Here is a 123,439-nt window from a genome sequence, read left to right as displayed (position 1 = left end):
ATCAAATAACAGTGAACCTGCTGCTCACGTTGTACTGTATTTACACAAACTCACCAAGATGCTCACATTACTGATCTGTTCTGATGTACAAAAAAAAAAAAAAGACAGAACTCTTTTGTGACAAATTTCTTGTTTATTCAAATGACCATGCAGGTGTAGATTACAATGAATATGCAACAGAAAAAGTCGGATTTATAATCCAGCCACGGATTATTGTAGAGTTCTTGTAATCGTCTCGCATACTCCAGTATCATGCACATTACTTATGAATAAATTATGCTAATATATTGCAGATTGAGGAGGACGGCAAGGGGCTACATTTTCAACAGATGTTCCTTTAAGCAAAACCAGTCTGAGTTTATGATATTTTGAAATGCGATGTATTCAATTCTCAAAAGACTCCGCTGTTTCAAAAATGTCTTCTAATTAGCAAGCTCATCTCCTCTGTGGTTTTGCTGTTTGTGTGAAAAGCAGGCTTCAGATGCTCACGGGACAGAAAAGATTGAGTCATATCAAAGCAGATCTTTAGCACTGATGTTGCAGCTCCCTATGATTATGAAATTATGTAGTCCCATGTGTCCCATTTAATGTCCTTTTGAATCCTTTCTAATGCTTGGGATAAATAATAGGGGAAACAAGAGTTGAAACATGTTTTATTAATGCATGGGAACTTCTGTACACTTCTTCACTAACTTTATTTCTAACTTTCAGTCAGAAAGACAACAAACGGCATGCGTCACTGAGGGCCAACGTTGAGTTGATCATCAGGTGCAAATTTGACTGTGATTGCAAAAATGATTTGTAGTCAAATTCTATGATGAAAACAGAAGGTCGTTAAATGAGGAATATAAGTTAATTTAAGGATGGATAACCAAAATAAAAAATAATGGAAAAATATCAGAGATCTGATGTATGATTTGGCTTTGAGTTACTTAAACCCTTTGTGATTATCTCTTGAAAATTTAACCTGATGGAGATGTGTGTGACTTTCAATAAATGTAATACCCCAAAATGTTGAAATAAAGGGAGAAGGTGGACATAGTCATCAAAATCCACACAAACACCTGGATCAGAAGCATCAAACTCAGTCACAGAACTGACCAAAAGTACAAATATGGACTATGTTGCTGTTGAAGAGGAACAACACTTAATATAGAAGAACATTGTGCTTCTTTGTAATCTCTGTTTACCACGTCTTTCTAAGCTGCAGTGTCTGAGTCTAAATGCTGGATGTAGATGTACTTCTGAGTACAGGTTTTAATACCAATACTGACTTTGTAAGAGCTAAAGATTAAAAGAACGTCAACTACTTGGAAGTATCATCATCATTCGCCTTTATTTATGTTGTACTTGGAAAAAATAAGGTGTATGAGAAATTTTTCAAAATTTCAGCGTCTAAATTTCAGAACTTATATCATTGCAGCTGTGTTTCAATCAACAATGTAAATTTGAATATTTGGGTGGTATGGGGGAAAAGCTGGTGCAAATATAAGTCTTAAAAGTATTGCTTCCTTGATATCACAAATGGTAACATAATGACACACTAAACCAAATTAGAACTAGGTTTTACTTTCTCTGCTATTATTCCATAACGTCTAATGAGGATGCTTGGCATCGTTTCTTGGCATGATGTCCATTAATGTTCGATGTTTGATTCTGAGCTGTGGAAACTCCAACACTTGATAGATCCACATCCCTAAGTTCCTCTGTGTGGCGTCTCGTTCGTTTTCATCAGTGAGAACAGTTGGTTGCACAGACCTTGCATTTATACATTCAAGCAGCATGGAGGTGGAGTCGAGGCATCATCACTGGAACGAATCCTCATTGCACAGCATGTTCAGGATATCGGCAAAATATATATTAGAACGCAGCTGGAGTGACTTGGTTTTTCATTAATTGATTGTGAAGAAAGTGCCACATGTTTGCTGCATCTGACTCTCCCACAAGTACAGCTTGTGTGCCCTCATTTTCTCTGAAAGGAAATCTGTTGTCTTCTATAAATCCCAAGTTTGTCATGTGAAATAACATATGATCAACACCGGAGGAATCAAGCTGTTTATGGGGGTTTTAATATTTAAACAGATTTTGCAAACGGTCTGATAAAATTGGACAAAATTCTGAATGCCTGAGAAAGTCTTACTAAGCATTAATGATCATAACTATATCCAAACATTATAGACAGTCCATTTATTGTAGAAACTCCATTTTCTAGAGAAGATATTGTGAAATAATGGTGGTTACAGTAGATTAAAATAGTTTTGAAGAGTCTTGACATGGCCAAAGGAATATTTGCTTGGCTTCGAAAGGTAACCTGAGCAAAGATACTAAAAATTAGGCTATGTTATCCCCTCAACTATATCTGACTCTACCTGTGAATAGTCTTTCTATGTACAGCTTTGGGGCTTTCACTTCTCAAATTGATACAACATTTGCATGCTATATCAATTATTTTTCTTGCGTGCTGGTCTTCACAAGTAATAGTATTAGTTTGGTAAGCATTTTGATAATATCTCAACCCATTGAAGGTGTTGGAACTCAAAATCATCCTTCTTTGTCACATGAGTATTTGCCTTACTGTTTCAGGTTTCACATTCCTGCTGGAAGTTTGACTCAAAGTATCTTAATATCACATTACACTACATCTGGTATGCATCTCTATGATGCATATTCATCCCTTCTTTTCCCTCCTGTTTTTGTCTGACAAAATGCGAATGTCTGACGGGAAATATAATATTTCCCTTCTGGATAATGCACAATTAGTCTAACCATATGTCTCTTCATGGAAGGTTCACTGGCACAAAGGGCATGAACTGCATTCAATTTTGCATTTCACTGTTAAGAGTAATGTGAGGAACAGCTGGTCCTTAGACCTTTGGTGTGCATTTTATGATTATTTTATTGAATTGTTCATGTGAAAAGTTGACTGGAAAGGAGAAAAGCTTCCAGATCAGGCCAAGTGTGACAAAGACATCAGACTGTAAATATTTCTAGCTATACTTTTTGATGCAAGATTATTTACTGCCTCGATTAAACAGCCTTACTTTATGAAACCTTTACAAAACAGGTGAAGCTGGATCTCAACACTTAGTTACTTTTTTCTTTTCAGTGTTGCTCCCATCATAATAAGGGAAATCTGGAATAAGCATTTGTTTAGTTTGTGCTTATACACACACACACACACACACTCCACATTTGGCCGTTTGCCATTTAGACTAATTGTGTGGCAGGGTCTGAAACTCTTGAGTTTTAATAAGGATAAGATGACATTTTCCCAGCCAGTTAAGGTTGGACTTTTTACCCCCACAGATCAGTTTATTGTAGATTTAGCAGCTTTCCACAGGTAGTTAACTAGGAAATGGACGATGTCTGTTTGCTATAAATAGGTGTTTAAATTTTAGGTTTAGTGTCACTGGGGCTCATCAGGTGGTTGGCCTTTAAGTTGATAATGACAGAAACTTAACTAGGCATAATTTGAGCCCCTGTGGCCAAACCAGCCTTGACTCATCAAGATATGGACTCCACTAAACCTGTGAAGTTTTGTTGTAACATCTGGCAACAAGTTGCTGGCGGCAGATCCCTTAGGTGAGGCCTCCTTGGACTGCATTCTGACTAGTCTTCAGCTATGCAGCCCCATTTGCGGCAAATTGTGTTCCACTCTGTATATTGACACCTTCCTATCAGAACCAGCATTAACTCATTCAGTTATTTGAGCTAATGACCTACCGTGACCCTGTAATCTGTTCATCGCAGTTCATTCCTTAGATTACTTTTGACAGATCCTGAATACTGCGAGAAAACCATAAAGACGTAGTATTTTTGGAGATCATCTGACCCTCTTGGATAGCCAACCTGCTTTCAACACATCACTGAGAAAGTGTTTACCCTCTTCCTAATATAGACCACCTACTCGGTTGCAGCGGTCCAAAGAATCCCATGTTTGTGGAGCTTCGGAATAGATCTTACATGTGTGGATAATCTTCAGTGAACTTCTAAAGGCTAGTCTCTAACTCCGCTCATTGCATACCGTATAGTCATTGAGCGATTCAAACAGAGACTTGTTGTAGATGTTCTTATACCCTCTCCACGTGTTCTTGCTGCAACATATCTGAATTGGGTTGACTGACATAAGGTCAAAGTACCTAAAGTTGGATCAGGCATTTTCAGTACCAGCTGAAGCAAATTGAAAAGAAAAAAAAAAAAACTAATTTGCTACAAACTTGTTGTTTATCATATTCTATTTTCTTTGTGAAACACATTGATAAACTTACAACCTTAAAAACTCATTACCTTCAACATCACATAAACTTTCTGGCTGGTTCAGGGTAAGTCTGCCCCTTTCCAGAGTAATTGTTTCCACAGTTTGTTCTTAAGTTAATTTCCTTGGGCTGGCAGGTTTTCCAGTTTCAGGGTTTCTAACGTCCTTTGATAGAGCACCTTCAATGTGATTAATTTTTCTCAGGTGGTGTCAAGTCATATTACCAAAACCAGAGTGACTCTAAACTTAATTAAGCAAGATTTTCATCAGTATCTTAACATTGTTGCATGAAGAAAAAACCCTTTTGATCTCCACCTGATGTAAGCCACACAATTTATATTGGCAGCTATTGTTAGGATGAGGCATTGATTCCCCTGGGTCTGACGAACAAGGTCTGTGAGGTTTTCTTTCTTTTAGTTTTTTTTTCCCCGTTCTGCTCAATGATTGATCTTTGTGATTGTGAAGGCTGTTTTCTATTCCGAATGGAAATGCAGTGAACCCAGTAGAAAGGCGACATTCCTGCTGCACAGAGCGAAGACTGGTGGCCTTTTTCGGACTCAACTGTCTAGACTTAAAAATCTGAAACCCAGGTAAATGTCAGGTGTTGTTAAAGAACGTCATAGGCTACATTTCACTCCTCTTTATTTCACGTTCTCCCCTCCATCCTCATCTTTCATTGCCTTCCCTCTCCATGATGTCTGTCTCTAATGTCAGTGCCTTCGGGGTGAGTAGCTCAGTGTGATCTTTTCCCCTTCATCTATGAATACACTCCCTTCTTTTTTAGTTCTCTCCTCACACTCCCCTCTTCACCTTGTTTCTGTGATTTGCCTGCCCTCCTCTCTTGTTTCATACGTCCAGATATTCCCCTCTCTGTCACTCTTTGTCTGAATACATAGAGAGATAAAAATCTCTAAGCTCTGAATTATGTGGCTGGGATAAAGGTCACAGTCCTAATCATCCTGGATGACTGCGACTGGAACCAGCGGCAGCCATTAGCGGCAATCTGTCTGGAACTAAACCAAAAATGGATCCCAAGAACAGATTTTTACCTCCAAATCAAAGAAAGATCTATTTGGAGGAACGGAAGTTGTAAAATTAACCTCACTGAGGAAGAAACTGCATTAGGTTTTCTATCACTTTATTATTTCTGCTGTAACTGATATATATTTGCATATAAAATATGTGAATATACATATTCGCTAAATTGTAGAGTTTAATTTACAATTTTTATGTCTTCGTGTCATCAGGTAGATCTCAGCCGGCTGGTGAGAGAAAGAGTAGCTCTTGTTCTCAAAAAGTTTGGGCACCCCCGTTCTGAAGTTTTGCCGTGTCGAGTTATTCAAAAATAATTAATTATTGACCGCACTAAAACTAAACCCTAAATTTTCACTACGCCAAAATTCTATCCAAGACTGATTTTCTCTTGTGAAATATTGATATTTTTAAAATGTGCAAAGCAACTTCAAGCAGACAATGTTTTAGCTAAAACAAACAAAAAAAAGAAAACGGACTTCATACTAAAAAGACACTGCTTCACTCTTTGCACTCATTGAATACTGGATGATGTGATGCAATTCCCCAACACCCAAAGTGCACTTTTTATTGGTTGATCCGTCCTGCTTAGTGTGATTTGGGTGGATCTGCAATTCCTGTTGTAAGACTATTCTTCAAAACATTGGTAACAGAAATGTTTCTGAAGACGTGATATAGGCGATACTTTGACCTGTCCTAAACATAGTTTTTATCATTCGCCCATTCACTCAGCATGTGAATTCAAACATTCACACACTGTAGTAGTGTAGTCCAGTCCTCTGCAGAAGCCAAAGCAAGAATGCCTAATAAAGAGAACTAATTTTTTCCCCCTCTAACTTTTCTCTCAAAAATGAAGCCTAGGCGAAAATTCAAGCTGGGAGACAAAACACAGCCGTCCCACATCAGACACTCACCACGCCCCCGCTGCAGCCAATCGGGACAGGTGCGCCGCACCGCTTCAGCCAATCGTCGTTCACGGATCCCTTCAAAGGACAAGCTTCCCCGGATCTTCTCGCTCGTCAGCCGCACTTGACCCACCTCCTCCCCATCTCCACCATCATCCCAGGGACATCTTCATAGCTCCCTCTCTGCTCCTTCGTTCAAGGCTCCGTTCCACCACCAGTATTCGGACCGGGGGGAAGACTACCCTGAGCTAAACCTGGACCGATCACCTGCCTGGTGATCCTCAGCTCACAAGTCTTCCGCCGGGTTCGAGCGCCAAAGAAATTTCGGATCATTAAATCCTCTAACTGCTTCTCTTTCTCTGTGTGAGTCTATCCAGATTGAATTACAAGTAGTTTGTAAAACTAAATTAGCCCATCAAAATAATGTTTTTTTTACATATGGGAATTAAACAGATACTTGGTCTCTTTTAGCTTTTAACAATCTTTTTTTTTTTCTTAATAGTTTATTCTCCTTGGTTCCTTTTGCCTTCTTTGTTAGTTCTTATGTGATAGCTAGACATTGGTGCATTAATATTGACACATTTCTCCATATAATCTCAAATTCTTATTCTTTCAATGAATACTATAAAACACCCTTAGCAATTCAGCTTTTGATGCCTGATCAAAGAGGGAAGCCCGGTACTTTAAACGAGTTTACCAAACCAGCAAAGTGTGTGATCAAAACGAGAGTTGCTGTCAGCAGGTGGTAGGCTATCACGCCTTTACCAGTGTGTCAGTCAGTCAGCTTTCTAGCAATCCTCCCAGCATCTCTCTGATAGCTCTCCATCAACTCCCCCATGCTATCTATTACTATGGCTTGGTATCACTCCATCACCCCTGCAGCGTATCTTCTCCATCTCTCAGAAGCTCCCCGACCTTCCTCTTTTACTCCCTTGCAGCTTTCATGATCTCCCTCGCTTTTACTGTTGTGTGTGGATCGATGGCTTAGTGATGTGCTGGATGTCAGGCCACCTGACAGACGACGCGGCAGGCTCTAGTGGGACGCCAGGGGACACGGCACGACTTTGTGTCCGCTCAGCGTCAGAAGGATGGCCGTGGCAGGGAAGGTGCAGGTAGGAACCTGCGTGTGCCTGTCCATTGATTTTCATCAGCCACTTTAAGTCCATGGCAAGTAAAAGTCAGAGGAGAGTGACCTCAAATCTGCAGCATGAGTCAGCAGAGATTTAATGTTTAGTCAAAGCAGCAAAGAGCATTCATGACAAAGGTTGTGCTAATGATGTCACAATGTAACAATTTCATAAGCAGAAACTGAATCGCATGGGAGACTCGTGGTGCCTGTGCTAGTGTGTGCTCTATATGTAGGATTTATTGCTGGCTAAAGCAAAGTTTTAAAGCAGACCGACATCTCTCTGTGGTAAAACTAATTTCCCATTTGTCCCTTTCTTTCTTTCTCTGTTTTTCTTTTCTTTCTTTCTCTCTTTTTTTTTTAAGGCTGTCCACTTTTCTTCCTCGACCCCAAAAATAATGAGTCCTGTTCCGCTCTTTTAACTGCCCCAGACACATGTTCAGACTGCTTGATTACCTGTGTGCCGTTTGTGGACAAGGCACTGGCCTCGACTGTACTTCCCTCTGATGGAAGAAAAATGTCATTCTGACATTTTCTGTGTGCGATCCAAGCTAAAACCTCCATTAACCGTTCCAGGAAGAGACTCACTCTCATCAGATCTGACTGTTTTTATGGAGCACACAAATTCAGGGTTATGTGCACTTTAAGTAAGTTCGTATCTCTAAGGACAAGTGATTAAAAAAATAACTTAAAATACAGAAATTAATAAAAGGGGATATTTTTATATAATATTCTATATTTTTGAATATATTCCAATTGTTGATGTAAAAGTAGTTTGCTTTGAGGCAAAGCAGCAGGGAATTATGGGGGTTCACATAGCAGTGCCATGTCCTTCATTTCTTGAAGATTCCATCATTTGGTTTGTTTTTGAACTATATTCACCAATTAATAATCACTATAAGGGTGCAAGAGTAAAATTCAAATTTTCACATGTTGTTCATGCAGGCCCCATGTTGTCTCTTTTCAGCCATAAACAACATGTTTTCAAAATGTTGTCTACCTCGAAATAAACCCAAAAGAAAAGATAAACAAAAATCACACTGTTGTTTTATAGATATATCTAAACTACCACACAAAAGCCTAAATATACAGCGATAAACATTATTTTAGTCAAAGCACTTTCACTTGCAAAATTGACTCAAAGTTCACAACTAAATCCAACTGAAAAACTTTTAAAAAACCCGACATACTCAGAAATCCAGTGTGACCGAGTCTGAGTTTTCAATGTGTGAAGACATGACTCCAAAGTTTTGCAGCTCTAATTGCAGAAATGTTTTAATCACTCTGGGAGGCCAGACAAAAATTTCCTTTCTCAAATCTTTCTTTAAATTTTTTTATTTTCAAATATCAAAATCCCTCTTTCAGATCCACAATTACCCATTTCTGTCTCACACAAAATCCCCACAAAGTTTACAAAACGTTAACGAAGATCACAGAGCTGTGCAGGTTTTCCCCTCCACTCCTTCACGCTTGCCTGGTTTTGAGTTTGTTGTGCTTTCTCTCCAGCTTGATATTCAACCAGAAAATAAATGTGAGGACTTCCAGTCGATTCCTAGTGTTTTTCCTGTTGTCAAAACAACAGCTTGCGTCGCACCTGGTGGACCGAACCCAAAAAAGAGAAAAATGGCGGAGTGTAACAGGGAATAAATCATACTGGATCCGAGGCAACGTTTATCTCGAGTTGTGACATTGCTGCATCCCTTTTTCACTTATTGCTCCTTTCCGCCTTCTTTCTTCCTCTGCTTCACTGTCACCTACCTCACAACAACCTGGCAAACACACACACTTACACAAACACCACTGCTCCTACTACTAAGTCACCAAAGGTCAGTCTCTTTAATCTCCACTGACACAGTCGTTATTGGATTCTCCTCCACACCTCTAATGAATATGGATACTCATACACACATAATCTTGCTCTTGGTCATGTGCATACACACACTCGTTTTGTAGATGCGTCTTTTTGCCATTATAGCACCCCTGTGACGAGCAGGGCATCAAACAGGAAAATGTGTCCTCGCTGATGCATTTGCAGACTGAAATGTTTTATCAAGAGAAATAGCATTCTCAGTCAAATGGAAGGTCGTGATGGCTTTAATTTCACACGTGTGTAGGCACAACCAATGTGAGCATTGTGTTATGCACCCCTTGAAAAATGAAATGTGTCTCTTTTCCCTCTTTTTGAGCAGGGCAACATGTTAAGAGCTACGGATCCATTTAATTCTTCAGCAGGTGATAATTTTCATATAACCATCTTCAGGCAAATCTTACAAGTTAATTCCTCCTTATAATAAATTCTTTTTATTTTCAGTTGGAGATAAACTGCATAAATCCTAATGCGAGAAAAAAAATCAACAATGTCCTGAGAATGTCTCTAGAGGTTAATAAAACTTTTCCAAAGGTCCAACTCGAACGGATCGTAAAAAGTTTCTTAAGATGGCACTACCGTTCCTGAATCCGTCAAAATCACAACGTACACTTGCCACTACTTTCCATCTACAACAATCAAAACTCCCTCATTAAGAAACATTATACTAAGTGGCTCATGCCACATGTTGGTTCGCCATTGCAGGATGGATCATTTCCGTGACTTGACCTGTGTTAATCCTTGAAGAGCAGAAAGAAAAGAATCTCACAGGGCTTTGTTTGAAGTGCCACTCGGTTTCTCCACATTTGCAGAAAAGGTATATGTGTTAAACAGAAGGTTTAACTTTTCACCCCTTCTGCTGCACAATCATCATGTGGCTAAGCTTTTGACAAACCACAAAACCTATCTTTATACTGGTACATGAGCAGAAAGTGCCACAAAAAGGAGCATATTTTACTATAGCCAGATAAATGACAAAATAACTAATCAACCAAATGAATAAGAGAGTAATGTCATTACTAATTTAGGGGCATGTTTATGGTCCTTATCTATTTGGAAGACCAATTTGTTCCAAAGCTTCAATTTTGTGGATGACTTCTTAATATTTTTCTTTTTTACGTTTCCACATAATGTTCTTTCCTCACATTAACATTGTTTGAAGTGCACCAGACGCTCCTCCGGCAAAACTAAACATGATGCTTCCACTTCTGCATTACTTCACAGCTAAGATGGTTTCACACCGACACCGATTGAATATGGGATACAGCAGACATCTGCATTTTGAACAGTATGATGACCAGGCAATTCCCAAGGCATTCATAATTTGCATATAATTGTTTGGAAAGATAAACATGAAGCGTTCAGGTGTATTTTCAGGCAAAACATGTAATAAACAGATGTCAGTATGAGCTGGAAAGCTTTCATCTCGATAAACTCAAACAGTGCTGAAATTTACTTGTGTTTTACTTTTCAGGTTAGCATTTATGTAGATTTTGGTCTGACTTGGAGCACAAGTACATCCTGTCCCACGGTTTTCTTTCCAGGGTCTGGTGATCCTGAATTCTTTAAATTAAATCACTTGACAAAAAGTTAGCAGTGACAAAATATTTCATGCTTCCTACAACAAGATTTAATGCCCAATATGTCTTTCAGGAGACGGAGCGTGATTAAAACACAAAGTACTGATGTAGCTTTAATGTTGTAAACATGTGAATAACCTCAGCTTTCAGCACTTCATGTTAGTATTTTATTCAATTAATGTAGTTTTCTTTTTTTTTATTTAAGAAAAAGTTGTTCTGTTTCCGATTCATTTTGATTGCTCTCTAGATACAAATGTGTATTTTTATAGGTTTAAATAATGAATTGGGTTCTCTTATTTCATTCTTCAATCTGCCTTTGCTTACCTGAGATAATGGCTGCCTCTTACTGAATGCTCATTTACTGCAGCAGGTGTAGAAACCAAGAGTCAGTATCTCGTCGTTGCTGCTTGGAGGCCTTGCCTTGTTTCCATCATTGTCTCTTGCTGAACTATTAAATATATAAAGGTTAATGGAACAGTTAGCCAAGTCATGTACTGTAGTATTAACTTAATGACAGTACTTACATCTGATTCTAGGAGTCTGGTGCTCTCACTGCATAAAAGCCTGAAGGCATCGCTTGATAACCATCTAACCATGATGGCTTCTCTGAGCGGCACTTTCTCAAGGAAAGCTGCCATATTAAATTTTGATTAACTCTCCAAGACACTCAAATTTTTCTATGCCACACCAAACACCTGTAAAAGATAGAATAGCATTAATTCATGTTTTATTGAGTGACATATTGTCACTCAACTCAATAATTTGCCCTGTAAGGTTTGGCCATTTTAAACTTCCTCATTATAACAAAGGGTTGACCTAAAATATGACCTCATTAGCCTGATTTTTAACACATTCACTTTGATAAATAGTTTTGTTAGTATGGAACCTGTTATCAGTGTTATGGAAATGTTTGCCTTTAGGGTAACATAGACGTACCGATTTAACACCCAATTAAGAGAGAGAGGGTGAGAGGCAGCTTTGTCATTAGAGCTTTTAGTATAAACGTGTTTGCTTGTATGCAAGTGCAATGCAGAGATCCCCTCTGTTTATGTGCTCAGTCTGTCATAAGCTGTGTTTTTTTTTTTTTAAGCAAGGCGTGTAGACGAAAGGATTTCCCCATCAGAAGACCACTGGAAGAGAAATCGGCGGAAAGATTTCACTATCACTAGATATCGCTAAAACTCCAAAAGACAAAAATTTAAATCCCACGAAGGATGAAGGGGAAAATAAAAACTGTCCAACAAAATAAAGATCAGGATACAAAACAAGTCCACCTGTATTAATTAATTTTAGATTCATTTTAAAGAGCCTCAGAATATTAGCATTGAAAAGAAAACGTCGGTTTCAAGGTGTTTAGATGCAGCTCTGATTTTTTTTTTTCCTATTCTGATTGAATCAGAAACTTGCAAACTAGGTGTATCATTTAAATTCCAATATTAAAAGTTAGAAAATAAAATAAGTGACTAATCACAGATCTTTTGAGGACGGCCTACTTTTCAAACAGTTTTGCTCTGACTTCTTGTTGCATCAGATTTTATCCTTGGATCAAGACAGCATAAAGGGGAAGATAGGAATATTTAGGGTTAATAGGAATATTTTAAAGAAACTAACCAAAATGATTATGATTCTGTGTTCAGCTGCCTTTTTTAAATGAAAGCTACACAGTTTAAGTGCCAGTCTCTTGATGTACAAGCGGAACAAAGTGACCTGTAGACAAGACTGTTGTCGTCTTCAGTGTCATGGTAACAGTGACGTCTTGACAAAGGCACAATTTAAATGCAGCTTTGGAAAGCTTTTTGTCCTTTAAGGCCTGTGCGTTTAGTGGAGTCGAGCAGTTTTTGAGAATGTGGATGATTACGTTCTGGATTAACGGTTGTCAGTAACACCTTCAGCTACAATGAAAGATAAAAAATATTTTTGGAAAAAATATTTAATTTAAGCTTTGGGTCATTTGAAATGGAGCTGTTGGAACTTGCTTGGTAATTTCTTTAAGATGTTTAAGTCAAAAATAGATGTAGGTAACAGGCATGTGATCCATGTATGCATGTTTGTGGTATATGACACTTTCGTTCTGTAAATTAATGTATTGGTACGTACATCATCTGTGGTGGACAAAATGTACTTCTTCTCTCTGTAAAATGGAAATATATTTGTGTCCAAAATATGAGCAAACAGCAGAAATCTTTGAATCTGAATGCTACAGGCCACATGTGGTGCGTGGGTGAGATATGAAGGGAAAGATTTGAAATTTACATAATTGATTCGATTACTTTGCCAGAGTTTAAATATATGTGAAAAAAGAAAACTTGAGGCAAATGATTCATGGATTGTCGCTGTTTTTGAAACAGACGCATGCGCCTTTGTTATCCTTTATGTCTGGGGAAAGTAACCCTGAGAGGTCAGTTTTCCTCTTGCGCCTGCATCGCTTTCAGCAATCGCACCCACATGTGATTTCAGAAACTGCAGGTCATCTTGAAAGCAATAGGAATCATATGAAATAAATATAAAGTAGCTACATGGTGTAAGGAAGATAGAGCACATAACACCAGTTTTAAAGTCCCTCCACTGGCTCCCTGTAGCTCAAAGAATAGACTTTAAAATACTGTTGTTAGTTTATAAATCACTGAATGGTTTAGCACCACAATACATTAAAGATTTGCTGCTGTTGTATCAACCTTCCAGAACTCTCAGGTCTTCTGGTTCTGGTCTGCTCTGCATCCCCAGAACCAGAACCAAATGAGGAGAAGCGACATTTAGCATCTATGCACCAAAAATCTGGAACAAACTTCCAGAAAACTGTAAAACAGCTGAAACACTGACTTCCTTTAAATCTCAACTAAAAACCCACTTGTTTAGAGTTGTATTTGAAACGTAATCAATTACAAATTTATTGATGGAACTTGACTTAATGTCGTGTTTTGATTGTTGATTCTGTGTTGCATTGTGTTTTTGTGTTTGATTCGATGTAAAGCACTTTGAAATGTCTTGCTACTGAAATGTGCTATACAAATAAAATTGTATTTTATTTGATTTTGATAAGTGTGTATACACCATATATATATATATATATATATATATATATATATATGTATTATGAACTATGTTGTTCCTTTTCTGTCCCTCAGAAACAAAGTCAAGAGCAATTAAAATGCACAAACCAGTATCAATACATGCTACAAAGGAAACTGGCGTTCATTTACAGATTTTAAGCCACTAAATGCAGAGCCAATTTAAATGCTGCACATTCTGCACTGAATTCATCTGCCTCACCTCAAGCAATGGGTTTGATGTGCTAAGCTCGAATTCAGATCCCTTCATTAGGAAAAGAGCCGCTTGCAGACTTATACAGTTTTAATCTTGTTCTTTTTACATTAAGCTTTGCTTACACACCAGCGTGTGTGTTGCTTTAAATTGTGCTCTGTGAAAGCAGTCAGGATCCACGGTTCTCCTGTTCTTAACCTGGAGTTAATATTTCATACGTGGGGAAATTCGGAGTCGGGGCCCGGTGCTCCCAACGCTTCCCATTTTCACTCAGGTGGACTCATGAGAGAGAATTATTCAAGGATGAAAAGAAAGAAATGTCAGCACAGGAGGAGGGGGTAGGGACCATTAGCAGAAGGCTTTTCTCTTCTGCATGGCTCTGTTGCTGAGCTGTGGTCAGATGTTGCATCAGGCGCCTCAGGGAGGGTGTAATAATTTTACATAATATTTCCCCGGTCTCAAGGGAGGATCATCAAACTTCTGACCTGTCTGGAACAAGATTTTCACGTGCTGTAGTGTAACGTTACCACTCCGCAATGAGCGATCACATTGGTGATTTTATTTTTGTTATTAGAGAGACAATTTTATTTGGTGGACGGTGGCAAGTTTGCTGCCCAGTTCATTATAAAATGATGAGGCTTATAAAACAAAGCGATGAACTCTCTCCCAGCTCTCTGAGCACCCTCATACATGTCCTTATTACACACAATAAGTGCAGCAGCGTCCTTGTAAACACACAAAACCTACATTGAAAAACTAATGAGCTCCTTTAGCATTGTTTCCCCATAACTAGGCAATTCTTCATACCATTTTTTTCTTCCTCGGTCTTGATTCAGTGCTGCTCGACATCGCTGATGTTTTTATGGCGAGTCATTTCTACATTCTGAACGCTGTCAGGTTCGCAGGATGGCATGAATATCGAATCCCGGATGTCACCTTGCGAGGCTTGTGAGCTGTCCAGCATACGGAAATGAAAATTTGTCTGTGAAATTGAGTCGCATCTGTTTCTCAGTTTACTGTGATGCATTTGAAGATGATTCAGTCATTTGCATTTTAGATGCTTCCCTGCATTGATGGGAAAATAGATCATATTCCTTTCTCCTTGTTGGAACCTTTTCTGTGCTGTAACAGCATTAAAAACATGTACATATATACAATTTTTTTTGTTTTTGTCACCCAAATAGACACATTGCATGCAACAATAAAATCCCTACGTGTGAAGCTGTTTTATGTGCATAAGATAGTAAACTTTTATGACTACAACTAAAGCTGCCAAGACTTGATGTAATGTGTGTGAGCTACAAATATACCTTTGTCAGGTTTGTATTTTTATTTCCGTATCATTTACTTCTAAATAAAATCCAGATTTTCATATTCTACTTTAAAGATAAGCTCTGTTGGATGTGCTGTGGTGTCGCAGGAGTTAAGCACAACCCACATATGGAGGCCTTAGTCCTTGACGCGGCCGTCGCAGGTTCGATTCCTGGCCTGGTGACCTTTGCCGCATGTCTTTCCCTTCTCTCATTACCCACTTTCCTGTCAGTTAACTATCAAATAAAGGCCACTAGAGCAAAAAACAAAAAAGATAAGCTCTGCAAATGACTTCATATTAAAATACACTTTGGTTGCTTTTGTCTTCTGAGTAAAAGTTATTATGTAAGACAGACTAAAACCTCTTTGTAAAATTGGCACACAAAGTTTGCACAATGCAAATTAATCATAAGCTTGAAACTGAATAATCTCTTGACCTGTTTCAGCCTGAGCAATTTGTTATCCTGTGTTGTTGCTACATTAATTGAAGACGAACTGTTGTGTATCTGTGTAATAAGTACAAGTGTGTCCAGTAGGGGTTGAACGACTAAATATTTTTTAAGGTCGACTACATCATGATAATAGTCGAGTCGATGTCGACGTCGATGTCGACACACACACCACCCACACACACACACACACACACACTCCCCTTCTCCTGCTTTTACTAAGTCTATTATGGAGAATTAAAAGAGCAATAAACAGATCATTCTTCGTGAGCAGCGGGGAAAAGTTTGTTGCACAAAGTCGGGTCTGACTTTTTTTTTCTAAACACCGGCTGATGCTGATGATCTCTGGATAGTTACTATAGGAGTCAAATTATCACACTGACTACATGGTGCTTTTGGAACATCACAAGCCAAACTTGTTATGAACGGATCCCGTTTGGTTACAGCTGAATTCAACGAAACCACCTGCTTCTCCTCCGCCCGATGCGCGGCAGGAAGCTCTGCTGACTCAGCAGATTGAACGATTTAAGATATTTTCTAGTCAACGTCAACATGATAAAAGTCGAGTCGATGTCAAGTTGACTAGTCGTTGTGACGTCATAGCAACGCAAGACGCAAAGCTTTGGAGTAACGTACAGGCTTTATTACCCGTTTTCACGGGAAAATACGCCATTTACACAGAACAGCAACAAGTGAAACAAACGGTTGTTCAGGAGCTAGCATTAGCGGATGCCTTTTCAAATGACTGTGCATCGCGGTCGTACTTTTGTTGTACTTCAGCACAGCTTTGCAGATTTTGCATGTTACGGTAATTAAGCATCTTTAGTGAAAAATTTCCACACTGTTGACGTATTTCTACCTGTTTGACAAGATGCGGGCTTGTCCTCGATCTGTTTTGAAGACGCCATTTTGTAGCCAGTGTTCTGTCAGATCTGCTGTCAGAGTGTCATACACTTCTGACAGCTGATCTGATGACACTTCTAAGCACAAGTGTCATTCTTAGCACGAACTCACGGCTATATGTCAGACAAGTATACACTGTCATTACCAACTACAGGCTTTTATTTAATCAGCAACATAACATCATAAAGTATTAGTTAGATCGTCGTGACAAAGACACTCGCGAGCCGGCTAAGTGACATCCTTAGCGGGAAGGGGGCGAGTTTTAGACGGCTCGTGTTTTGTAGTCGACTCCATCTCCTTTTAAAAACACTGTAAAACCACAAATATGCATCCATCTACATATCATTTAAACTAATGTATTAACTTATTTTTCTTGTGTCTTGTGACGTATACTGTGCTGTCAGATCAGCACAGGCTGTCACCACCGGCAATCACAGGACTGCGACTAGTCGACATGAAATGTAAAAACTCGCGAGACGTCCTAGAGTCGACTAGTTGGTTCAACCCCTAGTATCCAGTTCCAGCTACCATGCCGAGTTTGACTGAAACGTTCTTAATAAGCTACGTGGATGTGCAAAAATATTCATACTTATTGAACTTTTGAGGCCTCAAAGGAATTTTAAATTATCAATCCATTTTGACTTTCAGATAAACGGTTGTCTACATGCCCTGATCTGGCCATCCAAGCACATTTATCCCAGAGCAAATGCAAAACGTAGCCCCCAAAAGCCCTTTGAATACCATCTTGGGATCTACAGCAGGCTCTTGTTATTGTTGGTGTGAAAGTACTGGTCAGAGAAATTAGAATACTGCGAAAGTTTGGATATCAAAACAGAGGACAATGTTTGACACTAAACAAATGCTGTTATGATCAAAGCTTTGAGAATGCGACACCAAATGTTTTTAATCCTTTATTTTTGTAGAACAAAGAAGTTATAAAGAATTCTCAAATATTGTACTTTTTTTTTCTTTTTAATGTGTCGCATATCATATTGCCTTTCATTTCTGAGGTAAAGAAAGCTGATCTACAAATTTCCATATTAGCATTTTGTTTGGCCAACTTTCAATTGTTGCCATAATGTCAAGGAGGAAAGTGTGTTGTACAGGAACTAAGTTTATCTTCACCTGATTGTCCCCATTGGTTGTGGCAGAACCTCAGTACAATTTTTTTTTACCTTCTGGTTTCCAGTGGATTACACCTTTAATTTGTATTTCAGAAAAATTAAAGGCAAACTTACAACACATACCTGGATGTGTTTCTTTTCTCTGTTTTTCTTCCCTATCAACACCTTTCTTCACCTCTTCTTCACAGCCTCCAAGCCAACTCCCTCTTGGCAACAAACAAACCAGGATAGACTCATCCTCAAGGATTATTCTTCCAGGATTAATCACCTCCTCTCTCCTGCTAGTAAACAAAGGAAAACAAGTAAGTCATTAATTCCAACCTCACATTGTGTTCATACTGTCCTCAGACCTCCAATAACTCTGCTCTCTCTCCCACGACGGAAAAATCTTTGAATTGACAACGTCCCAGCTTCCCACAACCAGTAAGAAGAAACTGTCATTAATCTGTTTATTGAACTTCATTCAGCCTTTCACAACGACTTCTCATTGACAGTCGGTACAAGTTGACGGTCTACACAAAACTTGAAATCATAAAAAATTAACTGTCGTACATGTTTTGGTGGGAGTGTGTGGGTAGGAGATTGGAAGAAATTATTTAAATTTCTAACTGGTTGACTTTTATTTCCCCAAATACAACTACTCAAGATACAAACTGCCTGTTTGAATTAATTTGTGATTCAGTGGTTCGTTGGTAGTTTGAGTCTTCTGCTGCTAAATGCTTCTCCCACACATGATCACAAAAAATGTTTTTTCACTGTTTTCTAGCTCAGATCTTTGGAAGTGCTGGTCTGCAGAGGTTATGGCTGGATAATAAAGAACGCTATTGTCTTCAGTCTGAAACACGTTGGTTTCAAAGTGTCACAAGAAACCAAACATTTGGCTGTGAAAAGTTTTAAAAGCTTCCCATTTCTGCCATGTTTGGTTTATATTGCTTATAAATTATTCATTTGAGGATGGAGACATCAAAACACAGGGGCTAAGACGGTCTGTAACACCCCCTCCAGTTACACACTGGCTCAAACAAACCCGTTTATACCCAAGCAGTTAAACATTACCTGGTGTCTGATGGTTGCCTAGTTTACATTTTTAACTCTCATGCTATTTGTGAAGTTTCACAGTTTTTGTTGGCATTTCTGTAAAGTGAATTCTAGTCCTTGTTTTTTCCTGCCGGCTTTTACAAAAATCCATGAGATTCATGACCTGATCCAACTAAAATAATGCTCAACTTTCTTCTACAAACAGAAATAGTTAACAGATAACTATTTTAATTTAGGTGGAGTAAATGCAAGAATAAAATATCTGGGGAAAATGGGCATACAAAAAAACCAAGTCTGTGAAAGTATGGTGTCATCTGCTGGATTTGGTCCTCTGTGTCAATGCAGCTATCTACCAGAAAATGTTAGAGTACTTCCTGTTTCCTTCTGTTGACGAGCTTTATGGAAATGTTGATTTCATTTTCCAATAGGACTCATTGGATTCAGGTATGTAGAAGCAGGGATGCATCTAAACGTTGCAGGGTAGTAAATCTTTAGGTCTGGACATGGGCACCACTGATTAAGTGGCTCAGGAAGCCATTGCGAGTGTTTTGAGTTAACTAGCTGATTAAGGTGTTAAACTGTGAACTTCCAATATTGAACATTTTTGTTTTTCTTTATCTTTAAGCCACAATTATCAAAATCTCAAGAAATAATGGCTTGAAATGTTAGACTGCAAGTGTCACTCTATGAAATGAGTGATCAAAAATGACTTTATGTACACACAGTGTTTCAGCTGTACCTCCTTCCTTCCATTCTTTCCCAGGTAACTGTGTTAAAAATACCTCCTCATTTTGCGAGGGTTATTCCACCAGGCGCCGTCTAAATCCGTAGGCACCCGATGGTTGAATCCAATATTTTCACTCAACAAAAGACAGAGAAATCTTCTGGAAAAACTTCTTTTCTTTTTTTTTTTTTCAATAAAACTTTTATGATGAAAGATGAGTCCAATATGAAGCAATAACACAAGCACATCCTCATTAAATAGTACTTTGTTATACTTTAACTCCAAAGGGAACCTAGGACGAGGAGACTTTTATTAACCCATTACCATGGCAATTATTCCTGAAAAAGAACAAGCCTGCCAGGTCACACTTAAAGTGTGTTTTAAATTTCTTCAAACTTGCTGCAATAACCCATTTATTATTAATGTAAATTTTAGAAACACTGCATGTACTGCTACCAAAAACTGGTATTGTGAATGTAATGAGAAGACTGTGTTAACAAATTCTTGCTTTGTTTTTTAAAAACAAAAACAAAAATCAAGTTCCAATATCCAGAGGAGAAGGGTTTTCAAAAGATCATGGGGTTTTTATTTTATCTGTTCAATCATATTTGACTCATTTTTTATTAAATGGCTGTTTTCCGCACAAAAAGAAACGGATGTTAAAAATCCATCGTCGATGGCTCTATTTTGAATGACCTGCATTCTTGTTTAAATAGCTAAAGGCTGTTTCTTTCCATCGTGTATTAGAAAGAGTTTAAAAGATTCTTGTTTGAGAGGTGATTATAAGACACAAAGAGCCAATTCCAGTGCTGAGGGAATAAGCTGGTGCTAACACAATTGTCCAGGTGATGAGGTTAGGGTTTAAGATAAGAGCAAGGACATGGCTTTTGGCCATGTACAAGAACACACCGGAGATAGATCAGACCTCTGTGCATGTGTTTCTTTGTGTGCTCCTGTTAGCCAAAGACAGAAAGACAAAGAGGGGGAGTTTAATGGAGTGTCCCAGGGCGAGGCTCCGTTGTTCCCCCTCATCAAGCACGCTGGCAGTGCTTTAGCCCCATAATGGCTACCGTGTGCCCTGAGCTAGTACATGCTCCACAGTTTCCCTTCACTCATTGCTCATTCTTGTAGACCAGGTGCATCCACAACCGTACCGTTGGGGGAAGGGGTGGGTGGGTTGAAACGATGCTCCACGTTAGGAGACAAGAGGCAAACGGGTGTTGTGACAGGGGAAACAAAGGCGAGACGGATGAAACGACAACGAAGGAGGGAACAGGGACTGACAGGGCGAAGGCTTCGTTTATAAGGTGATTATGAAAATGAAATCACAAAACAGCAAATTGTAATCACAGAAGCACACAGCTGCCAGTCGCTTATGGTGGCATGCCTATCAGTATCCGGTCACACATTACCAAACACTCAGTCACTTTGACACGAGCGAATACAGAGAGGAGGAGAGTAACACTTGGCTGGGCGAAGAGCAGTTTGGATCAACTGGAACATTTTCTCAGACTATTTATCTCCGCCAGACACAAATAAAGTCATAACAATGTGAGTCTGTCAGCAGAGACATGAAGGACACAAAAAGCCAAGCTTGAATGGGGACCCTGTCCATCCTCACACAAGACGTCTCTGCCTATAAGTTTCCATCTGTCCCTTCTCTGGGTGATTTGCACAACTGCTAGTATGAGTCAATCTACAAAATAATTATGACCAAAAAAAAAAAATCTCTACTTAAGTTGAAAACACTGTTAGCAGCAGGTTTTTTTGGTCTGGTCTCTGCTGCCCTCTAAAGGCAACACAAACACTCACCTTGATGTACAAAGGAACAAATCTACCATTTATCAAACAAACGGATTTTCTTTTTCATGCAGAAACGTGCAAATAAAATGCATGCAAGTCATTTAATTCAAAGTGAGTGAAAAAATAATCTGTTCTTCTCTACAATCACATTTCACACAGAAACCATCAGCTAATAAAACTGCAGTGCTGACATTGCACAAAGATCTGAAAGAAAATTTAAAATCCAGCCTTAAAACTTCACGGTAGCATGTCTGAGTCTGCTAAATCACATGCCGTCCAGCTCCGTGCATGCTGAGTGGCCTCTTTTTCCAATCTCCTGCTGTCAGGGGAAATGATCAGACTGAGATTGGTGTTTTTAACTTATCGGTCCAATCCGCCAATCAGTAAGTGTCGAGCAGAATGAAGAAGGTGATAATAAGGAGTGTCTGACACAGAGCTGCTGCTTAATCTAAGGGTGAGTCTGATTATTAACCTTTGTCCTGCATGTCATCCTAGGTTTTATTTTTTTTCAAATAAGAAACCTCTTGTCAGTTTTATCGATTAAAGAGAATTGAGTTATCAAGGTGCAGAAAATCAACCCGTAAACCACCTATGCCACATCTAAATTATGATTTTGTTGTCCCAAGAGAGACAGGCTGGATTTCAATTTTTCTTTTCTTTTTGAAAATGAAAACCTTAATTGGAAAGTGATATTTGGAGTTAAACTCCTGCTGCACGTGGGACTCATTGTTCCTTTTCCCTCGTGGCAGTGCTTAACGAAGCTTGTGTGAGCAGGTACCCTGTAAGGTCGGCTGCACTCCCTCCTCTCATCACAGACCACTTGTCATTGTGCTTTTTTTTTTCCTCTCCTGCTTTCATTGTCTCCGAAGCAGATAAGAAGTCAATTATGAGGTTCTTGTACATTTTTACAAGGGCCAAGCAAAATGACCACCACCGTCAAATCCAAGGTCCTTTGAAACAGTACAGGTTTACACACACTCCTTTTGTCTGGGTACATGCGTGTCACCCTGGAAGTCATCTTTTATCTGCTTTCCCTCTTTAGAAACATCTTATCAGAGCTGATAGTTCAGATTAATGATCAGCCGGAGCACAAAGACACACACAGACAGGATCATTTACAACAGACCTCTTTTAAATCATGGCCCTGGTGAAAAGCACCATCTATTATTACCGTCTTTTCCCCATAACATCTAATCTTTGTTATGAAAAGTGTATTTTAAAAAAAAAAAGCCAGACTAAAGTTCAAAAACTCAGAAGGACCGTTTGATTCTGTTTTTGTGGTTTTGGTTTGATATGTTGACACTTGAGTTTCTTGTTTGAAAAGAAAATGCAACATGTATGTGCTTGCATAGAACTCTTCAGTAGGCTTTAAATGATATTTAAAATCATCATAACCGTCAACACCAGCATTATCATCATGATTTAAGCTGCTTTGCAATGAAATGACAATACATTTACTTTCTGAAACTAATGAGACCCAATGATGCTTTACAGAAAGAACTAGAATAAAATCCATTTCTCCAAAAATTTTAAATCAGACAGACTTGTTTATGTGGAGCAGCAGGATAACGAGTAATGCTTTAGTTTTTTTGCGGATAACCACATGCAGCTCGTAGCTCTGGGCCAGGGCTGGGCCGCTGAAATGTCATTGACTGTTCTCATTCAGATCATATCAGAAGAGACCACCTGAGGTTCCAGGGCGAGATGTAATAAACTAGCCTGAGGAGAACAGCTGCACTGTAATATGTGCTGCAGGTGAGAAGCAGACTGTAGCAACAGGCCGAGGCTTCACTGTAGAGCAGCATCTTAACAGTGTTGTGTTGTTTGGAGAGTGAATTTCTCCCAACAGTACCCCGAGCTGAACCATAGCACTGGAAACCTGCGAAAACACACTTTAGTTCAACATCTGTTGTCTTACTGACAGCGATTTATGTCAATGGGAATTAAGTGCCTACGGAAAGACACAACCTCTTCATGTTTTAGCAGATTCATCACGATGTTTGCACAAGTGTAACTATATGGGAGAGGTATTTTATTTTATAGGGTTTTACCAATTTTTATTTAAAAAGTGGCGTTCCTGGACTGTAGCTGATTGGTTGCATAAAACTGGACAGGTCATACATTCACATTATTTTATTTTTTAGCCTTTTTTTTTTGTGCTGGTCCTTATTTCCTCAAGACATATCTCTGTTGGTGGTCTCTCTCCCCACCACCACTTTTCTTTTCCCGTTCTCCTTGGCTGCTCACCTGATACCTTTTTGAGTTTTTCCCAGGAGAAACTTTTACAAGCTAGCTTTACAAAAGTGGTCCGTCATGTCTCGATGTTCTCCTATATCAACAGTTTCTTTATCTTTTTTTTGGCGATCTGTGTATGTGAGGTGAATCTGTAAATCAAAGCAAACGTAGACGATTTAACGGGCTTTATTTGCTTGAGAGAACATGTACGCTGGTCATTTCTGTATAGATTGTTGAATCAACAGAAGCAGAAATAAAAGGAGGAGAGCAGCTTGGCTGAGCTGTCCAGCAGCAGCAGCAGCAGCAGTGGAGCCATGTGGGATAATAATTTCCTCCTGCCCTATAAGCTCCTAATTTCCTGTGGTTCACCCATCTGCCTATGCCAGACACCCGAGAACATGTATGTATGTTCCATGTGTGCTTGCCAGGAAAATACTCACCAGTGGACACACAAACCCTCACATGTCCACTAAATTAATCGACCCACAAGCACTGTGGGAGAAGACATTAAGTGTGAACTTAGCTGCAAATATGCAGTAATTGCATTGTCAACATGCAGAAATACTCACACAAATATTCTTCTACTTCTAAACTTCCACTGCGGTTTCCAAAAAAAAAAAAAAACGAGAGAGAGAGAGAGAAATGTCAGGTATGATTTGCTTCTTTTTGTGTTTTACTTGTTCAGGAAAACCTCCTACATATCCGATTGTCTAAGTGTGCAGCGTCTTCATGTGCCCGGAAGAGAGAGGAGGCTTTGTCAACAGTGCCATCTTCAGGTGGATACTCATTAATACATGCTGAACTTGTTTCATGGCTTTTATTTAAGCAACATGTCCTTTCAATTGTAACTTATAAACGACAGAATGTCACTGTTTATATTTTATTGGTTACAAATTTCTGTAAATTATCAAAATGCCACATCCACTAAAAGTTAAGTCAGGAGAGCCATTCACTGTCCACAGTAGGACAATCTGATCAGATCTGGAAGTAGACTTCGTTCTATGTATAAAATGACACATGACCCTTTTTAAATATTGTCTGACAAAACATTTTCCTAATTTATGCCTGTTGAAATTACTTAAATTATTCATAAATGCCAGGATAATGACAACTAATATATTACATTTTATTTTTTCTACTTTTTCAGAGTTAAACTTTACAGTTCATTGGCTCTAACTTTTAAAACTAGTTTCAAACCTATTGGTTCTGTCCTCGAGTTTCCAATAATAGTTCCCTTGAATTTTGGCTCATTCAATCCATGTCTGGTTTGTGTTCCGGCTTCCTTGTACATAAATTTTAGTACAAGTTTTTAATGGGACTGAGAGCGATCTGAGAGTGCCACTCCAAAAATATAGCCTCTTTCTAGCTAATTTGGCTGTATGATTAGGGTCGCTAACCATTTAAAAGAGTAATTTAGAGCTAAGGTTGTGAAGTTTTGAAATGTTCATTGTTTCAACATAATGTTCTTTCCTTGCCGACACCCACACCGCATGATGCTGCCACTCCCTCATTTCTAGTGAGTCAAACAGGTTCTGAAACTTCCCGCAGGTCTACGAACATGATTATTGCTAAACCTGTCAAAGACAGAAATAATTTTATTCTAAATGTTTTGCTTGATATATTTATTTTTCATACAGTAACTGTAAATTTCTGCTTTGAATTGTAAACTTGTCCGATTTTTTCACAGAACGAAATGAATGTGCAACAGTGATAGATTTAAGTTAATCTACAGCCTTGTTCTTCAAAACATTGTTTTTAATAATTGATTGAAAGGCAGATGATCCTAAACATGATGCATTGGATACATTAGCTGATACATCAGATGTTTTTATGTCGCAGAGCCGTGGCTTAAAATGTCTAAGCCCTGTTATGAATGACCCTAAAAAAATTTAATTACGTTGACAGAAATAAGTTTGAGTTTGAGATTTTAAAATTTTAGATTCTCACATCCCAAACATTTTAAATATTTCTGTTAAAAATTATTGTGTGGCCAGAAGGCTGACTCAACTCACAGTCACCAAATCCACCTAGTGGTATAACTAAAGTTGATTTGTTTTTGCTTGATTTTGTATTTATGTCATTTGTGACCTGCAGGATTTGCATCCTACCCTCTTTTTGACAACAGCAACATAATCTAAGCATGTTAAAATACAAAAAGATGGAAAAAAAGTTTTAAGTTTTGACTTTTTTGAAGGGTTTGAGTGTTTTACCTTTCACTCGGTGACGGTAAGTTACCCACAGCATAGGAATTGTTGACATCCAACCAGATTACTGGATTTTATACCCAACTGTAGCATGTGTTTGCATGACACATATTTCTCTGAAGCTCAACAAATTCTTCAAAACTATGTAAATTGCTTAGAGCGTTCATTATGACCAGATAAAAGAAGGTGGAACGCTGGGCAGAAACCACACAAAACATGAGGCTGGACAAAGGTTACTGGTCACATTTTAGCCTTGATACTGGAGTTATAGGGCATAAACAGCATGTGACCCACTTTTACTGACTCAAAGAGAAACCTGTGCAATTGAAAATGGAAAAATTTAAAATGAGACAAGTCACACACTGTTTGAGAAAGTGCTAGCTAAAGTTAAACACAAAGTGTTTCATATCTATGGCAAATTAAGATTCAAAGTTATTTTCATACAGCAAAGAAGTTTGACAATATTATATTAAATAGGCCTTTCTCATAAAAAAAAACAAAAAAAAAACAGGAGTATCAATATTGAAAAGACTATTTGATTGTTTTATATTTTAAGAAAACTGTCTAAATTTATCTATACACTCATTAATAATCAGTGGAAAGTTCTTTATTACCGTTTGAGCAATCCGACTCCACTGGTTCACCAGTTCCTTTGAACAAGTTTTTATAGATACTTACATGTCAGCGGTCATAATGTTATGCCTAATCTACGCTTACATGGGAAGAAAGTATTTTACAGGAAAATATTTGAATTTCTCACAATCATTCTCTCTCACCTTAGAGCATTTATAACATTCATTGAAATGAATGAGTGACAAAATGTGATTACACCTTTGGGATGTGCTGTGGTGGCGCAGGGGTTGAGCACCACCCACACAAGGTGGCCTTAGTCCTCGACTCGGCCGTCGCAGGTTCGATTCCCGGCCTGGTGACCTTTGCCGCATGTCTTCCCCCTTTTCTCATTACCCACTTTCCTGTCAGTTAACTATCAAATAAAGGCCACTAGAGCCAATAAAACCTTTAAAAAAAAAATGGATTACACCTTTTTGTGGAAGAATTAAAAAACCGTCAGAGCTAAATGACTCCATTATAGACTACATTATACTAAAGTGCTTACAGATTTCATTAGTTTTTGCTTTTTTTTTTGTCACACTCAGATTTTCTAGATAATCAAACATTTCACATCAAAGATAACCTGAGACACACACAAGACTATTTTCAAATGCTGACTTTAAAGATAAAACTATCCAAGCAAATCTGGTCCAATGTGAAAAAAGAACAAACACAACCTTTTTGAGGATTTTATACTCTCAAAAGCAACTAGTGTATAACCACGGCAAATAATGACGTACAGCTTATAACTAAAATAGCTTTGCATATACTACATATTTTTTCTTCTTAATGAACGACTGCTAAGAAATATAGCTTGAATAACAAACAATATCATAATAGATGGATAATATTAACAGATAGTGGACAACCGATTCATCCGAGGATGTAATTTAAAAAAAACATTTGTGTTTTTTTTTTTGTGTGACTACACACACATAGGAACATGCAGCAGCCACAAAGGCTTCATCCACTGACTGACTCAGTCTAGCTGACAGGTGTCCAGCCTCTTTACCAGAGAACTTCTCCAGCCTTTAACCCTCCTGAACATCACTGACTGACTGACTGTCAACTGATGCTTTCTGCTGCTGCAGTGCAATTATTAAGGTGTTAAAATCCACACAATCTATTGGGTTTTTTTTTACCCTGGATTACAGACCAAGGGTTGTGCAACATTTACATATGTTTAAGTACCATTGGATCCCAATGTTAAGCTAAGGAGCAAGCATCCACTTTAAATAAACTGTTTAACATCTCCTTCTTTCTTGCAGCATCTCATCTGTGTTCTCTGATATGCTGCTTTGTTAACAAATAACAATCAGTGTCTGAGTAACTTGGAGACTCTTATGTGAGATAATGAGCCTGGTATTATTAGTGGAAGTGTGTCTGTATAAATGTGTGCGTGCAAAGCCCTTGATCTTCTCCTCACACTTTAGAGTGACCTTGCAAATCTGTTTATGCCTGCCATCTGGCCATTTGTTAAATACTGTGCTTTGTATTTAACAGCTCACTCTGTGTCCTTATATATGCCATACGTTTGCACGGATATCCGGAAAACATGCTCATGCGCATAATGTAGCACGAAAACCTGATAAAATTGAATCTACATACAGTCTAAAAGATGCAGTCTTAAAGCTCAATAATGTTGGGATAAAACAGGTAATCCTTTTAAAGCACAGTGGGTGGTGGGGAATACAATAACGCACACACAGAGAGAGGACTGCAAGAATTGCATTTCTGACCAAACTATCTGACCTAAATAGAAATCTAAATCCCCAAAGAGTGAAGGAACTAATTCACACAAACACACACGGCGCCAGAAAGGGCCGTGAATCATCCCTGAAACAACTGCACTTGTGAGAGATCCATCAGCTGGTCCAAGGCTGGCAAGACAGGAAGGCAGCAGAGACAGATGGACTAGTTTAACCACAGTAAGAGAGGCTGACCTTCTTCAGAGAGGAGAGAGGCGAGGAGAGCAAGTGTGAAGAGGGAGAGGGAAATGAAGGGACGATGTCAGAGACAGAGACCGTCCTCTGAAATAGCTGCCATTAATCTTCTCTATCTCTGCAGGCACAGAAATCTCTGGCAAATCAAGCTTCCTCAGCACAAGCAAATGACGTGGAGAGCAGCATTAATTAGATCGCGGGACGAGGAGACGCGACTACACTGGAGACTCAAAGCAGAACTACTGTTCCTACAAAAGGAAATATATTTGAATTACAAGATGCACGTTGTTGCTACTTTACTCCAAGACGAAAAATAAACGATGAGCATATAACCAAATAGAACAAATCTTTAATGAAGCTCTTTCTGCATTAGTGTTCAAATTCTTTTTAAAATGATCTTGTAGATGCTACAAGCTCAAGCTCGTAACTGAACAAGCCCTCAATGGCACTGAACCCTAAATACGATCAACTGGTAATAATCTTCCAGCAACAATTCCAGTTAATAACTGGTTACTGTAATCCACTGTAATGATGGCTAATGGTGGATTTAAAAAGTGTACACACATTTGTTATAATGCCAGGTTTACGTGTTGCCAGGAAACGAGACCAAAACAAACCAGTTCAAGGTGTTTTTCATCTTTACTTTGAGGTATTGTTTCAACTTAAAAACAAATGAAGCTGTCACAGAGAAAATGTCTAGTTGAAGGAAGCCAGCATACAAACAAAGCTGCGGATAAAGCATCACAATGACTTCAAATATATGTCAAAATAAACTAAATAGGAGTTTTACCACAAGAACAAACTAAAAATGTGTTTGTGCACAATAAATGGTGTCCTTTGTGCACAACCTGTGGATCCTTTCACCACCGTGCTTTAAAAAGGCCTGTCTTTTAATCTGCCCTCAGGACATTATCGGATCATCTCAGACAAATGGAGGTCTGAACGCACCAGTTGACACATCTGTGTTTCATTCAGTGTTCAGGGATCATTGTAAAGCAATGTATAAAAGATCAAAAGTAAAGCTTAGGAAAGACCTTGAAAAACTTTGTGTAAGAAGTCTCAATAAAAAATTATGTCCTGACAAGATGAATATGCATGCATGTAGATATTTACTTTTCATACGCAAATGGCTGAGGGTAAAAAGTTTATTTTTCTTTCTATATAAACAATAATCAACAATAATCATCATACTATCTGAATCATTATGCAGTACATGGTAAAGAAATGTTTTAAACGGTACCTGAGTTCTCATTATACATTTATCTCATTGTTAATAATTTTTTTTTAATTATTCACGTATTCTTTTCATCTGAGCAGCCATCATGTGATTGCTTTTGGCTCCATTTGTGCAGCTGAACACATTCGGCTTTGTGAAACGGTCAAGAGCATAAAGACGCTGTAAATGACTAAACGCTTCCGGATCTGAGGCTGGGAGTGTGTTCAGCACATCTGTGCAGAGGGAGGAAAACCTCAGTGTCCTGCTTAAAGCATGCTTGTACATCCCTCACTCATTCTGCTCAGTTTGAGACCCATGCGGGCGTTGATAAAAACAGCCGAAGCATTTCAGTTGTGTTATTTAATATTGCATATCTGCCATTAACAAAGGAGATTCCATTCTCTTTCTCTCTCTCTGAAAATATTGTTCACTGTTTTGCTTAAAGATTTTCTGGAGAACATTGTGCTGAGGTTTCTCTGGCAGTCCATAAAACATGACAGGGATCTTAAGTGGTCTCTTGTAAATGGTCCTTAGGTGTGGATGAATAAATTTTCCGAGCTTTATTGGGCTGAATAAGAGTGTGTTTGATTACTCATTTAGTGTTTTTATCATTCCAATGAATGAGGTTTAATGTTTATTGCAAAGGAAATGCACATGTTTGCATTGTCATAAGTTACAGCCATTTTGCTTTGATCATCTTTAGCATCCTATGCAAACCTTCAATCAGAAACAAAAAATCAATCAGATTTGTATCTGTTATGTTAAGAGTTCCCATCAAAACACATATTTTTAATTGCCAATTATTCCCAATTTTTTGTAGCTTTTTAAAAACATTTTTTAAAATTTCAGAGGTAAATCGTGTTTATTTTCTGATGTGTAGTTAATGTAGAGTTTGAAACCAAAGCCGGAGGAGTAAAATTCCAGTACAAGTAAGATCTTGTCATACTGAGGTCACGTTGGCTCCTCGGGTACCTTTACTGCTAATGTCGGATTAGAGCCTGGCCCTCTTGGTAGAGCTAACCCTGCTGGACAGGTTAAGGAGTATCGGCCAGACCAAAGTGTGTGCTGTGGTCCTCCAGGCTGAATTTTGTGAACTCAGCTTACATACTGCTTAGAAAAAGAAGAAAACACACAAAACCACAAAATGGGGCCAACTCAGTTCTGTCAAGCGTGAAAATGAACCTCAGCAGATGGAACAAGGTGACATTACTCAAGGGAAGAAAGATCAGACGAGCAGCAGTTTAGATGAGAAACTTCAACCTTGCCTTGAAATGAGAGAAATTAATTAAATAGTAACATGGTGGACAGAGGAAAATGACTTGGCGTGCCCAGGGGAATGGTAAGAAGGAACGAAAGTGAAGCTGACAGGGGAACCCGGAGGCAAGAAACTGGGCTATACTTGGATCCAGCAGGGGAGGAGGACACAGGACTGGGAGGGCTAAAGAGCTGCTGTCAGTGACCCATTCTCAAGGAAGTAGATCAGCTGTTTACAATGGCTGAGGTATTTGGTTTACTTATGACCTCAGAAGAAATAGATTTGGCAGTGCAAATTTCATTAATTGATTCTTGGACTGTGTTACATTTCCTTCAGGTACTTTCTCCGTTGTAGTATTTGTGTGGCGAAGTATTGAAGTAGTTGGTTTTGATCAACCAATCGGAATCAGACTTTAAAAAACATGCACACACATTTCAGGCAAACTAATGAGAATTTTATTTTTATAAGTTTTTTCCGGTCACATTTCTCAGACTCATGGGGGAGAAAATATCTCCTGACTGTAGCTCTTTCAAGCTCAAAGTATCAATAAAACATTTTTATTATTTTACAGACTTACTTGTTTTATCATTTTGTAAGCCTTTAAATGTTTGAGTTAGAATGACACCACATGTGATATATATCAGAATGTGTTGACACATGGAGACACTTCTGGGTCAAACACATTCATATCGTTATGGCTCAGGATGCCACTCGCAAGGGATAAGAGGACATTAAATCTAAAACATTCTTTACAACATTTTAAAGGAACCAAAAGAAAAAAAAGTTCTGATCTGGTGTTTTTGCGCTAATTCGATCTCTGATGGCTCAAAAATAATGTCTTTGAAATTTCTGCTTGTTTGGGAGAAGTGTAATCTAATTAGCAAACAAGTGTATCCTGCATTCCACACATCATTTTCACTGTGCTACTTTTTAAAAATTTATTTATTTTTTATCTGCAGCTTGCAAACATTACATTTCAGCAATATTACTGACACATCTGTTTGGGGGCATGTAGACGGTCCATTACATTTTTGCCACAAGGAGCTGAATGTTTTTGCACCTCGGGGGGCCAGACTGGAACTCTCTTCAGCAAGCAGCCATCCATGAAATGGGAAAATCTATAACGCGTTTAATTCTGTTCTCTGTAGATCACGGCCTTCTCTCCAAGTGACACGAGAAGGCCTGCAAGCAGCGGTAACCTGCAAACAACCTTCCCCCGTCCTTTCTGCAATATTGAAATAAACAATAACTCCTATGTTGTCCAGTCCGCCCACACTGTTTTCTTCAGACTAAGCACTTTAGTGTTTGAGTTTCACAATACCACTACATTTATATTTAGACATATATTTTTATATCAGCAGTCTTGGCCAAATAATCAGTACTTTTTAAGCATTAATTAACAGCTTTTCATAATCTACACCGGATTTCTCATAATCCTTGCATGAATAAGCAATCTGTGGAGCTGTCCGTCTGTTTTTCCTCTTGTTTGATTAACGTAGTCTGAGCCACAAACTGTCAAGAAATAGATGCATCAGGACGATCACCTTTTCAGTTAAAAGGATAACATTTCAAAACTTCAGCCTCAAGGGAAGCAGTCACACTCTTAGTCACTCTGGCTCACAGCAGCCTGCCCTTTAGAACTATTCAAAGTCTAAAAAGATGAATGAGGCAGATATCTGGCAGGAATTCACTGAGTTTCAATTTACTGGATGGGTCCGTAGGTTACATAATGCCAAACATGGATTTTTTTTTTCCTCCCCCTGCCTTGCTGATTAATATTGCTTTCAGTGGCCTATAGCATCCTGGATGGAATTTTAACCAAGTGTTTTTAGTTTTATTGACTGCTAAAAATAGGAAAGGAAAAAAAAAAAGAACTAAACCAAAATGACTGACCCGTGCTTCTACGTTTTCTTAAAATAATTTCTTTGCAGCTGTGAAAATTTAAACCAAGTTGTGTGAGACCTTTGGTGACAGTAGATGGGAAATGTAGGGACGCTAACACATTTTATGACCCTTTTAACCACGCCGTTGTTGTCGGCACGTTTATGCGTGTGTCACGTTCTTTCTGAACTTCTGCTCTTCAGCTTCCTGCTCTTGTTGTCCTTCGTGTCACTGTGGCCTGAAGGCAACTCCTGCCTGATGATATCAGTGGTGTGAATAAGTAGGCCACCAATGTGACTGTCAGCTGTGTATCAGTTGTATAGATCTGTCCCCCTATTTAAAGCAGGTTGCTACTGTGAATCTGTGAATGGGGGTGTAAAAGTAAACGTAGATATTCAGCAAAAACTCCCTGTGTGCTGCTCTTAATCACATCAGTGAGACAGATGGGAGCAGATAAGGAGATGAGAGACTGTCACCGTGAAGTTTAATTAGGTCTGGCTCACTCACCTTATACTCTCTACAAAATATGACAACTAGAAATCACTGTCCCTTTTTTTGTGTCTGGCTTTTAAGACACAGGACAATTGCAAAGATCTGAAAATGTCTTGAAGACTTTTTTTTTTTTTTCCTATAGTAAAACATTTTGACAAGGGTTCTTTTGTCACTCTTTTGACAAAGTGAAAATCATATGTTCTATGGCTTCATTACGCAAGGAGGGAAATATTGCAAGCCTTTACTTCTTGAAATTTTATCTTGAAATTTTCATTTCCTGTGGCTTACAGGAAATGAAAACCAAAACTTCAGTGTCAGAAAACTGGAAGATGACAGGCTCAATTTAAAAATAACATATTTTAAAGAGAATTATCAAGCTTTTATAAAGTATGTTCATTTCTATGCACTGTATACTTTTTTGGGCCTCATATACAAGTCACTGATTTACAGGAAGGCTAGACTGCCAGTGATTCCACATTGTGGACTTAAACCTGACTGAGCTTTGTGAAATATCTGTTAGTATCTGGATAATATTGTTTGTAGAAGCCTTACTAAACAGAACCAGACTATTATCAAGGCACAATTGCATCAAACTATTCACAGATATTGAACTTTTATCAGAAATATTTTCATTCATGTCACCCATAATTGAAAACATATATTAGTGTTTGCAGTAGTACTAAATACCACATTTAGTAGTATTTTCAGGATTCTAAAATGACTGGCCATTTACTGACCACCAAATAGTGTCTTGATCCAAATGCCACACAAATTCACTTTAGTATGGAAATATGGAAAATGATGAACTAGAGCTACAATTGAGCATGCAAGACAAGAAAACTGGCTTTCTTAGGTGATGAAGCCATCTGAGATCAAGCTTTATTTTACAAGGACCATGTTAGTTCATGAAAACATCCCTGCTGTGGCATTCCAGCCGCAATTTCTTTTTGTTAGAGTATGTTTTTATTATTACGTACGCATTGTTTGCTATTTTGTCTTTGGTTCCATATAAACTCTCATTATTGTTACTTTTTTGCCTCATATGATCAATATCCTCAGTTCCACAAACTGTATAGAGCAACAATTATAGAGCTGTAAAGGGTAACAGAACGAGTTTAAGACTATATTGAAACTTATTTATTTAAGCTGCGTTCTCTCATAGATACAATAACAGAATATTATTGAGGGATTCAGACGCGTAATTTGCCTGCGTTATTCAGAAATTCACATTTCGGTATCTAGACTGCACAGATCTATGGCCATTCAGTCGTGCCTTGACAACGTCGGGAACGCGCATGTCAGGATCGTTGCAGAGATCCTACTGCCTTGGCTCTCACGATCAATCGTGAGGATGGTGTCGTCTGCGACGGGCTACGGACGCCTCGTTTTTTGTTTTTAAAACAGATGTCGGGAGCCGATGAAATCACATGAAAACGGGCGAGACCAATACCTCCTGAAGCCGACTGTCTGTGGAGGAAAAAGACGCCGCTGTCAGACCAAGGACAACGCTAACATTACTGATGGAATTCCCAGTCGTTGCTAGATGGAGAAACCGAAAGGGTGGACTCGTTATAAATAATTAAAGAACATATCTGCTGCTAACATAGAAGGAAAATGCATCTGCACCAGGTGCTGACGGGAGCTGTGAACCCTGGAGATTGTTGCTACTCGGTGGGAAGCGTTAATGACATTCCCTTCACGGTGAGGCTTTAAATTTTATTGCTGTTTGCACAAAATAACAGCGGTTCAGGCTAACCACTGACTAGCTAGCTGGGACAGCTCGCCAGCTGATGCTTACGTCCACCGCAGACGGGGCTGGCGAGCGAGCTAAAGCACCAGCTAGCCGAGTTACCTTAGCAGAAGTGCCGCACCGACATATTCCCAGAGTCCAGACTACAAGTAGCATCCTAATCACATCCCCTTTCTGATTTACTCCCACGGCTAGTCAGACATTAATTAACTAAATATGCTGTGAATGACATGTTTTCGCGTTGAGCAACCCAAGACATAATAGGCACTCAGGTGACCTTTAGCTGCATCTTAAAACGTTAGAATTACCGCAAGGGAATCCCTTTTTTGCGCAGCTGTAAGGTTATTGTGGAAGCATATTTACTACGGGACAAACTCCGACTAAATAATGAACATGGGCGGTGCAATTTTACCGAGAAAGAGTGTTTGAGGTGATTCTACACCAGAGTAGCGTTTAAACGTTGTATATTCTTGTATCTGGTCGTTGTTGCACAAGCTAAGCTCGCTACCATTTGGCGTTAAATCCTCCTCACGGATCATTAGCTCGCAGCATCAGCTGCGCCTGCCATGACGTAGAGAGCCATATATGGATACATGCGCTAAAAAAGTCTGAATGGCACTATTTCTTGGTCAAATTCAGAATAATGTCCATTTTAAAACCTGACTCTGTCTGCCACCATTTTTACACGCATGAATCGGAATATAGACGACTATTGCCGACAAATATAAATTATTTAGATTTTAGATACTGGTGTAGGACAGCAGCCATTCAGTAACAACCTACATGCTGATTAAACAAGGAACACCAAAAAAAAAAAAAAATCAGTGTTTGTGATTTGTTGACCCCTTTGGGTTGTAAAAATCAATGTGTCAGTCTGTGGTCTGGCAGCTTCCCAAAATTACTGTGTGCCTCAAGTAGATAGCACAGAGAAGCCAAATCAATATTCCATTTTGTGCAGTGGGAGATGGCAAAAATCTACAGTCTCTGGTATGCAACGCGCTCCTACTCCCAACACCCACTGTTGGCGTGTTTGCATTAAATGGATCGGTCCAGGCAAAGCTTTGAGATAAGGAATGGAAATAACAAAATGGAGGAATTCTTGAATCAGCTGTGTTATGAATACCTGCATGAAACATATCGAGCATCTTGTAAGAAAAACAAAAACCATAAAACCCTTGATTGGAATAACACAATATTCTGAAATGTCTTTTTTACTAAATGATCAGTATAAAGTATTGAAGGAAGCCTGTGTTGTACCTGTTTGCATGACTTGAATCTGCTGAATGTGTTTTAGAAGTTCTTCAGCATCTTTCGAGCACAACAGCAAACAAAGATGAAACTCTGTGGACCTGTTCCTGAAACACATTACTCATGGTGTTATTTCTAACATCTTTTAACATGAAAACATGCAGATGGATCACTTTTCCTCTTCTTTTTCTGATTTTCCCCAGTCTGCTGGACTATACATGATAAATATTGTTAAACTATGGTGGCGTCTTATCTATCCTTGCCCTAGAACCTGGTTTCCAGATGAAGGAAGTTCAAATGTAAACAGGCGGATGTTGAACCAGCGGCCATATCTGCTCAACAGCAAAGGACAGGGATGGTTGTGAAGCTGAAGCCTTGGTAATCGCTACAGGGCCCTGATTTTTATGTCTGGTGTTTTTCTTTCTGTGTTTGAGAGGGTTATTTGAAGAGCACTAGACATCATGTCCAATGCGGTTACGCTCACACTGACCCCTAGGGCTCCTAGGCTTGACCCTGACAAAACACACACACTCACAAATGCATAGCTTGCGTCGTCCATGAATGGACAAGCTTTGGCAAGGCATTAACAGCGTTTCATGGCCAGATTTATTCTCTTAGGTACGATAAGAGATTTTCTTAAAGTAACACACACAACGAACCTTTTCTGACCTGCTAGATGGAGTTTATTTTATTTTTTTAGAGTCTGCCTCCAGACTAGCTAAAAGCCTTTTATATTAGTAACTGAGAAAAAAATAGATACCAGAAAATGTAATGCTGACTAATTTTTAACCAGCATTTTAATGCAATTTTTTCCCTACAAAGAAAAAATAAAGACAGAGTGTGACACTGTTTTTATGAATTTGCTGGGGGGGTAGTTTTTTTTACAGATGTGCTTGGTTTTGGTGCAGACTAATGGCACTTTCACACCAGAGTTATTTGGATCATCTAATTTGTGTGAGCGAGATTGACTGCTGTTGGAGCTCTGGTGTGGACCTAATAATCCAATCTGTCTGTATGATTGCCGGAAACCTGTGTGACCTGAAAATTATTGGAGTTTTTAGTTTTGACTCGTGTAATGAATAGGAGGAAAACAAAAATCTAATTTCCAACGTTTATCCATCATTGAACAGAACTAAACGTGACGCATGAGAAATTGTCCGATTCTGTTCTCTCTTGAATTAATTGGACTGTTTGTTGAAGAACTGTAAATAACAACAGTACGGAAAGCCTCTTTTTATTATTATTAAACAAAATTAAATTGTGTTTTGAGTCATTAAGGGGGTTTTGAAAAATCTTTTACAATGACTTGCCTATAGCCAATAAGCTATAGGCAAAAAAAAAATGGTTGATTTATTTATTTTTTTTAAGGTTTATGTCTACTTTATTTTACTTGATTTACAGGAATAACCCACCAAATTTTAAAAAACAAAAGCAAAACATTTTGGGCAAGGTGTACAAGTTTTTATTTCTCGAAGGAATATTTCCTCATGTGAATTTAAACTGTAACCAGAATTCAAAGGTGAAAGCCTGATGGAGAGGCACCGAGCGTGATCCGGATCGCATGCAGTTTTCTCGTTGCAAGCATCTGTTTTGTTTGCCGTCATGTGACACAATAGCAAAGGCCCCAAAAGTATAACTGCACACAGAGGGTCAAAGTACAGGTTAAAGGGATAAACTGTGCCTGCAAACTGACACGATCGCCACAGATTATTACAGGACAGAACTGATCAACCATAGTCAAGAATTTACCCTCTAAACCTGCTAACTTAGACACACATGGATCTCACACTTGATACCAGCAGCTGTGGTTGTTGAAAATATGTTTTTTATGCATAGTGAAGAGGCAGTTTTTGATGTATGAAGGCAGAAGTATTTTATCATTCTCCTTCCTCTTATCTGTTTCCATCAAAGCGCATGACTGCTTCTGCTCCTTTTGTTGAAAATGCACACAGTTAAAAGCAGCTTCATGTTTGTCCTGTGATAGTTTACCTTTGCTATCTTTCTAAAGTCCGTAGTCTGCTGACTTGGCTTTCAAAAGTGATACGGGAAGAATTCTAAATCTAAACCTTGTTGTTGATTTTCTCAGAGCAGCTGAAAGTACAACATTAAAATAACCTCAAAAACCTCAGATTTTTTTTTATTTTTTTTTAGAAAATAGTTTATTTTAACATGACTTCCTAAAGTGCAGTTCCTTGTTTTGAGGCTCTGCTTATTGTTACTCCATATTCAGTTGTTTTCTTGCTAGGTAATGCTTTTATGTCAAACAACTTTGGGGATTTTGCTGCATTTGCATTAAATAAACCACTGAATGTTTATGCTGCCTGAATTCAGTGGAACAGTCAAAAGCAGTCAATGATCTAACTTGATCAATGACTGCAAATTAGATCTAATTTGATCTAATTAGATTATATGATCTAATTTTTTCTTGGATCAAATACTTTTCTAGCTGTATAGTGTTTTGATTGGACGAGCTTTTCAAAAGATGTGGGAATTTCAGCTTAGTTCATTTGGAAAATAAAAACATATGTCGATCAGTTCCATAATCTCTAAATATTTATATCTCTATTGTCCGTATTAAACCATTTGTTGTTGTGGATATTTCATAACCAACGTTTTATGTATGAAAATGAATTTTTCTGTAAATATGTTGGTATTAACTGTTGCATTGTGCGTTGATTAATCTGTAATTTTTTTCTAAAGTGTGGAACTGCTCACAATGATAAATACCTCAGAAAAATATCCGGATAATTAAATTTCATGTTATTTTATTGGAGCATTGCTATGGAAATGTTTCTTCACAATTCTTCAGAGTACTTGGCAACCAAGAAACAATGAGCAGAAATGCAAAGGTACATCAGGAGGAAATGGTCTGGTACAGGTGTACAAAGCAGGTTGTTGTTTTTTGGGATGGTGATTCAATACTTGGAGTTCTGATTAAAAAAAATAATACATGCTAATATAGGACTTTAGTTTCTCATTAAACTGCTTTCAGATACATGGTTGTTTTTACTTAAGTCCTGCATGTGGCCATGTTTTGCCCTTATCTATGACCCAACTGTTAGTTTACTGGCAATTATATTTAAGAACATCTTTCAGTAAAATCTGCAAATTGTCGATTTGTATTTTCTCAAGAAAAAAAAAAAGATGATTATAACATAATGTTCTAGTGATTTCTCATTTTAATTTAGACTCTTAAGTCTTCCCCTTATTGCTGTTTCTCACTTTAACACATGTACTTCTTTTTCCACAGAAACCAGTCGTCCCTTGATGTGCTAAAATGCTTTTTTGTTTCAAATCAAAGCACATGATGACTGGCGTGCCACGGAACCTCGTGAATATAAAACTCTGTGGTTGGAGTTGGAGAGTTTTAGTTGTTTGGGCCACATTGTCTTTTAAAGTACAATCCTGAATCTCTACAGTGTAACAATAAAATGAACTTTTGAATGGGACCAAATTTTAAATTGCCTTGCGATCCCAAAGCAGTGTTTAAACTTTGAATATTTTTAACACGTCTTCTTTTGTGGGAAGAAAGAAACGATGCAAACACACCGAAGCTCAACACGTCCAAGGTGTGAGGTGTGCCGCCGACAAACTGGGTAGAGTGAGCTCTCATATTATGCTTGTGTGTCCGCGGGCGTGTGTGTGTGTGTGTGTCTGAATAAGAGAGAGAGGTGCAAAGCAGTCCTAGGCAGTGCGTGACGGTGACTGCTTTTAACTTCTGCTGTAATGGGCAGGTGGAAATGCTGCAGTAATAGTAAAGCAGCAGCTGCCTTAGTGCTTTCTACATCCTCTAATCTAAATTTTAGTGAGGACCAAACACGAGCCTGCAGCGGTCTCCAGTATTAACTTCACCCAGTGGCTGTGGCGTTGTGCTGCTCCGTGACCCAGCAGTTCTCAGCTTCTCCTCCTGTTCTCCTGCATAATGAAAGACACGAGTCGTCATCTCGGCTGCACTGTTGCTTGTGAGGCCAAGCTTGCCTGTCTACCAGGTGCCGTTATCATCTCTGCCATTCTACTATTGCACGCTAGCTGACAGCTCTAACTACTCTCAGATCAATTTACCTCTCAGTTCATGCTCCAAATCCAAATACAGGTCCTCCCTTTCAGCCTGGGTTCTAACTCGGTTCTGTATTTATTTCAGCAGACGGTTACTTTTGAATTCTGCAACGTGTGTGGGTTATCGGTGATGTTATATAACTGCAGCAATGTGTTTAATATTAATTAGATCTGTTTTTTTTTTAACAGTAAATAAAAGTGCTGCAGTAATTATTCTTCTGTTGTTCCTTTGAGAATGTTTCTCTCCCCTTTTCACCTTGCCTTTCAAAATCAGCTTGCTGTTTTGGGCTGTGTGACATAGACCAAAAGTAACCTATAATCAATCCTTCAATCAACATTAGTATACAGTAATTCACAATATTTTTAATGTCAAAGTAGAGCCAAGGTTTTGATTTTCTTTTCAAAGATGGGAAAATTAAGAGAGAATCTTTCAAGGAGGCTTAGAAGAAGCACAAATAGGGAAAAACACTGCTTCCCTGCAAGTAAGTTAAAACCCTGGAAACCTCTGTGTTTTACCTAGACAAGAGTTAAAGCTATCCGCTGTAAGGATCAGATGTCCCTCAACTTATGGAGCAAGATGTTTGAGCGTGTTGAAGCATGCTGCTGTGCATGTCTCTTTAGGAATTAACAATGCAGTTACAGACTTTGAAAGAAAGGCCTGTACAAGGTTTTCGATGTTTTTTAATGTTTGCATTTTAAAATACCCTGGGAATGTTTCTGATGATTACAACCAGTCTGGTCATCTGCGAAATACATAAACATTTCAGAGCAAAAGCAGGTTCTTGCATTTCCCATAAACTAAATGGGGAAAGTGGCAAATATAGGAACACCAAGAAAAAGCTGTAAGATAATGTGCCTGTTTTTATTTTCATAGTTGGTTCCAAATCATCAGTAAATATCAATTGAAGATTTGCCATAATTGTGTAAAATGTAGCAGTGCAATTTAAATTTAAGTTTTATTGCAGCACAATTTGCAGTTGTGGAGCTCTAATTATACACAGTGAGATGTATTGCCAGAATGTTTGTAATAAAAAATTTTTAAACCTCTTTTCAGCCACTGTTATGGTTATTGTAATGAAGATCAGAAAAATGTTGTGCTAAAATCTTCATCCCTCGTTATTCAACTGCTGTGCTTTTGTGCAGCACCTCCCGCAGGTTCTCTGTGCTTAGTTGGATGCAAATGATTCTTCTAAAGTAGAACTTTGCAAATATCCACTTCAGTTTTTATCCAGCGCTATTTCTACATTAAGTTACAATTTTGCTTCTCTACTTCATAAAAGAATAACATCCTGTTTTACAAATTGTGATTTTAAATTAACGAGAGAGAGTTGATCTGTTGCTCTTATGCCTCATTTTGACCTGTAGATATGCAGACAGGATTCTAATCTTCAGCTATAGTCAGACTGTATTGCATATTTATAGCAGCTCATGTTTCTGTTAATGGAAAACTGGTAGTTTGTTGCAGCCAGAGATGCTTTTATTTTCCATTTATCAACTGCACCGCACAGCTGGATATGTGAGTCATGATGACAGGTGCACAAGAGCCTCCCACACTGTGTGTTTGTTTTCTGCATATTAAAGAAGGGCATGACGATTTACTTCTATCCCGAATTTTAATTGGTTTGTGTCGAAATTGAAAGCTTCAAAAATGTGGACACAGTTTTGAAGAACTAGAGCACAAGATATCATCTTAGGCGTGAAATTTAAAACCTTCCAACCCTCTTTCCTGTGTGTCCATCTCGTCTTCAGGCCTATGGATCAGGATGCGATGTAGTCATCTTGGCTAGTGACTTCGACTGCGTTCAGATTATCCCGGGAGCTCAGAATGGAAACATACAGGTGGGCTGTGTGGAGTGCTCCCACCAGCTTGGCAGGGTAAGCGTTGATTACACCCTTCAGATTCATTCACACGTAGGTTTTGTCTGTGAAAACCGAGGATATTATCAATTACGTTGAGCCGAATGAGGAACATTCAGCCCTGTTTGCACCAGTCTTGTTCTGCCCAAGCTCTGTCTGCTATCTTGCGCTCTTGTTTCACTCTCCTCTCTACCCTTCTGTCTTCTGGGAATGACTGTGCATAAGCGCTGATGGGGTGAGTAATGCTGTGATGATGAACATGGCTCTTTATTTTTAGATTGCCGCTTCTTACGGAAACACAGTCTGCATCTTTGAGCCGCTTTCTATCAATCCCAATAAACGCCACAAGGTGAGTACGGACACCAGCATATTTCACAGATTTTTGTGATTTCAGACAGCCGTCAGTGGATTTTCATTAAACTCGTGTGCAAATAACATTGCATGGTGTGTCTCGCTCTCCTACCGACTAACAGCAACTTAACTACCAGTGGCAAAAGACAGGACAGTTCTTTCTTGATGCCATCACCTACAACCTGGCCTGGGACCCACAAGGTATACATATGCTTTCTGTGTTTTAACCTTTTCCCAGAATAAAAGGATCCACATTTTTACACAGCTTCCACCCGTAGCCCCTTGGATTTGTCTGTAATGACATCTGTGGTATGAAAACATGACCCGGTGCATGCTGGGTTGTGTGCTGCGGGAGTCATCGTGGGTCGTTGGGTGTGTTAATGAAGTGCTTTTGTGACCTCAGGGAACCGTATCCTGGCAGCAGCTGAACGACTCCAGCTGTGGGCTCCTCCACTGGCAGATGCTCTCATAGAAGAGGAGGATGGGCAGATGATTGAGGACAAACCCCACCCTGTCCTCAGTGACTGGAAATGTGTCTGGCAGTGCAAGTAAGCGTTTGCCTTTTTCTATCCATATAAGCGTAAATCATCCAACGAGTCTGTTGTCTGCAGTCAGCAATGGCAGTTCAACAAATACCAAAAGGTCTTTTTAGCAGCGTATCTGTTGATCCAGAGCATATATCATAATTTCACAACTTTTCATTTGCAGTCGTCTCCAAGCATGATAGTTATGTTCACTGCCATGTCCAAATCATAAAGTACCTAATCAGACCAGGTGATTCACCAGGAGAGTTCACATTATACTAAGAAAGCATTTATTGGTTGTGCAAATATCTCCCAATGAGTCTGTCATTTTTATTTACACTACAGGGGACGGTATTGCAATAACATGTCGCAAATACTCAAACTCTTAGATTGTTTGCAGTTATTTTTCTCCCATATTTTCCTCTCAAATGGTTTGAAAGGGAAGTTAAAACTAAGATGACATCTGCACTCGTATATTCTCGACTTCATTTGATTTCGTTTGGGGGAAAAAATCTATGATGCTAAAGGTAATTACTTTCAAACTGTGCTGGTTTTTCTTGCATCACATTTGGATTGTTCCTCAACTTAAATCTAAGGTTCCAGTTGTGTCATTAGCTTGGGGTTTAAACGGTTTTTCATCAGAGAGTGTCTGTTTGGGTGAGGAGAGATCCGCGCTCTTTACTGTGTTCACTTCCACAAAGCTTTGCTTTTCCACGTATCCTGTCTAGATGATCTGAAAGTTCTCACTCCTTCCCCTTTTTCTGTTTTGCCAAAAGGTTGCTACACATGAGTTTGATTGATTCTGTTAAAAGGTTTCAGTTCCTTCTGTGATTTCCGTGGAAGTTTCCAGATTATGCAACTGAAGACACTACGTCATTGTCCGTGTGTCGTATTGCCTTCCTGTGACTCAAAAGGCTTTTCATTGTTTCAGAAAAGTGAGTTTTATAATTACTTGATCACTTTGAAAAACAGATCCTGAGATAATTTTTTATGTTTTACACTTTCAAGATTTGCCCTTTAGTTTTTAAATGTCACATGACATATAGAATGTTGTTTCCTCTCTAAAAACCACTGTCCAGTTTTGCTGTGGGAAATGTTACTATTTCTAAGTGTTTTTGCTTTTACAGATTAAAGTCGAAACCGAAATGTTTTTTTTTTTCCCCGTTACCTCCCTGTATTCTATAAAATTATTAACCTACATTTTACACCCTGAACCTTGTGGAAGTGTAACCTTTCCTCGTAAAATGTTACTGGTAGCTACGTTTTCTCCAATCTCATCCATACTTAAGTAAAATGACTTCATGCCACTCCACAGTCACCAGACCAAGATTAAAGCTGAGTAAACAAACACGTCATGTTACTAATTGGTATGCGATGACAGATGGAAAGCCAATGAAACAGGGAAATGTGCAAGCTCACAACAGCACTCTGGACTTCCAAAATACCTTTTGTTTTGTTTTTGTGCAGTCTTCTGCCCCATTGAAAAGTGAACATAGACAAACATGTTTGTGCTTATTGTTTTTTTGTCTTTTGCAGGACCGCTGCGTCTATTCACACCGCCAAGTGGTCTCCTGACGGGGAGTACTTTGCAACGATTGGGAAGGTATGACTTTCACTTAAAAAAAAAAAAAAAAAAAAAAAATGGAGCAAAAAAACTGTTGTCTGTGATGTTTGTCTCATGTAATGCTGTATGTCGATGTGTTTGCATAGGATGACTGTCTACTTAAGGTGTGGTATCCCACCACTGCCTGGCGCTCAGCGGTGGTGGTCCATGACCCATCTGATAAAAAGTCTCCACCTGTTCACTTTTCCTTTGTTTACTTGGCCCACCCTCGCTCGGTCACTGGTATGTCTTGGAGGAAGACCAGCAAATACATGCCCAAGTAAGAAAAGACAGGATTCTAGTGAGAATAACGTCCTTTTTCTCTTTTGTTGTCCACAGTGCATGCAATAAGTGCACTCTTTTTAGCTGTTTTACCCATGATATCATATTTTAAACACTGTCATAAAAAATGTTAACGTTAATGGTTTTGCCTGCAATCTTTACCAAACTGGGTTTTTTTTTTTTTGTTTATAATCTGAAAACTATGTCAGTGCATCGTTTTTATGCATGATTCTTTTTACAGGACACACCAACACATGCTGCTTTGCCCCTCACAATCACCTTAACAATCACAACTACATATTTATCTCTACCTCACAGCTTTATTGATTTACTAAAGGGCCTTGTTTTACAAAAATCATAGAGTAGTAATTACATGAAGCTACTGGAAAATCTTCATCAGGTAGCAGAGAAAAAAACAAATGTTCTTACACGGTGACCTGACAGGGATTGCTTCTAACCAGCAATATAGTGCTTCTTCCTTGGCCTACTAAAATCCAAAATGAAAACATAGTCATAGTTTCAGACAGCATCCGAATCCCAGGATAATTCTGCCGGCTTTAAATAGCTCCGGCAGAAGAAAAGGCATTCTGAAGAGCTTGATGAGACTGTGTTGTTGCAGATGAGATGCTTCCCACATTGATTTATTTGACAAATGAAAATATGCATATATATTTTCAAATATTAATGAAGTTTTTAATCTAATCTAAGGTTTAATTTGATCCATTTTCTTTCATCTTTGATCACAATTAATCTAAATTCCTATTTTTAGTGACATTTCTGGCAGGAATGCTGCAGAAATGCCACTAAAAAGGATATAAAAAAGCAACAACATAAAATAAAAGTTTTATTATTCTCGATCTGCAAATATTTCAGCTAATATTTGCCTGGTGCAAAGATATGCTGTAAAGGCTTGATCAGTCAAAGTATTTTTGATTTGAAACTGGACTTAATCAATTGAAAGCCAGTGATATTTTAAAAACCAGGGCCGATAGTCATATTGCTTAAATGTGACTCTCTGTCTGGGTTTACAATGATTGTCTTGACGTCTTTGCATCTCAAAAGCAGTTCAGAAAGTTTTAGTGAATGAATCATGAACATTTGATTTGTTTCTGATTTTTAGGGGAACGGTCTGCAATGTCTTGCTCACGTCCTGCGAGGATGGTGTGTGCAGGTTATGGTCAGAGACCCTACTGCCAGAAGACAGTCTGCTCGGTGGGCAGATCACTGAGAACACGCACACTTTCAGCTCCAGCCTGCCGGGCCTGGCGGGAAATAAGGACAAAATCCAGCACGCATTAGAGGTATGTTCTGCCTCGAAGCGTTAATTTGAAAACTGCAGCAGATTATTTGTGAATCTGCATTTCTCATCGCTTTTGTTTCTGAACTTTGCTTGCTTAGTCAATCCACCACCTGAAACAGTTGCGCCGGGGTCGGCGGCGGTCCTCCGCTCTGGTGGCCCACAGTGACCTGCTGCCCTCTCAGCTGGGCACACAAGACGCTCACACTCACCGCCACATTGCTCATCATGCCAACGCCCTGTGTCACTTTCATATCTCTGCCAGTATTAACCCAAATACAGGTAGGTTTCCTTTTCTCTAGATGTTTTCACCCTCATGCAGAGTTTTCATCTTGCCCACAGTTTCTTTCTTGCTCCCTCTGCTCCTCTTTAGACATCCCCTCAACGCTGGCTGACTCCTCAGTATTCAACCCTGAAGACAGCACTGGTGGTGGAGGCTTTGTGGTTCACTGGCTTAACAACAAGGACCTCAGTTTCACTTCATCAATGGACCTTTTTATGACGCAGCTCCGCAAGTTCTCCGAGCAGCACCTGGACCAGACTACTGACGAGCCTCTAGATGCTGAGGGATCCCCTATGAAGTTTGATTTTGGTATGGTTCACTTTCAGTTCCTCCAATGACTTTCTAAACAATCCTAAAAGTCCCATGAAGCGGCGAATAAAGTATAGGTTTTCTTTCTCTTCTTAGAGCTGGATGAGATGTCTGACAAAGCGTCATCAGAGCACGGAGAAGAGGGGGACTCAGGGGAACAAGGAAGTACCAAGGCGTCCTCCCCTGGATCCAGCTCCAGTATGCCGTTACCGTCCATGCTGCTGGAAAGGAAGATGGAGACTTTGACCATAGAGTGGAACAAGAGTCCAGACATGTTGTTCACGATACACCCCACTGATGGTTCTTTCTTGGTTTGGCATGTAAAGTACTTGGACGAGTTCAACCAGGGGATTTTCAGACAAGTTCAGGTAAGCAAGAAAATTAGCAATGTGAATATTTAGGTAGGCATTAATAGCTAAAGAGCATTAATTTTAAGAAACTAGCGCTGCAAGAAGATAGTTGTTTGTTAAAGATACTATCCAGTGATGTATTTTTTCAAAGCTAAGTAAAGCGACATTTAAAAAAAAAAGCATGGCTTTCCACTGTGGGGTTTCTAAACACACAAAATCTCAGTTTTGAAAAAATACAACTAATTCTTCTTCAAGTGTTTGTAGTCAATGACGTTTAAGAGGCAGAAGAGCTAATCAGTTGGTATTAGTAAGCAGTTTGAGAGACTTTTGACAGATTCTGAAGCATCTAAGTGTCAAGGTATTGAATCTATTTATATTTCTGTTTTGACTTATTCCTACTACCTAGATTTTGTCCATATCCACCACTTGTAAAATGAGCAAATGCCATATTCAGCTTGTATCACCTTGTGTCATATTGCTGTGATTTTATGCTTTATCCATTTGTACAGAATACAACAAAGTGTTTCTGAAGTATCAATTTGATTACAGACATAAAAAGAAAAAAAGAAATCACTATTAACTATTTTTATTTTTTTTTCCTCCTCCAAATCTTCGCCAGGTCTCCTTCTCCTCCCGTATTCCGGTAGCATTTCCTACAGGTGATGCTAACTCCCTAAGTAAAAACATCCTGATGTATGCCTGCACTTTGACCGAGGGCGAGAGCGCCGGCACCGGCGAACAGGGAAGAATGATCCAGCGGATGTCCCGCTCAGCGTCCATATCCGCCGGCCTGGGCTCCACCGCTGTTTCCCCCTCTCCAAAACTTCGCCCTGGCATTAGCCCTGCCGTTATGATGGTGTCGAAGCACGTTGATGGATCTCTCAACCAGGTACAAGCCTGGGAATCACCGTGTTATTTCTCACATGAATTTCAAATGACGTCTTTTTATACTTTACATAATTGAACAGCTTCCTCCTAAGCTATAACATCCAACTGAGCAGATTTGCCAGTACTTCATATTTTTCCTCACAAACTGGCTCCGTTCTCTTTAACTATAGTGGGCAGTGACATTTGCTGAGCGTTCCGGCTTCTCCAACGTCCTGACTGTTTCTCACAAGATTCGGTACTGCGGCCACCGTTTCCACCTAAACGACCAGGCCTGTCACACCGTGCTGCCGCTTCTGCTCACCTCCTCCCACCACAACGCGCTGCTCACACCCCCGTCGGCCCCTAGCAGTTTAGAAGGGGAGCAGCCCCAGTCCTTTCCTCCACCAAAAGGACTTCCCAGGTACAGAACAGACAAATAAAGTGAACAACACATCCTTTATTTGTCAGGCTGAGAGAGAAACTAGACTGCTAATCATTGTGATGCCAATCTGAATATGAAGCATTTTCTTCTGTATGTCAGGATCTTCTAACATAATGAGAGCGACGCCCACAATCATTGCTGTATCCTCCAGATCAGAAGTGCAGTGTTTTGTTTACTGCTGCTTTTGCTTCCAGCACGTAGACTAATCAATACTGCCACTCGAGTTGCCTAAAAATGGCTAAAAGAAAATCCATCCTGCGCTCAGAGAAGCATTCTGCATGATAAGAAATGGATTGCTTTTTTTTTTTTGTGTGTGTGTCAGATGAAGGCTGTGTCCAGCCAGAGCCTGATGGGTAATTTACTTTGTGTGGACAATTCACACTTCTCTTAGTCTTTGTATGTGTTTACAAATGCAGCTTTCTAAAAGAATAATGTAAAAAAAAAATTGAATTGGAACCTTAGGACTTGCTTACTGCAACACATCCTGAATGACGATTATAATGATTAAACGTCCCGTCTACTTGAAGTCAGTAAGTTTTCACCTACATTTGCACCGACAGGAAGCAGCTTCGTAATGCAGCTACAAGGACTTTCCACGACCCAAACGCCATTTACAGTGAGCTGATTTTGTGGCGAGTGGACCACATCGGACCCCTGTCCTGCACTGGAGGGGTCTCTGAACTGGCCCGCATCAACTCTCTGCACACGTCTGCCTTCAGCAATGTGGCTTGGCTGCCTACACTGGTACCCAGCACAGTACTTGGTAAGTGCTTCATATAAGTGCTTCATTGTGTGCAATGTTAATATATTTCCAAATCAAGCTATTTTCATAAATAGGCGTAATGCCTATACATCAGTGTTGTGCTCCTTTCAGCTGAAAGTTTCACTGACTTTTCTCTGGAAGCCTGAATTAATCTCAGACGTGTCTGTCTATGCACAACATAGTTTCTCTTTAAACGGCTCGTTGCGTCTTTGTTTCCCATAATTACATTTTTAAATGCTTCACTGTTATTTTTTTCAGTAACAGCACGACTTGTGCTTGGCGTAGTGCATTCACTGGCTGGAAAAAGATCACACTGTTGCAACTGTAACGATAATGTTTTTTTTTTCTTCTTGTCATATTAAAATCCAAGTTTTTATTTAGCTAAAACATTAGTTTTAGATTTAGCTAAAACATTAGTTTTAGATTTAGCTAAAACATTGGTTTTAGCTAAATCTGTTTTTTTTTTTATCAGTTATTTGTTATTTATTTCTTAAATTGTGAGACAGTTATTTTTAAGCATATGCACTGATGGCACGTTTTAAATTTTGTTGTTCTTGTGACAATGACAATAAACATCCATCTATCTATCTATCTATCTATCTATCTATCTATCTATCTATCTATCTATCTATCTATCTATCTATCTATCTATCTATCTATCTATCTATCTATCTATCTATCTATCTATCTATCTATCTATCTATCTATCTATCTATCCATCCATCCATCTATCTATCCATCCATCTATCTATCTATCTATCTATCTATCCATCCTATCCATCCATCTATCTATCCATCTATCCATCCATCCATCCATCCATCCATCCATCCATCCATCCATCCATTAATCTATCTATCTATCTATCTATCTATCTATCTATCTATCTATCTATCGATCTATCTATCTATCTATCTATCTATCTATCTATCTATCTATCTATCTATCTATCTATCTATCTATCTATCTATCTATCTATCTATCTATCTATCTATCTATCTATCTATCTATCTATCTATCTATCTATCTATCTATCTATCTATCTATCTATCTATCTATCTATCTATCTATCTATATATCTATCTATCTATCTATCTATCTATCTATCTATCTATCTATCTATCTATCTATCTATCTATCTATCTATCTATCTATCTATCTATCTATCTATCTATCTATCTATCTATCTATCTATCTATCTATCTATCTATAATTATGTTTGACAAAAGAGTTAAATTATATTAAGATGATACGCTTGAACAAAATAATGTCACACATACACCTAATATCAAGGCATTCTAGCTACGTATCATAGCTGCTTACGAGACATAAACATGTTTGTATGAGAGCTCCTTGTATCCCCTAACACAATTCTTCTCACTTGAAATATATTTATCAGCACATAATAATGAATTAATTTGATATTATGTCGTATTTAGGTGTTGTTATGAGTCTGTAATTTGGTTATGACATTTCTTGAGCTATAAACTGCATTGTTTCTGTCAGGAACCTACTGTAACAGTGCCAGCGCCTGCTTTGTGGCATCAGATGGTAAAAACCTGCGTCTCTATCAAGCCGTTGTGGATGCCAGAAAACTACTGGATGAGCTGTCAGATCCAGAAACCTCTGTGAGTGAACACATTCATTCCTGCTCATTTGAAATATGTTTTCCAAATTTCTTTACTGTAAAGCTAAGGAATCTGGATTTTTGTTTTTCTCATCTCTTTTTGTAAAGACTAAAACGTGCTTTACATCTTTAGAACCCTCTACACCTAATTCATGTTATGCATAAAATTTAGTGGCGCTCACGGATAATTACCAAATGCTCATGCATGTTTCTGTTCAGAAACTGGTGGGCGAAGTGTTCAACATTGTCAGTCAGCAGTCCACAGCCAGACCTGGATGTATCATCGAGTTGGATGTCATTACAAACCAGGTTAGCAGCTCTGCTTTCACACGCAGCTCACATCGGCGTTGTGCAGCAGTTCAGTGAAGTCCTTGTTAACCTTTCTGATCCCACGTCTCTGTGCCTCCAGTGCGGCTCCAACACCCAGCTGCTTCATGTCTTCCAAGAGGATTTCATTTTAGGTTACAAACCTCACAACGAATCAGAGGCTTTCACACCAGCCTTCTCGACTGGAGAAGGTAGAGGGCCACTGCAAATTTAACAGGGATGTTTTCTTTCCATCAATTCGGTCATTAAATACGTTTTTTCATTTTTCCTGCGCATGCAGATTACCAACCTGCCCCGTTTTCTGAGAAGTTCTTCTTGGTGGTAATAGAGAAGGATCTTAATGGGAACTCCGTGCTGCAGATGTGGCACCTGCACCTCCAATCTGTGCAGGCCTGCGTTGGTAAGTCCAGCTTTGCATCAAAAGATAGAAATCAGATTTATTTTGGATATTATTAACATTGAAGAACGTCATATTGAATTCCTTCTGCGGAGTTATAGGCCAGAAATCGATGTACATTTTTCCAGATGAGCCCAGCCAACCGTTTAGCTTCCAGAGCCAGCTCCTGGTTCCCAGTCAGGTCGTGAATGCCGACTCGTCCCCGGAGACCTCTCCAATCAGACCCCTGCCTCGATCTGCTTCTTCAGCCAACTTGCAATCAGCAAGCAAACTTATCCTCAGCTCCAAGCTGGTGTGCAGCAAGCGACTAGACTTGCCGCATGGGGTGGAAGTTACCAGGGCAACGCCATCTGCAGGTTGGCTAAAATTAATTTTTATCTACCTTATGTAACAGTTTTATTTTTGCCTTGGTGGCACAAAATTTTTCACCTTTCTTTTTTAGCTATGCTCAATAAGATTTGAACTTTTTCCATGTCATGGATAATTTGGAAAAGCATGTTTCTAGACATTTGGTCAATTTTGGTATTTAGATGAAACATTTTCTAAATCTTCTTCTCCCTGCTACTTCTTCCAGGTCACCTGAGCTCCTCCTCCATCTACCCTGTGTGTCTGGCTCCGTACCTGATCGTTACCACCTGCTCTGATTCTCACGTGCGCTTCTGGCGCTGCGCTGTGGAGGGCGACTATGGAGACGACACGGACAACCGGGTGTACCGCTGGGAACCGTGGTTGCTCATGAACGAGGAGGAGGACAACAATAGCGCAGTGTCTGTGTCGGGACGGCCTGTCGCCGTTTCCTGCTCCTACATCGGCCGGCTAGCCGTGGCCTTTAAGCAGCCACGGCAAGGACTGGTAGGATATGAGAACTCTGTCTTTTATTACCATCTTAAGAGTTTCTCTTCAAAACCTTTTTATATGGTAAACTTTGTAATATTATAGTTCTGGTTAACCACTCGTAGATGAAAACAGCAGCATATATTATATAAATGCACTTTAGGTAAAGAAGTGAATGGAGCAGAAAGATGAACTAGATTAGAGGAGGTCATGCATTTAAACTGGATGGTACCATTAGTTCTATCATATCTATTGATTATTCTGATGATTAATAAGATAAGAAAAAGTACTGAAAATGCACTGTAGCTTGTTTAGACATGGATATGAGCAAATAATCAAATTTATTTTTTAAATGAACACTTTATTGCCTAAAATACAATGCTAAAACTATATGCAATCCTTTTTGTCTTCAGCTGCACAATTCTGTCGAAGACTTCTCCATGCACGTTTCCATCTATGAGTGTGAATCCACTGGAGGCTCTGAGTGGGTCTTGGAGCAAACTGTTCACCTGGATGACTTTGTCAGACCTTCTTCGACACTGGACCCGAGAGTCAGTGTGGACTCCAACCTTTTTGTCTACAGCAGGTCAGAATGGAACCATTTACTTTTTATTATTTGATACTTTCTGTATCTAACGGACGTGTTTTGTTATTTTTTTTACCCTGCAGGTCTGATTTGTACATGAGCAGAGACCACAGCTCGCCCAACATCAAGCACTTCATCCACCTGGACTGGCTATCGAAGGAGGACGGCTCCCACATTCTCACAATTGGGGTGGGCTCTAACATCCTCATGTACGGCCGCATCTCTGGCATGGTCAATGAGCAGACCAGCAGCAAAGAGGGGGTGGCAGTAATCACCCTTCCTCTAGGGGGCAGTATCAAACAGGGCATCCGTTCACGCTGGATCTTGCTTCGCGCCATTGACCTCCTGTCGTCTGTGGACGGGACGCCTTCGCTGCCGGTCTCCCTGTCCTGGGTGAGGGACGGCATCCTGGTGGTGGGTATGGACTGTGAAATGCACGTGTACGCCCAGTGGCACCAGGACAAGAAGCCCGGTGAAGGAGAAGAGGGCAACCTGTCATCCGCAGACATCGCCGGAGGTCAGAGCGCAGTTACCTCCTCCGCCTTTGAAGGGAGGGCCAGGTCCAAAAGTGTGTTTGAAGGGAACACTGGAGTGGATGAGGCGCTCCGCGCCCCCGCAGGACTACAGGAAGGTGGACTGTTTGAGGCGGCTCATTCTCTCTCCCCCACTCTGCCGCAGTACCACCCAACCCAGCTGCTGGAACTTATGGACTTGGGGAAAGTCCGACGGGCCAAGGTGAGTCCCTTTCCGCTCGAACATGAATGTTCAGAAATAGCTACTTAAAATCTTAAGCGTATGTCTGAATTTGTTCAGGCCATACTTGCCCATCTGGTGAAGTGCATAGCCGGAGAAGTCGCTGTGGTCAGGGATGTGGAGGCAGGTGAAGGCGGATCCAGGAGGCATCTCTCTCGAACAATCAGCGTGACCGGAAGCACGGCAAAGGACACCATTGTGGCTGGCCGAGACGGAGGAAGGGATTACACGGAGATCAACTCCATCCCTCCTCTGCCGCTCTACTCCTTGATGTTGGCCGACCTCGACACTTCATTCAAGGGAGCGGAAGAAAGCGCCAAAACGGCTAAGGTTGTTGACGGTGATGCAGCTCCAAAATCCTCAGAAGACCAGTATGCCGATCTCTTCCAGGTGAGCTATTAGAATTACTGTCTCTTCACTGAACGTGTATTTTGATCTTTAGGGAACTAAAACTGTTTCCTGAATGTTCAATCAGGTGCCAGCAGTTACTACTGATGACTTTGTGAACTTTGCTACTGATAAACCAGAGAGGAAGTCTCGAGTCATCAACCTCTCTCAGTATGGACCCTCTTATTTTGGACCGGAGCATGCTCAGGTAATTGCTCACTTTATTGACCTTGCAATTTCTGTACAGAGTTTTTCTTTATTGTGTGGCTAAATGTAGCGCAAATAATATAGTAATGAAGAGAATTAAGCACATTTTGACATGTTAGTAGTTTGTTTTGATAATCTCATAATTTTATTGCTGCGTGGGTTTGAAAGCTTAGAGAAACTTAACTTGTTCAACAGTTTGCTTCTCTGCACAAAAAAGGAAAATATAGATATTTTCAGTTCTCTGTTTCAGTTGTTTTCTTTTTTCTTTTTTGTTTGTCTCCAGGTGTTATCCAGCCACCTCATGCACTCGAGCCTCCCAGGACTGACCAGGCTGGAGCAGATGTTTTTGGTGGCCTTGGCCGATACAATTGCTACCACAAGTGCTGAAGTTACGAGCTCCGCTGATCAGCAGTACACAGGTTACTATTGGTTTTGCATTCACCTGTATCCGCTGCTGTCTCCTGTTTTGTACCTTCACGGTTACATTCTCACTCGTGTGAAAAACATTGTTTTTCACTGCAGTGTGTTTATTCTACTTTAAATGCTGCTTCAGTTTCATAGTAAAAGTCAAAGATCTACTGAACAGCAGCAGGTGTTCTGCTCCTGCATGGATTCTTCTCATTGAGTATTTATATTAACACCAGAGGCGATGTCACACTGTGTGTGAGAACGAGCAGTAAAACAAGCTTCTTTTTAAAACGAGATCTGACTTTAAAAACATATATTGGCCATTATCATTACTAAACACTAAAAACAACCCCAGTGTTTATTCCTCAAAGAATGAAAACTCTTATTTTGACTTTTCAAAAGCCTAGAAACATTTACAAACCCAGCATGAGCAGTAACAGACAAAGACTGGAAAGAATAAAAGAAAACCTCTTGGCTCTTGTGTTGTGTACTGTAGTTTCTCCTTGTCGTAGCAACTTGATCGACATGCTTCCGTAGAAAATAGTTTCAGTTGTAAAAAGGAAAAACAACTGAACCTTCTTCGAGCAAAGTAAGTTTTTAGTTTTTCAGTAACGATTGACTTTGAGATTGTAAGAAATTTATTTCTTAAAATTGTTCTTGGATCACAGTAATTAAACTTAACAACGTTCAGTGTCAGCATTTTTTAAAACCTAACAATACACTGTGCCTTTCCTCCAGTTCTGCCCATATTTTCATATTTAGGATTATGCAGCTTGCATTTAAGATCATGGATGCCTCTGAAATGACAAATCAATCAATATCTGGTGTGTTGTCCTGCCTTTTTATCTACCATCACTGTGGTTATTAACCTTTGTAAGAGACAATACTCTTTAAAAGTTGTCTAAAGGTGATAAGCATGTAAGACAAACATGCTTTTTTTGATTGTATGTTCCAGCGTGTCTTTAATCTCCAACCATCAAATCTTCAATGACCAAAAAGTGCCTGAACTGTTCCCCCGTACTTTTTCATTATCATCGTCTTTTTTTTCTTCTTCTTCTTCAATTTTCCCTCTTGTTTATTTAGTCTTTTGAGAGCAAGACATAAGCATATTGTTCCAGGGCAGAGTAATCACAGAAGAAGGTTCAGGGTCAAGAAACGCATTTTCTTTAACAGGATTGCATGAACTGAAATATTACAGGCGATGCTTTTTTGCATTTATTCTGCAGCTGTTACTTGGTAGTAATAAATCCCTTCTGTTTGTTCAGGTGGCGAGGCTCTTGATGAGTGTGGCCTGAGGTACCTGCTCGCCATGCGTCTTCATACCTGCCTGCTCACGTCTTTGCCTCCCCTCTATCGTATGCAGCTGCTTCACCAGGGTAAAAAAAAACCAACAAAAAAAACGTAGCTTGTAAAATCACCAGTTAAGGCTGTCAGGTGAATCAAATAGGTTTCATTTTATTGATCCGTCTTGATCTGGAGCACAAAACAGTATTTAATAGTGTTATTTATGTATATGTGTTTGTGAACTGTGTGTTTTTGTAGTCAATGACGTTTTACTCATTTAAAATCAAGAGAAGTGCTACTAGTTACAGTAACGTACACACATGTTTTCTGTCTCCAATCTGCTGCAGCTTCTACTTGATACAATCTGTATAACCTATTTGGAAAGTCTTTAATCCCAACGTTTATGTATATTAGGAGGAGATGTCTAAGTGAAATGTAACATATTTCCTAAGCAGTTATCCTTTATTAATTATCCTCCTTGTAGCAGGTGTTACTGACCTTCTGCTGTCAACCTTGTAATCTATCTCACGATTTTGCCAGACATAATTTTTATTTCTGTACTAATGCCCATGTTATTGCCCCTATGCAACATTCAAATCTTCCAAGAAGCTTAGTTTTTGGTTTTAATTAGCTGACAGCTGTATGCATTCTGTGTAACAAACACAAGTTTCACTTTATCTATTAAATTCCTGAAATAAGTTGAACCTCTTTGATGATATGTTTTAGCCTCGCGTCATTTCGAGGCATTTTACAAGACTGTGTCGGGTTCATGTTTCACTTTTATTAAATCTGTTTCTGTCCAAATTCAATTCAAGCCCATCATGCTTCTCTCTTCTCTCCATCCCTCCGTCCATCTCCATGCCAGGCCTTTCCACGTGCCACTTTGCATGGGCCTTCCACTCGGAGGCGGAGGAGGAGCTGCTGAACATGATTCCTGCCATGCAGAGAGGCGACCCACAGTGGTCTGAGCTGAGAGCTGTGGGAGTGGGATGGTGGATACGCAACATCAACACACTGCGGAAGATGGTGGAGAAGGTAACTATATAAAAAAAAAGTTTAAAATCGGTCTGAATACATTCTAAAATCTAGAATGAAAGTGTAAAATAACTTTTATTGAGAAAAAGTTCTAATTCAGTTTTTGCTTCACCTACATATTTATGGTAGCAATTTGCTAGAAGATTAACTACTGTCGACGTTTTGCTCGGCATGTGTGTATATTTGCTGTCGTGAGGTATCAGTTTAAGGTTACAAGTAAACCAAGTAAGTGAACTTTTCTGTGTGACATCAGCTGGGCAAAACTGCGTTCCAGAGGAACAGCGACCCTTTGGATGCTGCGCTGTTCTACTTGGCCATGAAGAAAAAAGCTGTTCTGTGGGGTCTGTTCCGGTAGGATCATGTCACGGGATACACTGCTACTCTGTGTATTGTATGTTTGTTTCCAGTGTATTTTGAAACCTCATTGAGATATTCAACAGTCTCATTTCCATCTCTCAGGTCTCAGCATGATGAGAAAATGACTCAGTTCTTCAAAAACAACTTCACTGAGGACCGGTGGCGAAAAGCAGCTCTAAAAAACGCTTTCTCCCTGCTGGGAAAGCAGCGCTTTGAACAGTCTGCTGCTTTTTTCCTATTAGCTGGCTCCCTTAAAGATGCAATAGAAGTGAGGAGAAATACACACACACACACTTTCTGATTTACACACATAGATACCCAGGCACAGCTTATTACTTCTGAGTCTTCTCCTGGTCTCTGTTTTCATTTCCCTCACAGTGGCAGTAAAGTGAAAAAAAATAGAAGTCTGTAAAGTTTAAATTTCTACATGAAGCATAATAATGATTTATGTTGCTGGCAGCCTTTGAGTAAACACTTAATGTTGATAAAGTTCGTAACAATCTTGCATATTTTTCTTTGGCCTGAGGTTTACAGCCACACAGTCAAAACATACAGATAGGAAATAACAAGAAAGCAACTTTGAGCATTATGTGTTTCTAACTCAAGGTAAAGTGAGACAAGAGTGACCAAGTTAAGGAAATCTAGAATGACTACATGCAAATTACATTCTTAGGTCACAGCAACAAAATAACAGGGCTTCTACATAGTCTGTAATTAGTATGAAAAAATGGACATTCCATGTCTTTAAGTATGGAAAGATTACATCTTGATTTTGGAGAAAGGTTTGAGTTTCTATACTTTTTCTTATTCTGCAAAGACAAAATAATGGCATTCTAGCAAAATAAAAGCATTTTTACATCAATTTCTGTTAAGTTGTTGATCTGTGTTTTTGGTAATGCTAATTATAATTTTTTTTATCCAGTTTGATCACAGTAGTTTATGACTTACAAACATATTTACAATTAAACATTTGAAAAAAAAAAAAAAAAAATCAAAAAAGACTGTTGTCTTTTGTTTTTGGTCACTACTTCAACTTAACTCTGCATTAATTCAGTTGATTTGTGAAATGAAGGCATCGCTTGTCATAAATTCCAGGATCTAATCTAAAATGTGTTAGGAACAATTGTTAGAACCCTCAAACCTTTAGCTCTATTAACTGTTGCTCTACTATCGGTCAGAATACCTGAGTATTACGGGTTCAGCCGTTTGAAAATGTGTCGCGTTGTCTTGTTATTTTACCTGTCGTATAAAGTTTAGTTGTACTGTACTGCAGACTGAACGCTCCTTCATGATGTGCAGGTGTTGATGGAGAAGATGGAGGATCTCCAGTTAGCCATGATAGTAGCGAGGCTGTACGAAGCCGACTTTGAGAATTCGTCCACCTGCCAAGGCCTCCTGCACGAGAAGGTTCTGGGCTGCAACCGGGACGGGAGCGCTTATCACTGCTCCAGGCTGCATCCAGACCCGTTCCTTCGCAGCATAGCCTACTGGATCATGAAAGATTACACCCGAGCCCTGGACACACTATTGGAGAGAAACCCAAAAGAAGAGGAGAATCCGGGTAAGCAAAAAAAACCCCCCAAAAAAAAACCCTGGGGATAAAATGAGCCTTATTTGCTTTCATCATGATTTTTGTTGTATGCAATCCTTATTTTTGGTCTCCTTCTCTTCCCTCTTGTGCGTCAGATGTGATGGTGAAATCTTGCAACCCTGTGGTGTTTAGTTTCTATAACTACTTAAGGACGCATCCTTTGATCATCCGTCGGCACTTTGCGAATCCAGAAGGCACGGCGACAAATGTGGGCCTTACTGCTGAGAAAAGCGGTGCAGATGAGATCAACCTTATAGAGCGCAAACTGTTCTTCACTACTGCCAATGCACACTTTAAAGTAAGCTCAGTTCTGAAATGGTTACTATCCAGTAGATGTCTTTAATCGTTGATTTGCCATAATTATGTGAGGTTGATCTGTTTACCATGTTTAATTTGTTCTATAGGTGGGTTGCCCGGTTTTGGCTCTGGAAGTGCTCTCCAAGATTCCCAAAGTAAGCCGGAAATCTGGCTCCTCGTCTCCCAGCAAAGCTCCGTCGAAGGCAAATGTGAATGCGAGCCAGCCGTTAGAAAATGGCACCCAAGGCGGTTTGGACTGGGGCTCCTCCGCGGCGCCGGCTGCTGCCTGGGGAGCCAACGATAGCGTTGGTGGGCTGGATTGGAGCCAGCCTGTTGTCACGGTGAAGGAAAACGAGCTGCAGCTCGACTGGGGCGATGACAAGGAAGAGGATGAAGATGAGGATGAGGATGGCTTAACCATGAAGAAACCAGAGATCGAGGACAAAGGCTCAAAGAATGATGGTCCCAAACTGCAAAGAGAAGACTCACAGGTAACAATCTGTTAAAAATCACAAATCAAATCACAGATGAAATCTGTCTTTATATATTTCTTTTGCTTTAATATTCCTATTTTTCTTTTCATAATCAATTTGAACAAACTGCTATACATACAGCAATCATACACATAAAACAAATGTCTTCAGTCAGGAGCAGCAATCCCACCAGAAAGTCAATATTTATTTTCTTTGACTCCATCAAATTGTCCTGTGTTTTTTGTCGCCGTTCTGTAAATGTCTATTTTGGCCATTTTTCCTTGTGTTGGTTTTCCAATTATCTGTTTCTTTGTATACTTTCTGTAGATAAATTACACAGGCTTAATGTTGCACAAGTCATAGGATTCTTGTAACCCAAGCATTTTCCGTAACAAATTATGTGACTTCTTCCTAAATTATTTTATGTGTGCAAGTTCTGCCTCTAATTTTCCACAATCTCACCAACAGGGTACACTTTTGAAATCTTTTTTTAAATTATTTTACTTATAAATGTATCTAATAAAAGGCCAGCTGAGGAAGTAATGTGTGATTTGGCCAATGTTTTTAGAGAGATCTATGATAATTCTCAGACAGGTTAAAATATAGGAAGATGTAAAAGGACTATGAGACTTTTAACAATTTCACAATATAAATAAGTGCTGTGGCATTTTAAATGAAAGAAAGCATCTTACTGTCAACAAAATAATGTTAATTTATGGTTCAGAGTTCAGCATAAATTTGCTCTAAAATTCTGAGGATCCTCTAGAAATGTCTCTAAAAGTTTTTATGTCAAGTACCTCCTTAGTAGCACCACTGATGGCTTATTTTGCTAAAAAAAAAAAAGCCGCTGTCTCTTTTTATCTGGTGAACAGTCATGTACTGTATCAGAGTTGATATGTTTGCATTTAACTTGCAAACAGTTAATAGCAAGATTTGTTCTTTATGACACTAAAAGCAGCCAAAGTAATAATAGAGAATTATTATTAGAAGATGAAGTAATATTTCATACTTTATAGGACTGCTTTTTTTTTACATATAGTTTTTAAACCCTATAAACACTCAGTTTTCCTGTATTTTAGGGTGAGTCCGAAGTGGATGTGATTGCAGAGCAGCTGAAGTTTCGTGCGTGTTTGAAGATCCTGATGACCGAGCTGCGAACGCTGGCCACGGGTTTCGAGGTAGATGGAGGGAAGCTCCGCTTTCAGCTCTACAGCTGGTTGGAGAAGGAGATCGCAGCCATGCACAAGATTTGCAACTACAAGGTAAACTCCAAGAAAATGAACCCAGCTGGGGAGATCAGAAAGCTTTGCCCGACCTTTCTGATTTAGTAATTCTCCGTACATATTGGTTAAAATACACAGGTGGAGGGAATAGAGGAAGGCCCAGAGGTCGAGAAGGATCATACGGCGTCTGTGGACATTTCAGACGAGGCGCTGGAGAACATGGAGGCCGGGGCTTACGAGCGTCACCAGATGGAGCGACGTCGTCTTCAAGCCAAGCAGCAGCACTCTGAGAGGCGTAAAGCCTGGCTGAGGAAGAACCAGGCCCTGCTGAGGGTCTTCCTGTCCTACTGCAGCCTTCACGGAGCCAAAGGAGGAGGGGTCACCTCTGTCCGTATGGAGCTTCTCTTCCTTCTGCAGGAGAGCCAGCAGGTGCATGCCATGCTGCCATTCCACACGTCTTTTATTTGCTGTTTGAATGTTTGGGACAGTATTGAACGCTTCGTCTGTGTTTGTGTAGGAGACCACGGTGAAGCAACTGCAGTCCCCTCTGCCTCTGCCTACGACCCTGCCTCTACTGTCGGCGTGCATCGCCCCCACCAAGACGGTCATAGCCAATCCCGTTCTCCACCTCAGCAACCACATACACGACATCCTCTACACCATCACAATGATGGAGGCTCCGCCACATCCGGACATCATTGACGATCGGGTCAGGACTCAAAACGAGAATTTTTTCATTTGAAACTTGCAGGGATTGAATAAATTATGCTTTCGTGACTACTCGGAGCACTTCTTGTTTAAAATATGCTAACTTACAGAAACTCTGTGTCGTAACTAAGGTGATTTTTTTTTTTTTTTATCTACTCCTTAAAGCTCTGAAAACTGGAGCAGTGGCTTTTTTCTCTTCATCTCTATGCATATTTTGTGGCAGAAGTTTGAGAGCAGCTTGGAAAACATTTGGCACCACCAGTACCAAATGTCACTGATGCTTAAAACAGAGAACAAGTTGCAAGCTACTTGTCAATTCATGTGTGCTTGAGTTTGAACGCAACCCAATGTTCTGCCAAAAAAAGAACATTGGAAAGGAAATTGCTGCTGGAGTTGGAAGTGTGCAGCTTTTCTTTGTATTTGTTGTTCGTTTTCATGATACAACAACTATTCTTTCATCCTCAGGTAAATGCTCTTCACACGCTAGCAGCGTCTCTTTCTGCTTGTGTCTACCAAGCCCTATGCGACAGTCACAGTTACAGGTAACCACAGGTCCATCATTCAGTGAGAGACTTGATTTAACCTCCTGCGTGGTGAAAATAAACACTTTTCTTTGTTTTTGTCCTCTCAGCAGTCAAACAGAAGCTAACCAGTTCACAGGGATGGTGTACCAGGGGCTGCTGCTGAGTGAAAGGAAGCGGCTTCGCACAGAAAGCATTGAAGAACATGTTACTCCAAACTCTGCTCCTGCGCAGTGGCCTGGTAACCAGACAAGCTTCTGGGGGTTTTCAACATTTAGGAGAGCTACCCCTCCCTTAGGGAGCAAATCAAAACATGCATCCCCCAACTACATTACTGCGATTATATCTGTAAACGTTTTGCTGTTCCTATGCTTGATGTTCCATTCACGCATATTTCACTGATCTTGTAGGGTCTGCCTGCTTTAGATTAGAGTAAGAGCTTATGGACAGAACAATGAACTTGATTTAAGTTGTAAAATGTACTGTAGAAATGAATAAATGGACGTCGTATATTCAGACAAAATTAAACCAGCGACAGAAACAATTCCCCCGAAATATCAACATTTCAAAAGATGCCAAAAACACCACAAACATTAATGAATGAGTCACGGGCAGTATAGCTGAATTGAAACGTTAACTGAAAATAATCAGTTGTCCTATTTCAGGATCTTAAATAGTTTTATCCCACACTTATCAAAAAATAATCACTAACAGTAAAATTAACAACCCTCGACAAAGCCGCTGAAATTTGAAACTCCAAATCAGGTTTAATTGGGTTTTGGGATGTAAAAGCCAGACAGGTTCACTCCAGCCAAGCACAGCCAGCACTTTTACAACAGCGCCACCAGTGGCTGGATGAATGGACACACTTATAGGCTTGGTGGAAGTTGGTTGAATACCTGCAGTTACTTTGCTATTTTTTCCCCTCTTGTTGTGACGCCCCCTGTAGAGCTCTGGCACCCCACACTTCAATAAACCCTGCTCTACATGGAACAATAAAGATGACAGAGACTAAAATTATTTTCCAGAATCCTCACTGGGTGACCTGGATGAGGAAGTAGCATATATGAAAGCATCAAAGGGATGACTTGGAGGAAATGTGAACAGCAGAGGGAGGGGTGTGCGCGTGTGTGTGTGTGTGTGTGTGTGTGTGCAAAGCAGACAATCTGTGTTTATGCAGAGAGGCAGATGGTGTTCTATAATAGGAGCTCCATGGCCTCCAGGAAAGAAATAGAAAGACAGAGACTTATCATGCAAATGTTTCATAAAAGAGCTCTTCATTGTGTCTGTTTTTTTTTTATGACTTTGCAAATAATTTTGGGGAAAGAAAAAAGCACCATGTCTCCCCTCGCTGCAGGTGTGTCGTCCCTGATCTCCCTGTTGACGTCTGCGAGGGAGGAGGACCAGCCGAGGCTCAGCGTTCTGCTGTGCGAGGCGGTCGTGGCTGTTTATCTTTCGCTGCTTATCCACGGCCTGGGCACTCACAACAGCAACGAACTCTTCCGCCTGGCCGCGCATCCCCTCAACAATCGCATGTGGGCGGCTGTCTTCGGAGGAGGAGCAAAACTCATTATTAAGCCAAAGAGGCCTGAACTTCCACCAGGTAAAAAAAAAAAAGAAAAGAGAAAATGCAGTTTTGCATTCACACTCACACGGTCCTCACATCGTCCTCATCCCCCTTTGCCCTCTTCTGGGTATTCACATCCCAACTAACTCTGATCTCATCTTGCGTCCGAGGGGACCGCTCCATCTTTCTGGAGTCTGTCTCCATCATGTTTATTCACCTACCCCTGACCTGATGATGTTCCAAAGATGCTGCTGCTGCCACTGGTGTGTAGTGTCTTGTGTGAGTGTGCCCTCTGCCCTGTGTCCCAGTGCCAGCTGAGTTTGAAGCAGCCAATCCAGAGGAATCTCAGGAGACAGGAAGACCTGAGCAGAGCAACCTCTCCCCAAACCCCTCTCCCATCCCCACTGAAACCCAGAACCCCAATCGACCCCCTCCTCCTGTTTCAAGGGGAGAGGGGCTGGGCACTGTGGCCCCAGCAACTAAGGCCAGCTGTGAGTAACGAGGCTGGTAGATTGCAGTGCTGGTTTGCAGGATTGCGGTGCATGGTAACTGTACAGGTTTGCGTTGTTGCTGATGCCTGACTGACTCTCCTGCCTCTCTCTCTCTCATGAAGCTCCTGCTGAATGCCCTTCGAGAACATTAGAGCTGATTAGTGCTATGAAGACATTTGTGCTCATTGTTATAAGCAGCAACCATGTGAGGGTGTGAGTGGATTTGTGTGCGTACGCAACATCGCATGTTCATGTCGTAATGTCTTCTATGCTCATTTTTGTTGTGTCACTAAACAGCTGCCCTTAGCCAGGAGTGTTCAGTGGCCAAGGCTGAGCAGCCCTCTCTGACTAGATCTGAATCTGAAACTAAACCAGGTACACTTGAAGAGGGTTAAAGAACTATGTGTTTTCTAGAATACTAGAATGACCTCTACTACTTTTATACCTGTATCTCATTTTGAATGTACTGTGCCTTGTAACTTTTTCACATCTTGACACATTACCACTACACACCTGGCTGGGTTTTGAGATTTTATGTTGTAGACCAACACAAAAGAGTGCATGTGAAGTGAAGGGGCAAAAAATAAATAAAAAATAGAAATATGTTGAAAATATGGCACATCTACAAACCTACCAAAACATGACTATCCACACGCTGTTCAGGGAGAGCCTAAATCAGAGAAGCAACCAGTTGGCAACTCTGGAGGAGCTGGAGAGATTCACAGATTGGTGGGAGAATCTGCAGCAACAGAGCAACAATGAGAACTCATTGTTGAAAGCCTAAAAACGTTCCGTTCAAAGTTTTCTATAAGTTTTATGTAGGAAAGGAGCCAACATGTGGGAGAGGCTGCAGGAGTCTTAAGACTGGGCCAAAGGTTTACCTTGTACCAGCATAGCGAAGTAAAATGGTTTAGCCGATCCATTTTATTTGGGAGATATTTTAAAAACTATGCGTTATTTTTGTGTTGGTTTACAAAGTAAAATGACAATAAAATACATTGAAGTTTGACTTTGTATTGTGGCAAAAAGTGAAAACGTTTAAGAAGTACGAACTAGCATTTCATGAGACTATCTGACCAAAGAAAATTAGCTTTTCTTGCGAAAATCTAGTGTGAATCCTGTAAGCTGAAAGTTTTTTGGTGAAAATTGGAGAAGAATTTGAAGTCAACTGCAGAAGACTTGCAAAAGTGTAGGAAATGGGCAAATGCATCAGAAGAAAGCAATAGCTTGCAAAACATGTATAGTAGAACAGTTGAAGAGGAGTGAAAAACCTTCAGTCAATGCAAAAATCCAACCCAAACTATAAGTCGGTGCAGAATACTGCTTTCATAGCTAAACTGTGAAGTCACTTTGAGATAAAATGAGCTATACTAATGTAGGTTGTCACTAACATGTTGACCTACAGTAAAATACCCTATGTAGTGTCAACAAAAAAAACCCATGTAAAAGCTAAAATTAGCAACAACAAGAAAAAAAATATAGCTAGGTAAATGCCAATGGCATCAAGGCTAAAAGTAACGTATTCTGTGAAATCTGGATGAACTCATGTAAAAGCAAAAAATATCTTAAACGTTACACCTAGCTATTGATAGCATGTAGGCATGAGCTAGCATGTTGACTTACAGCAACATTATCCATGCAGTGTGATAAAACCCAGGTAAAAGCTAAATTAAAAAGGTAATGCTAGCTAAAATACCAACGATAGCATCGGAGGATGGAAATTGGGTTTTGATTGGGAACCATCAGAGCTATTGGGGCCGATGGGTTTTTTTTTTTTTTGTTTGTTTGTTTTCCCCCCTGAAGATAGGATAATGTGAGCAAAAACTTAAAGAGGGATTTTATGAAATCTGTAAACAATACAAAAAGGTTTAAATAAACAAATAGTTGAAGGATATGACTGCATTTTACACTTTGAATGGCATTTTTAACGGAAGTAGTTGGATGTGAAAGAGCGCAAAGATTTTTTTCCCACAATTTTTCTGGAAATTATGGGATGTTCCATTCAATTCAATAGAAGCTAAGATTACAACAAAAGGCAGAATATTTCCATGTGCAGTATTAGATGTCAAACTAAAAGACAGCCGTAATGTCCTGAATGAGCAAAATATGGCAGAAGTTGAATAAATAATAGATTTAACGTGTGACTCTTTTGCCATGACTAAGTGTTTTTATTTGCGTATCACCTAATCCACTCTTGCACTACCTATGCTGACAGAAATCCAGGTCTATGGACAGAATTTAACACCGTTCATTTATAGTATTGCACTCTCCAGGTGTTTTTCTGTGGAGAGATTGCAACTGGCGTTTGGATGGCACATCTCTGTCATGTCTGATGTAGCTCTCGGCACGGCCGGGAGGCTTTCAAAGAGCTTGTTTGGAGCTCAGACGATCGTAAATGTCAGACTGTTGAAAGAGATCTCTTGTTGAAACTCTGCCCTTTTGAGGTTTGCTGCAGTCTTACCTTCATGCTGCAGAAACCCAGCCATGCAGAAACCACATTTATTTTTAGCTCCTTATTGACATCCGTAACACTTTTTAATAAAATAAACAATTATATCTGTCTCACTTGAGTGCTGTGGATTGAAGACAATCCTTTGTTTATGACTACTCAGCAAATGTGTCATCTGTGTTTGATGTCGTTTGTGTGTTTTAAGTATCACTTCCTGTTAGTTATTTATTTTTCTTTTTTTTTTTTTTTAAGTTATGCAATAGACTATGTGGTATCTGTGTGTCTAACTGCACTGTCTACTCTGGTTTGTGTGTTGTCTTGTTTTGTCTGGTGCAGTGCCAGAGATAGTCACCCAGGATGATGGTGCAGGTTTGTGCATACCCTACAGTGTCTTGCCCTGTGTCTCCATCCTAAATGTCTGTGTTTGTCTTCATGTCACCCTCTCCCAAATGGCTCAGTTTTCATTTGGGTGGTAAAGAGACAAAACTAGTCCTGGTATTTCTGATATGATTAAGGTCGTTGTCTGCAGTTTTAACTCCAAGTCCATGTGGCTTAGGCCCCTGACAGAGTGTGGATGCAGTGTTCCTCCCTCTGATCTGCTTTTACCTGCTTCTGGAATGGAAATGAGGCTGAGTCTAAGCTCATCCTCATTCTTCTCGCAGCCTCCCGACAGCTTTCCTTTTCTGAGGTTAATCGTAAATATCTTAAGCTCCTTGTTGCTCCTTCACATGCCAGCGGCCCCCCCTCAGCCGCCTGCAGAGGATGTGGACCGATACAGGCGCAGATTCAACATGAGGATGCTGGTTCCTGGACGCCCTGTGAAGGAGACGCCCGCCACCCCGCCTCCTGTGCCTGCAGAGAGACCCACCTACAGGGAGAAGTTCATTCCCCCCGAGCTGAGCATGTGGGACTACTTCGTAGCGAAAGTAAGACATTAAACTGACAAGCGGTTTGTGTGACGCACAGCCTCCGTGTTATATAAAACGAGCATTTTTTTTCTTTCCCCCTTACCTTTGTTCCTCTCAGCCTTTCCTCCCGCTTTCGGAGAGCAATGCTTTGTATGATTCAGATGAAAGTGGTGCTGAGGATGACGACGATGACGACGATGCTTTCCTCTCAGACACACAGATGACGGAGCATTCAGACTCCAACTCCTACAGGTTGGCTCCATCTTCTCCTGCTTAGATATAACTGGGTTTTTTTGAGTCTGTGTTTCAGAGTGAAGCCTTACCTTTTTTTGTTTTTTTTTTGGACTCAGCTGGGCTTTGATCCGTTTGGTTATGGTCAAACTGGCTCATCACAACGTCAAGAACTTTATCCCTCTCACTGGAGTCGACTTCACAGGTACTCTGCTTCGTACTTCTAAGCAGCTGCTTAAACCGAATGTGGACCCACACATGCAACATATCGGCATACTTCTAAAAAAATATTTAAGCACACCCTTTCTCTTTGTTTGCTATGATCTCAGATCTACCAGTCACTTCGCCTCTCAGCAACGCAGTGTTGAAGACTTTGGAGAACTGGGAACAACTTTTACTGGAGCGGATGAACAAGTTTGAAGGTCCGCCTCCCAATTACATCAACACCTACCCCACTGACCTGAGCACGGGATCTGGGCCCGCCATACTGCGACACAAGGCCATGCTGGAGCCGGACAACACGCCCTTCAAGTTAGTGTATTCAATCATACAGTGTGGGTTGGGGAATTATTTGAAAAAGAAAATGTCATTTTTATTCCAAGTCTCTAATTTCACAAGCATTTGTATTCGGACCCCTTTACTCTGATGCAATTACATAAAATTTGGGGACAATTGCCTACCGTTTGTATATGTAGACTTACGACTGGGCGCTGTGAGCGCTTGAAAATCAAAGTCAGATTGTTTGTTTGTACACAATTATGGGGGGAAAAAAAATACTGTTCTGATAGTATCACCCGTGTAGGACAAGTGTTTCACAAACTGCTGGAAAAATCTAATTTTAATAAAAAAAATTAACTGGATCTTTTTTATTTTTTGCTCTATTAATGTTTCCAGGAATAAAAGCCATCAGTCCTTCCCAGTTCGACGTCTTTGGCATTTCCTGGTCAAACAGGAAGTTCTCCAGGAGGCTTTGATTCGTTACATCTTTACCAAGAAAAGGAAGCAGAGTGAGGTCAGCAGAAGAATCAAAAAGAGAATCCTGGTTCAGTTTTTCCTGATTAAAAATAACACATTTACTTATTAAATGGTTCTTTATTTGATCTGGACCGTTGGATCAATTTTATTCCAGATTTTGTCCGTAATTAAGAACAAGCTCCCACATGATTATTTTGTTGGTTTGAAGAGATCCTTCAGATTTTTTTCAGTGATGGTTTTATTTATATGTTGTGAAGAGTCTTATCTGCGATTAATAACTTTCTTAATGTTCTCACTTTAATTTAACACTTACGTTTTCCATCTGGTTGAAAATTAGAGCAGGACTAAAGCAAAATCAGATCTCAGCTTGTTTTCTTTCTTTCTTAATTGTCTATTATTATTATTATTATTATTATTATTATTATTATTATTATTATTATTATTTGCATGCAGACACATGCCAAGTATGAACAGTTACAGAAGACTAACATTTGTGGCCTTAGCAAATTTGCAATACATTTCACCACAACCTATAACAACACAAAACACTATAAAACAACGTAGCAAGATAAAATATCAAACACAGCATAAAACCTACAATTAACTTGAAGTAGACCACAATGAAACGAGAAGACATGGTAACCATGACTACAAAGCTGGTCTTCTTTAAGAAAGTCTTAAAATGTTCCAGTCTGGAATCAGTGTCAAGTCCACATATTAAAACTTTACAAAACAAATCCATTTTAATAAATGCCATAGAGGCACAGGCAAAAACTGTTTTACTTTTGGAATAAAAAGGTTGTGGTGATCTAATGAAAGTTATCTACTGCAGGTAAGACATTGACTACTCGCAAGTACATGATAAAACCCCGATTTGAACATTTCTAACTATTCCTTTAAGGATGGGGCAAACTATCCATGTTTGATGACATTGCTTTTTATAACTTTCACACTTTATTTTGCAAACCAGTTAAATTTTTTTTGATGAGCAAACCAAGACTCACAACGTTAGATTACAATAACCATTTTATGCCCAGTGTAAGGATCAATTAGGCTTATTTAAATGAAGCGGGTATTATTTTGTTTGGTCAAAGGAATAGAGCCATCGAATCTTTATTATAATTTTACCACATGTTTGTACAGTTTTCCTCCAGTATGAACACACAATCTACAAAGAGCTCATGCAGTTTTGCATTGAAAGCTTCCTGCTCTGATGTCTTTTGAGACCTTTTAGTGATTCGTCCATCAAACAGAGTGGAGACCTGGCCATCCACCATAATGCTGTCAGGCAGAGAAAGTTGCCCACTGAGCTTTTTCTCTCTCTAGTTATGTTTTTTCTTAGTTTCATTATCTTTGCTTTGACTTCTCATCTTTAATCAAGCACAAGACAGATCACTGCCTTCTGTGATGTCTGGATTTGTTTGGAAGAAAGTAATCACTTATCCCCCTCCAAACAAAAAGAAAAAGAAAAGCTTTTATATCTGTGAGACGCGTTACAGAGGATTCATGTGCCTAGTCTCGTGTTATTATAAGTGATTTGACTAGTGAGATTTCAGGCAGCAGCTACAAATTATCTATAACGTTCAGATTCACTGTTCATCCATTCTAATGACGAGGACTTTATTTCAAGAGACAAATTTAGTTATTTTAATTTTTTAACAAGATTACAATGAGATTCTGAGTCCTCTTCATTTTCATTTCATGTTTTTTTTCTGTTTGTGCATGTGTTTTGTGTTGTGCCATGTTGGTTTGTTCCGTGTCTATATTGCCTCTGTGTGTTGTGTAGTCTTTAGAGAACCATGTGGACCGTATAAACCCAAACTGCATAGCTGGAGCTAGCAGTCCCTATAAGGTAGTATCATTTACTGTCCCAGACCTGGCCCTTTTGTCTCTGAGCATCACTGCAAAGCCAAGCTTGAAGGAGGAAATGCATGAGAATGTTTATAAAAAATTTTAAATAGTAAAAAATAAAAAGTCTGCTGCATAAGGTTTTGGATGTGGGTTGTTGCGTCACCAAACTGGGTGAAGTACTGGTTTTCTCCTCTCCAGCTTGGCCTAATAGTGACCGCTCTGGCTTTTTGATTTTGTTTTAATTTATTTTTCCATAAAGTCTCCTCCTGGCTCTGAGGCTTAGGTCTGACTTTTGATCCTTTCCTCTCACTGGGACATCCGTTCACATTTCTCCTCACAACCAAACCCTAAAAATAACACGTCTCCCTTTCACTCCTTTTTTCCTGCCTAACTGGACTGATTCTGCTGGACTTAAAACAAGCAAGCGATGGCACACTCAGTGGTTCGACTAACTTGCATGCTCACTGTCAGGGCTGCAGGAGGCTTTTGTAGCTGTGCAGTGTTTTTTTTTTACAAAAATATTATACTTACATTGAAGCCATGCGTCTACCATGCAGTGGTGCATCTCCATAAACTAAAGTGCTATCAGAAAGTGACATTTTTGTTGGTAATTCAGTTGAAAAGGTAGAACAATTTTACAGATCTGCTGCTCATAGAGTGATACATATTTGTTTCTACCAACTTTGACATAAAAGGAAATGTAACATTCAGTTTCTTAGAACAAAATAGTTGTAATGCAAGAAAGTGTTCGTGCTACTGAAATAAATGGGCGGTTTCAGCGCCAAAATTAAGACTATTGCGCACCGAGTGGTTGAAACTTCCTTGTCGCAGGAGGTTATATCCATTACATAGCCGGCTACGATCTGATTAATAATGGGCCGACAACAATAACTGTGCAGACGACAACCACAAATAAGGAGGAGGCTACTCACTCGCGTTCACTTTGGAGAGGCTAACCCCCTCTGAATGCTAGGAGAGACTGCTAGCATGCTAGGAGAGACTGCTAGCATGCTAGGAGAGACTGCTAGCATGCTAGGAGAGACTGCTAGCATGATAGGAGAGACTGCTAGCATGCTAGGAGAGACTGCTAGCATGATAGGAGAGACTGCTAGCATGCAGAGGTTGGTCACCCACTGCATTTCTTTCTTCTTCCGCCGGCCACCCTGATTTCCAAATGAAATACAAAATCCATCCTCTGATCCTTTTTCCCCTCGGTTTAGCTAAGTTGTTTTGACATAATGTCTGGTTCAGGATTGGGTTAGTACAACCAGTATAACTGCTGTTGCTAATGGTAACACAGGTCGTGACATTTCTGTGTAAAAATAATTTTTTATTAGTATTATGCAAAAAGAATATTCAAATAATAATAAATTTTTGATTGTATAAGTTAACAATTATGGAAATGAACAGAAATAGATGGTTGAAACATATCACTCTGTGTAACGAATCTATATGCGTTTCATTTCCTAAAATTGAATTACTGAAATAAATAAACCTTCCGATATGATTCTAATTTACTGAGATGCATCTCTAATATTCTTATTCCTGCCTTTCTCTTTTATTTGAATGAAACTTCATGGTGCGGGAATCTTTTCTGAAGCAACTCAAAAAACCGAATGCCCCAAGCCGGGATTTGAAATTTACAGTCCTTTCCTGCTTCACAAATTTTTACCGGGAAATCAATTGAATATTTTTTTCAAATCTCTCTGTCTTTTACAGATTAGCTTCAGATCCCTGAGCTGTAGCTCTGATATATCCTCAGCTTTGGTTTTTCTTTTGCTGTTCAGGTAGAAGCAGATCTGGGCTATCCTGGAGGAAAAGCTAAAATCATTCACAAGGAGTCTGACATAATTATGGCGTTTGCCATTAACTGGGTAAGTATTTTCGCATTTTATGTCAGACTTTTTCTTGGAAATATGTATATTTTTTGCCAGCGTGCAAGGAGTGAATTGACATTTGTCAGAAAATGTCCTTGAATTTAACAAATTTGAGTCATTTTCAATAAAGTTAGAAGCAGTTCCCCTCTGTTAATCGTTGCTCCTCATCCTCCCTTCTTCCTTCTATTCTCAGGCTAATTCCAATGAGATCGTGTTGGCGTCCACCCACGATGTCCAGGAGGTGGACGTCTCCACTCTAGTGGCCGTCCAGCCCTACACCTGGATAGGAGATGACTTTGATAAGGAATCCCGAAGGTCGGAATCGCGTCAAATGAAAGAATAATTTTTGGATTTTGTTGTTGTTTCCTTCCAGCACAAAAAACACCCAACTAAATCTACACAATGTTTGTTTTTCTGCTTTGTTTTGCAGCTCTGACGACTTAGACCCCCGCTCCTCTCACACAAATATCGCCCAGGCGAGCTCCGTGTCCTTTGCACCGCCTCCGATGCCAGTCTCTGCATCCATGCCGTGGCTCGGCAGCGGTCAGACCAGCATGGGGGCCAGCGTGGTATGAGCTACTTTGTTGTCAAATCTCCAAATTTTGCACCAGGCAGTGTTGAGTTTGCAGTTCTTCGCCTCTAACAGTAGGGGGAAACCAGGTTCTTTTCCCAATTCTGCTGTCGGGTGAAACTCTGCGAAGTGACTCTACTAAGTCGTTTTTGTTTGTTTGTGTGTTTTATTTTGGTCTGGTCTACATGCGTTACAAATGACTCGTATTTACCAACAGCAGAAGGAACATAAAACGTCGGATTCAATCTTTAGCTCAAAGTCTCCGCTCATCCGCAGACAAAGTTTATGTTTCTAAACCTTATCAACATCGCGCCAAACAAAGCCGCGCCGACTAAACACCTGACCTGCTGCTGAGTCTGTGAGCGCTGATACGGATGAGAGGGCAGCTCTGCGCGGCAGAGATGCCTTGCTTATAAACTCAGATAGCTCTCACAGCCGTCTGCCCAAGGTGCAGATTTGCGTCACAGCACCTTACAGCCGGAGACCTCGGCGTCCCAGCCAGGCTGATAAATGTTCGGTGTGATACAGTGAAGAGGACGGGGCAGGCGGTGATCCTCTGCTCTGCTTCTGTCCTTTTTACAGATCTGAATCCTCGTGCTCCGCTGTGCTGAATAGTGGAGTTTTGTTTGTTTTTTGGGGTTTTTTTCTGCAATAAAAACTGTGGATCATTTTATAATGTTCCTGGTGTTTTTGCTTTTGAATCTTCAGCAGGTGAAAAATTAGTTTGAAAGCAAAATTTTTCTAGAAATTTATGATTGTTTTTCTAAATTACGGTTTATTTCATTATTAGGACAAACTTACTGACACTTGTAGAATATTTGACCCATCCAAGAGCTTTTTTTTTTTTTTTTTTTTTTGAAAATAGATTTGAGGAAATGTGTGGTTCAATGGTGGGCCAACATTCAGCTTGTATATGATGTATTCAACTGAATTTGAAGGTGGCTTAACCAGAGCTGAACAGAAAGAAAGCCAAAAGGAAACTTTTACTCCACTTTTAGGGAATATATCAAATTTTGCTGTTGTGTGTTTTTTGTTTGTTTGTTTGTTTCACTCCTTTGTTATTTGCAAAGTTTCTAGATGACAAGAAAATGCTTCACAGCAGCAATAAAAGACAAAAAGCACCAGATTTTTTTTAACACCTCATGTGTTTGGATGACATTTTAATCTTCTTGCTAAAAAAATCTTAAGAAGTTGCCAGATGAACGAAAGCTGTCTGAGCATCACGGAGCCTCCTCACTGCTTCACCGGAGACAGATTTCTTTATTGCATTCATCCGTAGCTTCAGAGCACTCTTGTTTTGATTTCTCGCTCCACAGAACAGAGTGGGGCTCGTTTAGTTCGTCCCTTACTGTGGAAACTGAAACCTCGTTGGCCGCAGCCTCCAGGTGTTGTTGCAGTTTTTCAGCGCCTGCCTCCTCAGGAATCTGGTTTCAGCCGTTACTTCCTCTTCAGGCCTCGCAAACACCAATACAATGTTAAATCTTTTTCTTCTTCTTCTTCTTTTTTGCCAGTAAACCGAATTTGCAGAGGGGGTTGAATATTTTCAGATTCATCTCTAAATGTACAGTTTTAAAGTGGGCGGTTGCCAAGCTGAAATAAATTAACTGTTTATAAATGTACATAAACTCTATTAATGCTCTAAATCGCTTCCTGTATTTTCTTATTTTACCAATCTGGATAGCTGGATGTTTTAGACGACTTTATCAATATTAACTTTATTTGTTATTTAACTTTTCTTTTTTCCCAGATTATGAAAAGAAATCTAAATAATGTGAAGAGGATGACATCGCACCCGGTTTATCAGTATTGTAAGTGACTCCGCTTCACTGGTTTCAACCGTTAGTTGCGATGAATTTTCCTCTGACATATTGGCGTGTGCCTCAGACATGACGGGGGCTCAGGACGGCAGTGTGAGGATGTTCGAATGGAACAGGCCGCAGCAGCTCATTTGCTTCAGACAAGCAGGCAACGCTCGTATCACCCGGCTCTATTTTAACTCCCAAGGCAATAAGGTATACACACACACACACACACACACACACACACACACACCGAGAAAGAGAGAGAATATTAGCTGTGTTTTGTCTGCTTGCTGGGTTGTTCTGATTTTCCTAAATTCCTGTTGCAGTGCGGAGTTGCTGACGGCGAGGGATTCCTCAGTCTCTGGCAGGTCAACCAGACGTCCTCCAACCCCAAACCTTACCTGGTGAGGTCGACTCCCCGCCCTCACGTCAGACTGTTGGCGTCAAAGCAAACCCTTCAGAGTAAATCCTGAAATCGTTGTTCTTCCTTTTTGTTCTCTTGTTGCTGTCAGAGTTGGCAGTGTCACTCCAAGACCTGCGGGGATTTTGCGTTCATCACGTCTTCCAGCCTGATCGCGACGGCCGGGCAGTCCAACGACAACAGGCAAGCGTCCGCGCCGAGAATCTAAATCGGAGACGTTTTGTTTTTAAAAGTCAGGTTGATTATTACATTAATATTTGCAGAAACGTTTGCTTGTGGGACACTCTGATTTCACCTGGCAATACTATAGTCCACGGTAAGAAACCTGATGTTTTAAAAAAAAAAGAAAAAAAAAAGGTATTATTCCACCGTAACAAGCTGCTCTGTGACGCATCCTTCATACCCCTCAGCTTTCCCCTGCCATGAGAACGGGGCCACTGTCCTGGAGTACGCTCAGAAGCAGCAGCTGCTCATCACTGGAGGCAGGAAAGGCTTTGTGTGTGTGTTTGACATCCGCCAGAGACAGCTGCTGCACACTTTCCAGGCCCATGACTCGGCCATCAAGGCGCTCGCTCTGGATCCCTTTGAGGACTTCTTTGTCACCGGCTCCGCGGAGGGAAACATAAAGGTAACCGATTTTCATTGGATGTTTTAAAAAAGTTTGTCTTATGTTTTATTTTTAGTCTGATTTACACATTTCTTTTGGTAACTTAAATAAATACAGATATTACTTAAGTAAAAAAAAAAAAAGAAGAAAAAGAAATAAAATGGATCACATCCCACAGCCTGTAAGTCTTTGGACATTCCTTCTTTGGTCTCTATCTGGTTTCAGTTTGTAGAAACAAAAATGAAGCGCATAAAAACTAATTAAAGTCAGAGAAGTGAACTGTGCTATGTGGAATTATAGATCAAAATCACAATAGATTGAGTCAATGAATCTTGGTACTGAAGGACGAACTAGAATCAAGTAAATTGCAAATGTTATAAATTATTATTTTCCAGTGTGTGTAAAAGGTAACCGGTTTCTAAATGCTCACCTGCTATCAGGCCAAGACACATTTGCTTTTGCAGTTGTTTCTTTGATCAGTATAAACAACAGTGAACCATCCTCTACGAAAAGGTTCGTAAAAGTTGATTGGACAAAAAAGAAAAATCAGATCTGTGTTTTTTCTCTCCAGGTCTGGAAGCTAGCGGGCCACGGCCTCATGCACTCCTTCAGCAACGAACACGCCAAGCAGTCCATCTTCCGCAACATCGGCAACGGCGTCACCAAGGTGGAGACGCGTCCGGGGAACCGCATCTTCACCTGCGGCGCGGACGGCACCCTGAAGATGAGGGTCCTCCCTGACCGCTACAACATCGCCAGCAGCATTGTTGACATCCTGTGATGCCTGCTTCCACCTCTGAGGGTCCAAAGACGAAAAAGACAAGTAGGAAAAAAAAAAAAAAAACGAAGCGATGCGAAGGCTCGTCAAACAGCCGTTAGGTGAGGCTATTTCGTCAACAGCTTGCCTCGCTTTTTGGCGCCTTTGAGTGTGCAGGGGTCATGGGTTTACTGCGGAAGTAGATGTTGTCCAGAACGACAAAACCAGAGCTGCAAATGTTTCTTTTCGCCAAAAAGGCTGGAAACAAAAAGTTACAAGCAAGTGGTATCATACTTGATTTTAAAAGCTAGATTTGTTGTAATTTTATTGATGAATCTCTTCTCATAGAGTGTGTCCATAGGGAAGCTATGCATGTCCTGTTCTCGTTCCGCAGTGCAATCACAGGTCTATTGATAGTGCTCTGTAAAAGTGCTCAAGCAAAAATTTTTAAAAAGTGTGTAACTGTCGTCATTTTGTGCCCACAGCTGAAATCTTTTAGCCTCTACTGTAACCAGCACTGTGGTTCGTTATTAAGTCAGTGGTTTCCGGTGTGATTCGAGTCGTTGGAATCTGCTTTTCGTTTCAATAGTTTTGGCCCCTCCAGCTTCTCGCCGAAGAGTCGACAGCGACGTCCCTCCCCTCCCCCCCCGTCCACTGATCACTGGCTGCCCATGGCTCACTGTGGCCTCTCCTGGTTTGAGTTCGACCTGCTCCAAGTGTGTGTTCTCTCTGCCGTGTCTGCCTACCCGCCCGCCTGTCAGTGCGACAGCCTCCATGCTAGAACATCGAACGCCCCGTTTTCCCCCCCGTGACTGTAACTTTTAATGTTTCATCTGTGTTGTCTAACGCTAAACACCCGACCGCCCAGAGCAGAAACACAAAGGTTCACTACTGGTTTTTGCACAAAATGATATCAATCCTGTTTGTATGTTTGTGGGTTGTTTTCTTTCTTTCTTTTTTTTTTTTTGGGTGGTGTTGTTGTTTTAATTGAGTTGATTTTAATATTTAAAGTATTTATATGTTTGTGTTTGGTTTACTGTTCCTTTGAAGAACTGTTTTAACTTATTGCCTTTTATTTTAGGAATGTAAGAGCTTTTACTGTTTCCGATTGGACAACGTGCAACAGTCTACTGTTTGTGTGTTTACCTCGCCAGCTGTTTTTATTTCGTCCATGAGAAAATAGATATTTGCACTCAAATTCTGAAGACACTAAAAGTTTACTTCAAATATATAAGTTATCACAGAAACTGTTGTATACAAATGAATGTCTGGCTTTATTTGCCCTGGTAGTAAAGCGTTTAAGATAGTTTTACTATATAAATTATATAAATATATATATATATACAACAACAGCTTGTACAAACATGAAGACATTTCTTTATTTTTTGTTTTGTATCATACCAGTTGGATTAGTTGTGACTTTTGTTAAGTGTGTGGTATTTATTAAAGAGATTAGTGTTCCTCCCTCTTTCTGCCCACTACATGTGCTGTATGTGTTTTAGGAGTTTTACCAATGCTGTTCGTTGTGTGCCTGTGTGTGTGTGTGCCTGTGTGTGTGTGTGTGTGGGCGTGGCTGTGTGTGTGCATGCAAAGAAAGCCAATATCATCGTTAGATGTTTGCCAGGGCCGTCGAGCCTGGGGGTGTTTGTGAGAGACGGGTCACTTTGTAAAGTGAATAAATGATTTTTATTTCATCGGGTTTGCTTTCTTTTTCTTTTTAAATGTTTTTTTTTTTATTTTTATTGAGCAGTGTAATCAGTCGGCACTGATGCCGTTTCACCACAAACTGCAGAAAACATGCAAACGTGCTGCGAAGGCCAAAATTATTCATATGCTGGGCAGATTTTGCTTTAAAATCGTTCTCATTTAACCTAAAAGTTTGTTTCTGAAAGGAAGTGAGACAAAATCTGAGTGTTTTTCCTTTTGTTTTTTTAAAACTGTTTATTTACATATTTCCACAGATTATCTACAGCCACAACAAACTTAATATTACTTCTAAACAGAAGTAACATGTTGGTCAAATTAAGTTTAAATGTAAATCTGCCATGGACATGGATAATTGGGGGGTATAAACTTTCTACAAAATATGGATTGCCATGCATTTGTCATGAAAAACTGATACAGAAGGTAAGTCATTGGTTCAGTTGGCAACAAGAGGTATTTATCACAGCTTTTTTTTCTGCGAGGGGCGGAAACAAGTCATTTTTGGTGTTTAAAGAGATTTGGTGCCTTCACTGCCTTGCACTAACAGTTAAAAGTTGCAACATTAAAGATATTGAAATGTTAAAATGTGCAGTGAAAAAGTACAAAATCCTTAACAAAACCTATTAGTGTTCAGTCTTAGTAACCCTGAAATCCGACTTTGAACTCATGCAACAACAAACGCACAAACTATAAATTCAGTTTCCTGTAGAGAAAGAAAAACTATTTAAAATCTGTTCACTCATTTGGACTAAATGCTTGACATGACAATGAAGACTAATGTATATATTTGTTGTAAACGTTAAAACTTATTTTCCCTCTAAATCTAGTAGTGGGTCACTTTGTCAACACGGGGTTTGCTTCAGAGCACGATGTAATGCTTGTGTCTGCGTGATTATCACTCATCAGAGATGTAATGGACCACAAAGAGCCTGACGTAGTTCTGGTCCCAAACGTACAGGTGTCTGTCCTTCGGGCTGTAGGAGAGCATAGCCAAAACTCCCCCAGGAGACCTCAAGTCAAATGTCATATTCACCGCTTTCCCCTTCAGCAAGTCGAAAGCAAAGGTAACTCTGGCGTCCTTGGTGTCGGTGACGTACAAGACGCCACAGGCGATGAAAGCGTTGCCAGCCTTGGTGCGGGGGTACGTGGTGTTTATGTAGGACGTGACGGAGAAGGTCTTCTGGTCCAGCTGGGCTATCATGATGCTCTCATCCGCTCCCGAGGCAAATATCAACCACAGGCCGTTTTCGTCTGCCGCCATCTTGAAATAGGTCTTGGAGTTTGTCAGCAGGTACGACAGGTTGTTGAATAAGGCGTTGTCTATGTAGAGAGTGTGAAGCCTCCTGGTTCTGAAGTCAAATCTGGGAAGGGATCAAGAGTTTACCGAAATGAAGTGAGTGTAATGAAACTTGAATGGAACCGCTCTAAGACAAATAACACTTACCTGGCGATAGTAGAAGTACCAGCGATGTGATAATAGAGGGAGCCGTTGTGGACGGTGTGGCCGCAGCCTTGGTAAAACTTCCTCACATCCACCGTCTCGCTGCTGCCGTTCTGGAAAGCAGCCATGTTTTGGTACTCCTTCAACATGCGACCTGAGGAAGTTTTAGGCACAATCTTCACCCAACCACCGTCTCGATGTGAGGCCTCCCTGGTAGAAACGAAAAGAGTCAAAGCGGCTCACCTGAGAAGTGTTCTGCCACCCATATCCTCTCATCGTTCAGGTGAGCTGTGTCTTTCATCCACGTGCCAAACGTGCTCTCCATCTTCGCCACAATTCTGGGATTTATCAGGGACTTTATGAGGCACTCTGAGGGAAAACCAAACACGATTAGATGTTTACGTCTGTAGGTCATTGATTATTAGCGTTGTGAAAACAACACACTCACCGTTCTTAACCGGCTTTTCGTGAAGTTTCACAGCTTGTTTCACGGTCAAAGTTTCGTCGTTTGGCACGGCGTGCAACAACCCTGTCAGGCACAGTGTGATTGGTTTAATGTTCTTCCCTTCTCACTACTGAACGTTAACACTGAACTGCTAGAAAACGTCTAGCAGTAAACATGTCAAATTCAGAAATATGGGATGATTGTTTCATCAGCGTTAAAGTTATACAGTTCAACTTTACCCAGAGTCTGAGCGGTTTGCAGGTGAGCTCTGTGGTGCCTCGTCCTTGGAGGCCCTTGAGGCCCAGGAGGTCCCATGGGTCCAGGAGGCCCTGGAGGGCCAGGAGGACCAGGAGGCCCTGAGCAACAAAAGATAACAGCATGAAGATGTCTAAACTTTTCCAATTTAAGAAAAGGCTTCTTTTAAACCGTAGTTGGGTTTTACTTTGTCTCCTTACCCTCAACAATGACATCATTGGATGGTTCATATGCCTCTCCGGGTGGACCAGGCTCTCCTTGCTCTCCTTGTTCTCCTGGTTCTCCTTTCTCACCCGGAGGTCCTTTAGAGGACATCATGTTAAACAGCACAAACTCATCCAATATCCTTTTTTTTTGTTTGTTTTTTTTTTGGTGAAATACTAATACACAGGCTTTGTTGCATCCATAATGCAGTCCATTGTGAAATGGAAGTGGGAGAATTGGGAGATTTTTCTAAGTCATTCAGCTGAAGGCCAAAACCACAGTAATGAGTAATATTTGCTGGAAATGTGGGGGGGGAAGAGCTGATTCCACCTCCTCTGCCATTCACGAGTAAAACAATGCAGCATTGAAATTTCTGACTAAGAGAGATGAACTAGCAAAAAAATCATTATCTAAAGTCAACCTGCTCACATAGCTTAACAATCAACACATTCCCTTTGTATTGTTGAAGATTTACTGTGTTTACATAAAGATCTGAAAACATTATATTTCTTTGCATGTTAAGGATTCAAACACAAAATGAACATGTCCGTAATGCTTTAGTTTCAGATACCCTCTTCAAATTTGATTTTATTTTTGTACTGTAGTCCAGTCATAGTCTCAACTTTACCTCAAAAAATGTTTTGGTTGGATTTGCTCTCAAAGTATCATTTTTGCATTTTTGTTTAGAAAAACTGGAAAAAAATAATCATGTCTGTATCTCATTAAAGTTTTTTGCAGATTAACTTTGTCTAAATGCTGTCCAAGGGTTGGACACAAAATAATTAAAACAAAAAAAAAAAAAAAATCTAAAGGTCAGAAGTTTGACAACATGTCCAACTTAGTGAAAAACTATTTATACCAATATTGGTATCGATATTTACGATATGGGCTTTGTGTTTTCTTGGTATTGGATTGACACCAAAATATGCAGCATCACACACTTCAATTTAATGAAGATGCTGTTTATTACTGCAGCTACCTTCAGGTTTTGGACATGCAGCAGCCATATATATATATATATATATATATATATATATATATATATATATATATATATATATATATATATATATATATATAGATATAGATATATATATATGAGTTTGAGAATGATGAGGCTTTCAACTTTTCGAAACTGAAATTTAGATTTTTTTTAAGAGAACAGACAGTTTGTGCCATAAACCTAATTAATATTTATTTACTTATTGATTTAAATGATTCAATAATTTAATGGTTGTATTTAATAAACTGCACTATGAAAGTCATGCCTCTGCTCAAGTGAAAGGATGTAGCAGTGCAATTCAAAAGTGTAAAAACAATATCTAATACCAGTGTATTACAAGATTACAAAAACACTTTCAGCCCCAATAAATTGCTAAGCCGTTCCCAGCCTGTGAAGTGGGCTTATGTTTATTTATCCCGTATGTATCTGAATTCTCGAGTGCAGCGCGTTTGTTCGTAGTGGACTTTTTAACCTCAGGTTATCCTTGGCCCTTTGATTGTTCCATTATGCCAGTAATTCCTCTCTATTATGTCCATAACTGCCTGGAGATTTAATAAAAATGGCCAGAGTAGATCCTCCCTCTCTCCATACCCTTCTTTCCTCTTTTTCCAACCGCTCCAGGCAGTCCATTCAGTCCTGGAATGCCATCGGTCCCATTGTGGCCTGGCAAGCCATCTGCACCAGGCAGACCTACACAACAAATGGATAGAATGGATTTTTTTTTTTTAAATTAACAGAGAAGCAGCTCCTCCACTAATGGGAAAGATAAATTTCAGATTTGGGTTTAAGATGTAAGGCTTCACTCACCTGGTGGCCCCGGCGGTCCTGCAAAGCAAAGAGAGAGGTTGTTGATGAGTAAAGTGTGAGTTATGTCTTTACATGTAAATTTGTAGTTAATTCATGAAGGCGTACCGGCGAGGCAGACTCCCTTAGTGCTGTTGCAGATGTCAATCAACAATTTAATCTGAAGAGGAAGAAGGAATATCTGAATTTATGATGATAGTAAAATACATTGGATTAAAATCAGAGCAGATTTTTAAATCCATTTTAGGTGATCGTGCAGACAAGCATTAGTATGATTTATGCCCATGCTGATCTGTACGAATAACAATGTAGGAATCTTATTGGTTGAAAAATTCTCCTGTTGTTCTAGTAGTTTTGTAATCTGCAGATTGCATTAAGCAGCTCATCGTCTCGGATGCGTCGTAATAAACTGGGATAAAATGAAACCTGCAGCCTGTGATCATAGAATAAGCCAATTTAGCTCAATTAGATTTGAATGCAGGATTTAAAACAGGAAGGTGGCTGACTTTAATGAAATGATTAACAGTACAACCATCTCACCGGCACCATGGAGTAAGTCATCATCATCATCATGTCATCCTGTGTGTTGTAATGCTGGCCGTGTCGGTGCTTGTGCTTCAGCTCGAGCTTCAACTCGTCCTTCTCCTCACCGACCTCCTGGCTGGCCTCCTTCAGCCGTAACCCCTTCCCTTCATCGTCATGGTGATGCTCCCGCTGCAGGTCCTTCTCCTCGCTCCTCTTGTTCCTGGAGTACTGCTGGTATTGTGAGCGGTCCCCGGGGCCCGCTCGCAGCCCCGCCGCTCCCCTCGGCACCTCCTGGATGAACTCCACCACCGAGCTCTGCTCCACCTCGGCCAGCCTGGCTTCGGTCTGCTGCAGCCGCGCGTGCTGCTGATTCTGCTGCACCACGAGGACGAGGAGGCCCACGGAGTTGACCAGCGCCACCACGCAAGTCCCGTACAGCACCATCCGCTGCGGGACGGTCATGCTGGGGGTTGGGATCCACATTGTCAGAACCTCACTTCCTCGCTTCTGAGGGCCCACAACGTGCTTCAACATTCACGGGAGGATAATGTTCCAGCTTGGGGTCCGAAGTCCAAAATACCAAATCACTGTGGTCGATTGAGTTCAAGAGAAAGCCATTCGAGTGCTCCAAATAATCCCGGTGAGCCTCAGTGTGTGCCCTCTTTCATGGTGCTCTACTCTGGAGACTGACTGGTAAACACAGTTGTGGATGGGTTGTTCACCCAGTTGCAGCAGGGGTAGTGTGTGTGTGTGTGTGTGTGTGTGTGTGCACGGCCAGTGTAGGAGTGGGCATTACACAATCTTCTGAGCTGGCCTGGGAAGAAACCCCAGCCTGTTCAGTCACCTGATTTATATTCATCAGCAGCCATTTTACTGCACCGCCGTGGGCAGACTGACATCACGCACATTGACACACGCATGCACATTTTATTTGTGTGATGCACACGCAACGGCACTCGCATGCATAACACATGCAAACATTCAATGCACGCTGGACAAAGTTCTGTGACGTCACGTTATAATTTGGATTCAGAGAAAGCAGACAACATCAGAGAACATCAATGTCTCCGCGGCGTCTCTTAGTTGGTTCATCGCCCTCGGTTTCCAAGCGCCTTTGTCCTCCCCGAACCTCCCCTGCGGCTCCTCAACCCTGTCAAATCTTTGCGGCTTTCATTCACCGACGGCACCACTGACCCATTTCTTTTCCTTCAATTTGGCCCACGACGGGGACATTTCACCTGAAGAGTGACAGTTCAGTGGGAAGTTCATAAATAATAACCTTTCAAACGCTGGTAGCGGTTCTGCTTTGGAGTTGTTCAAAACCGAATCACTTAATTTGTCTCTCTGGAGATATTCACTGAAACAGACTGGATGTATTTTCCAGCTACTTTCTGTAACTTTTGCGGATAAAGACGTACAGATTTCTCATGGAAGGAGGAAGGAAGAAAGCAGATTCTCATTAATGCTTTTAGAGTTAGTGTGTGGGGGGGCTCATGCCTGAGGCTGTGGGTCATGGACAAGCAGCTTGAATTGCTCCTCCAGATGTGTAGACATGTGCACAGATAACGTCTTAAAAACATGGAGGCTGTTCCTTTGTTGCGCGTCATTCACTGCCCCAAGCTCAGCTGATAAAACACAGAGAGATGCCGCCATTTGGCAGATGAACGCCAAAGGAAAATGTCGACTCCTTACAGATGGCTTAACCAAAGATGTTGCTATAACCGATGTTTTAAATTTACAAAGTAAACATTTGTGTTTTGATTATCTCTAGTTTTAATGATTTCCCCTGCAGAGTCCCCTTCATGTCTTCGTCCAGGCAGTCAGACTCCAGAGTTCATGAAGGGTACAGAGATAACCTGGCGTATTTTCAAGGAAAGTTCACCCTCCTGCTCACTGTTTCCAAGGTTGAGTTTTACTAAAGCCTGTCTGGTAGAGAGGAAGCCAGCTAAACAAAAAGACATGATCAACATTAAAACTCTGCTCTAGCAAGAAAATCTTGATCAACGAAAGCAGCTGCAGCTGGTAAAACGTCATAAAAAGTCTGACTAAAGGAGAAGTTTATCAGAACAAAAACATTTTCACTTCACATTGAATCCTGTGAGACTCACAGGATAAATATGCCTGCAAGATTTAAAAGTTACTGCTACTGTATACAGTAAGTGAAGTTAATTGTAAAATCCTGGGAGTGGACCATAAAACTGCACTCTCTCTGGCTGCCATCTCCAAGTTTTTATGAGAGCTTAGGGTGGAGGTAATCTTCCCTCCATTATCATATCTTCCTCCCAACACTGCAAAGCCCTTCTAAACTTGATGAGATACATTTGTCAAGGTTTCTTAAGTAAGTCTTACAGCATTGAGTTGGTGATTTAAACTGAAGTATAGTCACATTTTCTTTGTGTGGCAATCCAATGCACATCTTTCATATTTTATCTAATAAAATATGGGCAATTAAATATCCAGCAAGTGGTTCTAAAGTTGCAGGTTTTGATTGCAAGACAAAGGCAAACATGCCATCATCTAACATTTAACTGTTCGATCATCACCTAATCTTCAGATGCAGTAAAGACAAAGATGTGCTCGACCACAGCCCTGAACCCAGAGACAAGTTTACCAAGGGTTGTCGTTGCCTAATCATCCAGAACAATCTTGGTCTAAGCCGTCACACAGGCCTCAGTTATTGTGGCAGGCCCTGAGCGCACAGTCGTGCGTTTGAACCGTGTGCATTCTTGAACTCAAATGTGGGCAGTGAGTGAACTGACAGAGCCTTTCATGCAGAGCGATTAAACACAGCAAAGGGAGAGATGAAGCCAAACACTGTGGTCTTTGTCTTGAATTACAACCCTCAGCTCCCAAAACACGATGTTAAAGAACAGCATTATGTATATTCCAGGCACATGGTGCCATTTTATGGTACAGTCAAGAAACTACTCAGTTACCGTCAGTTGTCATAAAAATGCCGTATACATCAAGCATAGATCGAAAGAAATTTGACTTTGCAATTTGATGCTTTGAAATTTGCCTCTGTTTCCTTTAGTAGCTCCTTCTCTTTTTGACACGTCGCCGTCAGGATGTCGTCACAACGCGCCTCATTATGTCCACCAGGTGTTTGCTGATTGCTGCTGCCTCTAGTTTGAAGGAGCTGAGCGGTGGTGTCACTGGGGATGGGTGCTCTGTGAGGTGGAAGCTCAGCTGGAGACTGCAACTCCATGGAGGATATTTGTGGGAATAGGTAGTGCTTTCTATGAGCAAGAATTTAAGGAACCCCCTAATGGCTGCTTTGCTAGTTCCAAGTAACATGAAAGTAGCACAGAATGAAACGTAGAGTTCTGGCAGTAATGCAGAATCTAGCCATTCACCTTCTTGAGTTCCTCCACTTTTTCCCCGCAAACCTTTTACCACTGAACAACTCCTATACTTTCTGCTATTTCAACTTTTCCCATATTCTGCTCATTCAGCACACTGGAGATATTTTTTTTTTTTTAGATTGGCCTGATTTAGGAGATATTTAACTTTTTGTGATCATCGTGATTTCCATTGGAATAAATGGAACATCCAATAATTTCTGAAAAAATTCTGCTAAAATCTTTGGGCTCTTTAATAACTAAGTACATCAGTGTACCATCAGCCTGAAACACCGTTAAAACTTTTAAATGAATCCATATCCTTCCACTACTTCTGTGTATTTCAGGTTTTTCATATACTGATACATAACCATTTGCATGTTGCACAAATTAATTTACTTAGTCTACATTCAAGTGAGGGCTAAAATTTTAGCTCAAATTATTTTGAGTACATTTTATGATAACCTACTAAATTTAGTAAATGTTAAACAATATGCTGGTGAAGGTCAGAAGCTATTGACAGCATTTCATTAGTTTTATAGCTAACATCTTATACATTACTGTTGTCACGCTAAATGGAACAACTTAATGTTAGGAAACATGGTAGTGACCCACAATCATTAGGATAATATTTAATATACTTTATAGGCTTCTCTTCACTACATTAGCTAAAAATTACTTTTTCTTTTACTTTTCTTTAATGTTTCTCAATCAACTAAATGACAATCATGAAAGAGATGAAGCTTGATTCTAAAAATCATATTTGTTGAATTGCATTATGAGAACAAATTGGCTTCCTAAAGCCAGGAAAGCTTTTGGTGACGATCATTAGACAAAAAATAAATAAATAAATAAATAAATAATCCTAGAGCAGTATGGATTTCTGTCTTTCTTTATAAAAGCTATATCCATCTGTGAGATGTGGTGGTGGTGGTATGATGGTGTGGGCCGGTTTTACATTATACTAAGAATTTAGAGAATCTGTGTAAAAGGCGTTAATATTAACAGGGTGTAGCGGGTAACGTGTAGGACTGACCAAGACAAAGAGATGTTCCACCCTGAAAAAATAAAAAAGGATCAAATGTGGTGAATCTGTGAAGCTTAGGAAAGGGAAACAACTGCTTAGTAAGTGAATGAATTTGAAACTGAGGAGAACAGATGTTTTGGTAATGTCTGAGGCAAATGCATGAAACAAACATGATCGTACTTACAAACGATTAATGAGAGCAACTATTTTTTAACCCATCTATACCTTAACAACAGATCTCAAAATCCTCACTTAAATCGCAGAACATTTTATTTTGAGTGATTCATGAGTAAGGAGGCGGATCCTGTGAAGCTCATGTGCTGCTGAAATGTTATCCAAATGAATTTAGAAAAAGCAAGTTGTGATTTTCAAGAATTCATTATAAAGCTATTAGAAATCCTAGTCTGACCAAACGGAAAGCAACAAATCATATTAAATAAAAAGTGAGCTTGTAGTATATCATCTCAACTTTATCAGCTCTGCCTGGCCTGCAAAGACGAAAACTACCAACGAATTTGGCTGCAGAGATAAACCTCCCATAATGACAGCGATAGCACGGGGTTTCCCATACACTCTGGAGCCAGCTGTTGTGTGTAGGATCACATTCCTCTGATGTTCAAAGGACGACGAGATGCTTCTCATCAACAAAATGACAAACAAATGGTCCTGCCGACATGCACTCGCTCAACTAAGACCTGTAGGCTCAAGGGCACAGGCGCAATTCCAGCTTCTCAAGGTCTTCCCTCTATTGTTTACCATTTTCCAAAGATGTTGTGGCTTTTGTTTTACCCTGACCTGCCTCGTCACCAGCTCAAAGAGCCTATAAAGAGAAACCTCAGACAGTTTTCATCATTTTACACTGGTTGGGCTCGAGGAGCTACGTTGACATCGTTTTGTACCCTCCGTCTTATGGATTCGATCTCTTCCTGTGGTGGGACCAAGTCCAATGTGGATATGGATGGTGCGGTGACAGACCTGGTGTCCATTTCCTTAAATGCCACAGCACACCTGTCACCTGGCATCCCGATAGCAACAAGAACCCTCATTCTTCTCGTTTGTCTGCTGGTGGTGGCTTGGAGTCACACGGAGAAAAACACGGTTCCAGGTAGGTCCAGCTTTGGTTTCTTAGCCTCGGACAACGAGCTTAGCGTAAGTGCCAAGAAATTCACTGTCATCTACCACAACAGGCCCTTCGTTCTGCCTGGGTTTTGGTCCACATTTGTCATATTTGAGATTCATCTGGACTGGGATTGGCACAGCCAGCAACTACTATAACAAGAAGTACGGAGACATTGTCAGGGTTTGGATCAACGGAGAGGAGACCCTTATACTCAGCAGGTTGGTTTTCTCCTGTAACATTAAATACGCTGTACAAATCCTCTCAACTTTTATGACAACCCGTGTATCCCTTTTTTCCCCCCCTTCATCAGGGCCTCGGCAGTTAATCATGTCCTTAAGAATGGAAAGTACACTTCCCGTTTTGGGAGCAAACCAGGGCTCAGCTGCCTCGGCATGAATGAAAGAGGCATCATCTTCAACAACAACGTAGCCCTGTGGAAAAAGATACGCACCTATTTTGCCAAAGGTATCATTTTAGAGCCTCAAACCGGCGCTGCAGAGTGCAGATGGTTCACATGACTGTAAATCACAAACACAAAGACCCCTGTTTTAGCCCTGACAGGTCCCAGTCTGCAGCAGACCGTGGAGGTTTGCGTGTCCTCCACGCAGACCCACCTGGACAACCTGGACAGCTTGGCTCACGTGGACGTCCTCAGTTTGCTGCGCTGCACTGTGGTTGACATCTCCAACAGGCTCTTCCTGGATGTCCCGCTCAACGGTGAATACAACCAGACAACCCATAAAAGAAAGGAAGTCAGTGATTCAGAGCAGGTTAAGCTAATCATTTGTGTTGTCTGCAGAGAAAGAGCTGCTGCTGAAGATTCACAGGTATTTCGAAACGTGGCAGACGGTGCTGATCAAACCTGACATCTACTTCAAGTTTGGCTGGATTCACCAAAGACACAAGACAGCAGCGTGAGTCAGTGTGCTGCCATGTGCATATGCTGACCTGTACGGGGTTATTTTTAACTGCAAGGCAACATTAATTTACCCTCTCACAGCCGGGAGCTTCAGGATGCCATAGAAAACCTCGTTGAACAGAAGAGGAGAGAAATGGAGCAGGCAGATAAGCTGGACATCAACTTCACGGCAGACCTCATATTTGCACAAGTTAGTGAGATAATTGCATGTTTCCAAACAAAGCCGTGAGTGTTTCCTTTTCTTATTATTTTCTCCCTAACTCTTCGCACGTATGCTCTCAGAACCACGGAGAGCTGTCGGCTGAGAACGTCAGGCAATGCGTGCTGGAGATGGTGATCGCTGCTCCGGATACTTTGTCCATCAGCCTCTTCTTCATGCTGCTGCTCCTCAAACAAACCCCCCACGTGGAGCTGCAGCTGCTGCAGGAGATAGACACCGTCATAGGTGAGCTGCTCACTGTGCTGAATAAACACAGGTTGCAACTCGGTCTGTAGTGTTGCATTGACGACGTTTTTGGATTCAACATTAAACTGAAAGAGTTGGATTCAGTTGTTTTTCCTGACATTTATTTCTAGCAACTTTCTTAGTTCGTTGGACTCTGTTAGCTGTGGAATATCCCAGCTTCTGGTAATGAAACAGGATTTTTGTCTTTCTCTGAAGGCGACAGACAGATGCAGAACGGGGACCTTCAGAAGCTGCAGGTGCTGGAGAGTTTCATCAACGAGTGCCTGCGCTTCCACCCGGTGGTGGACTTCACCATGCGGCGAGCCCTGTCGGATGACGTCATCGACGGTTACCGGGTGCCAAAGGGCACAAATATCATCCTGAACACGGGCCGCATGCACCGGACGGAGTTCTTCCACAAGGCGGACGAATTTAGTCTGGAGAACTTCCAGAAAAATGTGAGTGGTCAGAAGGTTCAGGGTCCAAAAACGAACTTTTAATTGTTTAATATGTAAATGTTAGGGAACAAACTTCATTTTCAAACTCTTTGATTGTTTTTTTCCTCTTTACTGTCCTCATTAATGTGGATTAAAATCTGATTAAACCACTTGGCAGAAGTTTCAGCGAGGCATTTAAAGATTTTGCTTCAACATTTTGAATCTTCAGTCTGGAAAATGAATCGCATCAGGAGAAAATCCTTATGCATGTAAAAATCTAACCAACTGCTGGAAACACTGACGATGACGGCGGTTAGTCATTTCAAACATTAGCTGTAGAGAAACCGAAATACGACATTCATTAACTGCCTGAATAATTACAGCGTTTGAAACTGTAGCTTTTAGTTGTTGTTTTTTTAAAAATGACCGTTTCAACCGGCTCTCTGCTCAGTCCCCCTCAACATGCCGCCTGTCCTCTTCCAGACTCCTCGCCGTTTCTTCCAGCCGTTCGGCTCGGGCCCTCGCGCCTGCGTCGGCAAGCACATCGCCATGGTGATGATGAAATCCATCCTGGCGACTCTGCTCTCGCAGTACTCCGTCTGCCCCCACGAGGGCCTGACCCTGGACTGCCTCCCCCAGACCAACAACCTTTCCCAGCAGCCCGTGGAGCATCAGGAGGAGGCCGAGCAGCTCAGCATGAGGTTCTTACCCCGACAGAGAGGAAGCTGGCAGACGCCTTAGACGGACCAACAATGTTCACATAATGTTGTGTGGATACGCCCTCCATCACTACATCTGTTTAATGTCTTATGATTGTACAAAGCACTGCTGTTTCATTTGACGAGTCATATGTTTTGTGTTTATACTTATTTTGTTATGAACTATGTACTATGTAAGTGTCTATATGCTAACTTTGAAGTAAATGTAAATTATTATGTTAAAAATGTGTGTTTTCGTCTTTCTTTTGGTGGTTTTAACGCTGTATGAAATTCAGAAAGGGCAAGGAAAATTGTAACTGAAAATAGTTACATTAAGCATTAATACATTCTAAATATATATTATGTATTAGTAATACATAATATATATTTATCGTCCAACAAAAATTAAACAGAAATGTTTCTAATGTTGCAGTAGGATTAGAAACATTCATGGAAGTTAGATTAAGTGTGAAAGGTCAAGACATCTGTAATGTACAAGAAGTCTCTAAAAAGCCAAAAAATAAACAAAAAGTTACATGTTTTGTATATGATGATATTGATCAGCAGAGGGCGCTATTGTACCTCCAAAAGGCCTGCGGTTTATGGTTTAGCAGCCACGTCTAAATAAAGTAACCAATCTGTTCATTATGCTCAATTGGACTTCCTCTGGGCAGATTTCACAAGCTGATGCTTTGCTTTCTGTCTTTCTTTCTTTTTTCGCTTCCTCACTGTCGGCACCACTTCAGGAATTTAGCAACAAAAAACCCCTCAATAGCACATCTCAGAAGTTTGCTTGCCTCAGGATGTCCTTAAAACAATAACAGAGATAAATGGTGGGAGAAGGTTTCCTCTGCACAGCACAGTCCCTCTGGAGGTGTCAGTCGTCAGCTGTCTGTCAGCGATGCAAGACGGCGAAACATCTAAAATGAATGAGTGGGCTCTGTCCTACACTGACACGAAACCACCTGAGACCTGCTTTTTTATGACTAAAGAGAGACGAGGAAAGAAGAGACACATGTACGTTTTGGAGCAAATCAGCATCTGCAATAAAGCGTTTCAGCACGTCAGCCACAAATTTACTGTTCGGGTTGGGTTGGGGTTTTGGGTCTGCATTGACTCCTGCTGTAGGACAAAAACAGATATATGTTAAAAAAACAACAACAACTCACGTTTCTAAGGGAGATTAAGTTATTAAACTTTGCAACAAAACAGTTTTACTTTAAAACACAAGTGAGAAATTTCTATAGAGGTAAATAGACACGGCTTTGTATGTGTTAAAATTACAATTTATATTAAAAAAATTTTCTTTTCTTATTAAAGAAAACACGTATAAAGTATAGAAACTGTGTGAAAGAACAAAATGTGATTTGATTTGCAACCTGCTCACACTCACAATTTGAAAACAGTTACTGCAGAAACACAAAGCATGAGCATCCAGTAGGGATGTCACTGAGTTCCTGTTAAATGTGACAGTTCCTCATCTGTGTTTTGCTCTGTCTCACAGTATTTACTTTTTCCTTTTTTTTCTTGCTTTGCTAAGCTAACCTGTCACATACTGGGAAGTTTGACCACAGCCTGATCCAGTGAGAGGCTGATTCAAGTTTAAATAAAAAAGATGGATAGGAGAGGATCTGTGTTCAGCCGAAGTGTTTCCTCCAAACGCGATCTGACAAATGTGTTAACACTTACTGAAGGGTACAGAAATGGCTTCAGGCAAACAAAGAAAAAAAAAAAAAAAACATGCCAAAATTATGGACTACTCACCCCAGGACCCAATTACTGTCATATCCGTTTTGAAACATGGTGGTTGTAAAACATGCCCATGATACAATCTACCTGGGCTTGGCCAATTCTGTCAGGAGGAATGGACAGATAGATGTTAGTGAAGCAGATTGTGCAAATCCGATTAAGGATTTGCAGCAAAAGTTGGTTGGTTTTGCAACTTTTGACCGGGATAGGCTGAACGTACAGTAAATGCAACGGCTGAACCCAAAGCCTCAAATTGTTTCCTCCATGTAAAAAAAATGAGACAGAAGAATTTCTAAAGTGACTTCACTGAGAATAATGGGATCCAAGATGGAAAATAATAAAAGAAATGTGGCTCCAAACTAGGTGATGCCAGACATCTGCTGAATAGATCTGTGGTAACATTAAATTCACATGCACTGCTGCTGTTGGATTGATGTGTGTGATGGTGTGTGTGCGTGCGGGTGTGTGTGTGTGCGCGTGGGCGTGTGTGTGTGTGTGTGTGTGTGTGAGCTACAGTTTATGCAATAGTTTTAAGAAAGAAGTGAAAAATGCTTGTGTTTTCATTTTGTTCATCTGCGCTTGTTTGTGACACAAAGATTGTACTGCATGCAGTGTCATGTTGTAGTTAGAATGTCATCAATGACGAGGCGTCTGTATTACAGCCCACTGAGCTGCATTTCGCTTGGAGTCGATTGTCAATACCAACTAAACTTTATGTATTTTCTTATGAGAGTCTATTATGTTTATTTTGTGGTTATTGGGAGCCTAATGGTCTATGCATGCATCTAATTCAGCTTCCCAATTACAAATTCATGGAGCCAGGATGACAGATGGCCTTTAAAAAAAAACAACAACAAAAAAGAAACAAACTCCGGCCTCTCAGCAAAACTTTACACAGTCTTCCCTCGTACTCTGATTGACAATCCGATTGATTACATTCTGCTAAGGACCCACACAAACGCAGCCACTGACAAACACACACCCACACATCATTTTCAGCTTAGATCCTCAAATGCCAGCGGCCATACTGTCTTTCTGTTTAAGTCCCCTGCTGGATTAGTGCTTCATTAGAAAAAAAAAAAAAAAAAGGAGCACTGGTGGTCATGGAAACATCCAGCAGAAAGGAAAAACTGGCAGTGTACTCATCTCCCTTCATCGTCGGAGCGCTGTCACTGTGAATAGTACCTCCTACAGTCAGCAGTGACACTGTTTTCCATGATGCTCCCAGACATTTGCCTTTTTTGCGTGCCTCTCTGCCTCCCTGGTAATGAGGGCACCGATTTTCAGAACGTTTCATAAGAAAGTGGGACAAAATATCTCACAGACCTTCTCATCAAGCTGCTTTGTAGCAGGAAACCCAGACAGGCAGGACACAGTCTTCTATGGCAGTGTTTCCCAACCCTGGTCCTCAAGGCACACTGTCCTACATGTTTTAGAGGTTTCCCTGCTTTAATGTGCCTGATTCAACTGATTGCAGTTCAACAAACGCCTGTTAATCAGTCATCAATTGAAATCAGCTGCACTGAAGCAAGGAAATACCTAAAACATGCAGGGCAGTGTGCCTTGAGGACCAGGGTTGGGAAACACTGTTCTACGGAGCTCATACTTGCCAAACTTAACTCATTTGTTTCCTGTCAAACAGCAGAGGAGACTGGTGACACTCATCATCCCAGCACAGTTTTCTGCGTCATGTTCTGTTTTTTGCTGTTGCTTTTTTTTATTTGTATTTTTTTATTTTTTTTACAAACAAGCCATGAGGGGGGAGGGGGGGGTGAAGTTTGAAGATTTTCAGAGTAAATATTTCCCCTTAGTAATCTAAATTTGGCTCTTAGCATCCGACATGAACAGCTGTAAAAGTAGAAATCTGTGACATTCTTGGTCAAAAGTAGTTTATCATATATTATAAACCAAATTAGCAAAAGCAGGCTTTTGAAGGATGCATGTTTCTCAAAAAAGAAGGCAAAAAAAAATAACTCAGCTGCACCTTTAATCTTGGCCTGCAGACTGCCTCTACAAACATTTCAGCATGGTGCCTTGATGGGATGCCACTCTTGTTACAAAGTTCGTCTTTAAATTTTCTTGACACTAAATATTCCAAGGTCAGTTATTGGTGGTATCATAAAAATCTGGAAGAAATTTGGAGCAATGTGACCCATCTTGAAACCAAGGTTTGGGGTGCACACAGGCTAGATTCAAAGGCTACGGATTAAATGTCATGCTGTGTTCAGATTAGATCACAAACAGCACAAAGAGAGCTTCATGGATCGGTTAAAGCTCTCCAGAATGGTGCAAGGAGACAATGCCCAGTGCTGGAGTCTGAAATGCATTTCTGGTTGAACGGCCATAAATTTCCCAAGCGCACTTTTAAACCTTTTAGATAGAGTTTAACTTCAAAACCAGGTTGAGGGGGCGAACTTAAGGATGGCACAAAACTTGTGTAAGGAGGTCGTGGTGGTTTAATCCTGCAGTGCCAGCGTTGAGGATCTGGGCGCAGCGTGGAGAAGCATGGTGGAAACGGTGGGAGTGTGGACATTACACTGGCATGACCGGGTCATCAAGACTGTGAAGCAGGCCCGAGTCAGGCTGTGATGCGATCACGTAAACGACAGAGTGGTCGTGGGAATGTGCAGCTGACGAGTAGATTATGATGCATGGAGTTAAAACGAGGAGTGGAGCAACATGAGGAATCCCTTCAAACTGGAGGAGGCTTTCTGAATTTGCCACCATCCAGCCGTCCTATAAGAGTTTTCATCCTGTTTGCATATTGATTCAAACATTTTAATTACAACACAGTTCATTTGTTGATCGCTAATGGAGACAAACGTGAGCAGCATGATCTCTTTTAAAACTAATATGACTGGATTCCATGTTCTGGTTATTTCATTTGTCAATTTGTATTCAGCATTCACGAGTCTACAAATATATCTACCACTAGTATATAACCCATTTAGTGCTGATGATAGGCTAAAATTAGAGCTCAGCTGGTATGACCTGCACAGAAACGTGCTCACTGATAAGATCTGTTTTGGTTAGATTATTTTTTGTTTCTCCAAACACACAAAGGTACAGCAGACAATCATAATGCTGCTCTGTCTCAGGCCAGGAGCGATGTGTGCTTCTATTCATGCCCACACAGGCCTCACATCCACTCTCCATTTCACATCACGTCAAAAAAAAAAAAGAGAGCAGGCCATATTGCCAGGATCAAAGAAGTGCAGCTTGTTGCTATTACTGCCACATCCTTTTTTCTTATTATTCTTATTATTTTATTGCCTTCGCAGAATTGCAGAGGCGAGTCGACGTGACACGCAAAACAGGCAACAAACGCTCGCCGAGTCAAAGATAAGTGAGATAAGTCCCTCGGGCAGTGGGAAGGAAGGCTGATGCCATCTGGTCCCCAGCGTTCCCGCTGAGCAGCTTTCAGGTCCACACCTGGGACGGCGGTAACGCCTGCGAGTTCTGTCGGACCACCGACCGAACGCCCACCTGCCCCCAACACGCCGGCCAGCCTCATCTAGCAGAAATTAATTCACGTTGATTAAAAAGAAGCACAACTTATGATCTGTTTACACGTGCATGGCGCCGGTGTGTTCCACTAGGGGTCCTGATGGGTTTGTAATCATAGGATCTCTAAAGGCATTTGACCAGCATTAGCTAAAATGACCACAGATGCTTCAGCTGTGAAATTATATCACTCTTTTGAAGTCGTTGTGGAAACATTCAAAATTAGATGCGTAGACAACATAGTGCTGAGCCCAAAGGGGGTAATGGACCCCGTTCCTGCGGATACCGGGACACAGCATCGGTCCATAGTTATGTATACAGATCTAAACACAGAGTGTGTAATTAAAACAGGACCTTCAAGCCTTCAGCAGCACAGCAACACCCATGGATGGAAGACAAAAGCTCAGGCATCAGCTGACGGACCTACGCTCTAATTCTCCATCAGCAGCAAGAGAAATAAAGCTGCAACAAAATCAAGAAACCTTTTGATGTTTGACATTAGCAGCAATAATCACAGCAAATTCAAGTTGATCTGAAGTAAAAGCTCACTTTACATGCTCAGTGTTATAACACGCTGTAATATGAACAGCTTCATTTGAAACAGTAGATTGGGAATGTTGAGAGATCAATATCATCTAGCAGCACCAAGACTCATCAATCTGTCCATTTCCTGTTCACTCCTAGAAATATAACTGGATGCCAGTGACTAGAGGTGAGAGGTGGGGTACACCATGGTCAGGTCGCTAATCCGTTACAGTAATAAATTTTTTATTCTTTCACAAAATGTAATTTGTTTTTTTAGTGCAGGATGATTCTTCTTAACCTTTTACTGTGATAGGCTGGGAAAGATGAAAAAAATTGTCAACTCTTTAGCTGAATGCAGCTCTTTCAAGGTTGTTTTCTGCCCTCAGAAATCTGACCGATACCTTCATGTTTCTTTCTGAGTCCTTGAATATTCATTAAGTTCTGATGTGATTTCAGCTGAATGAAAACATTCTTCGGTGGTGTGTCCAAGGACTTGTTCTCAAGGTAAAAGATAACATTTCCAGTGAACGAGAAGAAATAGTTCTTCCTTTTGTGTTTGAAAGTCGGTGTTTCTCATGTAACCAAAGTGATGGTGTTATGGTGTTCTCAGCTCAAACATAAAGCCTCCATCACACCTTTGATCACCTCCCATCAATCCTTGCAGCAGACGCTCCCATACTGCACACTTTGCCCGGTGGTCTTGACTAAATCCTCTCCATTCCAATCACCCTTACCTCATCTCTATACATCAGCTTTCCACAGTTAATTCTGATTCTGTGATGTAAAATTTTCCGGTCAAATCTTATAGTGATGTGCAAAAGTGTTTCTCCAATTTGATCTTCCACAATTTGGTATGCTTCAACCAGAAGCCTAAGCTGAGATGTATTTTATAAGGATTTTATGAGATGGACAGACACAAAGTAATGCCAAATTGTGAAAGTGATGAAAAACCATACAGTGGACTGACTCCTGATATCCACGGAGGAGAATGGCTGAAACCTGTGAATATTTGAAACCCCTCTAAAATGCTTGCAGCTGCATGTTTTAATTGTCAAAACACCAAAAATGCATTAATAAACATTAGTAGGCACATTGGAAACTGCACCATTGTAGAAACCAATATCTACAGTCTGAGAGTACAGCCAATCAGCACCAAGCAAAATTAACTGAGCCTGGATTGGCTGCTTTTGAAATGAGAGCCAATAGTAATAGCTTTCCAAGCCACACTTTCTCTCAAATATTTAAAATATGCTCTATGGAGAAAAAAATCAGCAAATATTAAAATGGACATAACAAGGCCAGTGGATTGATCCAAACCAATCCACTGTAGTTGGAACCTCATGCTCAAGTCTTTCTTATTCTACCTGTGACCTTTCTGGTGTGGTACATTATGAAGCTGATTGCTCTGCATTTGTCTTCACAAGTTAAGTAAAACCACCATGTGCATGCTATTTGAAGCTACATTTTTTATTTATTTTTTGCCATGCAGCATTTTGCACGATGGTCAAAAATGTCAGCCCTCGTCTCAATTAACAAGAACTCCTCCGTCCAGATGTTTTCTGCCCTACGTTTCTCGTGGAAAGCTGCACCACACACAATTTGTTTTGACTCCTTTCCAGCAACGGCGTCCTGCTTCAATACAAGGCCAGAATTATGGAACGAATAAATCCAGTCAGCAGATTATCCCACTGGAGCCGTGGCTCTCTGCTGCTCCTCCAAAGTGACCACGGGCCTCTTGGCTGCTTCTCTGCTGAACTCTCTCCTCGCCTGAATACTTCATAGTTCGATTTTAGTCGCAACATGCGCTGTTTGTCTTCAGATGACAGACTGAGTATGTAAAGCTCGGCATGTTGTTTTATGACCTGCTCTTTGCTCAAAGTCCCTCACAGAGCATCTGTACTTACGCTGAGAATAACGTAACCATAACTGGACTCTCCTGCTCAGTCGCTCATCAAGGCATAACCTCCATTATGGGTCTTCTTTTCAAACCACTAATTGTCGAACCCCCTACATGAGTCTCAGTCTGCTGGTCTGCACCAGCTGACATACATTTCAGTGGCATGCACCTGGCTACTGAATATTTGAGATGCTCTTCGAATGTTGGTGACCAGTATCCAGCAATTTGACCGAATAATTCCACGTAGTATCAGAAGAAAAAGCTTAACAATTTCTCGGTTTCTCTGCCAATTAGAAGCCGAGACACAGTTTTGGATGCAGCTTTTCAGTTATGAATCATCAACCAAACAGCAGGCTAAGTGATCCAAACACATCTGAACCAACCAGCGATCGTCTGACGCCCTGTGACCACAAACAAACACCACATTCCTGATTTTAAAACATCCAGCTTTGAAAAAGGTCATGGGATTTTTGGTGCCGCAGTTGCATTTCAAGTCTCCGTGAATGAGTCCTTCCCATTGCTGTGCTGAAACACAGGCAGCACTCTTAACCAGTGACAGAAAGGGAGGGAGAGAGGAAGAGCGAAAGAGGAAGAGACAGCACTCGCAGCATACAGAGAGAGGTAAAAGGGAAAAAAAAAACAGTTTGAGTAGAGGGAGAAGAGTGTCACAGCAATGAGGAGGAGGAGGAGGGACAGAGTGGCAGGAAAAAGGCAGGGAGAAACGCAGAGGGGGACGGGCTGAGAGTAAGCGAAGGGGAGGGAGCACCAGAGACGGGAAAGTAGATGAGATGGAGAAGTAAAGAGGGAAAGTGAGGGAGCGCAACAAAACCCAAGAGGACAGACAGCTCAGCACACCAGCAGCATTCCTCTCACAACTACAAAGATCCAGGCAGAGGGAGAAAGCTGAGCTCGTTAAGAGGGAGAGAATAAAACGCCAGAAGTTGCTTTTTTTTTTTTTTTCATGTCTCCTTTTTTCCCACTCGGTTAAGAATCGCACTCTTCTCTGAGAAGGAAAGAGACGAAGGAGGGGAGAGGACTAAGAGAGTTTCTGCAGCCTCCGCTCGTCCTAAAGGGGAAGATGGATTCAGACTCTGGAGAGCAAAGTGACGGAGACATCTCAGCAGGTAAGCTCCAGGAGTCATTTTACTGCCATGCAGGCAACACTTACAGTTACACACACACACACACGCACACCCACCCACACACACACAGCTTTTGTAGTGTTTTTACAAAGACTCAAAAAGTTCATCATCCGCTTTAAATACATCATCAGACTCCAAAACTTCATCTGAACCAGCGATGTATTCCCAAAGCAACCAAACCACTTGACATTTTCCCGATGCTCTCCGGGACGTTGGAGAGAAGATGTGCTTTGATGCTGGTGGCAGGAACAGCGTCACCGAGTGTCTGCATGAAAGCTGCCTCAGTCACCACCAGGAACAGGCAAGCTCTGACACGTGCAGCCGGTTTGTTCATCAACACATGCACCCAGAGAAAGAGAGAGAAAGAGAGAGAAACGCCCCGATCCTCCTGATGCATCGCAGGGTGCGGGAGAGGATGAAAGGCTTTTCCAGTGGATCCACAAAGGTTGTTTCATAAAAAGGAGGAAAGTTTACGGTGTGAGCGCACAGGGCAAAAGTTTACAGCAATAATGAGGAGAGTTACACATTGAACACTCACAGGGTTTTACTGCAGGCGGTTATCTGGATTGTGGATCTTTATAGAATTTAAAGCAAGACGGGTGGGAGGGCGGATGAAGCCAGTTGGGGACGCATTTTAAGTTAAATTGCAGAACTTGACATCATCAACAAGTGAGGTGTTTCTCTCCTGCGTGCACACAGCCAGACGAGGCTGTCGCTCAGCTCTGCTAGGACAGAAGCATTAGCTGTCCAATGATTTCCTTCTTTCGTTTATTCCTTTATCACGTCGATGTGGCCTTTTCCATGAGCAACATGGAGCTTTCTGTATTAATTATGCCCCGATGAACCATCTGTCTGTCCATCTGGACCTTTGTCTGTCTTTCCAATTGGTCCATTTGAAAGGAGAAGGGAACCTGAATATAAGAGGCTTTATTACAGCTTTCCTCAGATCATAAGAAGAGAGCAATAATACAAGCTGAGAGCAGAAAATGAAAACGTTCATGGATGAGTATGTGGGTTGCGCCCTAAAGAAATGTGTTAAATTCAATCTACCAATGCACAACAAAATGTATGATGAGGATGCGCGAAGAAGGCTTGTTCTCATTAAAGGCAATGGAGAAAATAAATTCTGCAACCAAAGGCAATCCCACATCACTACTAGTGTTTGCTAACCCTACAGAGCGGCGTAGGGTAGAGTGAAGGAGCTAGCATAGCCAGCCTGCACTCCTGACCTCACTCCTATTGAACACGATGCGATTGCGTATACCAAGTGATCAGCTTGGGCGTGCTGCTGGTGACAGAGATGCCAACAAAACCATATTAGCTGTCTGGTCACAATTACTGGTTGATCAAACAACTGCTACCCCACAGCAGTGTCTGATCAGGCTGCTGGCCAGCATGTGGAGGAGCACCAAGAAACTCCATGTTTGTGACTGAATAATCCACAAAGGGGAAAATCAACAGGCTTCCCTGTGGAATATGATTTATTAGCCTTGGAGCTAAAACGACTAATCGGATTAATTGTGATTAATCAGTATTGAAGTAACTGATTTAGTGCTATATTAATCATTAGCTGGAGTATCTTAAGCACGTTTTGCTATCCAGTTAGTAATTGGTTAATCCAAAAAGAAAACTAAACAAAAAACAATCACTGTACCAGGCCTGTATGGATGCCACGTCAACCACAGAGGGATGAACTTTTCACATGTTGATGTTAGAGATAAGTTTTAGCTCCCAGTGCTTCGTTTGCTACAAATCATCAAGTTTATACTCCAGGAATGCTATGTTGTTTCATTTTAGGCAATAAAAAGATTTAAAAAATGAGTTGAATTACTTGTTTGTTGAATCTTAACAATGAAAAATGTACAAAAAGTGTCACTTGTTTCATCCAATTGATCGATTAATTTTCAGAATAGTCAGAAAATTAATCGATATCTAAAATAATTGTTAGTTTTAGCCCTACTTAGACAAGATTCACTGTGGAAACAATACAAAAAAAAAAGACTTCCTTTGTTTTTGTGCCAAGTATATTTTTAGTATGAATGTATGAAACGACAGTTCCAATTTATTTAATTTGCATAGTTTTTCAGTGCTTAATAGCATGGAGACATTTTGTCACCTCCACTCCCCAGGTTTTAACAACCTCCTGGAGCCAACCCTGCATCCGAGAGGAGCAACGTTTGTTAGCTACCTGTGTTCCTCATGCTGAAAGGAACTGTGAAGGCCGGATATATTTGCAGCTCGAGAGTCAGTGAGAGCCTGACTCATTCTCAGAACGCATCAGGTTTTGTTGCTGTGCTGCAGTTCCTGCTCCCGTGTTGCTAACAGTGGTGTGGCTCACTTTATCCCACAATGAAACCTAATACACGGTATTTTGTAAACAAGTTTATTTGGAATCTCTCACAAACTGCCACCATTTTACTTTTTCCAGTGACGATGTGTGATTGATCCCACCTTGATGAGTGCGTTCCCTGCTCCACAGCGTCAGTCGCATAAACACAGAGGGATTTTGTTTCAGGTGACTAGTCAGCCTTCAGCTCTGGCCTCAAGTCGCTGATAATTGCTGCGTGTGGAACATTTCTTTGTTGAGTTTATTTCACCCTCACTTTTCTGCGCAGGAGCCATAGATCACAGTTCCCTTTCTCTGAATTTCACAAAAGTCATCCTGCACTCAGAGTGCACGCCTGCACTTGGATGTTGAGCCACTTATTAAGCAGGTTTATGATGTTTGTGGAGAACATTTGGAAGGTAAAGTCATGACAGCGCTGTAGCTGACAAAAGGAAAATACGGTCCTAATCACCTGAGGGGGGGGAAGCTGGTGCAAACAGCAAAACTGTAAATAAAGGTAGTCGACCGTGTGTTCTTTGCATTTTGTTGTATGTCAACATGAAACCTGCTGGGCAGTTCCAGCAGCACGGCACAGATCCACTCCGTCTGTCACAAGAAAGTGCTGGTTTGGCTGTAGTGCACCCCCAGTTCATAATGTCGATAAAACCATGCTGGAACTTGTTCCAAATCCTCTGAGCCATCAAAAATACACCTGAGATTTTCCATCCGTGTGGGAATTTTTTTTTCTTTTTTTTTTTTTATCTTTGTTTTTTGAGACCACACCAAATTGCAAATCAAAACACAGGCCTTATTCTTGAAATGCTCTATTCATGTCATACAGAGAAATGCAAATCTAACTTAATATCTATTGAGACGTCTGTGCAGCATAAACACGAACAGAAGGAAAGGCTTGTGTGCTACAAGGCTTCTGCTTCCCAGCCAAATGTAAATGCTGCCATATGTTCAAAATGGTCTATAAATAAAGTGAACGTTTCCTCTCGTCTCATTTATTTCAGATAGACTGTATCTCAAAGTCAGAAAAAGTCCTTCACATGTTGCTCAAAGGGAGAGAAAAAACATTTTTTTAGGTACATATGTAAATGGCAGCATCAAATATTCCCAAATTCTGGTTCCAAGTTTATGGGAATCGGGTCCAGCATTTTTTTTTAAATGACAGCGATTCCTGCTTTGTCTTCCAACTTACATGTTTATACTAAGCAGTGACACAGCAGGAACTATGGGATGCAAATTCAGTTATTTTTCTAGGCATTTACAAAAAAAGACCATATCATTTACTTATTTCAGTTGAAGCAAATGAAAAACAAAAGCTTTCTAGTGAAGCATGAGCTAAAGATGGATATGAAAACATGCTAGGTTATTCAATATCTAACATCTGACTGATTGGTTTTCTTTGAAAAGGCCCGAAAATTTGATTCTGTCTGTAATCGCCTAATTTAGAGCACAAATAATAATAATAATAGTTCATTCTGTTTGTCAGATTTTTGCAGATCCCCTGTCAGAAAATGCCAACAAAATCCCCTGAAGTCCAAATTCCTGCTTAAGAAAGTCGGAGCTCACCATGAAACGGTTTGGTGTCAAAAATGGCTGAGTGATGACACAATGTGGCAAAAGTTGCTGGTATTTTCTAACTTAATGGTCCTTTTACTGGTTTGTATCAGTTTGGACCTGAGGTGCACAAAATGTTACAAAAATATATTTGTACACATGTTCCTTTATGTCTTAAGATAATTAAATTAAGATAAATGATATGATTGGATTGGTTTGCTAAAAGCAGCATGTTTTTTGTTTTGTTTTTTAAATAATGGGATGTTTTGGGGGTTTTTAAATCCAGAAATCTGTAGTTCACTCTGCAAATAAAGTCAGATGATTATTTCCAGTCTAGATGATCATATGTTCTGGAGTAAAGTATAGTTTGGGGAAAAAAACCAAAACAAACATATTTTTAAAAAAATGCCAATTGTATTGATGGGATCCTTCACCCGACAGCTGACCAATGTTCTGCAGTGTGATGTTACCAAACCAAGTAACTTGTTAGCATTAAAAACAATTAGCATTATAAACTGTTAGCATTGGGAATGATCTCTCCTCTGTTCATTTACTAGACGTTTGACATTACTTAATAACTAATTAGCAAATAGTTGCTAATTTGTTCTTCTCGTTCAAACTAGCACTGAAACATTACAAGCTGTTTTTAACATGTAAGGAGTGTAGAATTGGTGCGTCAATTAGCGTTTAGCTCATTGTTCGACTTTTATCTCATCCTCAACTTTTAGCTGAAATGTGTTTAGGAGTCAACTCTTATAGTAGCTAAAATTTAGTTTTGGGTTTCATTTAAATGTTTGTACAAGTCTTGTAATATTATCCCATTTGAGTTGGTTGGTTGAACTTTAAGTTTTTAAAAGACAAGTGTGAATTTCAAAACATAAAAGTACAAAATCTTAAATTAATAACAATCCAGACAAAGAAAATAGTTTCAAAATGTGCTAATAAGGCAACATGCTGTCTAGGAAGAGCGCAAGCACTGAGTTTCACTACAAAAATCTTACAGTTTTTTTTATTTTATTTTTTTAATCAATGCTGGTTTCTTTCCCTTAATTATAATCACTCATCAAGCCTCTGTCTATATCTGTACCCATTGATAACTCTTTCCTTTCATTACACGGTGACAGTCTGATCTCCTGTCGGTCTGAAGCCCACGCAGACTAGACGCTGCATTTCACTGATCTATCAGATATCTCTAATGTCCGGTTCGAATGCCTCTGGAGTTGTTATGTCATGTTGGTGGAGAGTAAATAATCAACCCACAGAGAAGTTTTGGTTGAGTCATCATGGCAATGCGACTCTTAACACCGAACCCCAATCAGCCATCTGCAGAACTATTTCCAGCGTTTTGTTTTTCTGCCCGTTTTTTTCCAGGGAAGATGGTGTTGATGAAAAGCTTGGCTGTCGTAATAACAGATCTGCGATCTATTATTACGCAAACTCGTACCAGCAGATGTTTCTGACGGCGCAGCTAAAGTTTAATCTTCAGCCAGCCGAGTCCCAACTCTCACATGTTTACAGACCCACAAACAGCAGCTTTACCAGAAACGAGTCACTTTGCCACGTTTTGTCACATGACACCCTCAAACGTTAAACTGGATTCTCTGTGACTGGTCAACACGCACAGCAATGAGTTAAAGTGGAGGGAAAAGGACGTGTGGTCTTCTCATTTTCTAAAAATAAAAATCACAAAAGTTGACGTTTGTATTTAGCCTAATTGTCTCTGGTTGTCCATGATTTTAAATACACGTATCAGTTACCTTTACATGTTGACTTGTTCATAATGAACCCACCTCATTCACTGCATGATGAGTGAAGAAGAAGAAGAAGAAGAAGAAAAGATTTTTGCAGTGAAATTCAGTGTGTAATTTAATCTCACCAAATGCAACAACAAACATATTCGTAGCATAACACAGTGGTGGCAGCATCATGCTATGGAGGTCCATTTCTTTAGCAGAGACAAGATTAAAACAGAACATTTATAAAATAAATTTGTTGGAAGCAGTGAAAAAAATAGAATGGGGTGAAATGGGTTTAACTCTTAGACTGTCCTAGACTTATTTTAGACATAAATCCACTAGATAATGTGTAAAGCTTTCTTCTACTTTGTAACCATGCATTTGTTTTGTTGGCCTATTACATCGCACACTCCTCCACTGAGAGACGACTGCCACATTTTAAATACACAAAGGAGCATAACCACAGATCCTTCCTCCAGCAGCTGCTGGATATGGAGTCACTTCTTTAGCTACTTTCGCCTGAACCTCACAAGGTTGTTTTGAATACAGAATGTCCTAAGTGGGTTGCACCCAACAAAATCAATAAGTTTTTGCATTTAATTTTGTATTTAATACATCTGTGTTGGCATTTGAACATCATCTACTCTGTTATTACTCATTTTCAAATAATATTTCCATTGCTGTTGCACATCTGTTCTTCTTCACTGATTCAGTCCATTGTAAACAGTCTGTATCTTGTTTCTTTGTTTTTTTTTCAACACACATAATGCACACTATGTGATCAGTTGGACATCCCTTGGAGGGCGAGTCCGACATTCCTATTTCTAATAACTGTCCAGTATTTTCTGTGGCAATATATTATTATTGGTAGTAGTATTGTTGTTGTTGTGAACCTCAGTGTTTATTGTTGTTGTTCACTTTTGCAGGACAGTGACGGCTGCTCCTATTCTATTCATCCCCCAATAAAAACACAACGAAGGGTTCACTTTTATGGCGCACTATATTACGCTATTTATTGCCATCAATCTATTTCTGTCGAAACATGCCATGTACAGAGCAGCTTCTGCTTCGTAATGGCCCTGTTGGCCAAATGTTTCACACACGAGAGAGGCAGCTAGCTTAAGTCACTGCAACACGTTCAATAGATGCCCATCCACACTCTTTTCCCATTCCTCTAGTCTTGAACGCCACAAACGCATGCAACCCCGACTCTCCCCTCCCCTCTGCCTTTAATCTGGCCCAGAGATGCAGTCTGCACAAAACCAGCTGCACACACACACACACACACACCCGCACACGCACACACACACACACACATATTACTACACACACAGGTTGAGGACACTGAGAGCTGGGTCTGGAAAAAATACAACACTAACTGAGGAGAGGAAAGAAAGGAGGGAGTTTAGCTGTAAGTGGAAAAGACGACTCAGGAGAAAGTTTTCCAATCGCTGCTGCAGAAATCTATTCCTACAGCTCCCAGGTCGCTGCTAGAACATTTTCCCCTTGTGTGCAGATGCATGTGCTGACACTATAACTCAGTGGCATTTTATAGGGATAGTGGGACATCTGAGAAGGGATTAGTCCCCCCCTCCCACAGCAGAGCTGTTATTAAAAACTGATATCAAGTTGTGTGTGTTATGATCCGTGTGTGTCAGTGGAGAGTTGGGCTCCAGCCGACGTCTGGCCCCAATGTCTTAAACATTTGCTCTGATGCAGAAAGTCTGAGATGTGATGCTTTATGCTTTCACGTTAGGATTGCTCAAAATAGTTTTCTTCAGCTTTCAGTGTCAGCTTGGTGACGTGTTTGTGGAAAGGCGCCGCCATCTGGGTTTCGTCTTCACTACCTTTTCCTAAAATACACTCTTACTACAGCACATCCAGATGGTATTAAGCTAAAATTGCTCTCCGCAGAAGGAGCTAAAGTGTGTTTCAGGAAACAAGGTGAGGTAGGAGGCTAGTCGTACGCACAGCTTTTCACACTTCGCTCTGGCACAGCTGAGCCGAAGTGTGCTGATTGTAGCATTTTTAAGGCTGTGGCAGGAAAAAGTGGAATAACTACGAACAACCGGTTCAGCAGTACGTCAAATGAAAGCGCTTTGTTCCTGGGAGTTCTGAACACTTTATCAAAAAAAAATAAAAAAATACTGTGTTCCCCACATGAGAGCCAGGATTTCGATTAACTCTTGCAATAATTCGGCTTAGGTCTGAGCAAGAAAGGCGTTAGAAGAAAGAGCGCAGTCAGAACACAAAAGCAGAAATGAGCATCTGGGTATTTATGTGAGTGTGAGCGAACCACAGTTATTTCCTGGTCATTAGTTAAGGGTAAAAGTTGGGAGTAGAGAGCTTTGGCTTTTACACTACGCTGTGTCAAGCAGGCTGAGCTCCTTAAAGGCCAAAGCTCACAGCATTTCCAGTTTTATGACTCCAATCAAAGCGAGAGCAACCTTTTAATTTAGGCGCACAGACAGCTGAAGCCCTGCCCCATCTCTGGGTTAACCTTTGCCTTCTTAACATTTGTAACTGGGTGTGCTTTGTGGATTACTTCAATCTGTTTGCTACTGTCCTGTTTGTCTTTAAATAAACATGTGGCATCAAAAGCCCAAACGGCATAGATTATAGGTCAAGAATACTGGAAACATCTTTTCCGTTGGAGAGGGAGTTAAGGGGTGACGTATAAATCAGTCAGTGGTCGAGGCAGCATTTCTCATTCATGTAAAAACCCAGTTAAAAGTGAGTAAACTCAAACAAACCAGGAAGAGGAAGGCCTGAGGAAAGATGTCGGTGCTTGTTCCATGTGTGAACCTTGGTGCGTTGTTGCGCACATCTCTCTTTGTGGAACGATGCGTTGCCACGCTGAGACTTGGCCACAGGTCGCTGAAGGAGAGGCTTACTAAGGGGTCCATAAAAAATGAAAAAAATTGTAAAAATGCTTGCTTCCTTGCCACTCTGCATTGTGGATGTGGTAGGAAATGGACAGAGAGGAAGAGACAGACGAAGCTCCTCATGCAGCTGCAGATGATGTTAGAGGTGGCGACAGTGTTTTAGGTGCAGGTCTGTCTCTAACATAATGGACATAGACAGTCTAAATATGGACATCCTGTCTCTTACATCAACACCTGCTTTGTTCTCTCTAGGATCCCGTCTCAATATCTTGCAAAAGTCTAGAAAATTAAGAAGTCTTGGGTTGCATTCATTCCTTTTTATGACAGCGAAGTTAGAAAATCCTTCCCAAATGTCTTCCCTTTCTTTTCCTCGTATCCCTCCCACTTTCATGGGATAACTTCAATAAATCTTGACTGAAAGGTGTGAAATTGAAACGTACATACTGCCCGCTCTGCTCATTTTTCCTCGCCCTGTCTTTTTCTCGACAAAACGCGCAGCTTCCTTCATTCAAATGAAAAACACGGAAGAACCTTTGAGGTCGGGACTCGGGGGGCCGCAAGACTGTTTTGACTTTATTATCATCTACTGTATTTTATTGGGTCCTGGTTTCACGGTCTGTCATTATGACTCTCCCTGTCGCATAAACAAACACACACTTGTGCCCGTCTTTCTATAAATAGAGAGGTTCTCTTTTATTAATCAAATAACTTCTGGGGAAGCGCTGCGACTTGATTCTTTGCTCAGCTGCATATCCAAATTGTTGCGTGTCTGCAATCCAAACAGCAAATGTGGCGAAGCAAGGAAGAAAAAAAGAAAAGAAAAACCAAAGAAAGAAAGAAAAAAAAGCAAGAACGAAAGGAAGAAAAATGTGTGGCGGAAGTTGACGTTGCACAGAAGGAAATCTGTCATTTTCTCATTTAGAAGACTTGAGTATTTTTGGCTCCCACCAACACCCACATAGCAGGAGTAGTTTTCCAGAGACGCTCCCAGAGGAGGGAAGCGGAGTGGTGGGATCGCCTGCAGCCAGCTCACATGCCCAGCTACCCAGCTAATTGTTGGCCTGACTCCGCTCGCTAGGCGAGCAGTAGCGCACAGGAGGGAACTACATCTCCCGAAGATGTCAGCTGTACAGGGTCGAAGTGTCGCATTCTCTCCGGACCCTGCGGTCCAGTACTTGTGCCCTCTCCGGATGTCCTGGATACCACTTTTTGACGTCATCAGCTCCTCTTGCATTCACAAAAAGAAAGGTGCAGCTGTAATCGCCGCTGCATCTCCTCATTCCCTCTCTCGCTCCTCTCCTGGCCTTTGGCACATTAATCAATCAAACGTCTATTGCCTCTTCCTCCTTTCGCCTCGTCTCTCAGGCTCAGCTCTTTAGGGATATGGCCATTAAAACTGAGAGACAAAGAACGAGATGAGGGATGAAGCATTAAATAAGGCTGAGCGGCGGCCAAAGGCAATCTGTTCTGTGTCCTTCCTGATTCAGAGACGTTCCTAAGTGACTTCACCGCCGGTCTGTTCCTCACAGAAGAGACATTTAGACCATTCCTCAGATAAATAGGGCTATTCTTTCAAACGTTGCCTCATAGTGTGAGACTTGTCTGTTACAGGTGCATTCATCTACAAGCTTCTGAGGTCTGTGGCTATGGCTGACAACTCTTGTACCACTTTTAAATTGTTCTTGTGGCAGCATTGTGGCTGATCGGTAGAGAGCAGAATGATTGTCATCAGATAGGATATAATGATGCTGACTGGGATTACTGCAAAGTTTAGACGTTTCCATGCAGAAACCCTGATGTGCTTTGAAGTAATTTGAGAACTCCCAAATGACGACGAGATGACTGAGTTTCTTAGCACCACATTTTGCGTTAAATACGGGGACAACTGCGGATGAAGTTTACATTTTCCAAATTCCAGCCAACAACTAAAAAGCAGCAGGAAGGCTTAGACCAGTGGTGCCTAAAGTGGATCCTGGAGGGCCGGCATCCTGCATGTCTTAGTTCTCTCCCTGGTTTAACGCACCTGGACCAAATGATGGCTGGTTAGAAGACCTAAGAAGAACATTGACATGCTTAAAAGGTTGTTACTACAAACAGGGAGAGAATAAAACATGCAGGATGCCGGCCCTCCAGGACCCACTTTAGGCACCCTTGTCTTAGACAAATGTGTTCAACTCCCATCATCATATGAGTGAATTTTTCAGCGCATCCAGCCTTCGTTGGCAATTCCAACATCGGTAAAATCAATTCCCTCATATGTCGAAGCACTTCTAGCACTGGGTAAAGGCTCAGCAACTTACGACGATGTGTTGCTTTTCCTCTGTTTTTCCGAACATCTAAAGATGTTCGTCTTTTGCGGAGATGAAATTGGAATCTGGATGTGAAAACAGCAGAAGGGACAGTTTGTTCCAGATGTCAGATTTTAGAAACGCGTCGTATCCGAACACGGCCTTAAGGTTTCAGCTCTACATAAACAAGACGATATCAGCAGATCTTGTTCGACAACGCCTGAGGCAAAGTGGGTTTTTTGGGTGGGTTTTGCAGTTGACCCAGGCAATAAGAATATTGAGCTTGTTTTGAAAAGTAATTTTTATCACTACATTCTCACAGAAGAAGGAAATGAAACTCACTCACTTCTCAAATTCTGCCAAAAGTGAGTGAAAATGTCACCGTTTTAACTTTTTTTGTCATTTCTACACCAGAGAATTTGGTTCTGAGAACAAACCGCATCACTGTCAAATAATTCAGTACGTAAGTTGTTTGCAAAAACTAAAGGAAACGGTATTCACCATTTCAGTGGTTTAAAATGAACATTAGAGATTAAAAAGCACCATCATCTTTTGCCAGCACCTTGCTTAACCAAACAGACAAACAAAACCATGTAAAATAGATATTAATTGAAAACATTATAATTTGTCCTTTTACTCACGACACTATTAGAAGAAGGCATGCCGAGAATTATTGATACCTTAATTCTAATCAATAGAAAAATCTTATTTGACACCAAACTGATCAAACGTTTTATAATTGCTCAACAGCTTTTTACATGTTTACTTTTAAAGGTGATCTGTAAGTTATTAAGGGTGGAAGGGCTCCTTGCCATCACCCTAATCTTTAGCTCACTCCACCAATTCTCTAACAGAATCAAGTCATGTAAATGTTACATACTGTGACAAGATTACTTTAAACATAAAACTGAGCAATTTTATTCCCTTACTGTCTTGTTCATTTCTATTCTTTGTCCTCCAGTTTCTGATGTTTTCATCGTGGAATCGCTGCATTTTATTTATTTTTTTTTGCCTCTTACAGTTTCCACAAATAAAAAGCAGGCTAAGCAGAGAAAGTATCACCTGCATAAAAGTAGAACACAGCAAAAAAACACAAAAAAAACAATCACTTTGTCTTCTTGAAAGTGATTCCTGAGGTTTCAAACCCACTCAGTCGTCTCCCGCCTCCACATTCCTTCTTCAGCAAGAACCTCTAAATGATCTACATCTATAAAAGACTGGTGACTTGAAAGTCCATGACCCCTCTCCATTCAGGTACCAGTCATTGAGATATTCAAACCAAGTTATTTATTAACCTTGAAGCTCTGACTGCTCCCCTTTGTCTTGAGCAGCTGTTAATGACATCTTCCAGCTCAGGCTTGGCCTTTGCAGACTGCCGCGTCGCTGAATAACGCCTGCTGCAACGCCACATTGTCCCTGTGGTCCTTCTCCTGTTTGATATTGCATCTTTCTCAATTGCAATCACTTACTTTCATCCAGAAGCAAACACACACATGCAATATAACAGACTGCGATTGTGCAGGGGCGGCATGTCTGAGTCATCTGTGTCGTGTTGTGGGAGTCAAAAATACATTTTCATGGTGCGGATCCAAAGCGAGAAGACAAAAATGACTACAAGTCAGTGCATTTCATCTGGTGTGTCCCCCCCCCCCCCGCCCTTCCCCATCACATAAGACAGTCGGTATATCATTTACAGTGTTTGCTATCTATTTGTGTTCCCCAGAAGAGGCAGAGGAAGAGTGAAGCTCTTGAGTCTCGGACCCAAAAATAAAAGCCTTTCCTCCAGGGCTACCAGCTGGCACAGGCCGCCTCCTCTGCTCCCTTCCTAAATCCACTGGCCTCTCAGGCCCGTTTAACACTTTTCCCAGCAAGCTATTAAACCCCCGTTTAAGTCTTGCCGAGTGACCCACTCCATTGTTCTGCTCAAGCCTTGTAAATCCAGTCAGAGAGGCTCTGCTGCAGCTCCTTATATTCAACCAAAGGCAAACCAGAGAGCCAAGGCAATGCAGGAGGAAGTTCAGCTGTCAGCCCTGCTCACTCCTGTTCTGTGAGGAGCTCTTTCCCCTGTTGGCTTTCATGACTTGTTGAAGCTGTATTTGTGCTCTGTGCATTTAAACTTCACAAGTAATCGCCTTTTTAGACAAACGCGAGTTTCTTACTTGTGTGTGAAACGCGAATTCTAAAGGTCGACTTCATGACAGCGCTAGAAGTGCTTCGACACATGAGGGCATTGGTTTTACCGATGTTGGAATGAAATCGCAAGAAACGGAAAAATTGTCTGGAGAAATTATAGCTGTGTCAGCCTTTATGGGGTCCAAAGTGTGACCTGGTATCCACTCGCTTTAGAGCCGTGCATTTACAAAACAGGGCTGCCTGTGAATGGAAAATTGGTTGCAGATGGAAAGAAAATGACCAGCCAAAACTTTTGACGGCAATAAATGGGTTTTGGAGAAGTGTTGCAGAAATCAACAGTGTTTTTTTTTGTTGCTGTTTGTTGCCGTCAAAAGAGCACTCTTCCACCTTCCTGCACTTTGGAAAAACAGGCTGTCTGTCAGCAGCCTTCATTATTTGGCTGTTTGAAGCAACAATTTTTAGAAAGAGCAATAAGTGCAAAGCTATTGGGAGGAAAATTAAATAACTGTTTAAGGTATAGCCACGTTAAATGAATGTCCATGGACCTCTATGTCTCTAGTGTACGCAGATAATAATGTTCAGTGTTGGATGAAAATGAGTCTCTTGCACCTGTCCTGATAGCGTAACCAGATTTTGTTCATGCTGGACGCATGTTACCAGCAACAACCTCAAAAAGGTTTTGTGTGTCTGAATCTGTGTTTGTATTATTTTTCTTTTTCAATCTCACTATCTAGGAACGGTAGTCAAAACATAGTCGAAATGGGGCAAAACGAGTTTGTCCATGTCGACCTTATGATGGTCAGGTTGAGGTGGGGCCCAACCTGGACAGATCACCAGAACGAGACACTGAACAGACACAAGACAAACCGGCAACTACCACACACCCTCAACGCAGGGCAATTTAGAATCTCCTTTTCAACAAATACACTCAGAGAAAACCCACACAAATCATTGGGAGATTCTGGAGACTCCTCACAGAAAGACCCCAGCTGGCACTGGACCCACCTCACTGTGAGGGAACCAACAAAAAGAAAGAAATATGTCTATATGATATAAATCAATTCATTTAAAGCCAACTTTAGATGACATTTGCAGAGGCAGGTTTTGTCATTTTGGTGACTGCAATCAAAATTCAAGTTTACTTCTTCTTCACTATTTTCATCTGCCTTTTTGTCCGAGACATACTTGTTGCTTATCGCTGCGTGGCAGTGAACGATACGTCTCAGAGTTGGACTTGAGTTACACTTAAGTACCAAAAACAAAGTCTTCTGATTGGAGTCAGAATGTGAGGCTGTGGTTTACATACCATCACCCATAATTAGAGGTGAAGGTGAACCATTTGTAAGCCACAGACCACATGTCTGACAGAGCAGTGCTGAGTCCTATATGTGAGGGTGCGCTTGATTTATTACACGGGAACTTTTTTTCAGAATGATGCAGGCCATTAATTGCCCATATGTTTACCGTTGTCAGTAAAATATTAACGCGTCTCCATCAGATTTGTTGTTGTTGCCCGGCTAGCATCGTTAAAAAGACACATCTGGCTTTCCCAAATGGAAGCACTCCCTGTTCTATCCAGACAGTTTACTTTCTTAACGATGGCCTTAGTTCTCACATGTGCAACACTTCTACAGAAAAACCAGGATGGTTTGCTCAAATGTAGCAGCACTTAACTAATGATAGCCTTATTTAATCCCTTGCTAAACTTTGCTGTTTGCACTAATGACGATTTCTGATACTTTCCCCTTACAAAAAATTTCCATGAAATTCACATGTGGTCACATGTGGTTCCCATTTTCCACATGTGATAAAGTGTTTTTCTCATGTGATCTATGGTTTATTCAACATGGGATCACGTGTCATATTTAAACTGCTGTAATTAAATTAACGTGGTTTTTATATGATAACCCATTCAATGCCTCCTATTTCGATTCTTGTGAAGAGCTAGGTTGTATTTTAAGCAGAGTTGGGCTTCTGGAGATTTTTTTTTTCTAATTTACATAACTAATTCAAATCATGTGTGCTTAATTATTAGGCAAAAATATTTTGAAAAGCATGCACCTTTTTACGTCAGTGACAGAAATGTCCTCAAATCCGCCGCAAGGAGCAGAGACCAATCCTATTTTCTCCTACGTCCCTCCAGACGCCATCATCCTCCCGTTCCTAAAATATTCCAGGTATCCTGACAGATATTCATTCTTTTCATGGCGACGACGGCTGTAAATATTCAGCTGCCCTGAACTTGCTTCTTTCTGCCGTTGAGGCATGAAGCAAAGCCTAAAACACCTAAAATAACTTAGCGTCACAGGCGTACAGGGCCGTCTCAGTCAGACTTGTGTGCTCTGCTGCGATCCGGCTGATAATTCCCCCCTGGCTTTGACTCAGTGAAGGCCAGCCGCGCTCCTCTGCGTTAGCCACCGGCCCCCGCTGATGGCTCACTCTTCTGGTTTCACTGGAATGAGACCAACACAAGCCTTGGGATCCGAGCTCCATTTAGCGTTCAGTCTACTGAAGAAAATGTCCAGATTAGTTACTGACTTGATGTTTGTTTTTGCAACACATTCGAATCTAAATCAACTTTGTTTTTTTTTTACTTTATGAATAATTGAGTGATCCTCATTTTTCTAAAGGCAAAAGGTAATTTTATTTACATAGCACATTTTCAGCAACAAGGTCATACAAAGTGCTTTTCAGGAAATAAAAGGAAATACAAACAAAATAGCAAACCAAAGAAAAAAGCAGAATAAGAAAAAACTAATAACGTTCATCAAAAGTAAATAAACTAGATACTCCTGTTCAGGGTTGCTAGATAGGACTCAGGACTCTCTAAGAGTGCTCTAAATTTGTAAAAGTAAGGAGTACTGCACAGTTTCTAAGTAATAATAAAAACTAAATGTTCCTGTACCGGAAGATTTTTTTCTGGAATAAAAACTCCAGACAAAATTCTAATTATTTTTCTCTTTACTCCATACAAATTAGATTTATTCTTTGCTGATTCTTTTCATCATAGAAAGATTTAATCCAATAATAAAAACGACATGAGGAAAAGCCACGGCTCAGATACGGAGTTTTGATGTAGAGAAATGTGACGTAGTCATTATTTCACTTAAGAAATTGTGATTCAAGTCTCAGAATTCAACTCCTGAGAGAGCTGAAGTCAATCTTTATCTCATTAATCAACTGACAGAGGTAAGGCATTATGCATAAGCCACAGAGAGCAGCTCTGACTGGTGGTTCGCATATCTTCCCGTAAAATGGTACGTTTGATTTATTAGCCATGGGACGTTCCTGGATGTGGCTTATTAATAACTCATAACAACTTAATTCTGTTAGTTGTAGATTTAAAGCCATGAGCTCATGGATTTCTCTCAAGCTTAACTCTTAAATATCTTAGCTCAGGTCTGTTCAAAGCTTAGCTTGTCCTTGACATTTCATTCTTTCGCTGCTCAGCTGGTGTCAGTCAAACAGTCACTTCAAAATAAAAGCACTTCCTGTTCAATGCATTGCAAAAACAACACGCTTTCACTATCGCACTATTTTGTGTGTTTATATTGTAACTTATAATAAGTTGCTCTTAGTGTGTACTTTATACACAAGGCTTTCAAATAAGCTTGTAAACCCTACAACGCAGAACATTTTTAAGAAAAGGCTCCGACTCTAAACATCCGGGAAATTTGAACTGACCAAAAAGTCCCAACTATGTCATTACAAATACATTTACAGATTCTTCACAGAACAAATATCTAATTGTTGCTATTTTTATTTCTACATAAATGTTTATTTACATTTCTAATGGGCTAAATATTGTTTCATCATCTTTACCCGTTTATTGTTGCAGGGTCACAGCTTTTCATTAGTGATTTTCAAAATAAATCTGCATTTTTTTCCCCCCCGCATATTTCCATTTAGGAGTATTTCAAACAATATTAACAAGTCAGATCTACACATATTAAAAGACTGCTGTACAATTGCACAATTTTAATTTGTAGCCATAGCAATAAATTGCTAAAGACAGACAAGATGGCATGCATCCAGTGAGTGAATGTTTTTCTAAGTCGTCAGAGAAATGAGACCTGACTTGGGTTTGGAAAACGGATTTGTGAGCTCCTACTTATACCTGCGGTATATTCTCTGGTCAGTTTGGGGGAAAGAGGAGAACTGTTCTTTGTTCGAGTTGCTGCACACAAGGGCTCGAATGAGAACATTGCATTATTTATTCGATAAAAATAAAAATTACTCCATCCACAAAAACTTTAAATTATTTATATTTCCTATTAAACATAAAAAATGTGTAGGCTTGTTCAAACATGCTGCTGTTGCCTCACACATGGATCATTTTTCTTGGCAGTTAGCTCAACATCTAATCTCAGTCGCATCCTGAAGCTCATCATTCATTACAAATCTAAGACCCTTTTCTTGGTACACTGCGAGTGTTTCCGGCTAACATGGAAATGATCCGTCCAGTTGGACGCTTTATGCCAAAAAGACACCTTTAGCAGAGCTGGCCTGGCTGTTCTCCAGGTTCCACACTGGATGCATGTTCTGATGCAGCGCAGCAGAAAATGTTGACTCAGGCCTCTAAAAACATCAGGCGGGACAAAGAGAGACTGTCTGGTCAACAGCCACGGGCAGAGAACAGCAAGCACCTTACTAATCCTCATGGTAAAGTAAACTTCACAAACTCCCACAGCACTCGTGTGTAACCGCTTTGATGGGGCCAGCGCTTGTGCAACGGCCGCAGCATCTGCGGTTTGTTTCCCAGCAGCGTATTCCCACATGCCACATAGAGCGCCTACTTTATTTTAACACTTCAGGACAAGTGAGGGTGTAAAAATAACGAGCAGGTAGCGGAGACAGTACAGGAGCAGGATGAGGACGAGGAACAGGGCGGACAGTTTTCTCTCCTGACAGCTTGGACTCTTCTCTAACTCCTTCTGACACTCTGGTTCATGCATGTCGTTCATCACAGCCTCTGGGTGACAGGCTGTGTGCGAGTGTGTGTGTGGATTGCGTGTGTGAGAAAGCTTGGACATGTCAGCGTCTTCATGTGCACTTTCGGTAATCATCCACCCTCGTTTGCTCTGTATCTTTGGCCAGACTCTGAATCACCCGCCTCGTCAGAGGCCTGTTTATAGCCTCGCAGAAGCAGAAAGAGAAACAAACTCTCTCTACAGTCATTATCTCGATCTGTGTTGATTGTAATAATCAGGGATCTCTCTAATGAACAAAAGATGAATGCGCTTAGAGAGCGAGTGGTTCCACAAATTGGTAAGCTTCATATCCAGAGCAGCTCTACAACCACGGGGCCCGTCAGCAGGCTGTCACCTTTATCGGTGCGTCCTGTTGGGTTTCTGAATATCAGAGGCTGGCTGGAACAAAGAGCCGCTTGATAGAAACGGGAAATGACAGCGACAAAGAGAGCCTGTTGATGAGCGGCGCAGATCTGACTACTGAAAACCAGTTACACACCCTGAAGCTGCCATTCAAATATCATGGAAACTAGCATGCGCTTGTTGTGATATTCACGTTGATATATATATTTTTAGCCCATGCTGCGCTGCCACTATTCCTTACATGAAGAGCAGTGAGAAGGAGAAACTTTCAGTAATTTGTTTAAAAGTGTTGAAGGTGTCATTTCTGTTATGAAATTTTTATTTTTTTTTCAATTCGATTTTACAGAAAAGGAAGCAAAGAACCAGGTAAATCTAATTCCTCGGCTGATTTGATAGCTGCTGAAAAGTATTTTTGGTGCACATAAGCATAAAGACATAGTTGGAAAAAATAGCTGTTGTGATGTAGTGATTAAACAAATAGCTGACATATGATGAGTTTTGGTAATTCCCTTTTAAAACTGAGCAGATGAAATGGCCGCAGAAATATTTAAGCATAAAACATTTAAGAGTTTGATGAAATGTGTTAAAACATTATTCGACTTGACAATAATTACTACCGTAGTTCGCCTGAAAAAAAAAGAGAAAAAAAATTGAAAACCCAACACCAATCTGTGCAACTCCCTCAGAATCAAGCAAACACACTGAAACTATCAGTTTTATTCCTCACAACCTTCATATTCATATTCAATGTTGTTTAAATATGAAAAGAAATATTTATATTTTTAGTTCTGGGTATCTAATTTCACAGAAATGGTCTAAAAACCCGTAAAGATATCCATCTCAACTTCAGAGTGGCAGCTCCACACCCACCAAGCGACATTGCAAAGGTTCCTGTGGACTCATTTAAATGAAGTTTCTCTGCTGGTGTTGTCCAAACAGATCAAACATCTGGACCAATGATTCTTCCCAGAACAAACCGTGTAGTTTTGGTCCGCCAACCTAAAATGTAACCACTGAAAACTGAAAGTCTGGGCCATGATGCCACTGAAATGGGGCACAAACTCAAAACACTACGCAGGCATCCAACAGCTGGTTTATGTCTCTCCCAGCCACCAAATGTGGGTTCGTCATTAGCCCAGTTAATTGTTTTGGTTAAGAGCACCAGATCTGTCGAAGGAGTGGGAGGGGCGTAGCTGTGGTGGTGCTGGGGGAGTGGATCGGTCCGTGAACGACTGAAGACAAAGGAATTTGCCTTATTTGTTGTTAAATGTCATGGTGGGCTAATTGTATTTCATGAAATGTCATTTAGCTTCAGACCAACAGATGAAATGTCACTTCTCTACATTCATGTGAAATGCCACAGGTTCGGTTTCTCCCTGATGTGGGGGAGGAGGGGCGCCATCCAGCCTCCGCTCTGTGTTTGTATTTCGACAGCAAACAAGCAGATGATGTGACGCGGGTTTGAATTTAAAACATTCCAGTAATATAAGTTTGGTAGGAACAAAACGCAGCGACAGCAAATCGTGTGTGGTTCCTTGAATTTGGCCTCCTCCTCTCTCCGTCTTTAGAGGAACATGTGGAGGAGGAAGAGGAGGCTGGTGATGTGCCCGTGGAGCAGTAGTGAAAAGTGAAGCCTCTCTCCTCGCCTTTAATCATAAAGGAAGTTATCCGGTGTGTAATTTGAAGTTGGGTGGCACCTAAATAAAGCCCCACTCCTCACATTCACACCGACACGTGCCAGCCTGCCGGCTCCCGCTAGATAACCCAACACAGAGCCTTTCATGTTCGCCTCTACAGGACAAATTGTGGATCCAAATGGGGCATTTTTTTAAAAAAAGACTCCTATCAGAAGACAGCTGTTTGATGTGAACCAGAGCCGACGGCGAATCCTCCCAAAGACGGCGGCCTGCTGCATGGAGGCCGCCGCCCTGCCGCAGAATGAGGCTGCGCCTCGTTTTGTGTGCGAATGTTTCTAATTTGTTTTGTTTCATATGAGCTTCATTCACTCTGACGTAAACAAATGTTTACCGGACATTTGTCCTTTGTTCATGAACGAGGTTGTATTTTGTTGTTGTATTTACTGAAACTACCTCAACTGCATCCAGCTGCATAAATGCACAACAGTGAATTCAGAGAACATAGTTTTACATCGACAAATAAAATAGTACATACGTTTGGGAGGTTATGAATGTAAGGTCAAAGAAACGTTTGGATTTTTTATTTTATTTTTTTAATAGGTCAACAGAGTTTCAAAAGCTATTTTATCCAGATGGACTTCAGCTGGTTTATGCAAACACACTAAACACCACAGAGAGAGTCAAAGACCAACAGTATAAACACCTACAGGGATGTTTTGTTTGCAGTATCACGATAAAATTTCAAAGACTCACTGTTCTCAAGATGAAAATAAAAAAAGACAAGGCTGCAAGGTACTTTCTAGAACCTACAGGCAGCTTTCTTAAACAGCTTGTAGGTTTCTGGTACTTTTTGATACTTTGTAGCACAGAGTCATTTCCTAGGAAATTCAACTTACTTTCCCAGAACTTACAAGGTGCTGCTTGGAAATTACCACTTTCAGAGACAAGAGGGTGTTTGCTTTACATGCATCCTGTACCAGTAACCAGAAATACACAGGTAGGCTAAAAGGACTTACAGGGTATTTTTCTCAATTTATAATCTACTGACATAAAGAGTACTCTCCAGAACGTAAAAGTTTCTTTCTTGAATACTCATGTACTCAAAATAAAGAAATAAATAAAATAATCTTTCTTGGAGCTTGAGAAAACATACTTGGCAGTTTTGTGACCCTGTAGATTTTGCAGAAGTATCCTTGATGTTCCAGAAAATGAACTTAGAAGGACTGGAAGATTACCATCCAGGTCCAAGGACGTATTCACAAAGTCTCAGGAAGTAACTTGCCAGCTTGAGACCGAAACATGTAATTCTGTTGGAAAGTAAAGTATCCCTTAAGTACTCCTTAAACACAGTTTGAATTATTTTGGTAATCTGAAGTAAGCATGTAATTATGTGTCATTTTCAAAGTGCAAATAAGTTGCCTCATCATGCAGTACTCTGTAAAATGGAGTAAGCACCCTGTAAGCTTTGATAAATGACCGGTTAGCACTGTGAACGCACAGGCTTTAGAAAAGCAATATTTGACCAATATCTTCAGCTGTTTTTTTGTTGCTGTGAAACCTTGAATTACCTCCTCATCTCACATCCTGCTCTCTGTTGCCTTTGTCTTCCTTCAGGACAGGAGAGCTTTAACTCTCGCTCCCTGGCCATGCAAGCCCAAAAGAAGATCCTGAGCAAGATGGCGACCATGGCGGTGGCCAACATGCTTACAGACGACACCAGCAGTGAGATCCTGGACGAGCTTTACAAAGCGACCCGGGAGTTCACCAAGAGCAAGAAAGAAGCGCACAAGATCATCAAGGACGTGATCAAGATTGCCCTGAAGATAGGCATCTTGTACCGCAACCACCAGTTCAGTCCCGACGAGCTGGACACCGTGGAGCGCTTCAAGAAGAAGATGAACCAGGCGGCCATGACGGCGGTGTCGTTTTACGAGGTGGAATATACCTTCGACAGGAATATCCTGGCGGAGCTCCTGCTGGAGTGCAGGGACCTGCTTCACACCCTGGTGGAGGGGCACCTGACCGCGCGCTCACACGCACGCATCGATCATGTTTTCAACCATTTTGCCAACGAGAATTTCCTGGCGGAGCTGTACGGTGACGGAGAGGAGTACAGACTCTCTCTAAGGAAGATCTGCAATGGCATCAACAAACTGCTGGACGAAGGAACGCTTTAACCTCTCACGCCTCTACTGCTCCTTCTCTACTCGCCCCTTCCCCTGCCGGTGTCTCCTGCCTCCCATTTCCTTTTCACCTGCCACTCCTGACAGCAAACACCCTGCCTGTTCCTTATGTCTCTTGTCTTCCTGTTTCTTCCCCATCCATTTCCATGGAGGTTGTTGTAACATCCTGCTGCTGTGGGTCAGTGAGGGATTTCTTGCTCTCTCTTTTTTTCCCCCATTTAGACTGTCTCTTCACTCAGTGGATCATTGCTGCAAACCAGGACACCATGTTTCACAATATACCCATTATACATTCCCTTTGTGCTAAAGTTGTACTGTACCAACAGCCAAAACAAATACTGTAGTAGAGTGTTTGGATATGGAAGATAATCAGTGGTAGTAATCTGTCTCTGTGTATTTGGAGTGCGTTCAAAAGTATGCGATTTGCTTGAGTAACGTTGCCTACTGTGTCATGGTATGTTTGTTATGAGTCCGTGTCAATCTTCTCAAAAAGGGTGATAACACTTGTCTTTTATTAAAGATTTCTTTAAATCAGTACTGCACAGTCATCCGTTCATCCAAGAGGGGGAGGGTGGGTGTCCATCTCATGAGGTCAGTGGGTCACCAGCCTCATGGAGCAACAGAGAGACAAAAAAAAACATGCAAACACATTCACACACGCGTTCCTGAAGTAGATTTAGAGGATCCAGTTAATGATTTCAAAACTTCTTTCATACGCTATTCAACATTTCTTCTAGAAAAAAAAATGCTTCAATAACCTGGCTGCACAAAAGTACAAACCCTTCAACTGGAAATGTTATTGAAGCAGCATTTGATTCACTTTAAGCATTCCTGCTTCCTTTCACTGGGGTAAACTCAGTCAAAGGGTGAGTTGAGTCACCTCTTGCTGCTAGGAAACAGTCAAAAATATTCATTATGTGGCCAGATAGGAGGAAGGCATCATTTCATGGAGTCTGTGAAGGTAAGAACCACAGGGGTAAAGTGGTTAGATATTTATTTGTAAAAAGAAAAACACTTTTCATCAGTGAAAGTGAATATAGTCTACCATGTGTTTCATAAGAATTATGTTTAAGGTCATTATTAATATTTTAAAATCTGTTTTATGGATCAGTTGTGGTATCTATGAGCTACAACAGAAACCCAGCATGAAAGGACTTTAGCAAATAAAGTCAAAATGTTAGATTTGGGGTGAGATGAACCTTTTGACAGGAGAATGTTAAGTCGTGACAACCTTTTTTGGACATGCTGTATTTTAAAAATAGTTAAATTTACACTTGTTTTGTTTGATTGAAGGAATGCACAATATCCTGAAATATATGCAGAAATACAAGTTAGTAACCAAATTATAGTTGGTTTGATGTAATAATCCTAACTGTCCCCTCTTATCCCAGTCTCCCCTGACACATCTCAACATGTGTTAGGGGAGACTATATTGGACGTTTGTTACAT

At 40.5% G+C, this 123,439-nt stretch overlaps 4 protein-coding genes across 8 annotated transcripts; 3 read left to right on the top strand and 1 right to left on the bottom strand.

Annotated features, from left to right (window-relative positions):
• The first annotated feature begins 34,508 nt into the window (after positions 1–34,508).
• Positions 34,509–78,412, top strand: dmxl2 (Dmx-like 2). Of its 5 annotated transcripts, none has more exons than XR_006372371.1 (55): positions 34,511–34,917; positions 42,020–42,145; positions 42,405–42,476; positions 42,601–42,679; positions 42,882–43,026; positions 44,539–44,605; positions 44,713–44,885; positions 46,008–46,188; positions 46,286–46,466; positions 46,558–46,776; positions 46,873–47,144; positions 47,746–48,015; positions 48,185–48,414; positions 48,996–49,198; positions 50,703–50,824; positions 51,043–51,132; positions 51,233–51,341; positions 51,431–51,550; positions 51,676–51,903; positions 52,122–52,399; positions 52,795–52,967; positions 53,051–53,702; positions 53,781–54,110; positions 54,196–54,315; positions 54,598–54,733; positions 55,988–56,098; positions 56,872–57,041; positions 57,295–57,392; positions 57,501–57,666; positions 58,698–58,959; positions 59,085–59,287; positions 59,394–59,777; positions 60,839–61,021; positions 61,121–61,411; positions 61,500–61,691; positions 62,156–62,232; positions 62,322–62,452; positions 63,569–63,814; positions 67,454–67,644; positions 67,745–67,878; positions 67,977–68,062; positions 68,187–68,388; positions 68,752–68,869; positions 70,619–70,684; positions 72,471–72,557; positions 72,754–72,875; positions 72,991–73,129; positions 74,879–74,939; positions 75,016–75,143; positions 75,260–75,337; positions 75,446–75,537; positions 75,618–75,670; positions 75,765–75,982; positions 76,533–76,840; positions 77,308–78,412. XR_006372371.1 is itself a non-coding variant. In XM_044134475.1 (55 exons), the coding sequence occupies exons 1-54, from the start codon at positions 34,831–34,833 to the stop codon at positions 76,740–76,742; spliced, it is 9,162 nt and encodes a 3,053-aa protein (XP_043990410.1). In that variant the 5' UTR covers positions 34,511–34,830; the 3' UTR covers positions 76,743–76,784; positions 77,308–78,412. The 5 variants fall into 5 exon arrangements, 4 of the variants coding, with proteins under 4 accessions (XP_043990427.1, XP_043990410.1, XP_043990395.1 ...); XM_044134475.1 differs by having other exon boundaries at positions 76,533–76,784; XM_044134460.1 differs by having other exon boundaries at positions 76,533–78,412.
• gldn (gliomedin) lies at positions 77,363–84,977 on the bottom strand. Its single transcript, XM_044134516.1, has 10 exons — positions 83,115–84,977; positions 82,683–82,734; positions 82,578–82,595; positions 82,362–82,460; positions 80,764–80,865; positions 80,548–80,664; positions 80,312–80,392; positions 80,107–80,232; positions 79,867–80,017; positions 77,363–79,783 (listed from the first exon to the last, which is right to left on the bottom strand). The coding sequence occupies exons 1-10, from the start codon at positions 83,631–83,633 to the stop codon at positions 79,318–79,320; spliced, it is 1,731 nt and encodes a 576-aa protein (XP_043990451.1). The 5' UTR covers positions 83,634–84,977; the 3' UTR covers positions 77,363–79,317.
• Positions 84,978–88,089: 3,112 nt separating this feature from the next.
• Positions 88,090–91,341, top strand: LOC122841295 (aromatase). Its single transcript, XM_044134503.1, has 10 exons — positions 88,090–88,203; positions 88,278–88,572; positions 88,655–88,805; positions 88,898–89,052; positions 89,140–89,304; positions 89,387–89,501; positions 89,588–89,696; positions 89,789–89,951; positions 90,168–90,409; positions 90,872–91,341. Exons 1-10 carry the CDS (start codon positions 88,099–88,101, stop codon positions 91,127–91,129), a joined length of 1,758 nt encoding a protein of 585 aa, XP_043990438.1. The 5' UTR covers positions 88,090–88,098; the 3' UTR covers positions 91,130–91,341.
• Positions 91,342–99,492: 8,151 nt separating this feature from the next.
• tnfaip8l3 (tumor necrosis factor, alpha-induced protein 8-like 3) lies at positions 99,493–122,527 on the top strand. Its single transcript, XM_044134530.1, has 2 exons — positions 99,493–99,885; positions 121,422–122,527. The coding sequence occupies exons 1-2, from the start codon at positions 99,840–99,842 to the stop codon at positions 121,982–121,984; spliced, it is 609 nt and encodes a 202-aa protein (XP_043990465.1). The 5' UTR covers positions 99,493–99,839; the 3' UTR covers positions 121,985–122,527.
• Positions 122,528–123,439: the final 912 nt, after the last annotated feature.

This window comes from Gambusia affinis, linkage group LG02 (assembly GCF_019740435.1).
Source record: "Gambusia affinis linkage group LG02, SWU_Gaff_1.0, whole genome shotgun sequence".
Taxonomy (NCBI): domain Eukaryota; kingdom Metazoa; phylum Chordata; class Actinopteri; order Cyprinodontiformes; family Poeciliidae; genus Gambusia; species Gambusia affinis.
Note: the sequence above shows the minus strand (reverse complement) of the source record. Positions and strands in the feature narration are given on the sequence as shown.

Excerpts from the sequence above, each read along its gene's own strand:
- dmxl2 (XM_044134475.1), top strand. The coding sequence starts at position 34,831 with ATGCATCTGCACCAGGTGCTGACGGGAGCTGTGAACCCTGGAGATTGT. Across the intron at positions 49,199-50,702 it reads GGTACCCAGCACAGTACTTG|GAACCTACTGTAACAGTGCC; the intron begins GTAAGTGCTTCA and ends TGTTTCTGTCAG. Across the intron at positions 57,393-57,500 it reads GTTCTGTGGGGTCTGTTCCG|GTCTCAGCATGATGAGAAAA; the intron begins GTAGGATCATGT and ends TCCATCTCTCAG.
- LOC122841295 (XM_044134503.1), top strand. The coding sequence starts at position 88,099 with ATGCTTCTCATCAACAAAATGACAAACAAATGGTCCTGCCGACATGCA. Across the intron at positions 88,204-88,277 it reads CGCAATTCCAGCTTCTCAAG|CTCAAAGAGCCTATAAAGAG; the intron begins GTCTTCCCTCTA and ends CCTCGTCACCAG. Across the intron at positions 89,697-89,788 it reads CAGACCTCATATTTGCACAA|AACCACGGAGAGCTGTCGGC; the intron begins GTTAGTGAGATA and ends GTATGCTCTCAG.
- tnfaip8l3 (XM_044134530.1), top strand. The coding sequence starts at position 99,840 with ATGGATTCAGACTCTGGAGAGCAAAGTGACGGAGACATCTCAGCAG. Across the intron at positions 99,886-121,421 it reads TGACGGAGACATCTCAGCAG|GACAGGAGAGCTTTAACTCT; the intron begins GTAAGCTCCAGG and ends GTCTTCCTTCAG.
- gldn (XM_044134516.1), bottom strand. The coding sequence starts at position 83,633 with ATGTTGAAGCACGTTGTGGGCCCTCAGAAGCGAGGAAGTGAGGTTCTG. Across the intron at positions 80,018-80,106 it reads GGTGGCAGAACACTTCTCAG|GTCGCATGTTGAAGGAGTAC; the intron begins GTGAGCCGCTTT and ends AAACTTCCTCAG. Across the intron at positions 79,784-79,866 it reads GGTACTTCTACTATCGCCAG|ATTTGACTTCAGAACCAGGA; the intron begins GTAAGTGTTATT and ends ATCCCTTCCCAG.